Raw genomic sequence first — 144,179 nt, 5'->3', positions numbered from 1 at the left:
GCACTTCTTTCTGGTCCTTTTCTTCGAGAATATCCTTTCTGAAGTAAAATACTCACATTTTGGTTAGAACTGCTTAAGAAAACGCGCTGCAAACACACATGATCAAGTGAGTTTGACGCCTTTCCGTTTCGTATAGGTGACGGAAAACAGTTTGACAAATACGAGTCTTCGTTTGTGTCAGAGAATTAAAATTCTTGACAGTGTACTTGCCTTTGCCTTTGAAGTTTGCCTTTCGTCAAGTTTTTTGTTTTTTCAACAAACAACACAAACAGCTGTCATAATTCGAATCTTGCGTTTTTGACAACTTGTCTTGACAATTTGTATGTGGTTATCAAGCCTAATAATATTTGAAACATTTATTATACTCTGTTAGAAATATTATGAAAGCATTAGTATTATTACGCAAATTAAGAGTATGACAGCCCGGTGATAGGGTGGCAACGGCGTTCTTCTTCAAACTGAGGACTGACTATCCAACTTCGTGGTATCTTCATGTTTAGTAAAAGTCATTCGATTTCCGGTGTAACCTTATATGTTGTTAAGCTAAGATGAAGAAAAGTATACGTAAAACAGTTAATCCAACGAATTTGAAATATTTCAACAACAGAACAGAAAACAAACAGAAAACTCTCAATGAGAACTGTGTGCGATATTGTAAGAATGATTTTAATTTGAACCTCTATTTGTTAAATATCAACCCTAAACATCATTAAATTATTTTAACTATGACGGCTTGCACCGTATTGCTAACATGAGTGTATGGACTGATAACCCTAAACATCAGTAGATGGAATTTCAATAATAAATTATCGATTTATTAGTGTTTTTCTGTGTAAAAAATTATCGTGACTTTAGTACTTTTTAAGTAAAATATATTAAACACGAGTTTATGGCTATTGGTTCATTATGAGTAACCTCCTTAAGCAACCATTAACCAACTTAAGGAGCTGAGCCTTCATCCTCTTTTTCGAACCACTGAAAAAGAGGATCAGCTCCGCGAACGGTAGTTCTAAACCGGGTGTTTGCTAAATTGATCTGTAGTCATAAGGACACCGGCTTTGCCGAAAACTATGGGCGTTTAATCCATAAAATTATTTTAAATTACTGGTAAATGATGATGCATGAGTGAGCTCACATCTTCAAGTGGAAACATTTCTGTTCAAAGTACAATGGCACAATTACTTTTCACAATTTTAAATAAAACAATCTTTCAACAGCAGGCATTGTGATAGACAATAGGATAAAATGCTTGATTTTCATGCTACTGCCTTCTATACTTCTGCTAGGTGTAACCATACCAAAATTTGTAAGACGCATCGTTAGGAAAATAATGAATATTCTGTTTAGTAATTTTTTTTTTTTATTCATAAAGGACGGCCAGGCCGTATTGCCCTGTTTAATAATTAAATAGTTTATAAAATATACACACAAACTATTTAATTATTAGTTTATAAATAAACTAAATAAATTAGTTTATAAATAGTTTATAAAATATACATATAATCAGAGCTGGCTTGAGCTTAAGATAAAAAAATACAAAATAGATACCCAAAACTAAAAGAAAAATACTTTGAATTTTAAAACTCAAATTCATCCGAATGGCGGAAAGGGACTAAAAAATGATGAGTTAACTGACTCAACGATAGAATTGATCAACATCTTCATGTTTAAAAAAAAACAAAGACAATTTGTCGAAAATCAGCATCGTATCGTCAGCTTTACAGTTTTTAATAATAGTAGTTGGCCTTAAGGAAATTCATTTAAGTTTGGTGGATGTATGTATGAAAAATGTAGATTCGAGGGGACAGCAATCTGATGCTAAGATTATGGCTGGCATATTTTGAGATATACAGGGCGTTCGGGATAATTTTGACAGTTACATTTTTGTTTATAACTCGTGATCGAGTTGGCATAGGAAAATAAGCAATACGTCATTCGGTTGCTAAAAGTGTACGGAAAAAGCAGCGAAAACATCCCGTGATAAAAAAAAATGCCAAAAAAGAGTACATTGTGGAAGCGGATCACATGCATCATGATGATCCGCGCCGGACGCGACAACTGCCGACACGGTTAACACCCAGAACAACCGGTGGCTGGCTTACTGCCCGGCGGACGTGGCACGGGTGCCACAAACCAAGTTCCCCCAGACGGTGATGGTGTTTTCCTGCGTGTCATCGGAAGGGGACGTGATGCCGCCCCACTTTTTCGAGCAGGGGCTGAGGCTGAACGCGGACGGGTACATTTCCATGCTGGACACTGTCGTAAAGCCTTAGATCACGAGAGTGGCCAACGGCAGACCGTACGTGTTCCAGCAGGATTCCACTCCGTGCCATACAGCCTACAAAACAATAAAGTGTTTGGCGACCGATTTCAACGACTTCACCGCGCCGAATGTGTGGCCTCCCAGCTCCCCGGAACTTAATCCAATGGATTATTTCGTGCGTGCGGCGCGGTGGAGCATGACACCAACAGAACCTCCAGCAACACCAAGGCGGAGCTCAGGTCCGTTTTCGCGGCCCTACCCCGCGAAACTGTCGCCAGGGCTTGTTCCCGGTTCCGGAGACGGGTGGTGGCCGTAATAGAAGCCGAGGGCGGATATTTTGAATAAAATGAATAAAATACATGGTAAGCTACTATTTCTAAAACAAAACAAAAAATTCCCCGATAATTAATTTTGTCATAAAAAAATTTTCCCCGATGATTAATTTTGCCATTCTTTCGCCGTAGGTGACTGTCAAAATTATCCCGAACGCCCTAACAATTACATTACAATTTATACCATTGATCGACTGTCTCGAAATCGAAAACTAGTGAAACTATCAATAAAAAATATTTTACAACTTCATATCCATAGCCTCTGAATGTGGTGACTATATGGTCTACTTTTAACTTCTTACTTTATCTAGGCAACACATCAATCAATATGTCAATAAAACTCTTAACTAAATTTGAATACAGAAAAAAATGCTTTTTATTTGTAAGGTATTTCACGAGATAAGAAAAAATTACTATCTAAAACTCATAGAGTCATACGAAATTTGTTTTTTATAGGTGATCGTAATCTTGTCGAGGCTTAAATTTTTTTTATTCATAAAGGATGGCCTTAATGGGGTTAGTATGGCCTTATGGCCTTTATGGGGATGGGGTATTGCTTACAATAAACTTATAAATAAGATACTTTTTTCATCTTTGCTGGAAGACATTTCCTTCTAAGAGCCGTGAAAGGGCATCATATCCCGGGTCTGCCCGGGTCTGTTCCCTTGCATAATATTCCGTCATCCAAAGTCAAAGTCGTGTTAGTAGCGAGGGTCTTATCGTGTGCGGGCACTTTATCCCGGGTGTTTCCATGCGTGAAGTCCTGTTGGTAGCGGGAGTTTTGATCCTCTGGTTTGTGCGTGCTCTTTCATACATTCTTTCAAACATTCATTCATACAACTGAGGTACTAGACAGATAAGACAGACAAACAGTGTGAGTAGAGGGAGGGCAGGGGAACACACTAATAATCCATTTGCCAGATAGTTCTCAAACACACGTTCAGAAACACGAAGATAGTTCTCCGGTAGACTTCGTCGCAGTCTCCCAGCAGGTCTTGAATCGGAGTGTTTGTCAACTTTCCAATGCGCTGGAGATGCGCGCCCAAAACGAAATGATTAGACTTAAGCCTAGACATCATTCGAATGAACGCACGTTCACCTGAGATGCCGTGGAACCAAGGCTTCAAGGACACTAGGGGAGTGATCGAAAATAGAAACCTCCCGAGCTCATCGGTGTCCCACAAACTCTGCCACCGAGCCATGCAGAGAGACTGTGGGGCACGCATGTACTCGTGAGGTAGGATAAGCCTGTCGAAAAAGGACCTTTCCGAAGCACCCTTTTTGGCCAATTGGTTTGATACCGGAATACCGTAATGTGCAAGATAAGATACCGCAATGTGCAGGCAGCCAAACTAGAGATATTCGGAATGATTTCTAAAACAATGAGCTTAAGACCTTTGATATTTCTTTTACGAATTAGTCCGGACCCTTAATAGCCTGCACAGATTTGATTGATTCGACAGCGCTTAAACTGCCGGAGAATATAAAATATTCGTCTGGAGGACAAGCACTTATAATCAACAAGGCGCAAAAGATTGCGGCAAGCTCCGCTACATATGGCTGACGAGCATGGCTGGCGTAGTTGGAAATATGCTTCGGATACAATGTTATATACGCCAAAACCGATGCCCTGCTCTGATGAGGATCCGTCAGTGTAAAAATGGTTGCTGTTACAATGGCCATACTTTTCCACAAAAATGCTGGGAATTGCTGTCCTGCGAAGACTATCGGGGCTAGACTTGGTTTGCTCTCTCAACGAGTAGTCTACTGTAAACAGGGAACTGCAGGACCCTGGCAAGCTGGCACGATTTAAACTAACTTGCGTGTTAGGGTGTACCTGTAAGGAGCGAGGCTTGAATTTATAGCAAAATTATCGCTTTGCAAATTATAAAATATTAATGCATTAACTGTGAAACATCCATCATCATAAAGTCTAATTATTATCATTTTGTTTTGTTAAATCACGAGTGCACCAAACCGAAACACAAGCCAAACGTCATTCATAAATGTTTCATTCTAACTTAAAATTAGAAAATTCATACTGTCCAGAAAAGCAATGTGCTTTAAAAGTTTGTAAGAACATAGAAAAAACTCCAACATGGACTTTGTCGTTCAGCAAGAATCATTATTTATGTTTATATAGACATAGGTACCTTCCGGTATAGTCCCGTGTGTACACAAACACATCGTCAGCAGCTAACGTACACCAACACACACCTGTTGCACGGACCTAACCGACCAACAATGGGACCGCTACCGTATCATTAATGTTATTAAATTCATGCTTTGCTGTCGCAGCACCATCAGAACGAACCAGTTTCTTCCCCCAGGGGGGTTGTAATATCCGCGAGGATTATACTGGTGTAGCATGGGTCGATGTGAATCGGTGTGTACGCTCCGGATCTGGTTTATGCCAGGGATGGTTTGTTCAAGATAGAGTCAAAACGTGCGTGAAAAATATCGTTCAATATTAAAGAAGCGAAAAGAAAACGCATCGGACACAAAATTACGAAAACTTTGCAAATCTGATACCGTTGGATCAACAGGCCGGTGGAAGAATTTTGGGTGCGAATTTGACTCAGCATTTTTACCGTAAACCGGCCCGTAAGGACTGGCGACCATCGACAAAGAAGCACAACATTTCTACTGCCACGCAAGTTGTGGTACGTTCGGCCAACTTCATTTATTAGATCGTTATTATCTTCATCTCTGCCAACGCTGGGTGCACCCTACGCACCAAAAGTAAGTAAGCCTTCTTTTTCGCCTCCGATTCGTGGTACTGGGGCTTTTTCGCATTTCAAAAGCTGATCAATATCCCTTATCCCAAACGCCAAACGGTAAGTCCGTGCAATGCTATCGACCGTAAGAAATGAAACATGGTACAGATCCAAGCGAAAACTGTTGCTAAAGCGAGCGACCAGCAAAACTTCAAACGTACCTTTCATGGTGCTTGTGTTGTGGAACACTCACAAAGGTACGGCGCATCATGTTGGAAGATGATACTGAGCAGACAAGAAGGCTCATGGATTCATTTCATCTTTAATCTCTTCCCCTCGCCGTTCTCCAGGAACACTCTTGTAGATGCAAATAATCAAAAACATTGATTATCTACAGTCCATTGCGAAATTCTTAGCAGTAATGAAGATCGTTGCTGTGAACGGATTCCAATCCGAAGTGGAAACCACGAAGAATGTTTTCGTTGAACCATCGAGAGACCGGAGTTCCTTCATGGAATTGAAATCACAGTAACTACAGCTGTTTGAAAAAAATATACCTAACATGGTATTATATGCCTCTTTGTGCCGAGCCGGTTATGAAAATGATATTGGATAAACTTGTTGAGATTTTAATACGGAAAAAGAGACATTCGTCGAACCATTTCAGATACCGAGTTCATGAAAAAAAAAACTCTCACACACCAATCGTGATCAGATTTTCAATGGTGCAAATCGGCTTAACATTTTGTCACTTGATGCTTCTACCATAGACGAGTAGAGGTTCCTTAAAAAAGTTCCTTAAAGCTTTCAATTTAAGGCACCGAATTTGAATAACATTCATTATCCACACGCTCGGCCCGTCTTCACGGCCTATTCCATTTTATTTGACCCAATCGCGTGAAGGTAATTAACGCAAATAGCCGATAAAATTCTTCCCAACTCGTAACGAACCTTCTGAGCACAATTTTATTGCTCACCATTTAATGGCAAGCGCAGATTGGATCCTAATCGACAATAGCCAAGACATCACCAGCAACAACAAGAAAGAAAGAGAAAAAAACCAGTCAACGCACAATTCATTACAGCTGTCTTAACCAGCATCATTATCCACAGCAAACGAGACCATCGGGCGTGCTCGGGAAGACGTTACGACAAATGATCGATCGGGCAACGGATCTAGATTAATAATTACTTCTTACTACTCAATGATACCCAGTTAATCCATCTTGCCCATCGTTCGAGTCTATTTTTATATGCGCACAGGCAGTTACTTTTTTTCCGAGGAAAAGTAATTTATGGTGACGCAAGAAAGCACAGTACACCACCAATCGTTCTAAGTGCCGTTCGAAGCGCTCGACACGAAGAAGTAGTTCAAATGCACCGCGTTACAGCAAACAAAATGTGGACAAAATGTTTTAACGTTTTGCTCATTTCTCTAAAGCACATTATACAGGGTAAGCTGAAACGTTAATTATCATTACATCATAAAATGGCATTCTTTTTTTCCCCCTCTTTGATCGCAAAGTTATGATTCATAACAGCCTCGCGACTGCCAGAAGCCGCTTAACTACCACCGGCATTGGTCCATTCGTAATTAAGAGCAGTAAAGCCAAAGGAACGTCGGGTGTGATTAATAATTATAACCAGCTAACCGGTTTGTTAGCGGGCGGGCGCCCTAAACAAAACCCCGTGGAAATCAGTTTTCATGCAACGCGGGGCAAAAACAATTTCTTCACTGGTGATAAATTAATTTCGTTCGTCATTGCTCGCAATTTACGAAACCAAGTTCCCGGGCACCCGGGTAGCAGCGGCCCCATAATACGGAAGCCTCGGCGAACCCTAACACAATTATGACGACCTACCATTCCGTCGTGTTTTTCGCTCGTTAACGCCCCATCAAAAATGCGCTAGCGGCAGCAAAAAAGGTATCGCAGCCGGATGGCTTAGGTAAATATTTAAACACTATCCTACACCACCGTCCCTCTTCCCCAATGCACCCTCTCCACCATTGGGCCGCGCTTATCGCAACACCATTCCCTGACTGATACTGATCTTGGCCTAGAGCGCAGCCGAAAATTCAACCGCTTGTTGACACACGTTTTTGTGGATATGTTGGAAACAAGATAAAATAACAGTCTCACACGAGGTACGCAAACAAGCTGAAATGTGAAAAATCAACAGAAAGGATAGAAAAGCCGGCGGTTTCTTTTGAAAGGCATCGGTTTTGTGGTCATAATGCCACAACAACCAAGCAGCATGTGTTCAGGATTCATGTAGCAAAACGTGCATTATTTAATTAAATCATGGAACATCTATTGAATTCACTGAGTACAGAGCTTGGTACTCAGTTCGGTTCCAAGTTCATTTTATTATTTGTATCTTTAGCTAGATTGATTTATAATCGAAATATGTCACGAGACATTATTTGAAGAGATTTTCCAGATTTTCAAGCTCTTTTAATTGCTAATCATTTTACTTGTATTTATTTATTTTTCATGTAAACAACAAGTCAATCACTCGTGCTGAATGCTGTGACTAATCCATGATGTTACGGTATTTGATTCAATCATCGATTTTGGACTCATTACATCTGTCCTGTGATGTATTGGGCCGTTCGTTCGGAACCGAATTGTGTCATTGCCGCTAGCACAAACACACGACGAGCACAAACGCACACGCGCACAGCCACACACACACACACAGATAACACAATGACCACATCCGACCACAACCGTACAGCACACCATGGTTGGTACGTGGCGCGGTACAATCCACCAGATAAAATTTGTAAATAATCGATAAGGCCACAGTTCAGATCAAGCGTACACAAATCCCCTACGATTCCCTGTTAATACACTCATTTTTCTTTCCTATCGCGAATTTTCCAAGACAATCTCATTATTCCTACTGGATGGAACCATCGTGGTGAACTAATTACTACTACAGCACACATAACGACAATTCCAAACGACGGCATTACAGCGCACGAGAAAGTGAGCTAATGCGTTAGTATTGTTTTCAGTGCATTAGCTCGTCAACGTCGTCATTCGATGCTGTCAAGCTTGATTGCCAAGTTTCATGGCTTTTGATGCAGCACAGCTGATTTTCCACGGCTATTAAATTCCTGATGGACGTACACTATAATATTATATATGTGCACAGGGCACATGGAGACGCATGGTAGTTCATGGTTTTTCGATGGAGGCGCTTGGTGTTTTGTCTTACAGTGTGTGTTTGTGCCGGTGTGCTAAAGTCCGAGATTGGCATGCCAAAACGATGCCAGCGTCTCGCGTACGTCACAACCAAGGTGTAAGTCAACGGAAAGTTGTTTGTTTGTATAATGATGATCACTTGTTTATACGTTCGAGTGTACGCTCCAGCATCTTGTTATTTCGTTGGGGGTATTTTCTTGTTGTTGTTCAAGCCTCGTGCACAGGCAGCTTCACTTTATGAAGCTACTGTTTGAAAATTATTTTTTTCTATCATACTCGTTTTCCCATTTGCGTTGTTTTTCCACCTTGAACAAATTATGACCTTAAGAAGATATCGAGAACCCCCCTACGATGAATGGCATATACCGATATGATGCAGTCTGAAATTTTTACTTAAGAATTTTTTTTTACTTAAGCAAAAGCATATTATGATGTTTTTTTTTGCACTCCAAACATGTTCTTGAATAAAATAATAACGAATGTAAGGTTTGTAAGCGCAGGTTGTTTGAACTGCGTTTAATTAAGTGATACTCCAAACAATTTATTATTTGAATCTTTTTACTTTAACATTATTTTTCAAATATCTTGATATTCCAAAAGTATCACGAATACTACCTTATTATTATCTTATTCAAACAAAAAACAAACCTGAGGCGAAAATAATCGCTTTTGTTTCCGCACACGTTTCAACCAAATAATTTCAACAAATCGTTATAACATCTGATAAATAGACTTACTACGAATTCGAAAAATGTTTACAATCAATGAACATGAATGTTTACAACTGTAAAACCAGCTTAATCTGGCACACAACATCTAAACCAGGGCAGGTCTTGCTTATAAACAAATTCCAACCCGGTAGTAACAAACCTTTACTGGATAGACAAATTTGCATGATAAACTGGAGAAATAGGTGATGATCAATGCGATGAGCTACCGTAAATCTTCAAATCACATGAACCGAGGTTTATTTTAACGGAGCCAAGGGCGTTTAAAAATAGACACATACAGTTTTATGATTGCAACGTCTGCAGAAGAACAATCGATCCAGTTTCTTGAGCAAAACCTTTTTGTTGTTGTATATCATAGAGTTTTGTTTCATAATTCATAATTTTTCCTACACAATTCATTTACATTTATCATACAATTTAATTTCAGACTTACCTTATTTTTTTTTAAACGTATTAATCCGTTGGCTTGTTTTTCAATTCCTTTACTTATATCAGGCACTGTTTCATTCAATTAATATTCATTTTCCAAACACAGTTTTAATGCTAAAGTTAGTTTTTTCCCTACTAGAAACACAATTTTAAAAATTATACTACATTTATTGCTGCATTACTATAACAAAATAATTCTTTTTGGCTATCCATTTTCATTGCAAAACGTATCTCAAACAATGTTATACATTAAACACTTCTTCACTTTTATCGTTTTATATTCTTTAGTAAAAATATTACTTTTTTGTCTGATTAGTAAAAATGCTCGTGTATAAATTTGTACCATAGTTTCGAATGGACAATCAAAGATTATTCTTATTTGCTAATACGCATAACACTTTTTATTGTTACCAAAAACCACACCATTCACGATTTTTTACATCAAATGAACTTGAGGAAATGCATTATTGCACGGGATGATTGAAAATAAAACCGAAATACATATATACACACAAACACCAATATTACAATATGCAACTATCTACAGCACAGCACACATAATCCGTAGATTGTTACACAGAAAGAAGTGTAACTGAGCAGCAGTAGTTACTAAACTTTTCTTTCTTTTTTCCGCTCTCGATGAGATCAGCCTTTCTGCACACAGAATCGGATGTGGTAAGCTACACGAAACTCATTGCAAACTGGCCGTTTTTTTTTTCTTTCTTTTGTTGCGAATGATTTAGGGCCAACAAGATAACTGCTAATAACGAACAGTACGACGTAGCGAGATTCATTTTCAACACAAATCCTTCCAAGTGCACCCATTAAATATGCTTTGCTCTTTTAAAACTAAAAAATCGTCACATTTTTTCTTATTTTTTTTTCAGCACCCTTAAACACAGGTAACAAATTACTAACCACTTGCCACTAGTCACTGGGAAAACAGGAGACCTCTGATGTTGATGCTTTGGAGAGCGGAACAACAACCATCAATCCGTACCCAACCGCACCGATCGAAAGCTTATCTCGAACTGACCTGCTCTCGCGAAAAACCGATACCAACCTGTTACAGCAAGCTTAGCATCATCAGCACAGTTCCCCTTCTGTAGCTCGAGCTCCCTCTTGAGTGTGACGGAGAAGGCATCATAAGGACGACAGTGAGTTTGTGAGAAAGAGAAAGAGTGAGCACGCAACGCTGCTACTACTAGATGGGTAAAATGAACTTTGGCTGAATGGCGAGAGTCTCTTGGCAGAAGAGAACTTACACACGACTGAGCGCCTGAGAAACCCAGAAGCCTTACCCATGATGATGATCTACTGAACTGGAGCATATGCTCTCGCAAGGTGCGAACATGCTCGCAACCAAAATCGGCAAACGTTGTGTGCTCCCGTCTTTTCCACGGCAGTAGTGTTGGCTGCTTTTTAGGGGAAAGTATCTTTCGTGATGCATTTCATCAGGTTTTGCACGTTGTGCTCCTGGAAAAAGACATAAACTTGCGAAAATATATGCATCTTATTTTACTAGAAGAAAGAGATTACTAATTTAAGTGTACTAGCTTACGTTTTATATGGTCGAAAGTGACTAGCAATTTGTATAGCAGTTTTAAATGTACAAAACTAATTAATCTCTCAGTTCTTTTTAATCTTATACTGGTTTCGGCTCTGCGCCATTGCAAATATCGTTGTGTTTAATTCACATGTCCAATATTAAAACAAAAAAAAAACTATAAACAATTAGCCACAGCCAGACGGCATGTTTACACCGTTCAAGCAAGACAATTTCCTCCCTGGGTTTATCTTACTGTTTACTTTTAACCGCCACCTTATCCATTTCTCCGGCACTCGACCTTACGTAATCAGTGTTGACTCAAACACACATACACACACCGTTTCTTAACCGACACCTTTCAAGTTGCTGCACCCATGTGGAAGCATCCCAGCCCGATAGTGAGACATAAACAGATGCATCCTGGGGACCAAGCGTACCACCTTCCCATGCACACACGGACCGCTACTCGATCCGCAGAAGAGTACCGCCAACACGGGAAGTATGTTTACATTTCCATCTGCTGCCACCAGCAACAACACCGCAGCCAGCAGCACTCGGTGTCTTTGCCGTTTATTACTGTATTTAGTAGTTGTACACAAAGTTCTCTCGTACTCTTGAGCCTTGGCACTTTTCCTTTATTATGCTATCGTCACTCGCAATTGCTACGAGTCGCATACACTCATTGCTTTTGACGTACACTCACTCAAGATACTTACACGACGCAATGTCATCTTCTTAGTGGCGGCAAGTTTGCATCTAATTAACCATCTATCCCTTCCACACCATGTAAGGTTGGCAAGGGAGAGTTTGTATGGGACTAAAACATACGGGAATGAGATATTTTACACGATTTTGCAAGCAAGTTTTTAATAACAGTACACTTGCATTTCTGTGATTATTTTAACACAACGTATTATTATATTTGTGGTGTTCCCACTAATCTGGACGGTGTTGATTTCCGCAGCTTTCCCACAACCGCAAACAGTACAACGCAAATGTTGCAAATATTTACAATTTCCGCACACCAACTGAAACCCGAGTTGTGCATGCAAGGGGTAAAAACACATTACCTGGAATGGTTTGTACGGTTTTGTGAGATTTTAATGACTTTCCTGGCAGTTTCCAGCACGCCTGTAAACCTTAACAACTGACATGCACTCGAACGCGAGATTTCATCTTTAGCGGTGAGAAACATTATTTGTACATTATTTGTTTATGCTAAAATGGTGGATAAATATGTTACATGAGTATGCTTATATGTTATATTAATAACAAATAAATATAAGAATGATTTACTTTATCAATAGTTTCAACATTTATAAAAATTTGTACTAAATAGTTGGTTTGGACTTTCGAACCGTCGTCTGTTTTCGAACCGGGTTATTCTTCTTCTTCTTGTTTTAGTGAACTCTAAGGTCGTAACGCCGGCCATCCTATGGCTCACTAGACTTGCTGGTACCACGTAGTTAGATAATCAGTCCTCACTACGGGGGGACGATCCGGTCGGGATTTGAGTCCCGTTCCTGCCGTTTGAAGACCGGTCACTTGCACCACGGGTAATTAGTGACTGGAATTACCTTAAAATCCAGATACTAAGGACAAGACTTGTCTTAACGAAAACAAGCTTGTTGCTTTAAGAAGCTCTAAGTTATCAGGTGCTTCTTCGGAGACTTTGCCTGCTGCAGGAATCTTTGATACTGCTAATGTCTAGGTCATTCTGGCGGATGCATCAACGCATTCACTTAATATAAATTTTGGCCTAACTCGCCTCTTCTGTCCATATGGAAAGTCTAAAAAAGACTTTACCGGTTGGGTTGTCCGGTGTTATTCGCATGCAATAACAAGCCCATGGAGAGTCTGGTAAGTTCATTTCGCAGCACAATAGTGAGATCAATGTATAGCGGCTTCAACAACCAACCATTTTCCATAATATGTTTATTGTTGAGTAGATGTTAACATATAAAATTTAATTACTCTTTAACTACTCTTTAACGACAACTCTTTAATTTTACTGTCAACCCTATGCGGAGATCGGATAAATCGTCCTAGAAGAATATAATACAAGATAAAAGTTTTACAAAAGCTCCCTGCTACGATTTTTCTAGCGCATATTCTCGGCACTTATTCTTCATTTGTTTCAACTTAAACGCCCTCCAACTGGCTGTTAATGAACATACAAACACACACGTCCAAACACACACACACACCCTCAACAGTCTGTCTAAATTTAGTACTATGAAGATGCTAGATTTAATTGATTGAATATGATACAATTTCCTTTCCAATTTCCGGTTCGTCTAGCATGGAGCGGATGAAACGTGACGTGTCCCGCATGAATGTTCCCGGAATGCTTCACCTTTCGTCTAGGCCAACTTTTAGCTTCCGTGCGGGAAACTACCCGGACCACCCGCCCATCCCATGCCCCGGTGCGGTGGCGATCCAGCATTAGTACCACGAGGCTGTTTACCACACGGTACCGGTATCCACATCTGACAGTAAATCGATTCGAGAAAGCTGAACGGGCATATAAATTATGAACAGCATTGGCCGTCTCGATCCGCGGCAAACCGGCATTTGCCAGAAGGCGGTTCCTCTAGCACACTGGCACACTTAATCGTCGCCCCAACGATTTGCGATAAAACACCCTGTTTATGAAATGGGAAAACCGAGAATTAAATGAAGCGCACGATTAATCTCTATTGCTGCGTAAACTTTCGAACGGTGCCTTCATCTTCACCAAGGCAACTGGCTGTTCGTCATATGAAAACTGATTCCAGATTTCGTTTTACTTTTTCTTTAATTCTTTGTACGTCTCATCTCTTTGTATTAACTTGCTGTAGTGTTCTGTAATGTCAGCAGGGCCACAAATGCCCGCTAGTGCAGGCAATGGTTTGTAATACAAATACCCAAAGCTAGCCTCGAGTAAAATATCAATATCATCAATATCAGTTAACACAGACTATTGGCAGAAATCGATAGTGTTTTAATATAATTTTGCCTTTACGATAGCAATCGCAACTTCACTTTCTACACTGCCCATTGATCTGTATTTACCGTCGAAGTTCGTCCAAAAAATCATGTCTGGTTGCAGAAGCTCAACGCTCAAAGCAATTGGACAGTTGATTGGTTTGACGGAAATTGAATCAAATTGACTCTTCGCACTGGTATGTGCCGCAAAAGTCTAAAAATTGCTCCCGATAACGTGATATTAGAGAAGTTTCAAATATCTTCCCCGACCAGAATCTAGATTATTAAAAAAGAAACGAGCGAAAAAAAAAACAAGTTTATCACACATTTCACCTCTCACCTTTAACGCGGGGCACCCGCCTGAAAGCACCAAAAATCAACTTAACCGCCAGTGTAAAGCCTGGGGAAATTCCACGTAACGAGATGTTTGCGATCCACAACGGAAAATGGAATCGAAAAAGACACAATTATTCCCCAACCAAACATGATCAAATCGCAACGAGACATCCCGAACGCATACACAACTTCCCGAATACACACACACACACACACATACTTGAACAAGTTTGCCAAAATAACTCGAACTCGATCATTGGCAGCAGGAAAAGCCGAAGTGAAATGGAAATACTTTTTTGCAAACTCGCATCCATTTTCATCATCATCATCGTCAGCAGCGTCATCATCCACCTCTATGGAAGATAACTTTGGCCAACTTTTTTCCGGGCCCGGGTTGGTTTGACGTTTGGAAAACGGGACGAAACAAAAGTTTGTGATAAACAAAAAAAAATCTCTTCCGCATCTTCTTTTTATACGGCTGAAAGTCGAAAAATAAAACCAAAATGCAGACGAAAACATTCGTCCAAACCTTAATGGAATAACATTTTTCATGCTTGCTAAGCTGCCGTCCAAAGTTTAGAAAATTCCACTCTATCAATTTGCGCTTTAAATCTATGTGTTTGTCTGAATGTAATGCCGTTGCAGATGTTAAGCAATGTGACAAATAGTGTTTGGTGTTCAAATATTGAAAATCACATTAAATTCTACAATTTTTTTCTCTCCCAATACCACTCACTGATCTGTAATTAGTTCGTTCTAGAACGATTTACTAGATAAAGCCAGAAATAACGAACACCATATAGACCTAGCAATAATAGATCTTAGCAAAGCCTTTGACCGGACATGGCGTCATGCCATCCTTCTACAGCTGTTCTGCTGGGGTTTTGATGGACTTCTAACCAAGTTCATTGAAAACTCTCTCACGGACCGGACATTTAGAGTATTAATAAGAACCGAATTATCCAACCACTACACACTATAGAATGGCGTCCCACAAGGTGCCATTCTCTCTCCCACCCTTTTCCTCATTAGCATGGAATCCCTTTTTTGCTCCAATCCTACAGAAATTCAAGCATTCCTTTACGCAGACGATATTATCCTGGCCTCATCTTCTCGTTCCACTTGCGAATCCCGTAAACTCCTGCAAACAGGGGTTGACAGTACTCGACAGTGGTCGGGAAAGACGAGTTATGAAATATCCCACACTAAATCCAAAATCCTTCACATTTGTAAACACACTCCTTGTACACATCGACGACCGATCAAATACAACAACACACAAATACCCAACGCACGGACTGCCGACATACTCGGCGTAACCTTCGACACTCGCTTTTCCTTTATTGCTCATTCTGATAGGGTTAAGAAAGAAGCAAACAACCAGCTGAACCTGTTCCGGATACTCGGAACCGGTAAAACTGGGGCTTCCCGTATAACACAAAACCGCATCATCAACGTATGGCTCCTACCCAAATTACTCTACGGCATCGAGATTGTTTTACGCGAACGAGCAACCTTCGAGAAGAGAGTAGCACCAAGCAGAAGCAGAAGTGAGGGTAAATAACCCTCACAGCCATCCGTTATGCCACTGGTACATTTGTCACCAGTCCGATCAACTCCCTCCTCTGCGAAAGCGGCCTCCTTCTTATGGAACATATCATCACCAACCGACTAGTGGAAGCTGCAGCTCGGATCCTTGAGAAAGGACTCGACGTAACTGCACAGAGCAAACGCGGAACTACAGACACTCACCAACCAACAACTATCAACGATCATCCAATCCACCCGCCGGGGAATTCGTTCCTGGCATCTCCGTACACCTGCCATGCCGTAGACTGGCAACTTTAAAGCTCTCTCCGGTGAACCGGAAAAAGCAGCCACATCGCCAATAGTGCCTTTACTCACTTAATTCAGACTAAATACAAACATTTCCATCATATCTTTACAGACGGCTCCGTTCATCTGGACTCAGCCGGCTGTGGAATCCACTCCACCACGGACAACTGCGCCATCAAACTTCCTAATCACACCTCCATCTTTTCCGCCGTACCGACAGACCAACCAAATCAGACTGACCGACCGAACGTCATCTTCAGCGCCAGTGCCTGTGTTCTGGCTACCCTGGAACACGGCACCTTCAAAGACCCCCACATTCAGCTCCTAGACTCCATACCTGCATCCCCGACAATCGTTTTCTGTTGGATTCCGGGTCATTCCGGAATCAACGGAAACGAGAAAGCCGACCAACTTGCCAAGGATGGTCCCCCTTTCACGCCGTGATACCATCCGCTTCACCAACACCATCATCTCCCAACACTGGAACTCCACATGGCACAACGTAGACCTCAGCAACAAAGTCCGTCCCATCAAGCACAACACCGCTTCATGGGAAGATACCGAATCCAGCCACATCCAACGAGTCCTTTCCCGCCTTCGTAAAGGTCATACCCGCCTTACGCACTCCTACCTCCTATAAAAATCCAGTCCTCCACACTGCAGCTTCTGTGGTGTTGACATCACCGTCCGCCACATCCTCACCGATTGCCATGGATACACGACACACCGAGCCACCTGTCAACTAGAAACTGATTTAACGACAATCCTATCACCCGACAAACTCCAGCAGAACCGCCTTATTAGATTTTTACGCATCAGTCATTTATACAAAGAAATTTAAGCAATAGTTGAAACTTATCCGATACCATTTATTTATTTATTTATTTATTTATTTATTTATTTATTTATTTATTTCTTACGTTCTTTTCCGATGATGAGCCTGTTGGCTTTCGTGTAATCGCAATCGCCATCGCAGCCATCGCGATTTTATCTCAGAACCAAGCATCTTGTCCATATGGGTGGTCTGATAAAAGAGATTGCTGACAGGATAGTCCGTTATCATTCTCTGAAATATTGAGGTTATTTTACATAGCGTAGAACTAGCCAACCTTTTGAGCATCTTCGTTTCGAACGATTTAGGAGAGACCCTGGCTGTAATTAAGAGATTTAGTAAAGAGACCCAGGTTGTAATTAAGCCATGCAACCCTAGGAAGCGTCCATCATGAATCATGACTTTTTTACCCTATATAAGTATATTTTGGACGATTTTGAAGATGTAATCACCTTGCTTTACATCATCCCCGCGTCGATTACGTAGCGGCTTGTGATGCCACAATTAGTTAGTTAGGGGCCTATCAAAAATCCTTTTGATGCTGGTAAGCCTTTACCATATCAGACCAAAAATGTCTTTGTGCTCTAGCTTGTGCTTGGGTAGAAGCCCTTTAAGCTCTTCCCTCTGACTCAGACTTTTTGACTGTTAGAAACATTGCTCCATCTAACTCCATCTTACATAATCCAAAGACAAAAAAGCCTACTGAATTGATGTTTCTAAAAATTAAGTAACCAGCTCCTTTACATATGATACGAGCGATTGTCTTTCTTTCAGGCCTGGAAAGCATATCTAGAACTCCAAACAAGTTCATTGGAAGTCTCTCCTATAGTTTCTAACAATCTTTTCTGCGAATGCGATAAGCCATTATTGCTGTATCCTTGGAGAAAATCCTGCATAAAATATTGTGATGTTCTTGTAATCGGTGCACTCTACAAGACAATTATTACAACATTAAGGCTGTAAGACAATATTGGGACGTTTGAACATGAACAGCAAATACTCGCAGGTTCGCTAGGTGAGCTGGTGGACCTGTTAAAATGCAAATAAAAGTCTAATGAAAAAATTTACTATCCGTAGACTATTTATAATTGTCTCCACTTCTAGTCCACCCAACGAGCATTGTCTGAAAACAATATTTTTTCAGACAATGCTCGTTTTTTAACACCATATTTCTTTCTCACTTGTATAAAACATGGTTTTAATTACGTTTTACCAATACATGCTTTCAAGCGAATCCATCATTATGCCAAATTCTTAGTAAGCAATTTCTCTACGGTGTACACTCAAGCCACAATAGTTCAGTGTACTTGGCTCACATTTTGGCCTCTGTCATCATGTAAATACAGCCCTCCTTATGCCAACTTTGCACCATAACGCTCGTTAGAATTTTCACTTAAGTATGCGTGTTCGTACACCATGACTAAAATAATGCTTGATGAGCGCAACCGAAAGAAAAGCCCTGTGCAAGCTTAGAAGAAAAACTTCTCAAGCGGAAAAATCGCGTCCTTTTTTTTCAGCTCGACAGCATCCTTAGAAGTACCGAACCAGGGTGGGGGAGGTGCTCGATCCAATCAGGCCTTGCCCATGCCTTCCGATGGCTGCGTATGGTTGCCACAACACACTCGCAAGCCAAGGACGCGAAGCTTCAAGTACCGCAAAAACTGATCCGCATGATGAGCCGCAGAATCGTTACAGCTAACGTCATAAAAGGCCGCCCTTGCCACGGTCCGGACTTTGCCACCCTTGCTACCTGCCCCAACCGCGTTCACTATCCACCTTCCGTAGGCATCGATGGGCAGAATAGATACTAAATTATTCATATTGAACCGTTACGAAGGAAATCCATTAAGCTGAACTAAAACTCCACTGTTCCGTAACGGGATCCTTCACCCGATACCGTTCGCTTCGGTACAGATAAAGGAACGGAAAGCATGCCCCAAAACGGTACGGCACATAGGACAGGTCCGATAGGTGCTGGACGTGGGAATCGATACAGGCAGCATCCCTGTCTGCTACCGAAAAGCTTTCCATTTTCGCAAAGGTGGTTTCACCATTCACCACGGTGCTTCCGTGTCTATCGACGTCGTACCGAGAACGACCAGAATGGACAACGTTTTGACGCCTCTAGCGCAAATCAATTTCCATGCTATCGTTCAACGTATGCAGTGATCCCGTATGGAAAACAATTATTCTCGAAACTAATCACTGAACTTTAGCTACTCGACTGTGTTCCGCATATGGTGCGCTGGGAGTATGGAAATAAAACTATCATTAACCTACCTATCTTTCTATCTATCTATCTATCTATCCATCTTGTCATTTGTACATGTCAATACACTACGAGCAATTCTAATTAGAAGCGATTTAGTTAGATGATGATTTCAAGAACTCTGCACAGCAGATAAAAGCTAGAATGTTACACAAAGACTTCAATTATCCGGCTCATGGCTGTTGTAACATCTGGATGAAATATGTAATATCGTTGCTATAAAACCTTTGCCTATAACATCCTCCCGAATAATTTGTTCACAAAGTAAAAGGAAACAAAAAATCAACACCCATGAAAACGAGATACCACTCTAGACGATGAGCGTTCAATGTTTACGGTGGTACTTTTATTAATTTACGAGAGTTCACTCGTACCTAACGATGCAGCGATGCTTTTCGAGGGGTTCTTTCTAGTTGCTCACAAAACAATTGCTGAAAGTGAATTTTTTTTGGCTGAATGGTGCCACAGAGCTCTTTAGGTTTTGTAACGTAGGTTCATTGGTTGTTAAATTGTTCTCCTTTATGCAATTTTCAATATGTATCAGCAGATGATGCAGCTTTACACTGATACCGCTTTTTATATCCGTCACCTATAAATTTGGTGTATATTAGTGATTTTTTTAGGGTACAATGAACGTTTATAATAATAAAAAATGCATTCTACTTCGTTGACATGTTTCGATACGACTACTCCAAATGATCAGAGGAACGAGTAATATAAACGAGGAACGAAGGGATTAGTATCTTTTTCTTACTCAAGTTAAGACATGATTGTATTTTCATTAATATTGTAGTAACATTTGGGGACGTATGAACCGACTTTTATTAATCTTCTCATTTTTCTTCATGGCTTAACGACCTCTAAGGTCACTACGGTCAATGAATGGCTTACTAGACTTGCCGATTCCACGTAGTTGAATAATCAGTCCTTATTACGGGGGTATGGTTGGGATCGGAGTTGAGCATTTCATGTGCTATGATACACATTACTTACTTACTTACTTACTTATCAGGCGCTACAACCGCTTTGCGGACTTGGCCTTTCGCAGCAGAGTCCGGAAACACTCACGGGCCGCGCCGTCGTCCGTCAATCCGTTACCCAGCCTTGATGGCTGATGATTCTACGCCATCCTCCCACCTCAATATGGGCTTACCACGCCTCCTCTGTCCGTGTGGACGGCCTAAAAGGACTTTCTGCGCTGGCACGTCCGGTACCATGCCGTATAACATGGCCAGCCCATCGGAGCCTGGCGAGCCTAATTCGCTGCACGACGGTGAGGTCGTCATACAGTTCATACAGCTCGTCGTTGTAGCGGCTCCTCCTTTGTCCTTCCACACATATGGGGCCAACGATCCTTCTGTATGCATCTTCCTCTCGAACGCGGCTAACAGGGCTTCGTCTGTTTTGGACAGGGTCCATGTCTCAGAGGCATATGTGAGTACTGGGACTATAAACTGGGACTATTTTTGAGGTGAGATGTTTCCTCAGGCTGAAGAATGACCGGCTGGCCGCCAGCATCCTAGCGAGCAACTACCTATCCGTACATCACCCCCACGTAGTTCTGGATATCTTAGTAGGGCCGCTGATGGTGCCACCATCAATTTGGTCTTTGCCTCGTTAGTCTGTAACCCGAGGTTTTCTGCCGTCTGCTCGATCCTTTGGTAGGCCTCTGTAGGCCCCAATGATATCTATATCATCAGCGTATGCCAGGATCTGGCTTGACGTATAGATGATTAGATGGTTCCCGAAGTCTCCAATTCCGAGTCACGGATGGCCCTCTCTAGCGCCAAGTTTGTACAGGAGACAGGCGAGCCCATCTCCCTGACGCAGGCCTTTGGGGGTAACAAAGGACCCTGAGAGTTTACCACCTTCGCCTGGCATGTGACGTTGGTCATGGTCATTCTAACAAGCTTGATCAGTTTGGCCTGGATTCCAAAAGAGCCCATGACCTCGTAGAGTTTTACTCTGGCCATGCTTACATATGCGGCCTTGAAATCTATGATGAGGTGGTACGTGTTCAACTGCAGTTCAGCCACCTTCTCCAAGATTTGCCGCATGGTGAAGATCTGATCAGTGGTAAATTTTCCGTTTCGGAATCCTCTTTGCAAGCTTATCCTGAAGGATTAGGGAGAATATTTTGTAGGCGGTATTCAACACCGTAATACCCCTGTAGTTTGTTGCAGTCCAACATATATCCCTTCTTATATACTGGATAGATGATGCCGAGATTCCAATCATAAGGCATTCGCTATCCCATACCTCAGTACCGATACACATATAGTGATCTATTACACCTGCGTCTGTCTTCCCACGACAGGACCGGGGTTCAAATCCCATCCGGACTGTTGTTTCTTAGTGAAGACTGACTACACAACTACGCTATGTTTTCGACTCCAGTAAACAACTCCTTTCTTATGTTTTTTCATGCGTTTTTGATAGTTTTCTGTTCAAGGCTTTCTGTTATAATCAAAGAGAAGAAAGCTTTAGTTGCCAAACTTTATAGCAAATCGCTTGTCGATATAAAAAATGGTAGGATGTATCCTAAATGTAGGATACAGTGGATTCAGGATACTTTTTGTGCAAATCGAATGTCATGAAAATTGTATAAAATGTTGCTTTTATCATAAGAAGCAAATAAACAAACTCGTAAGCATCAGTATAACGATGAATATAGCAATCGCGTGTAAATACGGCTATATAAAGTGGTATCAATTTGATATCTTCAGCAAATCATCCTGAACCAATTACTAACAGACGAAATAATGGAATAATTGACAACGTTTTAACATGTTTAAAAACTTGCCAAATTAAATTTCAAAATGAGAAACAACAGCAAAACTCGGTGAAACATCTAGGCACGTTTGTAGAGCAAAAAAAAATTTCAAATTGACTAATAAAAAACATTTCAAAAAGCGAATGCCATAACAAAAAATAAACTTTTTAAAATATTTTCCGGCACAGATCTCAACCTGTTCTAAGGACTGGAACTTGTTGATAGGGATTTTGATAAGACAAAACATTTCGAGACATTAAGCTTAACCAAGCTTTTAAACATGTATGCGCAAATTTCATATATTTGAGAGCGCGAAGGACTTTAATATATGGTCCTTCGATACAAGATTGTTTAAGTAATTATTTAGATCGCTTCAGCGGTTAGCTCAGAGTCAGTTCTGACCGACGACGTGCTAACAACAATTTCGTTTTCACAAGCTTGCCTGTTGAATCTGACTGATAGTTATGTTGTGATAGGTATGAATAACGAGATTTGGATGATAATATTTTTACAGTTCGGGTATATGCTCTTATACCTAGATCCAAAACCTTGAACCTGAACTATGGAAGTACCTCAACATTTAAATCTTCTTCGTCGAGGGATAACACTGTGCACCTATTCTTCTGTAATTTATATAACAATTCTTCTGTTTTGAATAACAGCTCTCCGGTTGATTCGGCCATAAATATTGCAAATCTATGGACAATGTTGTAATTTGTTTGTACAAAAAAATGGCATGATGGCAAAAGACGATGGTCATCTGTTGGCTGGCTGAATTAAATATCTTTAAACTGAGCCTTTTTTTTAAACGTTTAGTTGAGTTATGGAATTTTTCGAGGAAACCCACAAATGCCGAACGCTGTCTAAAAGCATCTTACATTGCAAAAATTTTATACACATGCTATTCTGCTGCTCCATTTTCTAGTGTCTCATATCATATTCTAAGTATTAAATGGTAATCTTGCGCTTACCAGGTATAAATTCCTCACGACTAACATATGTTTGAAGGGTTTTTTTTTCCACCGCCACATTATATGCGCAGTATCAACGACAAGAAATGTTTGCCAACAGGCACGGCCATCGGAAGCACCGGCAGTTTATATCGTTAAGGTCTTCTTTTGTCCAAATTTCCGGCCAACCGACCTTTCTACCCAAAACGCACACTCGCACACATGCTCCATTTACTAGCTTTAATGAAGTCCGGTCGGTATGGAACAGGATCAGCGTCGTAGAAAACTGGTCGGCGCTTGGCTGTTGGCCACCATAACTTACAGGTAAACATGAGCCGCACCACCTTACACCGTACGCGCGCATATGTATTGCTGGAACGTGTTGCCGTGAACAAATATTCCCTTTTTCACACCCTCGTCCAACAACCATGACAACTCGTCAGTAGACCCGCAGTCGGGTGGATAGTAGGAAAAGTTTTAGTATCTCCTGGATGATGCTTAAGCACTCCCGGGGGATCAACAAAATTTTGAGCCATTTCTGTACGCTTCCACGCTTCTACGGTGCTTCGCTGTGCAGGCGACCCGAGCTTCTACTATTGAGTGCCACGAAGCGAACAAAGTTGACCTCTTCGTGAAGCGTGGTGCGGTCATGGTGCGGCTTTTGTTCGTGTGCAGGCAAATGTGTGAAACAAAGTCATTATGAAAATTTACTGTGCATGCAGGGATGGGATCGGGTAAGATGGTACGTATTATTGCCAACATTACCAGTTGCTGGCTGCATAACGCATTGAAAGGTACTGCGAAAGCTTTCGCCATAATGACGCTGCAAATGTAAACGTCCTATTAGTCAAATCAACGCGACACTGGCAACAGAGGACAGCTTATAAATCGCTTCTATGCATGCCGTTTGTTTTGATATTACTAATGATATTACGCAGTGTTTGAGAAATTGAGAAACATCCTGAAATGCTTGTAGTTAGTTAGTTGGGTGTCCTACTCTTTGCTACGACTTCTACACTTAACATCAAATTAAGTTTTGCACCAATGTTCACAGGATTGCTCTCATCGCTCACGTTAATGACTTTCCCTTTGCTTTCGTACATCATTATTTGCGCATCGCAAAGTTTAGCAGGGTTTTGCTGGTCCACAGTTAAATAACTGCTGCATGCTCACGAGCTTACGACTTGTTAAAAACCTACACGACGCAAGTTTCTCGACCCGACTCCCTCCCGAAAGTGAGCAACGCGACCCGAAACTTTTCTCCGAGGAAGTTGGCAAATTAATCACGTAATCAAAACACACACGCACATAGTACAGACTAACCCACATCACTACAACGGTATCGGGCCGCGGATCGAAAACACATCCAAACAACAGCCATACATACGCGGGCTGCTCCCGGGTGGAGGTTTGATGAGATTACCTTAAATTTTAATGCAAAAGAAGCAACAAGGGGACAAAAGTTTCATCGTCACAAGGACGCAACAGTCGCGGGCGGCAAAAAGCGTGTTCGGGCGCTATTCCCTCTATTTTTCGCCTTTTGAATTCAAGCGCGCCACCTGTGTCACGTGCGCTATCGAATTCAGCACGAGCCTGGGACATCTTGGCCCGTGCTCATTATACACACACACAGAGACACACACACACACATTCAAACTCCTCACAAACCCAGACCGGTGGCAGGCTTTCGGCCTATTTGCGACGTTTGTGTCGCTTTTGGAAATGAATTAAATTATACAATTACGAATTACCGCATCCTGTGCCCAGTTTCGTTCGGTTCTGGCGTGCGACGGCCGGTCGGACGATTCAAACGACACCCGGCCCAAACCGGAAAACGAACAGGCTAAAAGTTGGCCTGTAACTGTAGCATGCAAATGTGACTCCCGTCCTCGATGTAAAAGAACGTCGTTTACGTGCTGTTTGGTGTGCGAGCCATGTATGTATGTCTGATGAACGGAGTTTGTACAGTGTTTAAGTTATTTGCTTAATCGTAGCTTTAAATGCTAAAGCGCCACAACGAAACCATTCAAAGAAGTTGAAAGTTCGTACGCAAAACCCACCTTAAGCAATACTTAGCAATATTTTAGGGACGGCGGATGAGTCCGCAACCGAACCCAACCCAACGCTAGCCGGCGGGCAAAAGAAATGGCCGGAAACATCTTGTTATAATATAATATGGCTTGTACTTTTGCAAAATTTTACATACAGAATCGCCCATCGCTCTTTCCGAGCCAGTTGACGTGAATAGGAAATGGTCTGAATTTGGCTCACCAAACCGACGAACCAACCGTCGCTACCGTCGCCAACCGTACGGTTTTTCCTTCCACATTTCCATCCCTCCGGTGAACTGTGCTTCATCCTAGCCGGAAACTTCTCATCCCTTGGATCCTTCCCCTTCTTCTTGCCAACCATTCACACAACAACACCAGTAGTTGTTGCCTCAAATTCACACCCGCACGTACATATCTATTATTGATTCGAGGCAAGCTTACCTTGGAGTCTATGTTGATGTTGACACCTGGTCCTGGTCTGGTCTCTGCTGGGCTGTAGGAGCCGTGTGACTCGGTGGATGGTGCCACGCTCGGTACAAACATACACATGCACACATACACACACATGTACACACGGCATATAAGCAAAAACTCGTGAATGTTTCACGCTACATACTGTACCAGTGTCGGTATACATGGTTCGTTTGGTGCGAAAAACGTGTACCAAAATTCGACATTCATTTATTTCTGTGAGTTAACCGAAGTTTGCTGCATGCCTTTAGTGTTCAGTACGATTGAAATGAACAAATATGCGACATAAATTAGTTTAGTTCGCTTCTCTGGATTTCACATTTTCCCTCAAAGAACGGTGTTTTACACAATTAAAATCATTGTTAAATATTACCACCCGTAATGCTCCTAGTATTAGGGCGTCAAAGTTCCAACAATACACGATCCCTCTCTCTCACACACACACACACACACACACCAAATGACTAACCTTTTCCTCAATAGCTGTAAATATTCTAACACATTACCTATCTCATAAATTTACTCCCATCAAGTGCTGTCATGATGGATGCTGTCACTGGCAACACTACCAACACGTTGCTTGCTGTCCACCCTTGTGCTCTGCTTATGCATTCCATCTTCCTTCTAATCGGGTATTGGGTCTCCACTTTTCTTTACCGACTATTCATTCTTCTGACTTTACCACCATTAAACACGAATTGATGTACCGAAGGATGAAGGACATAGAAAGCGGAGAATGATGGTGAAGGCTGGACATGGGCAAAAATGTGTACACTTCAGAAAAGGAACAAGGAAAACCCTATCAACGACCCGAAAATGTCGTCCCACATACACACACACACACACATACAACAAAGAATCTACACGGCTTTGTGCTGGGGCTTCTTTTTTGTCGCACTCCAAACGGGTTAAAACTGTGAAAATCTCATAAGTGGAAGCACTGGAAATTGATGTGACACAAGAATATTGCTTCCGTGGTTTTTACCTGTTCTATGATGTTTGCGTATTTTCTATATAAAAAAATCGATTTTCTTCATTCTCTCTATGTGTTTTTTTCTTCCGTTGAGCACATTCTGAAATATTTTAGGAATAATTTTATATTTTGAATAGGTTTTATTTGTATTATGTGTTTTGTGTAGCTTAAACTAACTTTTATTTATTTTATTTACCATTTTTTTTTCAATTTTGGGTGAAGCTTCTGTGTAAATCATCAACCGTTGTTTATCACACCCACCCAAACTAGCTTCCACTAATGGAGAAACGGTGTATGGAAAGCAAAACAAATACACCGCCACTCACTGATTCGATACGTCCTGCCGACTCAATTTAGGTAATGCACTTGGACGGAAAATTAGGTAACCAGTGCGGCGCACTGGCACAAACACTGCCACTGGTGTGAATGTGCAATGCAAATTTCAACATCATTGCACTGCAAAAATAAACTCCGAGGCTAAGTAAGCACCTCGGGTCAGCACCTCCTCGCCATGGACGGCTTTCCGGTAATTGAGACAAAAAGCAAATCCGAAAGCAAATACAAATTAGAGCATGACTGTTTCAAATAAAAAATTAAAAAATAATCCCGTTACAGCTGCCACAGTTACAAAACTAACACGACCTGATGCTGTTTATTCTTGGAAATGGTAATTTAAATTTGTTATACAGAACAAATGCATTTAGAGATGATGTCTTTTTTACAGTGAACTTTGTTGCTTTATTGTGTTTGATAGTCTGTTATTTTTCAGTTTTGAAATAAATGTTGAAAGTAGCTCTATAATGCTATTAAAGAATCAAAAACTCATGTTTAGAATCATATACGAATTTACGTCAAAGCTTGAACATAACATGTTTTTTCGGTTTGTTTTGCAACGAAACAACAACAAAAAAACAACAAAATCAATGTGTAAACATTATCCAGAAGATTGTGACATTAAGTATTCATATAAAAAGCGTTCACAACGCTTGTCTGACGCCAGCTAACTCAACTTGATAAGCACACCACCAAGCGCACACATGCATACAAAGTCCGAATCATTATTCACAGATAAATTTGATTTGCTTTCCAATTGCACTCGGCATCAAAAGTATCATTAAGCTCATTAAACTATGCAAACACTCGACACTGTCATATGGAATCCCTGTGGTGTCTACGCCACAAAAAGGACATCAAACAACGTATGGAAGAACATTAAAAAAAAACATCAAATATCGTAAAGCGACAGGAGAAGTATATACGTCAGCTTTTTTATTCGATCTCAATTTATGTGAAACACCGTAAACTGTGCCATTAATAGGAAACGTCTTTAAAATGTTTGAACCACCTGCATGATGATGAGCTTTAATATCTGTTTGATTGCTTAGGATTGGTTTAATTAAACTTTAATAATAAAAACATACAAACCAAAACACACTAAGCTTTAATGAGCAAATAAGCATCAGAATTGCTGTCGCTTACTTAGCAGCTTTAACATGCTAACAAGTATATTATCAATCTTGTTGATCCGAATAAAAGTAAATTAAAATTTAAACATTGATTTTATCTTTTACAAGTAGAACTCTTTCAAGAAGTTATTTTAAAATATAAAGATTTTTCAAAATTTCATTTCATTTCAACTTAAATTCAAAAGGTTTACTCTTCAATCTTAATTACTATATCGTAAGTCGTAAATTATAACATCGTACGATACCTAACATACCTTTTGTTGTTGAATGATGTTGAATGTCTAAATTACTTTCACCTGGTCCGTACTTTCCACCGACTCAGCTGGCACAAACCTTCTTTTTCGTTTTCACTTCTTCGCCCACTTCGCATCGTAGGCCTGAGGGGCCGATTTCTACACCTTGGATGGTGTAGATTGGTGACATACATACCGCATTCCGCGTTGAAGACGTGACGAGAAAAAAAGACCCCAAGGTTATTTGTATCGCGGAAGTAAAGTATTTGAAAAAACATTACGTGCATGTCGATACAGATTTTGTTGTATCAAGCTGGAGGATATTTAGGGATCAGCAATTCTTCCATGTGGCCCTACCTCTATAACAATACCCTACTTCTATTCTAACTGTTCAAGTTTTACAGTCCAATGTTTTAAAGCAATATCATCATACCCTATCAGCATTCATCTATACGTCCGTGCTGCAGATATTTACACAAATTTTAATTTTGAGAACTCAGAACTCAGCTGATAAATCATGAAATGAAAGGAAAAATAAACTCAGAATTGGATTGGATATTTAAAAGGGAAATCGACTTACTTAATTACTAATCAGGCGCTACATCCGCTTTGCGGACTTGGCCTGTCGCAGCAGAGTCCAGAACCGCAAACGATCCCGTGCCATTGTCCGCCAATCCGTTATCCCGGCTTTGATGGTGGACGATGCCACGGCATGCAACCATCTCAATCTAGGTTTACCATGCCTCCTCTGTCCGTGTGGTCGGCCTAAAAGAACTTTCTGAGCTGAGAGCATCGGAGCCTGGCGAGCCTAGTTCGCTGCACGAAAGTGAGGTCGTCATACAGTTCATACAGCTCGTCGTTGTAGCGGCTCCTCCATTGTCCTTCCACACATACGGGGCCAACGATCCTTCTGAGCATCAGAGGGTGTCGTCTGTTTTGGACAGAGTTCATGTCTCAGAGGTTTATGTGAGTACTGCGACTATAAAGGTACGATACAGTCTCAGCTTCGACCGTCGGGACAGGTTTTTTGAGTTGAGATGTTTCCTCAGACTGTAGAATGACCGGCTGGCTGCTAGCATCCTAGCGCGCAACTCCGTCTCTATGCTGTTTTCGGTGCTGACTTTTGACCCGAGCTAGGTGAAGTTTTGGACGACTTCACCTATCGGTACATCCCCTCCACGTAGTTCCGGATTTTTTAGTAGGGCCGCTGATGGTGCCACCATCAATTTGGTCTTTGCCTCGTTAGTCTGTAACCCGAGGTTTTCTGCCGCCTGATCGATCCTTTGGTGCATGGCCTCTGCTACCTGAGAGAGCCGCCGACCAATGGTGTTAAATCATCTTTCTGAGATTCTAGGGCCTCCATAACTTCACGCACCATCTGTCGATTGATTTCAAGGTCTACGATCCTATAGTAGATCTGTCACAAGATATGGAACACCACGGATCAGTAAGGATGGAAACTGGTTCTTTGAGGATAGTATTCCACAAAGAACAGTGTGCAATACAAGGTGTAAGCGTCGGATAAGCGGATGAACTCTCTTGTTTGCTGGTTATCATCGCTCTGGATATTGTCATTCAAAGCGCGGGTCTCGACATGCTGGGCACGATTTTCATCCGATCTCTCTATTTCCTTGGCTTAGCCGTACGACATCAAAAACATCGAACGTACATACATCGTACGTACGTACATCTGCGGCAGAGGTTTAGAGAATTTAATTAACTGGGAAGCTGCGTAGCTGTTGACAGTGACGGAGGACGCCAATGCACTCACTATCTTCGAAAGAAGCGTGCTAAGGATAGGTTTGGTCCAGTTATGGTTAATATTAAGTCAAGGAAAGCCAGTAATGGCAATCCAAGACTTTTCAATTCAAGTTTTTTCTCTTCTGTTTTGTACAATTTTGCAATAATTTTTTACCACCAAAGAAGAAGTAAGTGCTAAGGACTCTATGTTTGGTGGTGTCTGCGATGTGGCATGTGGAGAAAGAGCATGAACCAAGGAGCATGAGCTGAGCTGTTTGGCGGTGCTATATACTGACAGGATCAGGGTGATTCGAACCTGTCGGGCATTGGATGCACCCGTTGGTGGAGACTGAATCCGAGTTTCCTGGAAAAGTATTGACAACATGGCCGTATCGACGAGATTTGATCGATTCCAAAAAAGATGTAAATTCGGAACATGAATTCTATACGGTGTTCTCAATCAGGATCTTTGTTACTATAATACTATGTAAAACTATCATATGTCCAAACTAATAAAAAACAAGAACGAGTATTGATCCTTGAAATATCCTTATTCCATTATTACTTTAGGGAGCTTTTAAGTTTCAGTTATAAGTTAAAGCTTCCATACAAAAAATTAAAAAAAATATATTCCACCAAGTACCAGGCGCCTCCACCCATACACAAATGTAATGAAAAACTTGTTCCAGCTTCTCGATTAGCGAAATCCAGTAAGCATACATCAAAAGAACTAATTTTATCAACTGATTTCATCTGATTGTTACAATCTTGTGAAACGGTATCGGATGGTTCACAAAGATGGTTCAGCACAGGTATGATAAACAAGGGGATAAGTAAGGAAATTAATTTTTTCTTCATTTAAGAACAATTAAAGAGCAAGTGTTGGCCTAACACCATTATATTAATTAAATTGCTTTTTTTATTACTTCAGAATTCCGTCCAACCAAACCGAAACAATTATTACGTATTCGTGGTTTGACAAAACCACAAAAAAAACGATTGAAGTTGTACTCGGCTTCCTTTGCTCCCAATTCTCTGCAGAAGAGCACATTTTTTCTACATGTAATACGCGTAGGTCAATTATAACCTTTCAAAAATAAAAGAGTAGAATGTGGCACTCAGTGTCCCTTTCGGAGAGGTGAATGAAGTGAGACCGTCGAACATTAATTGATTTAAACGGTGCCAAAAATAGCGGATGGGTCAATTTGCTAAAAAGCTTGAGAACAAAGCGCGTCAATTTGGTGAAGAGATAATTATCGGCTATTACTGGTAATTGGTTTGTGACGTGCGTTGCGTTAACATTGGACCTGATTTAATTTTGGCAGAGAATCGAAAAAAGCGATTTTACCACAATAATTTAAGAGCAATTCTAAAACAATATTCAGGAATATAGTTTTGGCCTAACAAATTGTGTCGTACCTTGTTCGAGATATTTTGAGACTTCCTTGGAAGTAATGGAACTTATCAAGACACGTTACATATGACGGATACTTTTTTGAAAAGCATATAAAAAAATAATTTTGAACTGTATTCTCAGTATCGATCAAGGGGGGGAATCTATTTTTGCTTCAGATTATATGCTCATTGGTAGCAACCATTACACAGTTGAATCCTCTCTTTTCAAATACCCTTTTTCACGACATATACCAAAAAGGATATTCTGAGAAGCAGGAACAACATCGGTTCGATTATTCGATGGTTCCTCTGGGAACAAACTAACACACCTTCACTTCATGCAAATTGCCATGGCTGAGCGACTGAGGCATGGAAATATGTATATTCCCTGAAATTCCATTGACCTCTCCACAACTGCTGTCCTGATGGTTGTTCTGCTTAACATCAATGTCCAATTTATTCTGGTATTAGGCAAATATACCTTGGTACAAGCGTCGCTTGTTGTACGCTTAAGTTGACATCACTAAGTGGCACGATAATCACCGTGATTATTAATGGTTCGCGCATGCCGCTGAATATTTGATAAAGGGTCATAAATTACCATATCGTTGAAAAGCGTAAGGGTGATAGAAGTTGCGTGAACTTCCGTCATTGTTAGCTGAACGTAAACTTCAATGATTAGCATTTTAATCAGCAATCAATTTTTTTCGTTAAATTCTGCTAGAACTATATCACGGCAGATTTCGAAAAAGGATGTAAGCTTGTTGCAATATTTAACTTTAATAATCAATTATTTATAGCAATTCGTAACGTAACAAAACAAAGCATAAAAAATAATTACCTTCCATTCTTGACCAGTTGTTCTACTTCTTCGGAAGAAACTATGGATAACAAGGATGTTTAATTGCCTGTCCGACAAGCATTGTGTTACATCATATTTTCTCAGCTGCAATTTTGAGGTGATGCTTTCCAATAATGTAAAAGTTTCGTTTTACCGTTGCTTTATGTTGCACTCTCACAATGAAGAATTGTAATTCGATCTCAGTGCCGTTAATCATAAGCTCCCTCATACTCCAAACAGCTATCGGTGTGCAGATGGAAGCTATCTACCGTCGTTCCTTTCGAGAAGAGTGTAATCCTTCTAGCGAGCAACAGGTGTTAATTAATCTCTGGCATGCAGCACACCGCAAATGGTCGTTCAAGGTGCCACAACGCTATGGTAATCAAATAACCCACTTAAAATGTAGATGGGATGGATAATGCAGGACCAGGCACATCGTTGTTATCTAGCACTACACAAACTCCACCAACCGTACACTGATGGATCCTTTGGCATTTTTTGTTTGTTTTGTAGATGTATCCAGAAATGTGAATATATTGATTTCATCGATATTTTTCATCTGAGCAGCGTTGTTCCATTATGCCAAATCAACTACCGTTCATGACCCATTTTACTGATTACTGATCTACATTGGGCAAGGATATAAAATTCTACGGCGCATTCACACGAGCACTTATCGCTTTTCGAAGCTAACAAGAAAAAAGAAATATTAAATTCATTCAATATAAATATAGATATTGCGAAAAACAAATCTACTAAAGATTTCAAATTTATGTGATAAGAAGAACGTAAGAAACGAACTTTTGGTTTAGTAGAAAACAATGTTTTTCCGGGATTTCGGATTAAAATGCTATTCCGCAAACGCGTAGTAAACAACAGTTCTCAATATATTATTAATAATAAGCCGTAATCAATATTATCCCGAAAAGATGCGATGATCGATACTTTATCTCAAATTTATAAGCCTTATGTGATAAAGTTATACATTACACCAAATGCGCCTACTAATCCCATATTTATATAACCTTCCCTTGCACTGTAACCACCAAACGTGATTTCACTTCGATTTACATTCTCATTGTTTCCTTTTTTTTTTGCATTTTTCACTGCACAAATTGGACGGCTAAACCGAACTACACAACACAAATTAAACAACACTAACGTATAAAAACCGAAAACATTATAACGGTTGGAGGATAATCACTCTCTTTCCAATTGCCATAACACGAACAAGCCACATTCAATAGACGTGTGCGAAATATCCTTTGAATAACTTATAAAAGAGTAAAAATACGGTTAAATAGCAAATGTGCACATTAGATGTGCCCTTTTCAAGACTCGTAGAAATTTACAACACTGTAATATGCAAACATTAAATAATATTGACTGTATCTCATCATCTACTGCAGACTCTCTCTACGTTTCCGAATTCAAAACGCAGTTGATATACTAATGATGCTACAGACCGAGGCATAAAAGACATTCTGAACTGAACTTCTGAGGCTATATGTACTTTATAACCTACAAAAAAAAGATCAACAAACAAGTGTTTTTGTGTCTCTTAAAACAAAAAAGAAGAATGGGACCATCTTTTCGCGTATTTTTCAAACCATGATACAACATTTGTCCGGATGTATCCGATGTACTAGATTTTACAGTTGCCTAGTATTATGTTCCATAACTAACTTCGCTTTCGTACCGTTCGTTTCAACCGATGAGGTGCCGGATCGAATTGATCGTCTAGTGTTAGGACAACTATTTAATTATCTACTATGCGAGAAAAACTAAACGATCACACCTGCCCGCCTCTTCCTTAATAAAATTGCTACAACAATCGTGTTTTGCATATAACAATCGGTTTTGGTTCGTTGGTGTATGCCATTCATTATCGGAAAATTCGTATATTTTTATTTGTTTCCTAAATTAAATCTAGGATATCATACTTGCCACACTCTAGCTACGTTACCTTATTGCGGACGAGACAAAGGAGCTTTCATTCTAACTGGCTGCCAACATTTGTCTCGTTTCATCGCTTTATTGTTGTTACAGATTTTTAAATAATTTTTGCTAACAGGGCACACTGTCCAACCACAAACCATTATTGGGATTATAGATCAACCTGCACTAAAGCGATGACCACTACATACACACTCATTTTACTAGCTCGATCGGCTTTAAAGTGCCGAAATTGTTGTTTCGACATATGCGACTTTATTCTACTTCAAGTGTTTTAAAATCGATCGATAAATGTTCCTCCTCTCGGTACGTTCTGTAGTCCGAAAAACTATTAAAGTGGAAATAATAACATTGCGCTCATTCTGCATCACGATGCTTGTTTTTGGAGTAGTTTTTTTTTCAGCACAGTATAATTTATACATACATACGATGGGGTTTATTTGCAAATCAGTTGTTGATTTTGTACAATAACCGATCCGTTGTTCAGCCAATTCCAGTGGAAATCTGGATTCTTCTTTATGATTTTACTTTACCTGTGTACTTAAATGCTGCAAGAACTCATAATACGACAGCGAATTTGGATTGCGATCATCTACGAACTTTTCAATCATCACCGATCTAAATTGGCTAGTATCACTGGAAAAAATGGAGCGAAAGAAGAGCAATAAACAAAACAAAATATTTTATATTTACGCTTTTTTCGCTTACCGTATTACTTGCACATAAGAGGTGTACGGTTTCTCATCATTAACAATATCCAGGAAATTCAACAACGCTTGACTTGCTTTCGTCTCCCGACTGGGTAGATCGATGCAAAAATCAGGTATTTCTGCAACTGAATTGTATCCTAAAATATACGGAACACGTGAATATTATGTACTGCTTGTCAAATACGTATTAACAACTACCAAACTTACCTAAGATATCCTGTATGATGCTAGATGCCACATTAGAACCAATATAAATATACATGTAAGGGCCGCAATCGAGCAAAAACATCGATCGAGAGTCTAACCTGGAGACGAAAAGAGGAAAAATATTTTACAATCCGTTCACAGATATTTTCGGCGCTCAGAAACTTACTTCTCTGCTGACAGCTGTAACCGCATGGGCTCCATTTTGTGCCCATCGTCTACATAACCGTTGTTCCCGGACACAAACAAGCAATCTAATAGATAGAAATCTGGATATATGTAACGCATGAGCTGATCCAATGGAAGCGATTTCATTTCACTCATAGCAAACACACGATCATCTAACCGGGTGCTGGTTCCAGTTCGAAAAGCGGGCTAAATTTAAAAAAAAAATCGATTATTTAATGGTACAAACATTCAGAAGCAAAACCAGTATACTTACATGTTTCAGCATTGCCAAAATGTACAAAGGCAACAGTCGCAGATTTTCTGGAACCATCAACTTGCTGGACGTTTGTGCCAGATTTTGGACCAACCTAAACGCGCTTATTATATCGACGGTCGCATTAATAAAGGCATCTCTGGCATCTGACAGGCTTGAGGTTACCGAACGATCGACCGCCATCTTTGAGAGTAGCCCGACTATGCACTGTGGATCGGCCGAGTACATCACCTCCGATAGGCTTTCCGTCACCGGTATGCAAAGCGTGTGGACTCGAATGCGCCGCTCCGCCTTGCTGCTGGTGTACAGCAGAGCCGCTTGGAAGCAAACCGTCTTTATTTTGGTCAAGCTTTCTTCATACGTTATCTGAAACGAAACGATTCGTTGGTATGTGTCCGCTTACGGGTGCATGTGTTCATCTTACCTGCATTCCAAATCCGGCGTCGGGATTAACATTCGGCAAGGATAGTAAATCGGTCGAGCGGACAAAGAAGTTACCGTGGAATGTGTGTATTGTCAACCCGCGCGTGCAACGAACACGCATAACTGCCTCAAACCCGATCTTTCGCGTTAAATATCGCTCCAAAGATTTGCGAAGCGTTTTCACTAGCTGCGGCTTGGTTTCGCTGTACAGCGGAATATGATGCATGCATCCACCACTAAATTTACTAATGCCAGCTGCGAAAATGAGAAGAAAAAAAAACATTCATGGATGTAATTGTAAACACTAACTCAAGGACTCAAGGACGAAAACTTACAAATAGTGGCTAAATCACAGTATTGACTATTTAGTAAAAATAAATCCACAGCAATCTGCTGACCGGAGCACTCCAAAGCGAGACGTTTGTAGAAATCGGTAGCCGGACCTAAATGTGCTACTTCCTTCGACGAACGATTGTTTGGATTTTCCCTGTAATAACCAACATTTAATATTTATTATTTGAACCTTCATTTGATTCAAACTACGGCACCTGCCACAAAGGCGAACCATTACCTTGATTGCAAAGCTCCCGGACCATGGTTTGGTAAACACGTTTGGAACACTGTAACACGTCCTCCGGAGGCACTCTACGGACAATCATTATATTTGGCATTATTTTACATTTACTAGCTATGCAAAATGTACTCCCTAATAATTGCGCGTACTCACCAACATCTTATAAGCAACTTGTAACGCAGCTCCCAAAGCACTATGAGTGTCGTGTGTGTGTTCGAACCGCTTCGGTAATTGTTTCAACAGCTGCATAATCATTTCCTTGCACTCCTTCAAGTTCACTAGCAGATTGTCCGGAGACGGAAGAAAAACGTCTGCACAAAACAGAGCAAACAGGGCGAAGGTATTATTTTCCAAAATCAAAACTAGTGAGTATTATACAAGACTATTTACCTTCAACGTCCAAAACCGTTACTTCGTGTGGTTGATTGTAATCTTCGGAAATGTTGTAGAAGTGGATAGCACTATTGAATGCAATGAAACCGACCTGTGTACGTGCATCTCCGGGAAGATTGTCCAGATGTTCCATTAGGGTGTTGCAAACCGTATACAGATAGCCCGACTGTTGAGCTAGCGATGATACATCCAGAAGAAACAGATAGATTGCCGGTTGTGGTGGACGCAACTAGAAACAGTAATGGTATGCACATTTTACTAATCGTCACAATGTTGGCAGCTTTTTTCATTTAATGTACCATATATTCTGATGGAGCGATAAATTCGATCGTGCTAGATTTGATCTCAGGCCTTCTGGTCGGATCTCCATAGGTCTTGGTGACCGGATCGTACTGGAACTCTTCGGGCACTGAGCGTAGAATGTAAAAAGAGATTATAAATTGTTCTGTTCCAAAAATTTCGGAATAAAATAAGGCAATCATTCAATACTTACGATCGTTAGTGCGATAACATAGATTACATTGCCACTTTTTGCTATCGGTAAAGAACACGAACGGATTGATGTACGTTCGACAAGTTTTGCAGCGCACAATAGAATTGCAGGATATGACAGGCAGGTTCTGAAAATTTTAAAACGCATACATCGATTTTAATATTATTTAAACAGATTACGCATATTTGTTTGTTTTCTACAGATATCTTATTTACAGTGACACACATCTAAATTTACAATGTTTCATAAATTTACTGATGGTTGAGTAACGTCATACAGGGTTTATCAGCCCATAGAACATTAGAATAGTACAAACAAAGCGGAATTTGAGATACATACAGGGTTTACCGTGTCATTAAACGATTTAAACGGTATATTTCGTCGATTCTGAGATGTATTTCCATCTCTGTTGAGCAATTCCATTCCACACATATGTATTTTCAATCCTTCCATATGATTTTCAACACAAATTTCAAATCGAAGCCGAATAAAATGTAAGCAAATTGAGATTTTAGAGATATTTCATTTTTAAACCATTACATATTTTAATACATTAAATGCAGTACAACCGTAATTGAAATATTAATTTCAAAGTTCCACTTCATTTCACAAGCAATAAAATCACATGGAAGGAGGATGGAAGGAAATACATTCGGATGGAATGGAATTGCCTGACAGAAATCGGACAGAAATTTCAAAGTGACTAGTTAAACCCTATATCATTCATTTCACTACGATACAGAACGAATTGCGGCAGGATAAATGTGTTAAGATGTGATGTTCAAATAGTACAGTTGAAAGTAAATAAAGTAAAAAATAAAAAGCAAACACTACTATAAGTAAGCGAGCGGAACAAACAACAAGTTTAAACGTTTTTTTATATGCCTAATCATATCTCTCCCTAATTTTAGATGGGAGTCAGTGTAAACTATTCTAATTTATACTTAAAGCTCCATTATTTTCACTTACATTTAAATCTCGGAAAGGATGAATCAGTAAACCCAGTGGTAAACGTGATTTTTGCAACAATCCCAGTGATTCCGGTATCTTGTTGAGCGTGCAACGGAATATGCTGTTGAGGAATGTAAAGAAGATAAGAATGTTAGTGGAGGCATTTAAAAAGCATGCTCTACCAAACGAAAGAAAACACTCACTCCGGATTGCAGTTGACCGAGCTTTGCAGTGGATTTACCAAATGTATGGCCGGTGGAGTAACGCGATCGACGGGTAAAATGTTGCGATTCTGCAGTAGATCAATCGCGTTGGTACCCCACAAACTGTTGAACCCGCTGCGCACAACGTTTCGCGAGTAATCCCTCGGGTATCCACTATCGTCGTAAGCCGGTTGTTGATGCTTGTTCTGCTCGTATGTTGGGCGAGGCTGATGTTGTTGCTGTGGATGCATTTGTGCCTGGTGTAGTTGTTGTTGCTGCTGCTGCTGATACTGGAGCTGTTGTTGCTGCTGATACTGGAGCTGTTGTTGCGGCTGTTGCGATTGCATCGGAACCATCGGTTGTTGCGCTACACCACTGCCGTAAGTGTTCTGCGGCGGCAGTACTTGTCCACTGTTCACTAGCGGAGTCATATTCGATGTAGGGGGATACAATGGCCTTTTGTTTTGCGGTTGTCCTATACTAGGTGTCGTTGACGCATTTCCACTCATCATTGCCGTGGGTGGAGTATTCATATTTCCCGCAGGAAGTTGTTGTGATGTGACGAAACCAGGATGGTTAACACTGCCCGGACCATTCGTAATTGGAGTTCCTTGGAGCATCGATGGGGGAGCAGGATGTTGTTGCGGCTGTTGTTGTTGTGGTTGTTGTTGCTGTGGTTGTTGATATTGCATATTCAAGGGAGGTGGCAAATGGCCATATGGCCTGTGATTCATTCCAGTTTGTGAGGAAAGATTCGGCGCACCTGGCATACTATTCAAGTTACCATTTGCCCCTGTCTGTCCACTGTTTCCATTAGTCATAGGTGTTGACATTTGCGCCGATTGCTGCTGATTCTGTTGAAGCGTACCAGTTCCACCTGCTTGCAAAACATTACCTGGCATCGCTGGAGGCCGCTGAAGACTAAGATCTTGCACGCTTGCCGTTAACTTTTGCATTGTTTGTTGCTGTCCGCTCAGTACCGTCTGGCCGGTAAGCGTTGGTGTCGAGGCGTTCAGTGGTGTCGACATTCCCGATGCACTTTTCGGTGGTGTGTTAACGAGATTGATTCCACCTGCGTTCAGCTTCCCACTGGTCCAATTATTGTTCGGACTAACGTTGAGACCAGCTGCCGTCGGTCCACTTTGCAGCGACTGAGACACGGTCGGTTGTGGTGGTGGTGGTTGACTTTGACTAGATGCCATTGCCGGAAGATTGTTGTTATTGGGACCATTGGTTGCATATCCACGGGCTGTTGCTTCGACCAGTGCCGATGCCGGCTTGGAAGCACCAGACATAGGTGGCATGGTAGGGATAGTGGTTTGGGTGCTTCCCAATGCCGGTGAAGATGTACGTGACGACGTGGTACTGTTCCCATTGGTGGCTGCCCAATTTTGAACCCAGCTATTGTTTGTTCCTTGCGCCGGTAATTGTTGGCCAGCTTTTGGTGGCCCTCCTGCAGCATTGACAGCGTTCATTGTTGGGGTTGGTTGACTATTAGCTATCGGAGGTGGCGGTCCGTTAGGTAGCATAGGTCCTTTGGTTGGATTAGCTGGATCTCCTCCCGGTCGGTTGGTATAGTATTGTTGATCGGGACTTTTCTGTTGTTGTAGCTGTTGCTGCGGCTGCTGTTGTTGTTGTTGTTGGGGAAACTGGTGTTGCTGATTCTGGCCATTGGAAGAATGTGGGAAACCATTTGGCATTCCATAATATTGTGGTGGATAAGACATCATCCAAATATAATAGACGGTTTAATGGTCCCTAAAAAAAGGCAAAATAAGCATATTAGTTCATAAAGCTCTAAAATTACTTTAATCGGTTCAAACATTTAATTTACATAGGAGAATTTAACAATGCTTGCTATCCCAATATTGCCACTTTTGTCTACGAATCAATTAAACATACGGCTGCTCTCTGTCTCAATATGACGCATCTAATCGAAACGCCAATGCTTTTCTACGGTTACATTTTAATATAAACAAGCCGTTTCTCATTATTAGAAAAATGCTTCAAAACCAGGTTCGAGTATAAGTGCTGTGTTTCATCAACATAAACACACACGTGCGTCAGTAATTACAAGTTCAATAGCAATATTTCAAAGTCAGCAACATACAAACACACACGCAAAGTTGGCCACTTGCAAATGATATTTTTCCCCCTTCACGTTTTTTTTTCTTAGTTGTCACTACTACAGACGACAACGGACTACTACTGGCCCCACGATATTTCTAAAATGCTCAAGAAATGATGATGATGACCGCGTTTCAAGGTTCAATGCGAATGCGTTAAGCGAACTACCTTCAACCCGTATGAACCTCACGGACAATCTTCTGGTCACTGTTTACAATAACTTGATGATTCCAAAAGAGTTACGATCGGAAGTGGATCGCCGTCGATCGTCTCTTATCAAGCAACGGTAGCGTATACGATTAAAAAATCGTACCAGTTTATAGGCTATTTGCTGCAATTGCCATCCGTTGCAGGTTTATTTCACTTACGATGCACTTTTCAACGAGACGCACATGTCTGGCCACGTGTCTCGTCTAAATCGTTTCAACGGCACGTAAAACTTCTTTGTTACCCAAAAAAAAAGAGCTCAAAGGCAATTCAAGCACTTGACATGTTTTCAAGATAAGAGATGAAATGATAACTTAGTTGTTACTCGAACACCATGGCTACGTAAAAGACATTTCCTCACACTGGATGCAACGCAGTGACCGATGCTGCCAATATTCCAACACAGATTAATCCTGAGGAATATTACGAAAAAGTGTTCCATTAACTGTACATCGCCACGAAAAGGACTGTAATTGAGCAGGAATTAAGCCATTTTAAGGAAAACAAAAAGCTTTGTCTTATAGCTGAATCATTCTGCTATGACGCACGATCGCACAGTTCTTAACTTCTTCCAATTCCGTGAAGTAAGTATGTATTCACGCTTCTCCTGACATACCGTGAAATATGTTATCAAGGTTCTTATTGAGAAAAAAGGCATTATTCCTTTAATTAAACAACATTGGATTGCGACGAACTCCTATTTTGTGTGAATAAGAGTGACCCAAAATTCCGGAACATTCACTTGCTACACGTTGGAGGACACACACAATCAAATCGAATGCAACGCAGCCACACTCGCATCGATCTTCATTCAATCCGCGGCGTCCTTCTACGATGTTAATGACCCAATTTGTGCTGAAGAAAAAAATATGTTTCCTTTATCGTACATGCACGCACGCACACATACACACACAAACACTCAGCCAAACACAGGTATGGGACAACGCGACAGCGCGTTGTGACGAAGGCCAATGGAAAACCCAGTTCGATTACGAATCCACTCTGGCAGAAGATATTTCTTTTCATTCAAGGAACAAATGGGAAGGAATTCCAACTATTTGCATTTCGGATTCAGCGCTTTAACTCATTGATCCACGATAGGCAGCAGCACACAAACACAATTGCACACATGCACAAATCGCAAATGTACACCACGCTCTAAGCTCATCTCCATTCAAGGAACCTGATGGTGCAAAGGTAACAAATGCCCTATTCAATCAATGAACCCGGCAGTGGGGGGCCTTTACGGAGGGGTTTTTTCGCTAGACTCTGTTCTCGCATAATTACGCACTCCACAACCATGCTTCGGGTCACTTTTCGAGAAAAGCCCAGTACTTTCCAGCCCGTAACCGTAACCACCACTCTCACTTCCAACTCATCACGAACCGAGCTCATTTTCGTAATCATTTTACATTACCAATCAAATAATGCGCACACCACTCCACCAAACGCACCAAAAGCAAATCTGCAGTTCGGTTCACACCTTCACCGTTTCCCTGCTTCTGAAAGCCTAGGACTGTCCCAGCATTATTCACACGGCTGCACGTACTCAATAAGATTAAGACAATGCTTACGTTTATTAGTTAACGTGGCGAATGATTTTGATGAAAACTACTATCCACGACTTCGGCCACTATCAAAGAAAAATATGCACCACCGATTTCCGAACTGCGCGAAGGAGGAAAAGATGCGAAAGTGCTTTTTGACAAGTACGTTACGTGGCCCACCGTTTGACGTTGTCACAGTTGTCAAAAATGTACCGTTCCCAAGCAACAAAAAAAACAACAAATCCAAAGTGCGTATAGCAGAGATGGCGTAATGTGGTCGATGCTGGAAATGTAAAAGTAAAACTTCTACATCTGTTAAGATATTCCGCTATATTAATTTTTCATACTTTTTGCCTTTAATTTAACCGGTCTGGGAAATTTTCAATCTTTCGTTTTGTAAGTTATGAGAATCTGAAATAGTCGCTAAAAACCATATAATTAGTGATAAAGAATTTGTTCTTTGTTGCTGCTTGATAGCTGATTAAGAGCAAATTGGAAAATGAATTATCTATCTATGTACGAATGTATGAAACGAATGTTAAATCTATTGAAAATAAGAAGAAAATTATTGAATCTTCGAAGATGCATTCCGTATTTAATGGAACTGTCGTTTAATTGAATTCATGCAATTTAATTTGTTTTATTGAATTCAATTTACCACGTATGACCCTTTTCAACCGCAAAAAAAACTCAATCCATTAATTTCAACGCGAGTGGAAATAAATTAACATAGAGTAGGTCGCACATCGCGGACACAGTTTGACACAGTGGAGATCGCAGACGATATTGAATTCACGACACATACATAAAAATTGATCAGAGTCGCCAAATCGGGTACGGTGATCCTTATGTAATGGACCTTTTTTCGGACTCACTCTGGTCGTTTGACATGAACTAACTCATGTGGGACTCGATTACAGCTCGATTACAGGCTCACCCATGATTAAACCTAAAGTTGTATATCGAGCACTCGGTACAGGGGTACGATTTGAATGAGTTCCTTTGAGATATCGAGTCATTCCGTGTAATAGACCGGGTGCCGGTTATTGTACCTTCTCATTTATACGTTTTGAAATAGACCTGCTGTCTATCGTTGTATTTTTTAGTAATGATCTCAACATTCTTAGCAATTGTAACAGCTCGTCCTTACTGCAAAAATCAAGCTCAACTTTCTTATCTTGATTGCAATGCTCAATTGGGATAATGATATGCTTATTGTGGAGGCCGTGAGTCTAGGGAAATTTCAAAATCAAAATTACACATTTTCGTGTGGGTTTGGGAAATTTTCTCGCTTTGAAATCGATTTTTGACAACCTGGCACAATACAAAATCGACTTACACGGGGCATCGGACAAAAAAGCTAAAATCAAATTTTGAGATTTTTTTACAGTTCTACAGTTTGAAATTTATCGTGGCCCGGGGACTTTAATACAAATAATAACGGCATGTAAAGCTGTATTAGGTTCTCGCAGTTAGTTGAGACACGCACAATTCTTATTTATTTACATTTGATTATAACGGTCCAGTGCCGTATTGTCTCACAAACACAATTCTCTGGTGTGCATTATCCGTATAGGTTGAGTAAATATTGTATCCACGAAAACTGATGAGACCACTTCTTCTCCGTATATTGAAATGCCAAATGCTCCCTCGTTGTTACTTGGGTAAGCTGCGCCGTTTGACTTTCGCCAGAATGTTTTTAATTGAACTCGCATTTATAAGCAAGTGTTGGAAAAAGAACAAGCTTCTACGCTTCCCCGTCCGGTCATCAAGCGTTGGAGTGTTGAAAAAGTGTCCTGTTGCCGCTAGTGTGGCGTAAATAATTGCAGCGTGGGATAGTTCTAAATGCAGCTGGAAGCTGGATTTTGCGCACAATATTAATATTTACATTTCGAAGACAACGCGCTATCGGATCCGGCAAACACTATGGAAGGTAACGCCAACGCAAAGCATCCATGGCGCCTAGTTAGGTTCCCCCGATCGATAAACTTAGTGAACAGAATGCATCTTCACGAAAGTCATTTCTAGGCCTACTGACCTCTTGGTAAACGTTTCATGTGAGATTCGTAGCAAAGGTGTACGGAAAGGCTAAAACTGGAACCCCTGTATTTTTTTCGATCCGGAGTTGAAGTTTATATTTATAATTGTACCGCCTAGAACCAATGGCGTCAGAAGTCTGTGTTTGAGAAGGTGCAGTGTTTACGTTTGCGGTTGCAGTGAGACAGAAGGCATCGACCTGCGACGATACCGTGCTCTAAACAAACACGGGCTATCGTCATCGTATGCACAACTTGTGTGGCATACGGAATATACGAATAATTATCTAATGCACATCTGGCATTAATGAAATTAGAATTTCTCGGGATGTGCCGCGTTCACTGTGGTTCCGTTACCGTGCGTGTTTTAGTAGTATGGCAGTGTGGTTCTTAACGTTGGCAAATAGGAGTGTTATGTTGATTTGCGTGTACGATTTCATGTTATTGGCATTTTATAATGATTTCCCCGTGTCTGCTTCCTTTCCAACAGCTGAAATGGATGAAATCATCGCTGGGCTGAAGAATGCTACACTGGAGAAAAGTTCCGAACATGCCCTGCCCTTGCTGAAGCAAATATCCGACTCGGAATCGAACCTCTGTGATAAATACGACATTAAGAACGATTTGCTAGAGCTGCTTCAGCTGGACAACGTCAGTTTGCAGATACAGGTGGCTCGTTGCATTGCCGAGGTGGCAAAAACCGATAATCAAAGAACCAAGTTCTCCAAGGAGGACGTCATACGCCGGTTGACGGAACTGTTGCAAGTACCGGACAATCCTAAGGACAACAGTACCACCAAAGACGCTACGCTCGAACTAGCCACACAAATATGCCGCGCCCTGGGCAATATATGCTACGCAAACGATGACGCACGCAACATTATTAAGGAGCTCGGTGCGGACAAGCACATCTTTGCTCTGCTCGATTACGATGTGGACACCGATGATGAGGATTGTGATCAGTTCGTGCGGGTAAGGTGTGGACTTATTTCGAACTACCTCCTGGGCAGTGACGAGATTGCCGAACGTGCAGTTGAGCTGAAGTTGATTGAAAAGCTGGAAAAAATATTGACCCGCTGCTTGGCGAACGTAGATCAACACGAGGAGCTGCTGCTAAGCATTCTACCACCGTTGAGCATTCTGACCGAGCAGATAAGCGATCTTTACTTTGCGCCTTCGCTTAACAAAACGATTGCAAAGATTTTGGCTAAATGTACCAACCCGGACATTGCCGAATCGTGTCTGGCATTGCTGCACTACGAGGCACAAAACGATGACGTGAAGCTGCTGCTGGCGGAAGAAGGTCTCTGCGAAACGATCTATCAGCTGCTGGAAAAGTACAAAACTTTTGCCAACACGGACGAGGCACGGGTACTCATGAAACTTGCCTGCGATTTGATCGTGCTTATACTGACGGGAGGTAAGCTTTGGCATTCGGTAGACAATCCGGTCAGAATTGTGTTTTAATTGCCCATGATTTAATTTTTTCTTGCAGATAAATCAATGCATTATCTGTACTCAACGCCACTACTGAAGTGCATGGAAGATTGGCTGGATTCGTACGACGTAGAGCTGCTCACTACCGGTGTGCTTGCTCTTGGCAATTTCGCTCGAACAGACAGCCACTGCATTCATATGGTGGAGAAAAAAATAATGCACAAACTCCTGTGTAAGTAAGCAACGGCAAAACTATTGCTTGTTCATTTTTTTTTTTAACAACTTCTCCTTCTACAAAATGTTGTAGCCATTCTAGCAAAAAATAATGGAACAGAGCACCAAATGACGCTGCAGCATGCGCTGCTTAGCACGCTAAAGAACTTGGTTATACCGAAACCGAACAAGGCCGCCGTCATAGAGGCAGGCTTGGTGGAAATAATTTTACCAATGCTGGAAATACACCAGGCACCAGTAGTTTTCAAACTGCTCGGTACATTACGCATGACCGTCGATGGACAAGGTAATCATTCCTTTCCCCGAGAATTTTCGAATCCCTTATTGGTTTGCTTCGACCATTATTTTAATGACCACCTATATTTTGTACTTTTATTTTTCAATAATATTTAATTTAATGCAACTATCTGCTTAAAACTTTTGAAATCAGCTTTGTGTTTTTTTTGAAATATACTTTTAATTCAATTTTCAAATAAAAATAGGGGTATTCCATAACCACCTACCCGGGTAGGACATGTATTTTGTATGGATATTTGTATTTTGTCGTACCATAAATCTAGTATGTTTTGAGCTGCTCGTCGCGGAAAAACATTTAGTTGAGTATTTAAAAAAATCTTCTTCTATTTTTTATTTTTCACTTTCAAAGCTGTAATCTCATTGAAAAATTTGCCATCTTTGCTTTGTAAAATCTACTTATTTTGTTTGAATGAATCGTAAAAAAAATCTTTTGTAATGCTTTTGTTGCGTAATTAGGCTTCAAATAGCTCAAAATGATCATATTCTATTAAACTTTTGCATAATCTTTCCCGTTTTTGGCTTTTTTTAATGAGTAATCCATTCCTTGGTGGCCAATTGCTTTAATTTGCAGCTGAATACTATTTTTATGTAATGGGAGCTTGTTTTATTATTATTTACTTTTCACAGTTACTTAATAAAAATATAGATGAATATAGGTGTGACATGCTATGAAAACAAAAAAAATAGAAAAAATGTTTTTAAATTCTCCACTTTTATTAGTCAGACAACAAATAGTCTTATCTTTCTTGAAATTTTCATACAAATATGACGAGCAGATCAAAAGATAGTTTAGTATAGTATTAGTTTTTATGATAAGTCCGGGAAAATGCCAACCCCCGTACAAAATATGTATTTAAATGTATTTTTGGCCATTAAAATGAAGGTTACAAACATTATTTCTCCTTTGTACTCTTGCAGAAAAACTTGCCTCAGAGCTGCTGCAAAACGAAAAGCTAGTCAAACAGTTGGTACACTGGAGTCAAACGTCCGAGTTCACGGGAGTGCTCGGCGAGTCATTGCGGCTGATGGCTTGGTTAATCAAGCATGCGTACCGCCAAAAGGACAGCGAGCAACATACAATGGATGATACTGGGTTGCGAAAATTCGTTGCAACGGAAGGTGCGGTGGCCAGTATGGTGGGCATGCTCGCCTCAACACACTTGGTGATGCAGAACGAAGCACTGATCGCGTTAAGCATTTTGACCACGATTTTCCACAATAAATCGGCGACCGAAAGTAACAGACTGGATGAGCTGCTAATACAGGCCGGCGTGGGAGCAAAGATTGCCGAGCAAATTACGCTCAATGGAGAATCGATGACGAAGGAGTTGGTAGAAAATCTGCAAACCTTCGTCAAGCAGCTGCATTCGTCGAGTGACGCACTGATTGCGCATCTGCGGGAGCATAATATAGAGGAGCTGCTAAAAACCATACCCAGTTTGGTGGAGTACTGTACGCTTTGAACGGCAGCACCGACCGAAGCACCAAGCCGGGTTTAAAAAGTTTCCTTTGAATTATAAATTATTTTGTAATAACGATTATGTGCGCACAAATAACAACCGTTAAAAGAGGGCGGAGACTGCTTCAAGCGTGACGATGTGAAAGGACCAGTATGTGCTTGATTTACACACCGAAGCAATAGTCGTTTACTTACGAAACATACATACAGACACACAGACAGGTACGTTGATTGTAGTGTAGATTGTTTGTGCAATTTAAAAGGGAGCGGGTGAGATTTATATTAAAACCATTACAACAGTACCGTTTATGACAATCTGAATAGGAGAGAATCTACCTGTAGGATTGGGTAAGCATATTTTGGTTTACTTAAATAGCGTAATGTGAGCAGGACGACATAATACACCAGTAAAAAAATGCATCGTTGCTACCCATGTTTTTGCATCGCATTTAAAACCCTCCCCATTATTGACCATTTGCAAATCAATAGCACGAACCAACCACACATACGAAATACCGTGCATGTATTAGTGGATAATCGATATTGTAACAGTTTTGTTTGCCGTGCACCGATTGCAATATTTGCGGGCATTATCAAGAGCAATTTACCGTGTAAGCTTTAATTTACAACAGCAGCATAAAATTAGGATTAATGTTAAGAAGAAACATATGTCCGACGTTGGTATAGTAGAACAAGCGCATGCACACATTTGTTTGCAAATTGTGAAAAAAAAAACAAACATAATTTACCCAATTATAAAATAAGACGCTGTTGAAGTTGAAAACAGGTGCGATCAAACCAGTGACTCATTTTCATAGCACATATTTCTTCATCTGCGTACAAATACAAAACAGAGTGTCAGAGATCGTGAAACAGTGAGAAAACGAACTGTTGGATTATTTTTGAAGCATTGCATTGGCGCAAGCAACGATTCGGAGTGGGGTAAATGCATTTTTAGCCGTGTTGAAAAAATCATATTTAAGATGGCATTACCTCGATTATCACCGTTATACTCACGAAACAGTGAGAGCTGATAACAAACAGTGTGCACCATTCACTTAAATAATACCTTTTAGGCATTTAGAGGCGCGTAAAATAATAACTTAACGAATCGTTATGTCTTGTACGGGAGAATAGAGATCGAAAAAAGATATTGATTGCACACATAGCAGTAAAACATGCAAAATGATTATGCTTAACAGTTGCTCTCTTTCTCTCACTCTTCTTCACCAAAATCATTCAAATGGAACTTATTTCGTCGTTCCGTATAATAACAATAACCGCTATCCGTTTAAATAAAACTCTTCCTTCCACCTAATAGAGATAGAGATATATTTTTATGCATCACCTCGTGAGCCCTTTAATATTTAAAGCTAGATAGTAGATTCACTGGCTATAGAGATGGATGGTGCAGCTGCTTACATTAGCCCCCGTTAAAGCTAGCAGAGATATTAGCGTCTACGTAAGAGTATTCTTGTAACGGAAAAAAATATCAACAGTATTTTACTGCATTCAAACTATCTTAACCTGACAAAAGCAGCCTCGAAATTCGAAGTTAAATGCGTATATGCATAAATCACGAACATATACAATACATATATCTATATATATATATATACACAATGTTTGCAGTAGTTTGGTCCACTCTTTGATACACAGCATACACACATTTGTTGCAAATAAATCAACAATGATTACGAAAGGGATGCAAATGGAAAGCAATGTTTTGAAGGACGTGAAGAAAGTTCAAATACTTCGACCTATGCTAAGGATAATGATACAGTTAAATTTCAAACATAGTTGAGAAATAGAAAAGGCAACCCATATAATAGAATGCTACGGACATACAAGTTTAATCAAGCTGTGCAATGTTTCAGTTTTTTCTTTCGTAATTCTCCTCCGATTGTACGTTAATGTGTTCACCTGAAACTCTAACAACCGTCGACTGTTCATTATGCGTTTTAAAGTCCCTATACTTACAAAAGAAAACCGTTACAACAATGAACAATGAACCAAAATACAGATGAAGTATGTAGTGCAATGTTCTGCAATGTTTACCGCGCGTCCGGCATCGAAATTGAATTACTATGCTCGTTAGACAAGTAGTTGACACCCATGGTACTGTTTAATTACCTGCTTACACATCAACATCAACGATCAATCCCATAGTATATAGGCCAGCAAGCGAATGGAATGAGATCCTCAACATGGCAACAACAAATGCAACCAGTAGTCAGTAAAAAAAACCAGTGATGAAAATAGGGCAATACGACGACGAGTGTTAAAATAATAATCAAAGACGAACATAACAAATGCATAAAACACTTTTGTGATGTTTTTCGGTTTGTATTCTTCTTTCACTATACTTTAGCGGTAAGCAGGCATGTTGAAAGAGAGATTAAGCGTTTGTTTGGTGTGCGCTTTTGTCACATCATACTTTGTAGCACTTTTCCTACTATCGGATAATTTATTTTCTGACTATTTCGGCTTAATAAATTTTTTAAGATACTACACAACAGTTGTCTATGCTGGTTATTGAAAACTGAAGAAATCATCGATTAGAAAGGAGTGAAACATGTCGGGTTTTGTATGCAGAATATCAGGAATGGTTCAAATTCGAGAGGAAAAGGTAAAAAGGACTTGAAAATATTGCTTACTATTCAAAATTCACCATGTTATTATTCTGGAGTCGTACGATCCTGTAAAGCGCCAATATTGTTTTGCAACGCTTCATCAACCGATGAGGATGTACTGCTGTAGGGCGGGATGTACAAGGCATCTAGATGAAAGTGCCATGGCGCTGGTTAATGCGTACCCAAACCAATTCCGACCTCCACCACGTGAACGGGGTACTGTTTTCACTACCGCGATATCACCGAAATTTAACTAAAATATCGTCGAAGAGCAGTGACGAGAGACTAGCCAGACTTCAGTCAAGATGTAGATGTTATGGTCAGATTCAGAGAATGCCTGACGGAAATCATCAAGTTTCGTACTCGCAAAACTCTAGGGGCTGGGACTTTCTTAACCTCCTTTGACCTGGATTCTGTGCCGTTGGCCACCCACCTGTCCAGATCCATCCGTGCATCTTCTGGTGTTCTGTCCGCGCAGCAACTTCAGACTCGTGCTTTTAGCGCTTAGTAAAATAAACATTTTAACGGATATGAAGTGTTCAGGCGTAGTGTAAAATATTGAGGTGGAGTCGGCTCTTATTCGGGTTCTTGCTTCAAACAACGCAGGATGTCCCGTTTTACGATCCGTTAATGGGACCATTGTCTACGGTGTTCGGCTGTTTGGGTTACCTCTTTTTGCTGAGGATCTTCAACATGCTATCAAAGATGCTTCAGATAGTGCCTTGTCACTAGTCACCAAAATGGAAGAATTGATTGTCCAGTGCTGCTCACGTAGAAGAAAATTATCGCCGCTCAAGACCAAGTGTGATATTTATATTTTCTCTTTCTCGCGTCCTTGTTAATTTGTTAAATTAAATTAGACATACAAAATGAGTTAGATAAGTGGGTTGAGTAAATACGCATAGGCAAGCTTTGATGCTTATTACTACATTCGTTTAATGATGTTACCATACTTACCATACTACCCTACCGTGTTTGTAGATGGGAAATCCCGATTCCCTACTGAAATACGTTATCGGTACGGTAGATCTCGCTGTTGCAGCTCATATCCTTCAGAAAACAAACGACGCAAATGCACTCATCACCAGAGCACATACAGCACTACAGACATTTCCTTCAAGCATTCAATCCACCCGCTGGGGAATTCGTTCCTTGTACGACCGTACTCCTACAATAGACTGGGAACTTAAACGCTCTCTTCGGACAACCGGAAATAAACAGCCACATTGCCAATAGTAGCTTTACCCACTTAAAAAAGACCAAATATAAACATGTCCATCATATCTTTACAGACGGTGCCTACCATCGGACCCTGCCGGATGTGGGATCCATTCAAGTCTCGATAAATGCGCCATTAAACTTCCTAATCTATCCGCCGATGAGGAACTACATACCGATCAACCGAACGTCCTCCCACAGTGTCACCGTTCTGGCGCAAAGCCCCTCCAAAGACCTGCATATGAAGTTCTTAGACCCCATACTTACATCCACGACAATATTTTTTTGCTGGATTCCGGGTCATTCCGGAATCAACGAAAACGAGAAAGCTGATTGTCAGACCAACAAAGATCGGCTTCGTCCAACAACCTTTCTGGTCGAGATGCAATCCGCTTTACCAAACCCTGGGACACTAACACCTAGACCTCAGCAATAAACTCCGCCCTATCAAGCGCCCGATTGCCATGGACACACCGAGCCACCTGCCAACTAGATACCCATCACGCGAGAATCCTTTCATCCGACAAACTGCATCAGAACCGATCCTATTAGATTTTCACTCACTATCAATGTATACAGAGGAACTTCAGCAATAGTTTTGACTTTTTACCAACCATAATCTCAATAGTTTTAAAATAATAGATGACCCACATCTGCAATAGTTTTTATTTTATAGAAGCTTCGAGTCTCCAAAATTTTGTATTAATTTACTTCTTGTATACAGTAGAGAGGCGAATATAGCCCCAATTCCTCTGAAAATAATGTTTAAAGAAAAACTGGTCGATCTAACTTTTTGCTGTTAGCGAAGATTATTAGTTAATTCTCTTTATCTATAATTGTTTAGGTCTAATTACTAGTTCCCAGAACATTCACAGAAACCTCACACAAGATTAAACTTACAATGTGACAATGTTGACGAAAGACTTGGGCGACTATTTTACACTAATAAGATACACTAACTAGTCTTTTTTGGTCAAATAGTCTGTCATGTGGTGAATTAAATCTTTTGTGTCTAGAGACTTGTGTCTTTTGTGTCACGAGACTTGGACAACACTCGGCCCAACCATCCCACATTGAGGTTTTCTCAATACATGAACATAGCATTTAAAGCAGCAGTATATTCCGTAGTAAAGGATAAGGTTTATTACTCGAATTATCGCAACGTTACATACCTTGCAGTCCTCTGCAAGGATAATAACAAGCATTACCTTGAAAACGTATGCTTCACAATAGGTTAAATTATTTTGCAAATACAGACATTTAACTTTCAGTTTCCTTACAGTTATATTACCCATTAAATGATTTTTGTTTTTGATACGGAAATTCATAATTGCACAGACCGTCAGTGACCCTGCCATGCCTAGTAACGGTGGCGATTGTAATGCATCTGTGAAGGTGGCGGTTGCTGAGGATTGCTGATCGGAGGCGGTCTTGCCGACGGGTATCCCTGTGTAATGCTTCCGCCTTTCGGTAACTAAATGGCGCAAGAGAAAAAGAACTGGTCGTTGCTTTTTGGTTGTTTTGCAATGTATGTACTGTTACAGTTATTGGTGCACAAGGGAAAGCACATAAAGTGTAACAATCGTCAAAACTAAAACTTATGAAACTCAGAGTGTGAAATGGTGTTAAACATAATGTTAAGTGTTTGTGATGAATTGCAGAGGATAGTCGCTCTGGTTAGAATGTGCTTGGCACGGGTGGTGAATGCGGAGGAAAGCAAAACAGAATGAGAAAAAAACTAGATTGATACGAAAGCGTGAGTAGTTTATTTTAAAAATTGTGACAAAATCTATCGCGTCACAAGGTGGTTAAACAGAAGAAGTAGTGCGAGATCGTGTATTAGTAACCATATGCCTTTTTTTTTTTGTAACACGGCACCAACTCTTTGAATTAAAAATGTTTAGATGTTTGTTTACATGTGGTTTAGTAACGGTTTCGGTGCATATTATTAGTCATGTAGATATTTGCTATACAGTTCAACAAGCTTGTTTCGAGAGAATAAAAAGTAAACGAAATAAAATATATGGCACAAAAGAAATATCAGCTGTAGATAATGTTTGGAGAATGTTTTTCGTTCAATACAATACACACATCTCGTGATAGAAAAAGGGGTTAACAAAAGATGGCAAAAATCTAATGTGCTACAGAAAATCGAATCGTGCGATGCGTGTGAGTAAAGTGAATAATAAGCGATAACCAAAAGCTTCAGCTACACTTTGATAAGTCAATGGCGCTTACTTGCTGATTGGTAGCAATCGTGTGCATTTGAATAGCACCGGGGCGTAGACTGGGCGCGTAAACTATTCCTTCCGGCAGATGTGTTGCTACCACACCTGGCTGTGAAGGCGGCGGACCCTGCAACTGCCGCAGATCCTTCCGTTCGTCGTGCTTGGCAAGCTCGATATGATACGGCACAATGCGGTCTTGCGGTATCTTTTCGATCGTAATTGTTTTCATCTGCGGTGGCGGCTGCTGGTGGATCGCTGCCGCCGTTTGATCCAGATTTATGTGGTAAATGTTACCCTGTGTCGGAGGCATCGGGCCCACCTTGCCGCTAACCACTAGCTGTTCTGGTTTCGGCTGGGTCGGGGGCCCCGGTTGTGACGATATATCCACGTATTGGCGCATCGGGATCGTTAGACTGCTCTGGTATGGGTACAAAATCTGTGGCTGCGGTTGTCGACCATCCTGTGGGTTCGATGGTGGTGTTGCGGGATAGAACCCAACCGGTGGACAGTACTGCGATTCTGCAATGGGGCAGAGACAAGCATCGGATATTATTTGTCACGCGCCAAGGAGTCCTTGGAGTGTTTTTCAGTTTTAACTATGATAATTAGCTTTGTTCTAAGTGGATTTTTTTAAATTTACATTTTACACACACATACACTCGCACGCACACACATACATACATCCACACTTTACTATATTTACAAACGCGAGCAAGTTGTACGCTTTTTTAAAAGATATTTTCCCTCGAAGCCCTTATCGAAACATTGTTTTGGGAGCGACAAAGCGCAAGTATTCGGTTGTTAGTGTGATCGTGTACCATATTTATAACGCCATACACTTACACTTACTGACTAAAACCGACATCCTAACAACTTAAAGTTCAACAGTTAGCACTGAGGACGTTTTTCTTAGCTTAGGACTGGTCAATTATCATTCCTAATCCGTTAATCTTTTTGTACACATTTGTGTTTGTATTATTTGTATTCATATAAAAACAATATTTAGCAATACGGCAATATTCAACAATGATTGCCAATTGAGTTGAAACCGTACAGTTGCATTTTCCGTGAAGTTTTTGTTAGTTTTCCCTACGTTAAAATGGAGATTTTAAATGTTTTCCCATACTATCGACATGTACCAAAAGGCAGATACTATTTCATATTCTTTGAACTATCATACTGACTCGTTTGATGTATGTTATAATGAGCGGGCCACTATTATTTTTCAAACATGACATTTAATTTATGTCTGAAGATTAGGAAGATGTTTCAACATTATTTGGACAGTTTTCTAATCAAAAACGACATGGTGTACAGGACATGGCTTGTTACGTGGGCTGCCATAAAAGGCACTAAAATTGTCCATTGTTCAGTATAGAACGTTACAGAAACTTGTGAGCAAAATATTAATTCCTTCCTAAACCAACATTCTGAAAAACTATTAAACTAACTTTTTATTTTCTTACCCTGTTGGAGGAGCTATACTATGATATTTTCTAAGCTTTCGAGACCATGCGATTGATCCACTCAATAATTGAAACGATTAACTATTTAATTTACAGTATGAGACTTAACCTTTTGTTTCTTAAACTTTCTTGTACAACGCTCAATTGAAAAATAAGGATAAACCGTAAGTCTATATAAAAATAAACTTCATAAAAGATTCACCAATTGATCCGCTGCCTTTAACATCTACAGTCGAACCAACCCGACCGATCCCGAACTGACCACACACCCACACACGCTACTAACACCGCTTAGTAGCAGTGTGGCCAGTTTACGCGCTGTCGGAGTTAGCGTTTCCGGCAACCGTTTCGCCCGCTTGCCGAACCCCTATGTTCCTTCCGTAACATGTCGTAAAGCAACATATTCCTCCCGTATTTAAAATAGCTTTTTCATATGAGACAAAACATAAAAAGGTATAAATGTATGATCCAAGCTGCTCTTCGTTTTCCAATATTTTAATGTAAAACACTACATACTTTATTTAAAATTGTAGTTTATATCCATTTTACATGACGTTGCTAATAATAAAAACTGTCCGATTTTCCATTTGGGATATAAAAAAAATAGAAAATTTTCCACTGATGACCATCCAATTGGTCATCAATTTTCAAGCAATTTTTTAAGGTTCTAAAGAGTCTAGTGAAACAAGTATCATGATTGTCCAATAATTTAAAAAATAAACAAATGAAAAATTATCCTGCCCTAGACTAAGAAAATTATCCTCAAAATCGAACAATTGTTGCATTGAAAGATGTCTGGATTTTCGTTTTAGTCACAGCATCAGCATCTTCAAAAATCTACTTGTGATGTACATAAAATAATTTAATCGGCCTGTGCAAGTTTACTCCTAATTCCATCCTTTCAACGTCTAGCTAGAATATTTCACAGCACTTTTTACTCCAAAAAATACACAAACTTTAGTACACATATAAAGGCTCCATTTGGCACTATCCGGCTTTAAGAGGTGTTGTGCCTATTATGCGAAACATAATCATACATTCGAAAATAAACTAATCATAATTAACAATGTAGACAATACGGTGCAAGCCGTCATACTCAAAATAAATAAACAAAATAATTAACAATGTAGTGGAAGATAAATAATGGGAGGTTCCCAGGTCGGTTGCATCATACGATGAAGTTACTAATATACAAAATCATAACAAAATAAAAACGTTCGCTGTAAGATGGTATGACATTTAGGTAAAATGAAGCTTAAGCACTCGACTAATGCACTCGCCACCAAGCAATATAAGGAGGATGAATGTACTTAACAATGGGAATGGATCAATTAGTGCCAAACTAAAACCGCAAACAGTTTACCAATTATCTGAAGCATGAATATATTGGGATAGTAATGAAAGAACAAGCAGGTTTGGAACAGGAAGGCACTCGAAAAACATCGGTGCATGGGGAAAACGGAAGCGAATAGGAAAGGTTGGTAATAAAACTGAAAGCATAGCTAAATGTTACTCAAAGCACCGACACGTTAAACAATTCTTAATCGCATGAAGGACATTAGGATATTGGTGAAAAATGTGTTACATCAAACTAATGGGTGCACGAGTCTTCTTAACTACAATGCCTCCAAAATAGCTGCAATTGGTTTCTCTGCTATACGTATTTCAGACAAAGGACATGCAATTATTTTGGAGCCATAATCGTCTGCACTGATCATGTCTTGGTGCAACGAGGAAGGAATGAAAAGAAGAATATATACATATTAAAATAAAACAAAAAAATATATAATAGACAAAATTGAATTCAACTCACTGTTCCACAGAACGGCACGGGCCACTTCTCCGCCCCGTCTACCTTCCTCGATTTCTGTTATTCAAAAATTGATCATTTGAAACATGAATCGGAAAAATATTCGTAAAGATGAGATAAATCAAACGGAGCACAAAGAAGAAGGGAAAAAGAGAAAGAGAGAGAGAGAGAGAGAGAGAGAAAAGAAATAAAATAATGAAACGGAAGAAACATTTTTGGATTAATAATAAATAAATTAAAGATAGCAAACCAAGACGCTCGGACGCATCTGGTTAGAGAGCGGTCAGGAAAAGAATAGGCTGATGCCAAATGATGCAATTTCATTGCCATTTATGAGAACTATAGAAAAGAAGGAAATCATTTGTGAATCGGTATGGTTTTTGCTTCACAGCGAACCACCATCCAGAAATGGGAGACGCCTATTCGAACTAGAAACAAAAAGTATGATTAAAACATGTAACAAATTCACCGAAATGGATGAACAACCCGGTGATGAAGTGTGCAAAACCATAAGTCCTCGCAGTGTACTGCACTCGCTCGTTCAGGGGAGGCTTTCTCCCTGCTGTTTTGATTCTACTCAGCGGAACTGGAAGACTGTATGGATGAGTTTCGTGTACTTACTCTGCTGCGGAGGGTAAGGTTGATTGTTGGGATTGGGCTGCTTATAGTAGCCCTGGATGTGCTGCGACGGCGAAGGGCTGTGCGTGCGTTTTGTCGCATTCACCTGCGGATTGCCCTGCAAGTTGGGGTAAGCGTCGGTGAATATGCGTTCCGACGAAAGGAGAATTTCAGATGGACTCACTTTATGCATCATGTGCTGCTGATGCGGAGGCATCGGCCGCTGGGGTAGAAAGATCTGTTGTGGAATACTTTGGATGGCAAACATGTCGCTGAAATGGGATACAAACCGATGCGCAGGGTTAGTTTCAACTATCGATTGAATGTTTGTGAAGCACAACTAACTCTTTCATCTGCCGCTTCCTATTATCGTCCTCATTGAGCACTTTTTTCAGCTGCAAAAATAGCTGCTGTTTTTCGTTCCGCAGCTCGTGCAGATTTTTCTCCAGCATTAGTATTTGTTCTTTCGTTTCACCTAGCGTCATCACGTCCTGCTTTTCCCGTTCCTCTCTCTCTCTTCGAAGGCGTTCCTCTTCCACCTCTGCTTCAAGCTCTGCAAAACCAATAGTAATTATTAACCGTTCTTTTAGCTAAAAAGTCGTGGTATTGCACAGATGTACCTTGCTTTTTACGTTCGCGTTCTCGCATGATGTGTTTTTTCAGTGCATTCCATAATTTCTCTTCTTTTTCTGTTTTGGCCGCAGGCTGCGTCGGCTGCGGTGCGGGCATCTTCAGATACTTTTTGGCACTCATGTTGTTCCGATTTGTAGCTTGAGTGCGAAAGCTAAAGGGCAACTAAACGGTAATAACTAAGCGTATCACTAAATTGAGCCAAAAACACCGACAACAATATTCTTACAACAATATTCTTAATTTTCACACCAACTGGTACGTTGGTTGTTTCCCAAATGTTTGTGTTTGCTGTTTGCTGTTTCGGAAACGTCATAACGTTAGCCCGGTGAAAAATCTGCAATAAATCACCGATCCAAATAAAAAAAAAATTTATTTTTATCGATAAATACAATTTTTTATTTGCGTTGTAAAAAATATAGTAAAATTATAAATTGATACTTTATTTATGGTTCCAGCTATGTACTTACGACCACTTGTATTGTAGCACCTTTTTCACTGAGCTATTGAAAGGTAAATAAAGTGTCATGCGATGGCTGATTGATGGCTGGTCGGCTTGCCAAATTGTTCGTCTCTAATTTGCGCCAAAACATAAGATCGTTAAGCGATCGTGCACCAAAAACCATGCCGCATTCAGAAGGAAAACGAGGTGTCTTTATTGTGCTGGAAGGATGTGACCGAACCGGCAAAACATCACAGTGCAAAACGCTCGGTACGTAGTACAACAAATCTACCGAGGAAACGGAGACTATTTTACAACCGGCTTTCTACACTTTTTCAGTGAACAAACTAGAACAAGCGAACATTACGGCACGGTACATGAACTTTCCGGACCGATCTACGCAGAGCGGCCAGCTGATAAATGGATACCTGACCAGAAAGGACGATTTTACTGATGAAGGAATTCACCTTCTGTTCACACTAAACCGGTGGGAGCGAATGAAGGAAATGGAGAAAGTTCTTAAAAGTGGTGTTAACCTGATTGTCGATCGCTATTCCTACTCGGGAGTTGCATTTAGCAGTGCCAAGGGACTAGATTTGGAGTGGTGTAAAGCGCCTGAATCCGGGCTGCTGAAGCCGGACTTGGTGATACTGCTGACGTTGTCACCGGAAGCACTTGCGAGACGAGGCGGCTTCGGTGATGAGCGTTATGAGGTTCCCGCGTTCCAGAAGAAAGTCATTGAAAAGTATGGTTTGCTGAAGGACGATCGATACTGGAAAGCGATAGATGCGGATAAAACGTTCGAGGATTTGACCGTGGAGTTGTATGAAGAGGTGCTGCGTACGATTGAGAATGCTGGCGACAAGCCGCTAGAGAAATTGTGGTGATCGGCTTAACAACCCGGTATGTGTCCTTAGACCAAATGAAAGTTATTCGTGTAAACAGTGTTATTTTAATAGTTAAAGATACCACAAGTGTATTTTATATGCTTTATTAAATAGCTTTGTTACAAGTGCAAGTTATTGCGTTCGAAACGATTAAATGAAAATTATCAGCAAACTTAACAAAGAAGCAAAAGTGCATTTAATAAAATCTGATCAGTTTGATACTGTCTGCAGCAAATGATACAAAAAGTGTTAATTACATTGTTTTATGTAAATAGTACAATCATAATTTCATTCATAATTAACAGCGATTTTTCACATTCAACAATCAACATGCATAGGCAGACACAAACTGCTATTCTGAAGGTTATTAAATTAATTTGCTATATTATAGCACATATAGCAGATCCGCTAATAGGCAAGAAAACGTAGAACTTTTTCATCGGACGCATTGAAAATCATCGCCATGTTATCATATTTTTCGATTATCTCCCGATGAAAAAACGCTAGCATAAATCATGTAAAACGATGCTTTTGCAAATTGAATATTTTCGAAGCTGTTGGGACGCTACGGGCCTCGGAGTGTCGCTTTTCACTTTTGAGGTACTGGTGCACGAACAAGATTGAGATTGTTTGAAGTTTTTTTTTTTTACAGTTTCACATCGATTTCAACAGCTAGAAATTTTCCGTAGCTCGTGGGCTGGGGCTTGGACCAAATGCTTTTTCCCCGCTTAATTTTTGAAGTAGATACTGAGCAGAACCCAAATTTACCAACCTATACGAAATCTAAAGCTTCTTGGTATTGTAACTTTATACCCCTTTTTAAAATTGTTCTCTATTTATTGAATTTTTATTGATTGATTAGATTGATTTGCTGGAAGATTTAATTTTAGATTTAGATGCATCGGTTTTTGTACGAGAAAAACTACGACACCACAAGTTGGTTGAGTACCCCTGACAGCGAATGTCGAAAAAACATCGTTCCGCTCTCGTTTTGACAGTTCGGTACGATGAGTTTGCGGTGTTTTTGGCCCTCAAACCGATGATGGGGGAACTCTTGCTCTTGCCGTTTTACCCCTTAAGCGAATGAAAAGCATACGCATCTTTCTGTGATTGTCCCGAACTGTTAGTGCGTGTAAAAAGCTATCTGCATCGATAAACATGCAACGGTGTGCTAGACTGGTGAAAATTCTCGCAATCCAACTGCACCGGATGGCGTAAAGCTGTGCGCCCGCAAAAGGCTTGCGTATCCTCGGTGTCTCTCTGTGTGAGAAAGGTGCGTGCGTATATGTATGTGGAAGATATGCTGTGTATATGCGTGCAGCCGTCGGACGGCCGAGCATAAGCAACTACCCCGTTGACGGCATAACTTTGGCAGATCGATTTTTACACAATGCTTACGATATTGTAAACCGGCGATATTCCTTCCAATATCATGTCTTTCGCGGCTAAATGATCAACATGACGCTGCTAGGCCCAAAGGGATAAGGAAAATCCACCGCAGGATCATCAATGCTCGTTCGTTCATGCGTCCGACTAATGACTGAAGCTTTATCCTGTTTGGGGGGGTTGTTCAACACCAGTGTGCACGGGAACTATCGTCATTAGCGAGCTTTTTTTTTTGTTGTTGCATGTTTCCGAACGTGAGATAAATCAGGCGGACAATTTTACATTCTGCTAGGAAGAAGGTGGTACGTATGCTATATACGGCGATACCGGTACCGGAAGAGCTTTTAAAATAATATTTTTTTGTACTTTAAAGTGTGTGTTAAAGTTGGGTGGCGATAAAATAGTACGAAAACGGCGGTCAAAATGTGATACGGATCCTTGTGTTTGGTCTTCATTAGAATTCGAACACTGAAACCTCCTCTCCCCTTTCTGTGTTCTCGTTGAATTGTAGAGATTCTTCATAGTGCAGTGTATTCGTAGTGGTTCTGATTTCTGATTCATCGAAACGATCATCTCGACACCGTACGGCTAATGTGTTAATGCAACACAAGGGAAGGCAGAACTCACGGATGTCCTATTTACAACGTTGTTATTTCATCGCATAAACGTTAGCAATGTCTGGCCACAATCCGCCACACGGGCGAATGGGACAACCGAACACTACGTGGAATCCGTTACAGGTATGGATAGATACGGAAGAAGAGAATACTCTAGAATAATGCAATTTTTGGTCCCGTCCTAGGTCCCGTCGTACGTTCCAAGACAACCGCAGCTGGCGCACATGTCGAGCGAACGATCAATGGCGCGCTCTCCTCTAACGTGGCCTAATCCACCGACAACGCATCAGGACAAAGTGTACAACTTAATGACCGGCAATCTAATGAACGTAATTTTAATCGTTCCATTCAGCAACGTTCGGTTTGCTATTGATGGATACTAAAATGCCATATAACCGCTCGCTTTTCCTCATTCTAGAACCTTGAAATGAACCCGCTATTGCAAGGATATGGTCGTAACGTTGCTATGCCGCTGGGATCGGTTGACCTCAGCTTGTCGTCTGCCTCACGAAGTACACCTTCTCCGAAAGGAGTCCACAACAGCATCCAGACATCTGCCACGACTTCACATTCGTCACATACCTCGTCGTCTTCAACAACACTGCCATCAAACATTCCCACCAGTGGCGTTCACAGTATGACCGGCGATAGTGGGCTTCCTGGGAGGTAAGGACAAAGTCCTGCGTTTTATTTAAATTTCAATTTTAAATCTAATTCTTGATTTTGTTTCCACTATTCTTTATTCACAGTAACCACCAATCGCGACCCAGCATCCCTCCATCCTCGGGCGGAGTTATCCAGTCGACCACTGTGGCAGCACTGAAAGAACGCATGCATCAGGGCACCGGTAGTACCGGTGGGATGCCATCTAGCGGAACCGGAAGCACATCCAATGCCTTCGGTATGACGAATACAATCAACGACGGTAGTAATAGTACGATGGGCGCAAACATCGTACGAGGAGGAAATGGTTTCGGGGCCGGATTGAACAATCGCACAGCCAACGATCTGGCCGCACTGGTGTCGGGCGGTCTGTTTGTGAAGGATGCGAAGCAAATCAACAGCGAAATGGATAGTAAAAATGGTCGCGACTGTGTAAGTGGTGATCGAGATCGAGAGAAGCAAATCCAACGAATTGGAGCTAATGAAATTGTTTTTTCCCCTTTCCCAAAAAGTTTTCGCACCTTTCCTGCACGGACTCGGCCGATCTGGTAAAAGAGTTTGTGTTGCAAACGATGCACTGTAACGCTCTGTCGGTTTCACCAAAGCGAAGTATGTCTTTTAAAAGCCGTACGGATCGCGATCGTTCCATATTAATCACATGTTTTTTTTGTTGTTGTTGTTGTTGCCAAAAATTCGCCAGCCTCCCCAGCGAGATCATCGGCACAGTCTGCTTTAAGTCCGAGCAGAAGCCGAAGTCCGCCTTTAAATTTACTGCTCGGACCGTCCGCGATCGATGGAAAGCTGGATTGCTTGAATAGCACGTTTCCCTTGCCGAGTAACAACGCATCCGTGCCATTATCGTTAAGTTCCGACACTACCGCACCTTCGGCAACTATGGACGGAACCGATGTGGCAACGGTAACGGCTCGTGCACTAGGATCGTTGCTATCCGGAACTGCTGCTAGTGAAATGGCAACCGGTGCATCGACACCCTGCCAGCTTAATCCTTCCACTTCGCCAACAGGAAATAGTATGGCCTCGAGTGAAGATTCGGTCGATTCGTCCAACAGCAGAAGTAACAACGCTCGGAGGAGACGAAAGCCAGAAAAAACGAACAAAATGAACGCGACATTCCCCCTCGAGGAAGGCAAATCATTGTTCCCTGTGGCAGCAAAACCTACCGTTGGTGGAATGCCCGGTATGGATGAGTTGGATAGTTTACGATCGAATCACACCGCAAGAAACGATATTACGGCACTAGCGATCGAAGGTATTAATGCGCTCAGTCACGGATTGTCGGCGACCCAGTGCGATCTTAGTCAAAGTCAACCACCGCTGGACAGCAATGCCAGTGGGCATAGCACACAGCACGACATCTTCCTTCCGCTTCACGCACAACGAAAGCCACTGCCCGAAACGCCACACGATCATGAGCAGCAAAAGCTTCTACTAGAAACACTTATCCAAAGCAATATGAACAATAATGGCACCGATACGGTCGGTTCCAATTTACAAACATCCACAGCAGCAAGTAGTAGTGGGCCAGTATCGGACGGTCCGGGACCAGTTGACGTGAATGAGTTGCAAAAGCAGGATACGAACGATTGCGAAACGATTGACAAAATTGCCGCGATGGTGTCGTCTACTAGTGCGATCGCTACCAAGCTTTTGCTGGACAAAGTAACGGAATCAACGAACGATAATAATGGTATTACGAACTGTAATGGGCCTGGTCAGCAGACGGGTAAGCACACGCAACATGAGGAAAAAAATGGTCACAAGGGTGAGAAGAAGGCGAATGCTTCCGACAGCAGCTATGAGGAGGTAAAAGTTGATATGGGAATTTTTCGCTTGAGAATTTTATATTAACTTGGAATGTTCTTTCTTTGTCCTTAGGTTGAGAACAAATTGGAGGAAATGTTTGCGGGCATCGAAGAGCAGCCGGGAAATGGTGTAGAATCGATCGTACAAAAAGAATCGCCGAATGCTGAGGATCATCGGCGTGCTCCGAATGCAGCGGCGGCTTCCATCGAACATGGTCCAACGGCAAGCGTATCGGATGGTGATGTGATGAAACAACTCTCGAATGATTTGCTGGCGGAACCGTGTGAAAATCCAACTAGCAATCCTGCCCGTTCCAGCAATGGAAGCGGGAAGAAACCATTAACTCCCGCACAAAAGCGTAGCAATGGCAGCAAACTGGTCACACCGTCGGAGGAGAGTACAATGATCACCAGTACGCCGGTTCCGGTAAAACGCAAACGGGGACCGAAGAAGAAATCGAACGCACACAGCAAACCCTCTTTTATGGAATCGGAAGGACCATCGCTGTTGGGTCTGAAGGCATTAAGTAACAAAAATATAGGCAAAGCTGGAAAAGCAGGTGTTGGTGGTGCGGGTAAAAAGGGTTCCAAGGGAGCAAAGGGAAAGGGTAGCAAGAGCAAGGATCGCGAATTGTCCCATGTCGGTGCGGGATGGTTTGCGGGTGGCAGTAGTGTTGCTGCTGCTTCTTCTGCTGCCTCCACCAGTATAGACCCGAACGGGAAGTACAAGGGACCATACGTACAGGTCAAAGCGGACGGATACCATACCGTCATCAATGCGCCACTAAACGAGGAGGACAGTGACAAAACGCAGCACAAGACGAAAAAGTTCGGCAACAGTCTGAACAGCTCGGAGCGAAGCAAAATTCGCGGTCTGCATGTAAGCACGCTCAGCACCAAGTACGATGCGGACACGACCGATACGAGCTGGATGTGTGTGTTTTGTAAGATGGGACCGCACAAGTTTCGGCTGGGCGATCTGTACGGTCCCTACATCATCAGTACGACGTCAAGCGAGTACGAGCAGAGCCAGGTCGATGTGGATTACTTTAGTGTGCGTCGAACGCGCGACGATCTCGAATCAAACCTAGCCCGACAGAAGCGTGCGGCGGAAAAGCTGAAAGAGCAGCATCAGAGTGGTGTAAGTAAACTGGGAGCCACCACGTGTCCGGCAGGCAGATAAACGGTAATATTAAATAAAAATTTTAAAACTCTTTGCTTTATCCATTTCTAGTCGAAGAGTAAAAAGCGGAAAAACGCTGCAGGAGTGGCAGTGAATGTTGCCCCTATACCATTGCCAGGTCCGAGCTGCTCGAAAGAGATGACGCTCAAGGAGGAGAAATGTGATGATGACGCCCTGCATCGTGCGGAACAGCAAACATCGACAGAGATTTTCTACGGTATGATCAAAGCAAGTGATAACACGTACGAGGTATGGACGCACGAGGACTGCTTAGTTTGGGCGCCCGGCGTGTACATGGTGGGGACACGCATCGTCGGGCTGGAGGCGGCCATATGGAATTGCTGCCGGCATCAGTGTCAGTTCTGCCGACACTATGGTGCCGTGCTGAGCTGTCTGTATCAGGGATGTCACGCCAAGGCACACTACATTTGTGCTCACAAACAAAGCTGGAAGATGACGGAAGATTTCCAATCGTTCTGTCAACTGCACACCGGAAAGCCGGATCTTGCTGACGGTGGGGATGTGGTAGCGTCTAGTAGTAGAGAGGTTACTGGTACTACTACTGCTGCCGCAACGACAGCACAAGCAAAGCAGCTTAAGAAGGAAGGAAAGCCAGGTAAGGCGGTAGTTAGCTTGACAACGAGTGCGTCATGAATATCATGTGATGAGAGTAGATTGATCGAATTCAATGGATATGACTGATCGAGTGAGAATCATTTTTAGCTAGCAGCTGCTGCATTTCCGCGTAATTGCTGTATTGCAGAATCAGGGGAGGAAAAGGTAGATGTAGCACATCCTAACATCATGGAATTGAGCATAAACTGCTTGCACACGTCTGCTAGCAGCACCGCAAGCGGTATACAAGGAAGCTTTTTATAAGATTTACTGTTTAACAGTACCCCGTGTAAAATTGTAATGGTGTTCATAAGTTTGCACATAATCACTTAACTAGAAAGCAAGTCCTCTCTGTCACCTACTTCAGTATAAATACGGACGAACGCAGTGCCGCTCGCTTGTCGCGTTGTATTAGAGAGATATTGTTCCGTCTGCACTGGGGGTGGAAGAAACCTTTCGTAACGTTTTGTTTCTCTAGGTTTATTATGTAAAATGGCCAGCTTTATGTTTCTTTTTCTCTCTCTAATCGTCTCAATTAATAGATGTTACAATCAGTATCGTCAGTCTGTCTACATGTAGGACATTTTGTTGATCTTATGTATTTTTGTTCTTCGTCAATAGAGTCCGAGTCGTGATTGCACTGAATGTACACAGTAATAGCTGTGTTTTTAACTGAATGTATCTATAGTTCTCGGAACTTTGAATTTATTGGAATTGTGTCGCAAACACTCTCTCATGTTCTGAGTTTTCCTTATACCTAACACATGCACAAAAGAATGGTTTCGTGAAAAAATAATATTTATTTTGTTTGGAAAGACGTGTGTAACTGAGAACATGCTGACAACATTCCACTTCTCCCCTGATAGAATACTCTGAGTGTGGTTCCATTTCCAAACCTTTGGTCCTTTGTATGGGATGCGCGCGCATACAGAACCAAAAATTTCGATTGCTTTTTCCTTTGCTTTATGTATTACGAATCTCTTAAAATTGTATGCGATGTGTTTGGAAGAAACAAAAATGGTTTAAAAAAATGTGGAGAAGGGCAATATCATTGTACATAGGGCAGATATCGAACATTCAATCCAGTTCCGTTAAAGCTTAAGTTTTAATCCCGATGGTTTGAGCGGTTAAACCATGCACATGCGTGAGGGACTAGTTGAACATTTCATTTCTTCCGAAGGTGAATTGTAATACGTGCGACGTTTTAATTCTTTCGCAAGTGATGAAGTGTGCTGAAGAATGGCAATGTGTGTTTAGCTTACAAAATATAAACATATACTTAAAAATGCGCGTAAGATCGAAACAAGTTTTAGTTTAATGTAACCATATAGTAAAGCCCCTTCTTTACACACGTCGCCATGATTCTTATACAAAGATATTTTTGTATTTGGAGATGTAATTTGGAGCAAAACCCGAAATACTACGTAGCGTCATGACAAACATTTTATTCTCTAATGAGCCATAGTTTACTTCGACTAGCGTACCGAGATTAAGCTAATACTAGTGGTCAGGGTTTTGTACTATAGAGAGCGGAAGGGGACGATAGACGCTAAGATATTTCACCCTTGTGCATCATGGCTAGTTGTAAACATTGAACAAAGCGGGGCAGCATTGTAATGTGCCGATAATACCGCCGAACGTGTAAACTGCTCGTACGACAACAATCACGCAACGATCATTTGTTCCACATTTTCGGCCAACAGTTTCCGTATGCTACGTGCTTGCGATGCAACGTGGAAGACAGCGAAACGGCAATGGTGAACTAATGTAAGTTGTAAATGGCAAGTTCTGGTGTAAAATTTGTCGAATGCATGTGATTTACCGTTTAACAAAAGAAGTGTATAAATATGGAAAAAAGAAAGCTATTTAACAGAGAGACATAAAAAAAAGTGATGGAGAAAAAAGGCAGAAACAGAACAGTACAGAGATAGTAAAATACAAAGAAAAAAAATAAAATTTAAAACAGATCAAATTCTACTGTAGAACACGTCGTTTTTTGCATTAAAATCGAACAAATTTCTGATAATAAAACAGAACAAGTTTTATGAAATGAACCTATCTATCAATGCATGATTCGTGAGGCGCATGTCTATTGAAGCAATGTTTTAATTTCTCAGTTTGGTGGTGTGGCGATTACTTAAGTTTTATTGCTTTCAACGATCTTATGACGGGACGATATTTGTTTGTTTTCAGGAAAAAATGGTTTATTTAGTATCCCGCAAAATCTTTCAGGTACTATCGGTCCATTACGCACTAAAACTTCCATGACTGCTGCTACTGCTCATGTTGTCTAACAGACTCGATATTAATTCAGAAATCATAGGTAAACGCGTTTTAAATCCGAAGGACACGCCAGACGCCCAGACGGTGCGCTGTGTCCACCTAGTAAAGTAAGTATGACTAGAATATGTCTGAAATATCGTCGCCATCACCATACATTATTATAAGAGTTGAAGCTTATCAGTGAGATGGGTCTGCCGTAACGTAAATCAATTAGGATTCGGGGGTACGCTGATAACTACCATCAATCGAGCAAATAGTTAACAATCTCGACTTGGAGTGTTACTTAATTTTCTAGGTCAGTAGTATACTATCTACTCTGCTAATGGACATTGATTTACGCAAGGTTAGGCGGATTTACAGGTAGGCAATTGTACTTGTTGCAGATGGACGTAGCCGCAGGAATGCATCCTGTACTCGGCTTGTAATGAACCTGCGTGATCGTGGTAGCTTCGACACCTAAGTCTTACATGATGTTTGGCGATGTAGAGCGGATTCTGTTCTGGACCATTGAGATGGATGGACGTGCCTCGACCTGAACAGTGTTTGTGTCGCGTATCATTGTAATACAACCAATAGAACTTCCGGCTTATTTCCGGTCTTAGTGATGAACTGTTCGCATCAATATATTTGTCATGGATATTGCACTACTCTCAGCAACCGTTGAAGACTCCGTGCGACGAATAAAAATGGTTAGTATTCGCTAGTCCTTTAAATGATCCGCGTCGCCATTAATACGATCTCTCATAAAAACGTGATATTCGCTATTCGATATTGGAGGTTATAACTATTGAAGGTCAATCGATCATTTCGACTGAAAATATTTCTATCGCCGAAGCTCTGTCCGTCCGTCGCTGTTGAATTTCTGAATGGAAAAGTTACTTACCGGGAGATCAACTTCATTGCAGAGGATGTATTGAAAGATGCTATAAAACGTTCCTGTTTTTAGAAGGTCTTTAAAGGTCTTCTCCTTCTTTAAAGGATGTCTTCAAACGGCAGGACCGGGGTTCAACTCCCATCCGGACCGTCTGCCCTTAGTGCGGTCTAACTACCCAATTACGTGGCATCGGCAGGTCTAGTAAACCATTTGATGGCCGGCGTGACCTTAGAGGTCGTTAAGCCAAAAATATTAGATTAGAGTCAAATACCATGGAAAACAGCATACGTGAATTGGAGAATTACTACGAATTGAAGAGGTTTTTCTAAGTAGAGGAACAAAGTTGTACTGCAAATGAAAGGACTGCCAAAATTGTTTAAAAACCAGGAGTTCTTTATTTTAGAGAGAGTTTAATGTATGACAAAACAGTTGCAGGCTGACAGATTTGTTAGAAATGGAACCGGAGAGGATGTCCATCATCTTGCATTAGATGAACATGAGGATTTGGGACCACAAAGAATGGCTAGACGAGTGAAAATTTAGTATCATACAACCCGTGTATAAAATGGCGAAAATCTTTACTGCGCCAACATCCCAGCTGCAAATCCTTCCTGAATCCTGATATATGATCCTGCCCCAAATATTCTTTTGCGCCACTAAGCTACATATTTCGTCGCACTCTGAGAAACTGATACTGCTGTTGATAACATCGAGGGACGTGACCGGCCGGTGATGGTAATAGAATCTGACAGAGCATCAATAACACGTTGGCTGATAAGTCCCCGGTCTGACACATAGATGGCGCCGCTAGTATTAAATGCATATTATTTTTATATAGCACCAACCTTCAAAAGATTCGTGTCAAAATTTGACGTCTGTATGTCAATTAGTTTGTGAGACAGAGCGTCTTTTGTCAAGCAGCTTTTGGTTGCTTGACGAACGAAAAAAGGACGAAGAAGAAAAAAGTGTTGTTCCACCAAGACAACGCACCGTGCCACAAGTCATGGAGAACGATGGCAAAAATTCATGAATTGGGCTTCGAATTGCTTCCCCACCCACGGTATTCTACAGATCCGGCCCCCAGCGACTTTTTCTTGTTCTCAGACCTCAAAAGGATGCTCGCAGGGAAAAAATTTGGCTGCAATGAAGAGGTGGTCGCCGAAACTGAGGCCTATTTTGAGGCAAAACCGAAGGAGTACTACCAAAATGGTATCAAAAAATTGGAAGGTCGTTATAATCGTTGTATCGCTCTTGAAGGGAACTATGTTGAATAATAAAAACGAATTTTGACAAAAAAATGTGTTTTTCTTTGTTAGACTGGGGACTTATCAGCCAACCTGTTAGCTGTGTAACAATATCGTGTATCGCTCTACAAATTCTTGTAATAAAAATGATTCCATCAAAAATTGAAATGCACGGTAAATCACACACTGATACGTCCGGTAGTTTTTTACGATTAGGAGTCTTGTTCTATAATGACAGAAGACGGCAATGCACACACTATTTACGAGTTTTTTTTTAGAAACGGACCATGTTTCTGAGACGTTTCCCTGCTCTGGCAGATCCAGAAAAAGAAGACGGCGCTGATGCGTCCTCCAGCAAGTCCGGGATATTGAATTGGAAGACAATTATGCTAAGCCATGAGCGTTATCGAGGGCCTCCGCAGAAGGTCAAGACGGCTTGGGTTCCTTATAAGCTTGAGGCGCTACTATTGGATTGGTTAATGGCTGCAGGACAAACCCGCAAAGCAGTCATTTCCCCGGATAAACTTGTAAGTTGATTTGATCATCCCTTTTGATCAAGCTGTCGCTCAAGTAGTGCCGGGAAGCAAAATAAGTGATCAAAACCTCACATTCTCTCAGTAGCAGATTACACGTTGGATCCCTATATTTTTTTGTAGAATTATAGTATCTTACCTCTCATCAAGCATAGTGTGATAACGATCCGCACAGAAAGACTCAACAAAACAGTCAAAAAGGCGTGAAAAAAGAATTTTTATTTCAGTTATGTTCGTGATATGACGTCGGCATGAATAGTGACTGTACTGATAATAAGTGTGTGTGATTTTGACGCACGGAGTTGTGAATTTCATCGAATAGTGTTCCATTAGTCACGGTGTTTTTTTTTCTTCTTCTTTCTATTGTATCACTGACTGTTGCGGGGTGTACGTAGGAGTTCATTATGTATGGTCTAATGCAAATGAGTCCCTAAAATGGCTGAATGGTCCTTAAAACATGGTTATAGAAATAAAGTCATGCATATTATCTCAAACTGTTTCTACGTCCCACTGTGTTTTGTTGACTAGGACGTTGCCGTTGCAGAATCGATTCGTAATACCAGTTTGCAAAGCCATTCTACCGTGACTCTCATTCAAACTGTTGGAGTAAAAAATGTAAAAACTTGATCTAAAAAAGAAATTTTCCCAAACACTCAAATCATACCATTTACCAAAATTCATTCTAGGCTTCTTTCATAAAAGTTTTCAAGTTTTCTGTGTAGTGCCTGCAGCGTAGTTGATCTTCTGCATCGTACAGTTGCAATTATTGCAACATGACTGGGCTTAGTGCTTGGAAGAAAGGATTGGGAATTAGTTCTTGCTTTTGAAATAAGATTAAAAAAAAAAAGGATAAAGCAAGAAGAACATAACGCTGGATGACTTTCGTCCGATGTGGGTTTGCTAGTTAGTGGTTTGTTCGAAATTTCAAACGGCAAAGGTTTGTCTGCTTCTATTGCATACTTCTTAACTCGTGAGCCACGTTGTCTGTTGATGTGTTGGGGTGTGCTTTTCTTCTTGGTTTCTTTACTTTTTACTATCACTGATTATGTATCTTTGTGTGTAGGTGTGTGTGTGTGCACACACTTAATCATTTCTTCCCCTTTAACATTTGAATGAGTTTAGTATCTTTTTGGAATTTTACGAATGACACTCCTGACGATCATGTTAAAGCATATTTTGATGGTTTTTCTTTTCAGTTGGGTTTCTCTCTACTAACAATTACTACCACAATCATAACACATCGTAACATCATTATGTTGTTGCATTTTGTTTTGTTGTTGTTGTTATATTTAAAATGTTGCTTTTGTTCCACACGCTACTAAGTTTCTTAAACACAGTGCTTTTTTTTTTATCTCTCCTCTTCGACCTCAAAAAGCTAGCATTTGGTGGTTTAAAATGCGACCCAAAACCAAAAAAATACAACACTACCCCAGTGACTTGGCACCAGTGTGTACATTTGCTTGTAAAACATCATCCATGCGGAACACAGTAAAATGCATCATCAGCTGACATGTTGTGTTGTTTGCTTTCTTCCATAATAGTTTATTCGCACATAGGGCTCTACGATTTACGTACTACTTTGCATCAGCTAGGGTTTCTTCTTTGGGAAATCATCATCATCATCAACATTTTGCTCTACCATTAGTTTTATCACATACGTTTTATTTCTCTTGTTCTGTTAGAAGGATCAAAACCACGAACGAAATGTAAAAATAATTGCATTAACAAAGTTCATTCAACAATTCTTTACGACAAAGGCTGCCGGAAACGCGCGCACAAAACTTTCGGCTGTCTTCCAAGACACTTCCCAAGCTTAAAATCGGCTCCATTTTTGCTACACGTTTCCTCATCCTCTCATAAGGCAAATGTGAAGGGTTTGTTGTGAGAGAGTTTATGTGGCGGCTTCACTTGTCGCGATATCACCGCACAAATGCTCTGTGGTCTAAGTTAGTTGATCTAAACTAATCGACTGTGTATGGGTGGCGAAGGAGTAGATTAAAAGATCATAATACAGCTGCCTAAAACTAGTCGACGTTTGTATCGGAGCTCACTGATCAACAACGAGCAATGCTCTTGTGTCCTGTCTCCCTGTTGTCTTGTTGATGACAGCTTGATAATCTTGAAGCAAAACCCGGATTAGGTTGATTAGGTGAAAAGTAAACGATGTTAACGATACTGTTCTTCGGTGCATCTACTTCCGATTTGGTGTACCACAACAATCGCTTCAACCAAACCTTTCCACCAGCATTAATCCTTGCGTGGTAGGAAGATGAGTGAGAACTTACTAACGCTTAGTTTACATCACATTCATTTGGTATAGCTGTTGCCTTCGTGTATAAGATGATGCATCGTTGCAGCTCACGGTTATACACGGTTAATAGTGCATCAATCGGCTCGGGGCCTGATGTACCTAGACAATGATGGGGCGGATGAAGCGTTTTCGATTGCGTGTGCTACTAGTGACATCTTATAGTGTGCATATGACAAGTGATGGGGCGTTGTATACTACTAGCTGCTCCACTGTCCATAAAGTGTGCCGTGTTGGTGGTTTCTAGCTGTTTTGGTGCTTTCCGCTACATACAAATAGTCTACTAACGCGTACGTCGTATAGTGTAAGTTGAGAGTTAATCGGTACTTGATTAAAAATTGGAGCGTACCTGCTTAATGGTTTAAACAGTATTGTAAGCTCTGGTATGCGTCTGTATGCATGTTGTGGGATGTTGCTGATGGGCAACTATTTCTTCCTAGTGGTTTTGCTACGGTAAACGGGCGATGATGTCACTACTAATGTGGATCATCCCCGGCGATGGGGAGAGAAAATAGGCGATGAAAGAATCAAAGAAGGAACACGACATACGCCATTCAGTTACACATCTAAGATCGTACGATCGCTTTCGGGAAGTAAGGATCCATACTATATCGATTTTCGATCGTTACAAGCGTTCCGCCGCTAGTGCACGTGGTTCGACGTGAAACGGCGGTTCGCTTGGCACGATGCGCCATAAGAAAGAAATGCGGCATAACTTTCATATACGCTATAGATAACGAACAAAACGTGTTCTGTTGTTGCTGCTGTTGGAGGCTGGAGTGCATCATAGAGAATGTTCCAACCGACTTTGTTACATCTACGTGAAAACAGGTTACCTACGGTACAGGAGGAATGTGAGACAACGCTCTCATACGTCACCAACGTTAAGAGTGAGAAATTGATCCACCAACAAGTGGGTGTTGTAAATGGAAAATGTTCAATAAAATCTGGAAGCTCTACTATCAATCGAAAAATGCGTATTCTAGGCAGGAGAAAAGGAATTTCGGTTGGTTGGTTGGTTGGTTGGTGATGATCAGCAATCGCAAACTTGCACAGGGAGTAGTGATACAAATCTACTATACTTTCCTACGACCTGTTGGTGTGCCTAGCTAGTTTCGTTCTATTTATTGTGTGTCTGTGTGTGTGTATTTCGAGTTGCTATAGTTGTTACTATTTAGATCTAGAGAGTTCGCTTAGAAATGCTCGAAAGCTCCTTTTGAAAATGTTGTAGTTATGTTTTGAGCTGCTATTCTACCTTGCATGCGCTCTACTGCGCACTGATAAGATTTGTAATCCATGCACAAAACAAGCATCACTGTTTTGCCATTCAGAATCAACTGGTCAAAAAATGAGAGACGTTCAGCAGAAGAAGTAACACCCGTTTTGCTATTGCAAATCAATTTGAATTTTTTTTTTTTGCAAAATTGAGTTGTACAAAACCCATTATGTGATATAGCTCCATTTCGTTTTCTTGCAAACGGGGAAGGTACCTTCAACAAGCGGGAAGAACAAACCACAGAAGGTGATCGGTCATTTTCGAAGAGCAATTACAACAATGCCTCATTGCAGTAAATTAGATGTTATTTTTCAAAAGCGTACATACTCGACAATTGGGCGCACTGCTGAACAAAATAAAAGCATGCACTATTGTTGTGGCTGGGACACCTTTGGCAGCTTCAGATCATCCGCACTAAAACGGTTGCACTGCAGCTGCCAACGTTACGTCCAGATTTCTACCGCGTTCGTAGTATTCGGGCATTCATGCACTGGCCGCTGGTTGTTACTGCCTTTTGTTTTGTATCGTTCCAGTATAGTGGAAGTTGTCGCTTGTTTTGGCAAAAGGGAAGTGAGAAAGAGTGTGGAGAGAGATAGAGAGAGAGAGAGAGCACAATATATGGCTCGGAGGCGGAATGGTTTCGAAACACTAATATCCGGGAGTCCTCCGAAGGACCTTCAGGATACACTACCGTTTATCCTACAGGCATGTTACGAACAGTGGACCAGGGGAACACGTTGTACGGGGGGTTTTTTTTTTAGATGCTTTGGACGTAGCATTGCAACGCTCGAAAGCCATTTCACAGTTTCCGTCTATTGGTGTGACCGTAGGGAGGAAAGGAGCTTTCGCTAGGTGGTTTGCTAATTCAAATACAGAAGCCAGCCTGTAACTATCTGGAAACTATGCTGGCAACTACTAGCAACGCCTGCAACAGGGTATGCAAAACGCAAGACTAGGTGGTTGATTGAGAGAGCTATAGAGCTGATTAGTAAATGTATTGAAAATTATTCTACAAGGCAAAATTTGGACCTATGCAAAAGACTACGTTGGGGTCGTTGAAGAACTATCTGAAGAATTGTTTTGTTTTTTTTTTTCTCCTAAGGTATGTAAAATGTGCGCAAAAATGGTCTTGTATGGTATGACTGTTTTGTATACTTAGGATGAAAGTATTTCGTGTGTTGCGTCTGGACACTGCCGCCTGCCTATCACATTGATCAACACGTTTTTGACCGACTGTGGTTCCGGTGTGGAGTCGTGTGACGCATTGTGTATAGATGGTTTAATGTACATGGTGCTTGTCTTTTTTTTTCGATTACATGCTTACAACTCCTTGGTAAGACTGGTTCAGTTTCCGGTAGTAGTAGTAGTAGTAGTAATGGTGAGGGAATAAAAGGGTCGATTATACTTCGTCGGAAAGATCCTAGCAAAGAGAAAAGCTCAACCATTTCGTTCGATTCGTATTAAAATTTTCTAATGAGCCAACGAAACATGGTGGGTATGTACAGGTAACGATGATAGATATTAGCTTAGCTCTAACACCACTTTCGCACCAATCTTTCATTCCTCTGATGCTTCTGTTTGTGTAATGTTAAAATCGATCTGGACAGGTATGGTACAACAATGTAATAGAAGTAACCCAGGTAAACCCAATGTACAAGTTAGTTACACACGGGAATGTATGCATGGTTCTGTATTATTGTTGTGTTATATCTGTGCCCTGTTCATCTTTACGATAGCTTAAGGAGTCCTAGTTAACAACAGCAGAAGATTTCCAACGTTCAGGAACGGGTAAACGTGAAGGAAAACGTAATTTGGAGTGTTATTGTAAAGATAGTTCGCTATCAGCAGCACACACACACACACCCATCCTTTCCCAAGGCTGACGATATCCCTACCTCGAAATGTTTTTGCATTTTGCGATAAAGTTCTCCAAATAATGTTAGCTAACTTGGTAGGTAGGGATCGTTTCGGCAGAGTCGAGAATCGAGATAACCTTTAAGGATGGTGCCCGCTAGTGCTTGTCTGCTCTGTAACGGTTCGTAACGCTTGTGTTTGGTCTTGGTGCGGCCATGTAATTTTTGTGTTTTGTTTTTCTTATAAAAAACTCTCTCCCACCAACGGGAGGAAAAATGTATCAAAATCGGTTTCATACGTTTTGTTTGTTTTGTGAGTGTTTGCTGTTGTGGCAGAGTGTACACAGATGAGAACAGATGTGTGGGGACTATGTTTTGGTTGGTTGCTTGCAGGTAGCTGTACGCCGCCATCTTTTTACGACCTGCGTTTGCTCCTGCAGTTCGCGTGATAAGGACATTGACAATGACACACCGATACAAATAACATCGAAAGACACCGATTGATGTGACAACAATATGATGATGGATGCTTGCGTGCGACAGGGGCTGACGTGGGGGATCGGTACGGTTGTTAAAATGGCAATCGCTTTCGGCACTGCTGCAGTTGTGTGGGAGGATTCTGGCCGGATCGGGTCATGGGTCTTGCTCTGGGTTAGACGAGATGGAAGTGCAACGGGTGTTTTGTTGATGTAGCGCGTTGGCGTTGGTTCGGTGATGTGACGGTGACGGAAAGACGTGTGGCGGAGGCGTATTTGTGGTATGTTCAGTACTTGAGATACTTGGTGTGTCGCCGCGTCTTCTTCACCACTGGCAATCCGTCCAGTCGGCCATCCGAATAATACGAACAGTCGAGCAATTTTCACCAGAATGACAGGGGCCGTGAGGTGCTCTTCAATTTATAGCGCGCCCGCCGGTAGTCCTGTGCATCGAGCCGGTACAGCGGCGATATCTTAACGCCCGTCTTTTCCGGTATGATCTGGAACCGAGCCTGCGGGTCCTTGGCTGACTGTGGCCGGGCAGCATTACGCCTCGCTGCGGAAGCCACCGAAGCAACGGACGGTTTGGCGGGATGTACCGTGAGCGGCCGCTTGGTGGACGACGGATCGCCACCACCGCCGGTGCCAGCATGACGATCGGAGCTGGCAGCCCCCAATGGCCTGGCGGCGGAACTAGCCACAATGTTCATCTTTTTAGTGGGAATATTTTTTAGGTAGTTCTGCTCGACGTGACAGTTAAGCGGTGAATACTTGTTCGGCTTGTAGATGGAAAATATGTTGTTGAGGAAGCTGATCGCATTGGTGTTACCGCTTATCGCGTTACCCGCTGCGTCGAGCGACTTGGCACTGCTTGGTTCATGCGTGGCTGGCCCAGGTCCCTTGTCCGAAAGGTGGCCGGAATCGTCGGCAGACCTCTTGTCTCGGTCCGCCGGATACACCTTGTGTCTGGACCCTTTGCTTCTGGACGTGGTGTTGGTGCGATGTCGGTGGCTGTGGCTGTGATTGTTCGCCTTACCGATACCACCCTCCCGGTAGTGATAGTGGTCCCGATGGTATGGATCATCATCGTGGTAAATATCTATGACCGTACCATTGTTGTAGCAGCGGCTAAGATTGACGTTCTTCACTTTCTTTGGCGCCGTGCCGCCGGCCATCGCGCTTCGACCCACACTCTTGCGCTCTTCCAGCTCGCTCGGTGACGTTGGTGACGGTTTCTCTAACTCTTCCCAATACTTTTCAAAGTCAAAGTTAAAATCATCCAGCTCTAGGTCCGTTGAGTCTGACGAGGTGTCATCGAAGCGGTTCGGTGGTTTTACTTCCAACATACTCTTGTTCTTTGGTGGCGTAACGGGCGCTTTCAACAGGAAGCGTCCACTATCTTGCAGCTGGCGATGGTTCCGCTCGATGCAACAGTTCTGGTTAAAAAAATCTTCAAACGATCGTCGATAGTTGTCGGTGTACTCAGCGTCTGCGTACTTGGACACACGATCGAGCCGACCACGTAACAATTGTTTCGACCGTTGGTCTCGATATAAACTAGCCGCCTGCCCTGTACCACCGCGTAATGGATGACCGTAGAGTTCGCGGGCGACTCCACCATAATCACCGCATGCGATCGAATGACGATCTTCGGCATAGAGCGTGTTCAGATCGCTTTCCACTTCCTCGGGATCTTCTCGATCACGATCCTCTTCATCTTCCTCGTCCTCACAATCATCCTCGTCCTCGTCGAACAGATCAAAGTCCTCCTCCATGACGTACTGTGGTCGTGGTGCAATAGCATCACCTCCACCTCCACCACCTCCACCAACAACACCTGCCCGCAGATTATTTCGATTCCGCAGATTCCATTCGCTGATGATGTTGTTATTGTTATGCCGATAAGTGATGTTGTTGGTACTGTGAATGTTGTTATTGTTATTGTTTACGTTATTGTTGTGTAGATTATTGTTATTGTAAAAGTTCTTTTCATCTTTGCTGAAGCACGTCTCGTTGAAGCAACCTTCACGATCACACAACCGCACGACCGCTCGGCCACCCTCCGGATGCCGGCGGCGATGGTTTGGAAATTCTGGCATCTCGAAGCTGTTGCGATTGTACAGCTTTGCCATGTTGAACCCGACCCCCATACTGCGCGACGTGCTGAACGAATAGGATTTCGGTATTTTGGGATAGCGCTCCGTCCAACCGTCTCCCTCCAGACCGTCCCCCAGCTCGTCTATGTCCCGCATGCGATTAACTCCGAAGCAGCAGCTGCTTGATTTGGGATAGTTGTGCCGTCGCTCGAAATGGCCGTCAATGGTAAAAATTCCATCGTCTTCGAGTCCCGCCATGCTCATGTTACCGTTAATATCGCGCCCACCAGAAGCTCCCGCCAGATGTGGCACGGGCCGGGGAAAACCTACGCCCAGCTCTCCGTCCGAGTTATCGATGGATTGATTCGAGTAAATATTTTCCGTGTACCAGTTAGGCTCTAGCGATGTTTTGCGCGGTCGGGGTCGCTTCACCGGGTAGTAGTTGAAGTGGTGCCGGTACAGAATGCGCTCCTGGTTGTCGTACTTCAGCCTATGCTCCACATTGTACTTGTGAGCTTTCATCATTTCCATCTTCTTCTCGCGGAACTTTTCCCACTTTTCCCAGCTGCGATCGTAGGACTTGTGGAAGTTGTTGCGACTCTCGCGGTGATAGTGATGTCCGCCAGCGTGACATTGATCTTTCTGATCGCGGCCCTCGTGTCGTGGCCCACCGGTTGATGGCTCTTTTCTGCTAGTCTTTGTGGTAACGCTTGCTCCCGCACTCTTGCCGGCAATACCTGTATGTTGTCGGTGGTCTTTATCACGATCCCGGTCGAGTTTTTCCTCTTCCGGTTGTCAGACCTCCTGCAAGTACTTCACCGGACATACGCCCTGGCGGTTATCGGCCGAGCGAACCATAACCATGCCATTCACCTCCTCGCCAACCTGAAGTTAGGAAACAGAACGGAACGTGATTAACGTTAGGTGAGTGGATGATACCGTACACCTGCATACCTGAATGACGATTTGATCTCGAAGCAGTGTTAACGTTCCATCTCCACGCTCATTGTCGGTGACCTGTAGGTTGTGTGTGACCTGCAGTGGTTTTTCGGAAGCTGCAAGTTTAGCACAGTATTTAGAGGGAAAGTAGCCAACCTTCCCGAGACATTTTCCTTTCCACCAGTCGGGATCGGATGTATCGATCACAGTGACCTACAAAAGTTCAAACACTGCTGTGGTTCATCGGTTCGGCTGCGAGTTTCCAAAACAATTCTTACCTTGTATCCAGCTTTTAGATCCAGTTCATCCTGGTGACGGGACTTGAAGTTGTACAATACAACGTAGAGGTTTGTTGGCAGAAGACGATGGGATTTCTAAAATGAGCATAAATACATTCACATTACTATTTTGTTGCTTATTTATTATAATATTATTTTTTTGTCACAAGATAGGGGAGTCTCACGGACTTGAAAGAAGGGTTTTCAACTGTCCGATGGAGAATTTATTGTTTTCAAATAGTTTGGAAAGTTATCGGACACAATTGTGGTTCCCTATTTTCTTGTGCAATGAAATCCAATGCAATTTATGAATCGAATTCTAAGTAGCATAATAGATTCATTGAATTCAGTTCACTACTGCGCTACTTTATTCCAAAATCAATATTCACAAACCTGCACAAGAAAATTTGGAGCAAATAATAGAATCGCAATTGGGCCGGAAAAAGTTTTCATTCCTTTGCCGAAGCAAAATGGTTGCCGAAAAATGTGTACGCAATTTCTTATCCACTTATCCAGCCGTTCCCTTCTCCCCCTCCACTGCGACATTTACCTGATTTTGACGTACCGGTGATGGGCAGGGCGAAGTGCTGGCCGACGAGAGGCTTTTTTCGATTTCATCCGGCAGATCAACGGAACCGGTCTTCATGCCACGCGTAGCGTACAGGAATTTTCTCTGCGTACCCGACGGGCTGGAAGGTGCTGCGATGGGTATTCGATACGATGCAATAAGACGAAATGTGAGGGCTCGTACGCTCGTTAGGGTTTAGGCTTAGCCGAAACATTTGTGGCGGGGTACAGAAAATTCGATAAATCGTTTGATCTGTTCCCATGCTCTGTGTTCCTTGGGAGGGAACGGTGCAAAAACAAAATCATGACAAAAGACAAAAAAAAAAAGAATGTCCAAGGTTGCGCAGGACAAAACGAGGTACAGGTGCGTTTGTGGATGGGGGCATTGGGAATGTTTCAAAAATATAATAGATTCGGTAGCGGGACGCAACGAAACGGGAGGGAAATGGAGGGTGGAAAACGATAAGGGGACACATCTGCAGGGATAACAATGGGTGCGTCTCGTTGTCGCTAATGTTGCCGGCTAGAATTTATGGAGCGGATGATGATTTGGCGCTTCTGCCAATACTTACAGTGTAACCTACTATTGTTAGATGGCGGCGTGCTGTGTTCTAAGTGACCACCAGAACCTCCGTGGCCACCGTGACCGGTCGGTCCCGGAAGTCGCCGTCGAATTTGCCCATGCAATTCGGACGATTCTGGTGAGTCCAAGCTGAGTGATTTCATTCTAAGGTTCAGCTTTTGGCGTCGAGGTGAATGCGGTGCTACAATATTAGTAATTACACGGTACACAAAGGAATTATTTTACGTTTTTACCGCAGCCGCAGCCCGCAGGGGCACGGGTAGGAGAACGAAACCAAAAAAGCGATCGTAACACAACAAAAAAAAAAGCTAAAAAGCGATCAAATAAAACTGTCTAGCACGGTGTGTTGAAGATAAGCGTACGAAACATGCAGTACGACAGCAGCATCCTTCTGTGTATGTATTTGTTTTGTGTGTGTTTTTCGGGCAGCAAAGCCGCCCAAAAGTATGCAATCTGCAATAACAAATGTGGTTTTGTGTTGTGTGCTGAAGCAAAACGTGTAGTTTGTTTGGCAGGAAGCGATCGGTGAGTGTTGGTGATGATTTAATCGATACAATGGTGGTGTGTGTGTGTGTGTGTGTTTTCTGAATTAAAGCGTAATGTCTTAAAGCAGTGCAAAAATGTTCACTATTTAAAGCTTTCGATGTAGATCAGCTGCATTCCAAATTGCATTCTAAATGCATCAAACGTCCCTACGCTTGTTGCATGCGAATGCATGTTTTGTGTTTATATTGCACAGTGAGAGCTAAACAATTTATTTGATGTATGTGAAAAGCACACCGGTAGCAATACGGCCAGGGCATCCTACCCGATTAAAAAAAAGCACACCGGCACGTAGGGCACCAATCAAAATTATATGTGAAAAGCAGTGTGTAAGGAATAAACAAAAAAAAATAGGATAGAAAAAGTAAATATAGACTAATACGGATTTTACATGTAATCAATGAAAAGTATCGCTCGGATAAAATGAATTTGCAACTCCCCCCACGCTGTCCCACTTTGCTCCCACCCAACAGCAGTTTCCTGGCATATGCATATGGAACGCATCGATCACCGCCAGCGTGTGGGGAGAGCTTCAGCGAAATGAGGTTGATTATTTGAAGCGATGATATATTTGCATTATTCAACAGTGATTATAAAATCATACAGGGTCGTGTCATAAAATCGCGACATGATTTATGCTGGCAGTCCGGTGTCATGCAGATGAGTAACGGAATGCTGCTGCTGCTGCTGTACAGCAGGGTTTTTTGAATAGAAACTTGCAATCCAGTATCGCCGCTGGGGCGCACGCTATTCATTGAACCGAAATGACGAAGATATTTTGGCTTTTGTTTTGTTTGGAGCGTGGTTTAAAAGCGTTTCACTGTCGAAAAATGTTGCTCACAAAAGGTTGGGCGGGTGAGATAACGAATGCCGAAGAAAATGATTGCCGAATAAATGAATGGTTAACAAATGGAAGCTACGTGGTGTAAGCGCTATATCATGCATAGAGAAAAATGTGACGACAAAAGCGTACAGCGAGTTTTGGAGAAAAAAAAGTCTATTATTTGCTACTTACTGCACATCGAAAACACACATAAATTATGTTACAAAGCGTGCTACATGGTAAAAGATGTGTGCTAAAAAATTTTGAAATATTTAATTAATTTCTGTGCGAGGGCTACAATGGATCAGCGAATTTAGTAATTTCGGTTTTATGTAATTTGATAATTATGGTTTTGTATCGTTGATGCTTCATGGCAAGTTCCGATATTGAGTTGTCGAGTCATGTGTGTTTAAAAAATGTAGTTTAATCTAAAGCAAATGTATGTTTCAAATAAATCTTCCAGATTTTCCGCCCAATGCTTATTTCATCCATTTAATAAAATGAACGATACGTTAAATTTGTTGCTTGAAGGCCAGCAATGAATTTTGTTCAATTTGCGCTACGATTTTCGCACGTTACCATACGAGCACTGTACGCGTGTATTCACACGGAAGCCCGTACAGTTTGGCATAGAATAATCATAAAAATAAACGATACAACGATAACTGTACCATTCATTCTGCACCCTACTGTAACCGTTTATTTGCTGCTCGGTGCCAGTCGGTGCCGGTCCACCAGCTGGTAGAATCGTATGGGACCCGTTCCTTTCCTTCCATACTTAATCCTCCAGTTTTCTTTCATTGCTCAAACGCTGTTCCTTTTCCCGAGCGGCACTGTTGTACCGATATTCGAAAGAAACAAATGGATTCTGCTGCTGGAGCGAATCCCTCGAAAAACGTGGAGCACCGCACCTTCGTCCGCGCCGTACCGGGTTCCGGCGGTCGGTCGTTCGTTCGTTAGCGGTGCGAAAAGTGTGCGGAAAAGATGAAACAAACAGCCAGGCGCGGAGCATAATGGGCAGTATGTTTGTTTCTTTTGTATAATACGTATTTTAATGATCCGGATCCCGATCCATCGAACCATTCGCCCATACCGAAACCGGAACAGCGCTGGCGTAGGGAACGGCCGGTGGAGTTTTGCTGCTGGGTGCGCGGACGGGCGGAGAAAAGGCTCGTATAATTTGTGCAAATACTCCCGAGATCAAATTTTCATATTCAACCTTAATGTGTTTCCTTGTATCTTTACCGGTGCCCGGTGTAGGCGCTTTCCCTCATTTGCTTACGAATGTAAGGAAAGGAAAGCTTATCCCACGGCCCAGGCTCGCCGTGCTGCGTGCTGGTGTTGGGCTGGAGTAGTGTAGAAAAATGATGGCCAGCAATTGAAACATTAAGCTGGTGTGTAAGAACACGCATTATGGAACCGAACGGTAACACGGAGAAGAAGAAACATAACACAACCGAGTAGAACAACAGAGACGACAGAGATAAAGATGGGGATGCGGAGAGTACACAAGATGAACGAACAAATTGTGTTACGGCAACAATAAAGTGGCATTCATGATGCAGGAAGATAAATTAGGATATTCAAGAAGCGAATGATCGCTTCTTGCGATCTTCCAAATCCAGCGAACTGTCAACCTTACTGTCAACTACATTTCGGATGTTTACATTCCAGTCGGCCTCGCCACAGTTGAGGATTGCGCGATATTTATTGTGTTTCTTCGTGGGTTTGACTCACGTGCCGGCTTGTTGTTGCATCTAGACGAACTATAACAACGTGGTGTTCCTGTGCATGTATTTTAACACTCGCGCTAGAGGTGGTGCTCTCGATTTGGCAGCTTGTGTTTGGGATTTTTTTTGGGTTCTGTTTCCTTACTGATAGGAGGAGGAGGAGGAGGTACAGGAACATGTAGGAGATGGGAAGCTTGGTATGGAGGACGAAGGTGGTTGTTTGGTCGTTGGTCTTCGGTAGCATTAGGTAGAGACTTCGCTATTCGTATTTTATCACAGTCCGTTCGATAACCGATAAGTGTTTGGTTGGGATGTACCCCAACCGTCTTTCAAGTGAATCGAACATTACGTTGCTCATAAGAAAAATGCGTCACATAGCAATGGGAACTGCGGGTCGCTAAGTGTGGACATGAGGATGTAGAGCGCAAACAATGCTAACGTATGTATTGAAAAAAAGTAGACAAAAAAGTTTAACTACTGCAGATAACTCAACGTATTTTGCTTGCATCCTAATTTTGAGAAGTTTTCACTGAGCCTCCGTTTTAACCTAATGAAAGATTGAAGAAGATGGATTGCTTGAAATGGTGTTTCTGCAAAGTTTCTGCAAAGGAGAATTTCGGCTCTTTTGTATCGATGATGTGTTCACTATTAGAGGTGTATTTTTCAAGGGCACCGTCAGTTCCTCCATTTTGAATGATTGTCTACTACAGGGTTTTCCAAACTGTGGGTCTTTAACTCTACGTTGAATTATTCCGTTTAGGTTCAACCACAGTTTTGTAACAAAAGTAGATTTGTTAGAAACTTTTAAAATTTACATGTATCTCTGACGAATCAAGGAAGATGTCTTGCAGAAGCTGCATTAAAAAAAAGGTAAAGTGTATGAGAGATTCATAGAAAATACGAAAGACTCATGTGTTCAACTTGAATAAGTCATTCATTCAATAATCAACATTCATCCATTTAAAGTATTGTTGGATGTTGTTATAACTTCTCAACTTCTTACGATGAAATTTTGAATTTATACTTGCAGAGGTGTAAGCCTGCATCCTGTACTGTGATAACTATCGCCTCCGCGAGATAATGACTTCAGTCCAAATTTTAAAATATGGTCTTCTTCTATGTCGACATCGATACCGGAACAGCAGGCATCAAAAAGTTTGAAGACCCATGGTCCGGTCTTAATTAATAGAATTGTATGGAGTTGGCTCTAAATATTGGTAAAGTAATGGTGATCTTGATCAACGTCTTCCGAAACAAGCGTAACGATTGGTTTAACCCTTGGAGCAAAGATGCAGGGTTAACAAATCCTTAGAATCTCTTTATCAGCTGCTGATGCATCTAAAATGAAGGATGCTGTAAAATATGCTAAGATTGATAGTCTAGACGAATTTCACGATATCCAACTTCGCACGAGATTACAGAAATAAATTTTGTACGGTGAAAGACGCAATACAAAATACGATGGATGTCTATTTTTTTTACTTAACAATTGTTTGCACTCGGGAACAAAGGGTGTCTAGATGGATTACAAAAGGACGATGAAAGGAAGGTGTAGGATCGAGAAAGTTTCGTTTAAGCTCGTTTAGTTTTAAAGCATAAAGTCCTGTTACAAACTGAAGAAACAAACAATCAAAATAATGCACTTACAAGCATTTACTCAAAACGCTTGCTATTGGTTGTCTTGTCGTGCCTTTCATACGTTTCGTTTCAGAATGTTTGGGAAAACAAAATTCAAACTTCGTTTACATTACTAACGTGTCGTAGTTTACTGGTTTCGAACAATATTTAGTGAACGATTTACATAGCCCGGAACGTGACTAGCGGCGATTCTATTACATCATCGATCGACAAGTTAGTTATCCATTATGTTTTAGCTAAGAATGTCTTTAAATCTTTAAGTAAACGCTTTAAGCAACGGGCATGTGAGCAAGCATTCGGCGCTTCAACAATGCACCATTCGTAACCAACTATATTAGCGTTCGTTTGTCCTGTTTTCGATAGCATTTGGCACTCGGGCAAAGCGGCAAAGCGGCTTCCCACTGTGCCACGGATGCACTTCAAAGTATAAAATGTCGTAATATAGCAAACAAAAAATGAAGAAATTTCAACCTTCTATTAATAGCTTCCGGTATGTACGGTTTGTCGAGTTTAGGGGCTGGACGCTTGTCGGTCAGTGTGTATGTATCAGGTTGGCAGACTAACTAATGTAAACCGGCGGTCTAGTGTCCTTTCTCTGCTTGCTTAAGAATAAACTCTCATAGTTAACTCATAGTATTGTTAGCCTTTTGTGTGTGTGTGTGTGTGTGTGTGTGTGTTTGGGTTTTTCCCTCTCTCTTTCTCTCTGCACTGTTGATACCGATTGACGTTTTACTTCTTTCGTTTGCCATCTTTTTTGCCCGCCTGCATCTCCTCGGGCGGTGGTTCTTCCACCACAAAGCACAGTGGTTGACCGAATGGACGGGTCGAAATCATAATGTCATCTTCTTCCGCTAGAACAATAGTAGAGAAAATAATAAAACACCGCACAATTACATGAGGCGTTCGACTGAGATTCACCCACAGGTTGGGTTGGGTGGATTGGCGTTCCAAACCATCAACAAGGGCAAACCACGCTTTTGATGCGATTAACTGTCTGCAGAAAGCAATTAGTCCATGTAGTTGAGGTTAGTGATCGAGTGTACCGATCTTCAAAGTGTTGACAAATGCCAAAAACAAAACTAGCAATTAATTCACTAGCAACAAGACAGCAATGTTAGTAAAGGTTAACAAACAAGCAAACGAAAAACAAAATATTTGTTTCAAACATTGCACAGCTTCTCTGAAGCAAAAAAAAAAACCCGCAGTGATGTGTGCGCGTGAACAATAGCAAAAGAGAGTGAGCGAGATCGTCAAGCGAAAGGAAACCGATTTCCCAAACGAACAATGGTCGTCCCTAAGATGCTTGGCGCTGTACGTGGAGGCGTTTTTCTGCCTTTCTTTATTAAATTGTGCAGCGTGAAAGCGGGAAACAGAGACACGGGCCAGCAAAAAGACCAAACAGAATAGAACGCGGAAGTGGAAGAAATAATAAAGCAAGACGAGAAATCATCTGTAGAGCGTCTCTAATTGGTTTTCCATCATCATCGTCATCATCATCGTCGTCGGTGGCGTTGTCATCTATTCGAGTTTGTACGAGTCGCCGTTTCTTCCGCTGTATCGGCAACAGTGGAAACGCGATCGATCAATCGATGTCGGATGTGTGCATTTAGGTGGTAACAGCCCACCAGCCCGACACGCCGTTTAGAAGGATGTGGTGTGAGTATCGTATGGTGGGGTTTTGGCACCAGGCATTAGAGGAGTTTCGTAGAGGAGTCTCGTACATAAAATCACAACACACTCAAAAACAAATTACACGACTACGATGGCTTCATGGTCACAGTGAGAACAAGCGAGCGCAAGCAATGATGCAGCTGCTGCACACCGGGGAACAGCGCAAGTAAAACATGGCTTAGGTCGTGCGAAACATCAACAACAACAACAACAACAACAACACGACAACACAGGACACATTTTGGGTTGAGGTTGTGGTAGTTGTGCGCGCGAGTTTTGCATACCGATGAGAGGGAAAGGGAGATCACAGAATCAAAGGGTAATGCCGGTGGAAGGTGAATGTATGTTAATACCCTATGTATGTATGTGTGTGTGTGAAAATGTGCCCCCCCCTCCCCCAAAACTATGAGGCGGAAAGGGTCAGAACGTATTAAAACACACAAACTGTCGTGGCATGTTAGCGCCGTGGCTGATCGGAGTTTTAGAACAACAAAGTCGGCAAAACAAAACACATGATAACAACTCAAGCTAACAACACCAACGCGCTTAAGAACAGCTAGTAGTAGTAGGGGTAGAAAAGTAAGACATTCAAATCCATTGTAAGGCACACGCAGACGGAAGTAAAACTTTGAGTGTATCACAATGCAAAATGGGAAAACACAGAAAGAAAAACGGATAGCTATGTATGAGAAAAATGCAATACGAGACGAGTAGTTGGCACAAAAAAAAAAAAAACCAAAGGAAATCGGACAGAAAAAAAAAATCAAAAACCAGGATCTGCAATTAATTACTTTCAGGTAGCGAGATCGATCGATGCTGTGCCGATCGTAGCCGCAATATGCCGAAGCCGGACATAGGTCGGAAGCCTGCAAACAGTCGACGCCTCGCACCGGTATCGATGGCCGCCGCCTGGTGCATGTTTGGGTTTGTGGGTACGCGTATATCTGCAGGCCAATATGGGAGGGACAAAACAAGTGACTTTTAATGCGGGTATATGCGGGTAATGTATGTATATGTTCCCGGACGGACGATGTGTATGTGTGTATGGGTGGACATGGAACGAGTGAACGATTTATTGTATCCCTTTTCCAGCCCATGGGCCCGCCATGGTCGTGAGTGCGTCTGGTGAATGATTCGAACAAAGGTAATTATGTGTGGTAGAAGCTTTTTTTTTTTGGTTTCGTTCGTGTACCGTCGTGTGTATCGGATCACTGAAGAGATCAATTATTTGATTAGCTTGCCGATTATGCACTGCCATTGGGAAGCCTTTTTTTATATTTGTTTTCTCATCGTACTCGGAGAAGCGCAAATGATCGAAGCGAGACCGAAATTGGGCTATTTAAATGTGGAAAACCAATGATTTTGATAATTTCGATGTATCGATTGATCAAACTGCTACGAATATATAATTTCAAGTACGCAGATTCAGAAGAAATAAAAGTCAATGTAAAGGAATAATAAAAAGTTATAACATAAAATGGTCCGACGGCGGGACAGAAAGTTTAGAGTGTTTGAATCGTGATTTTATGCCTAATTTTTAGTAGATTTTTGCTTTTTCAAAACATTTTTGAAAAAAATCGGTCCGAAACTGTTAATATTAATTGAAAAGAAAGTTAAGAAACGGACAATGCTCTACTTTAGCCACGCCGAGCTTTAAAGAAACAAGAGTATGGTGAAGAAAAACAAAACAATGTAATGCGTAAAATCCAAATTTTCTAACGTTTGTTTAGAACAATGTAAAAGTTCTAGCATAGTAACAATGCGTTCAACTACGGCTGTAGATCTATGTACAGAAGAGAAAGAATACAACTCGCGTGCAAACTCGCGCTAAGAGCAAGAAGATAAGGTATGGAGAAAATACAGAAGCATAGTAGTATCTACAGACTGGAAAGAACGAGCTGACCAAATTGATAGTCAAGCTGCAAACGCAACTACTACAGGGCAAATAGTACAAAAGGGCGGATAGAGAGCGTAGAATAAAATGTGGAAGTCATTTAGAATGAAATAGAGGAGAAAGAAAGAGCGTGAAAAAGAGACGGACACAGCGCGCATAGAAGAAAAAAGGGTTTAAAAGAAGTAGCATTCAAACCAAACCGAACGGGACACGGTGCTGTGATACTTGAAAATGAAACCCAAATGGCCGAAAACGTAACATAACATAAAGTAAGTGTTAAAAGAGAGAAAGAGAGAGAGAGAGAGAAGGAAAAAAAGCAGGAACTAGCAATGAATTAAAAAAGTTCCGCCCGGAGCGGAACACCGCGGACCTGAGCATGACATGTCCGTTGCAACGGGCGCAGTCAGTCCCTGTTTCTGGTGTGGATAATTTGGCCCCTGAGATTTGACTGGTCCCCGCCATGGCGCTCGGTCCGGATACTCAGGCACTTTCACTACGGGAATGTCTAGCGGAGGGTTCGAGACTGTTTGGTTGTGTCCGGCGGCCGCCGTCCCGGTCGCTCCTGGGCCCTTTGCGGGATCGACAATAATTTTGCCGCTGGAAATTTCGCCCGCCTGCTTAAGGACCTGATATATCTGATCGACATCTGTTGGTTCTGTTGAGGAGGGATCATGATGGGATCGTTTGTGTTAGTTAGAGCTGCGTCTGGGTGGGGTTTTTGTTCTTGTTTTTTTTTTTTTTTGGTGCACAGAATGGGGACAACGGAAACAAAGTCGAGTGGAGTGGTAAAAAATGGAGTACAGTAGGACAAAAGGAACAGAGTAGAAGAGACCAGAGAGATGGCAGGACTAGGTGGGTTTTAGAGCGGGAAGAAAGGGTCATCGATATTTACACGGCACTGTAAAACATATTATTGTGTTTCGGGTAGAGTAACGCTGCCGAATGTAATGTGTCAGTTTAGTAATGTGGTTTTTGTAGTGTGATTCGGGTTTCGGGTTTGCGTACGATCACGCCCAGTTAGACGACTCACATTGCCGAATTACATTCGAGGCGCGGCTAGCGAAGAAGCTAATTCAATACGGAATTAAAGATAAAAATGCAACACTGACAGTAACTGACATTTTGAAACACATCATTCACACGATGAAAACTACCAGGCGCAAGGCACACACAACTGTTCGCCACAGAATCCTACAAATGTCGCAATAATTTGTGGTGTGAGCGTACGGCATATCGGAAGCGAGCGATTTTTCGATGTAAGTAGTGTTGGTTAGTGTTTGGGCGCTTGCCATTCGCTTCGACTGTTGTTAGCATGTTGGATGAATAATATAACACAAGTACGAAATGATGGTACGATAGTTCGCCGGGCAAAAGCAGCATGGGCCAGATTCGGTGAGTGGTGAAGGATGTACGGCCCCGTCCCGTAATGGCGGTCGGGTTCGTAAACAATACGGAACGAAAGATGATGGACGGAATGTACATTGTGTTACTCACTTTCTTCCTCAACCTCGGTGGCACGGTTCTCGATTTCGGAGGTGCTCTTCTGGCGGCGAAGCAGCTTCTGCTTCACCTGACACTTTGGCAGCTGCGATGCACAGTCGGCATGCACGTTCACCTTGCATATGCGGCAGCGTAGGCCCTGTCGGGTGTGTCCTGCGTGTGTGTGTGTGTGTGGCGGGTGAAAAGTAGAAAATGAGAGAAGGAAAAAGAAACGGATAATTCCATTAATCGTATCCCCACCCAGTCACACACAGGTGTGGTTGGGCCGGTGTTCGTTCCCGTGAGGGAGGGTTGGAATGGAGAATCAATTAAAAATGCTTTCGTTAGCTGAATAATTACGTTAAAATGACACCTGTAGACAGTGCACACAATCGATGTATTGCATGGCATAATTCGTGCATGCCAAGGAGCGAGCTCCTGTGCATCAGGTGCAACCCGAGGCCCCCATCGTAGAGCTGCCAAAGAAAGCAGAACAAAAACCAGGCACACACAAAACAACAAAAAAACGAATAGCACCATAATAGAACACGAGTTTATCATCTCGTCGTTGGGACTGGAGTCGATGTGTTTCGTGTCTAACCACTCATGGGAAAATTTGACATTATGCCAAGCACAGCACAAACGGCTACAATGCGTTCATGTATCGTTGTGCATTTATGTGTTCAGCAAAGCCATCAGGCCTGTTGTCGATGGTTTGAAATGAGTCCCAGGTCCCAAAATGGGTGGTGCTGACCTCGAGCATTCCATGATCGTTCATAATTTATTCGGCCACAGCCACAGTACAGTGCACGTCCATGACGGATCAGTTCAACAGTGGTGTCCATAATTTGGAAATTAAATTATAATGCACGTTGTTATGGGCATTCGGTTATTTTCTGTTTCGCTCTTTTTGTTGAAGTTGTTGCACGATGCTTTTAAGGATGGCACGTGCTCTCGGACCGGAATTTCCGGACGGTTTGGTTTTGAAACATGTATGTATCGAGTCGTTCGCTTTTTTTTTGCGTGGCTGTCTTGGCTTTAAAGTAATATTCGTTGTGAACATTTGATGTATCATATCTAAAGTCTGTCAATTTGACACAAAACTGTGGCCCTTGATAGTGCTTGATGCATGTATTTGATTTTCCATTTCTCTTTACGTAATCTGTGTCTATTGATTTATGTAGTCAGAAGTTATACTGTAAACCGAAACGACAGTCGGCGCTTTATTGTGGGACCGAATTGTAGAATTTGAAAACTTTCCCTCCGATGGTCGAGTGCCAAAGTGAATTATTTAATGATGAAGCTAAAACGGGCAAACAGCAGACATCTCAGGCTTTTTGTCCGCTGCCATTCTTCATAAATGTAATACACATCGAGCCACGGTTACTGACAGGCCGGATTGGGAAGATGATTGAGTTCCGCATTTATAATTCAAAGCAAAAAAAGCGGCATTCCGCGTTGCACATGGCCAAATGACTTTCGGCCCCAAACATGTTCCGAAGTTGTCGTAGTTCGTTTTCGCACACGGCCGGAAAAAGTTATATGTTCTATTTCGGAACAGCTAGGAGGTGCATCAAGAGCGAAAAAGGGAGAAGGAAAACAAAATCATGTACATGGCCGACTAAAGGCCTGACCAGCTGGCTGTCTCAGTGTGCCGGATAGACGATGAAGTTTTATTTCTCGCTGGGATGAGAGCTAAATATTCCACCACCACCACCACCACCACCACCAATAACAGCAAGCAACAAGAGTACTTTAGTCGGGTGTACCGAGTGATGGGCACTACTCTCCACAGAATCGATCGAAATATTTGCGGTGGCGTTCGGTGCTGGTTGACGATACGTACCTCGTAGAACCTGCGAGCAAACGTCGCACGGTGTGATCTTTTTGTAGGTGTACTCCTGCAGATTGTGATTATCGGTGCCATCGAAGCGGATTTGTGCTCCATTACCGCTCTTCCTGTAAGGATGTGTAGTAAAGATCGATATTAGAAAATTTGCAGCCAGACCATTTTCGCTACCACCATACGCTGCATACGTGCAAGTAGACATTCAGTTCAAATAAAAGGCATATGTATAGGTGGGTATCTGCGTACATGTTGGCCAACCACGTATGGAGTCCACGGTTGGCGGAAATATTTTGGTGATGTACTTCAAACCAATCGACAAACTACAGCGTTACACTTGGCTCACGGAGACAAGCGCACCTCCAGTGCATTTATGGATACTTCAATTCTTTACAGACGCAATCGTAATTCCAAAAACGAAACACCATTGCATTAAAAAAATATTTGCATAACAATTAGCAAACCCTGCTAGCGCACAAGTCCGTTTTGTTGATGTTGCATGATAGTAGCTGAGCTTGATCTAAGATACATTTTGAAACAAATTGGATAAAAATGCTCAAAACCATAAAGTTTAGTTTTAGCCACAAACGGTACTATACGAACAGATGTTACGTTGGTTAAAAAAGCGATTTTGTTCAGCGAAATGAAAAATGAACCTTCAGTATGTAAAGAAGTGTTAGCCACACTAATGCCGTTGCCTTACTGCTAGCAAACTATAAGAAAACTAAACATAAGCCAGTCAAAGATGTAACGCAACTGCAACCGAATCTATCGATGTTCACTAACGGATCGTCGTATCTAGCGGGTAAGATAAACTATTAACTGGTTACTGTTAATCGTCTCAAAAACAAAGACTTTTGACACTACTTGGAAAACAGTTTTCTCAACGATGTATTGCATTAAAACTACAATAGACAGTTCGCTTTATAGATTTCTATCAACGTTACTATTGCTGAATTTGAATCAAAGAGATAGTTTTGATCTGGTACTGTGCAACGACAAGTTTTGTTATGGAATTCATAAAAAAAAAAACAATCGCTAAAACGTGTACAAATTTCATAAACGGTTAGATACGCATACGCAGAGGGGTTCTATAAATATATTTATCTTTAGTTTACATATGGAGCACACACTACGACAGCAAACGTAATATATATAGATAGATATATAGGTATAATATGTTTATACAGCATAATATTTGGATATTATATGATTTGCTTGATATCCATATAAATGTTGTTACCTCATAGTCAACACCGTTGACACTGCATGGTACATTTGATTGGATTTGGTACTAATTGTGTTTACCGAATTGCAAAAGTAATAGGAAGGCAATAAAGAAATCAAATGAAAGTTTTCGTTAAACAACAATCGATATCAAACATACACACACTCACACGTATGCGTCAGTTATAATGCGTGTACTAAAACAGTAGGACAGTGCCTAATCTGGACAGGGTTTGTAACGTTTGTAAAAAGGTTTTTTTTTTTTTTTGCAGAAACGAATTGCCTCTAAACGAACAGATGTTGGATTATAATATTGGATTTTGAATGCGACTGTATTACGAAGGTTGATCATTCGCAGAGTTTGGTTGTTTTTCGAATTTTAGCCCTTATTCGTCTACTGCTATTGAGAGAAACGCATGGAAAGGACATTTCGATGAGATAAAAACTGCTGAAAATTTCCCTGCTTATGTTTTTCCGCATGTGTGTAATCAATAATTACCACTTTGCTACAATGTTTCACCAAAAAAAAAAAGGCTAAAAAAGAAACTACAAATCCGCCTTAAAAAAAGCCATTAGCGTCGTTGAAGTAATTCGCCTAATAATGGTTGCCTTTCACCCATAACAATAGGAACTAAAAGTCATCGAACCAAATGCATCCTCATCCTTCCAACTTGCCAAAAGAATGGATCAAGAAAAAAAAACACGCGAAACAAAAGCAACAACAAAAAAAAGAAGATAATAAATGACAAAAACATGCCAATAGACACCATTTGCTGCGCGATCAAAAGCATGCAGAAACAGTTAATTCGCACAGCAACGACACAGCCTAACGTAAGCGCTAGGAGATGAAAATTATGCCCCCCCCCCCCCCTTTCGCTGACACAGATCCTTAAGAAACTCGCAACCATTATCATGTTGAGCTCGGTTCCCCACCTTTCCGATACCCCCGGGTGGAAATCGGGCCGTGTTAAAATGGAAAAAAAGAAGCAAGGTTAGACGCCCTCTTTCACGCTCTGTACACGTTATCATCTGCGATGAAAGCGAATGATGATGCCCTGCAGACAGTCGCATTCGTGAAAAAGACCGTGCAAACTACAACCATTTGCGCACACGCCTGAAATGGGGGATGCCTCTTTGCCTAATGGATGGTTCCCGGTAATGAACCTGGACCCGAGAGCCCCTGCCTAGATTGAATGGTTTCGTGCGGCTCGAGGTTCCGAATGGGGGATGGATGGATGGATGGAGAAGGGTATGCAGGGTAATTGGGGTGAGCGAGTGAGGGGGGAAGGTACTTCTTTTTTTTCCTTTTTTAAAGCGTGAGTGAGCGGTGTTGAGAAAAGGCAGACATTATGAAAAGGATTGCGGAAAGCCTGGGCAATGGACAAGGCGTGAGCAATTCGCGCAGCAAGAAAATGGAAAAGTCATCTCGGCGAAAGTAAAGGTAAGGTACAGATAAAATGGTACCATCGGTGACTGGGGAAAGGGTGTGTAAGAACGTTAAGCGAACATAAAGCGAGCGATAAATGCGAAGAAAGACTTGAAACTTAAGATATTGCACACGGTAGAGTTAGGGAGAGGTAAGTCTGGTGAGGATTTTGGAGTGTAAGGTTTATCGGTAGAACAAAAGAAAAGAAACAAACTAACAAAACAAAAACAAAGATGGAGTTCATTCAAAAGCTACAACAACCAGAAGAAAGAGAGAGATAGAGAGAGAGAGAGAGTGAGAGAGAGAACGAAAAATGGTTCCACTTACCTATCGTTCGCCGAACCTGCCGGTTTCAGGCTACGGAACGCTTTTAGCCACTTAGTCTTCATTGAGGAAGAACTAGAAGAAGACATTTTACGTTCACCGCGAGGTGAACCAGGATCTATTCTACCCAAAAATAACTCTTTCTGTAACGAGAATGCGCAAAAGTAGAAGAGGAAAAGGAAGATAAAAGAGAAACAGTGAAATTACGGACAGAAACCTATCCTAGGCAGTTGCGCTTATACATAAGTGTTTTGCTGTGTTGGTGTAATACAATTTTAATTATTCGAACTATACCGATCGTCACTAATGGCCTTCAGTTTTGTGAGTGGCTGTGTTAGTGTATGTTAAAATGTGTTTGCATGAAGCAGAATAGCTCCATACATTCTATGGTTCTATGGAAACTCGTTCACAACGTGATTAAATATTTATCCACTATCTAACAGAAAAGCTAATATCTAGAACGGCATGGAAAAGGTTAGCAGCAGGTAAGTATATGTATAAAGAGGTGTTAAAAAAGTTAAAGAAATAGGGTAAGACTAAAGGCAAAGGAAAAAAACACAACAACAGTTCGAAGAGGTATTCAAAAATGGTCTAGCTATGGCTAAGCTATCGATTCGACTAACAGTTAAAAGTAGTATAAATCTACACCTAGATTGCGGCAACGTAGAGTGGCGTTGAAGAAGAAGAAGCTGTATGTGTGTATGTGTATGTATGTATGTATGTGTGTGTGTGTTATTGTTAAGAAATGGATTGCATCCAATCATACAACTGAAGTGGGCAAGCCGAGCTGTGTGATGTGTGATGCATCTCGTCGCTCGCTTTTTCTTGGAGAGCCCTTTTTTTTCTTCTAACGTCAGCTGGCAGAATCTCGCCAACTATTATGGTTTTAGTTTATTCAGGTCAAGAGCTCTATTCCGATCTGCAGGCAGCAGCTGGCACAGGTCGTTCCACATTTTTTTGCCATCACACGTTGGCCCGGTTTGGGTACGACGCGGTGCCACTGCTCTACGCTCGTGATCGTATGAGCCGAGCACCCAGTCAGCTTCAACGAAATTCGCTCCATCTCTCCGGCCACCTTGCCACGTTCCACGGGAATGGGTTGTAGGGAGCTTTCATGCGTGATGTTCTTCAACCATGAATGCACTAATAAATCATACCAACCGTTTCGCAAAACGGCACGACCAATGTCGAGTGCTTTCGGGGTCCATCTTCTTCGGGGTCAACATTTATAAACAAGCACTTCTTGTGCAACGCGACCAAAAGGTGGGATGTGAAACTCACATACATACATACACACACACACACACACACACACACACACACACACACACACACACACACACACACACAGAGAGAGAGAGAGAGAGAGATAGACAGAACATTTTCACATCTCTTTCGTCCTTTTCATATCGCATTTTGCGGGGACAGTGTGTGTGTTTGTATCTCGACTTTTATCGACTTCAGCGTTTGCGAGTAGGTTCGCCAAGCGTTATCAAAAGAGAAGTTCCCGAAAGATATTACCGTGCCCGGGAAAGAAAAAAAAAACCCTTCAGTCCCAGAGGATTGACAAACCCAGGGAGCTATGGTGAGGGGTGGAATGTGTAATATACCCACTGGCCTCTATCAATTCACTATGGCGGACGACCCTTTGAATGCAGATCGACCTTGCCGAGGTTGACCGCAAACGAACTTTTTTTGCGTGAATGTGTGTGTGTGTGGCAGTAGAGCTCTTCCCAAGCGTTGGATCCCGGTGAGCTCGTCACGGCTCTACTTGACGTTCTTTGTGTCGCTAACGAACCGACTACTTATGAGTCCCTAATGCTGCTGCCAGCTGGTACTGAATTGGTTCGGCTTTGGGATGCCTCCCACGCACGGTCGTGCGGGCGAAGCAGATGTCCATGGACACATACACACACAAACATACACACTCACACGAGCCAAGATGTGTGCCCGGAATGTTTTCATTGGGCAGGTGTTAGAACACACAAAAGCTCTCGAAATCGGAGATCCTTCCCTTCGCCCCTTCATTCCGGATTGATTGAAGCCTGTTGCTGATGGGAACGCTGTGCGCGCAGTGAATTGTAGAAACGCTGGCAGAAATGACACTTGGCTCAAGCACGAAAGCTTTCGCTCGTCGACCGGATGGTGCTCGGAAACTCGAAAGTCATTGTCAGTCAATGGTTTTTCCGAGGAGTTGTTAATTATATTGATCCCTCTTGTCACAGCAAAGCGTAAAGATTCCATTCCACTTTCGTGCTATGTTTCGTTAGAAGAACTCTAGAAGGATAGTGGATGAAAGATCGTTAAACTATTGCAAAAGAAATCATCGGATGACAGATAAGGTCCAGGGCGTATAATTATGCTGACTGGCGTAAAAGTTTTTTTTACCCATTTGTAATCCATTTCGAATATGTGCAACACAAACCGCATTTTGTGGTTAAGGTTCAATTTAGTGCTTTGAAACAACTAAATAAAAAATCATAGAAGTAAAAAGTGCCTCGAATTGCGGCAAGAGAACACAAAGACTGAAAATAATCTTTGGTTTTTAAATCAGAAAAGCTATTTATTTTTCTGTAATAAGTAACAAAAGACCCAATCAGACCCTCGAAATGTACATTCGTGGAAAACCTTGCCTAAGGTTTCTTTGCATCATAATAATATTATTCATCACAACATCAACATCGTTAATTGATATTTGAAGAATGGCATTCTTTTTTTTTTTTGTTGCCTTTCTGCAAACGTAATCGGATTTGTTTTATCCAATCGGATGGTTTAATTTGCAGCTCGTGACAGAATCAAATTACTGTATTATCGATTGGTAATTGATTCAAATAAATATTGAAGTTTGGAACCGAGTAATCCACAATTAATCGCCTGAGTTTTCACCACAGTTTGCTTGACTTTATGCTTTTCAGTATCGTAATAATGTTATCTGTCATGCATTGAGTAAGTAGCGGGTCAGTGTACCGGCCGGAAAGCTTCTGGTTGTTTGGCGAGTTATTACTGCTAGGCATCTGACTTATAATTAGGCTTTCATTCATCGTGCCCCTGCAGCAGTATCCCGCTTAAGCACGAAACATAACCCAATTACAGTGTATTTATGATCCTGGCTAAGGGTTGCTCGGGACGGGAGTTTAAGGAGCAGTGTAAATTTATTTTAAAATGGCACTTGAACTGAAATTGACCTAAATTGGAAGTTGAAAGTTTTCCGGAACTGTTCGCCATCCCTCCCACGGTAGAAATTATTAATGGAGCCGAAGGCTTTGTTTTGATTTAATTGGGATAGCGAATGGTATGGCTATCGTGCAATTTACTGCTTGTTACATAAGCTTGTAACTGTGTTTGGTTATTTTTCACAGCGTTTAATGAAATTGGATACAAAATATAAATGTAAATGCTTCTCTAATTTGCTAGGATGTTTTGTGTTGGAAAATATAATATTTTGCAAAATTTTTTGGCAAGTGTTTTTGAAATGCTGCCTGCGTATAATGTACATTTTAGCTTTTTTTTCCTGGACGGTACAACCGGGAATGGTTGAACGGTTTGTTCATGAAATTATTATACCGAAAGCATAATTGATGTGCTCAATACAAAACTGTTATTTTCCTATTTGATTTATTCATCGTCTGCAACATTTGTTATTTCATTTGTTGAATTCAACGGAGCATATGTGGCCCCCTTGAAGCGTCTTTTTTTACGTTTTCATTTACAGTTAACATTCACATTTTTACATTCAACAAATAATTGGCCGCAGTGTACGTATACAATTAAGGAACGCAGAGCGCGACAGGGTTGGTTCAAAACGATCAGAAAAGGGCGTTAAATTCGCGGCACATGACGATCAAAGGCGCCAAAACGTGTACGACGTACCCCTACGTCAAGAAGTGATCTAGCACAGAGCGATCTAGTCGGGGCGTAAGTGTTGATTGCAGAGAGCATCGCCGGCGAGTCGATACGATTGTCAAGTAGACCTGCGACAAAAAGTCTCTGCGCTGGATGGATTCCAGGCGAGCCAACGAGCGTGCCGATATGGGCCATCACACGCCATGAATATTCCACCACAGACTGAACTAAGGATCAGTACAGCACGCAAGCTTCTTCAGAATGCCAACTAGTTGACTGTCGTTAGCCACGATGTGCTCCAGCTGGTCATGGAAGCTCAATTTATCGGTAAGGAGCACTCCTAGATCTCTGACGCAGCTTTTTACAGACAAGGGCAGTGTCGTTAATGGTATACGTGCAGATCAAGGGATTACGCTTTCTGGCAAACGTAACCACAACGTACTTGGTGACGCATATCTCCAAGCCATTCGTACAGCATTAGGACTGGAACGTGCTGAGAGCATTCTGGAGATGCAGCTGATCTTCCTTGTTGCGTATCGGTAGGTACAATTTAGCGTCATCCGCGTAAAGTAGGTTGCTGTCACGAGCAACCACACGTGTGACGTCGTTCAGGAATATTACGAAGAGAAGCTGACCAACATTTTTCTTATGTACATGCATCTGGAGAAACACTCTTGATTGTAGAAAATGCTACTGATATCTATGAAATATCGTGCGTGAACATTATAACGCATGCATTGAAAAAAATAGACTGATTTAGGAAAAAATGCATGTAAATATCCTTTGTACTAGTAGCTCATCCCCTTAGGAATGCTCTTTCGAAGCACGTATACATCAATGCTACCAATTAATAGTTCATGAAGTCTCTAACCTATTTACCTTTTTCTTAATATTTTCCAAATTCAACTGTACATTAGATTAAAATGTAGTTCAAATTGAAGAAAGATAATAACCAACATCGCGTGTCAGGTGTAGGTGGATGGGAAACTCTATGACCCTTTGCTACCAGGGAGATGGAATTGCCTAGCAGCTGTTCAATCTGACGTTAGAGCCAGTGGCGGATCAAGGGGTTTGGAGGCCCATGGCGGAATGGATATTGGGGCAACACAATGCAGTAGCGGGGCTTTGTCACAAGTGGTTCCCGAACCCGAGAAGCCCCATGATCGGTGAAATACTTCTCTACGGTGGCCCTTGGTCGACAAAGCCCCTGGTCCACGAGGCATCCCTGGTCGACAAAGTCCCCCTGGTCGGTGAGGCCCATGGTGGTCGCCACCTCCACCCATAGGTTAATCTAATACGAGTTGGAGTACAAACTTCGGAGACCAACTTCTATAAGCCATTTAGAATCCTGACATACGCTGATAACGTCTTCTTATTACTTTCGATTAAACGATCTGTCAGATCATATCGGTCAACTTATGGATTTCTAGAGTTAACGATTCCACGAAGTTTGACAGTCAGTTCTCATTATATGGCCTTGAAGTGATGATGTTCAGTGCTGATGATACTTCGATTGAGGCTCTCCTATGCAGCACAAGCATATCAAAGGAACGAGCAGGTGTCGCCCAACATCGAAAGCGCACCACTGCTCTGGTGAATTGATCATGCCGTGAGAATAACACTCGAAAACCCAGCTCGCATGGTATTTTTCGACCAATCACATGGACAGTGAAGGCGTGTTAGGCCGAAACTGCGACGCGGCTGTATCGTCGAGTACGTAAGCAACTAAGTAAGTATCTAGCTAAAAGTTTTACAAAGTTTCCATTGGCGAACCTGGGCAAGGATCACTACTACATCAATGCATCCTGGACCTACTACTGACTGAAGCTATTACTATTACTGAGTTAAATTCACCCACGCAACCTGTCTTTCAGTTACTAGTTTCAATTTATAGAAATTGTTGGAAGAGCACATCAATGGCGGTGCAACTACTAATGCAGCTACTTCTACGCAGTAGAACTTCCCTTCAAAACAATGATCTTGGGTCGAAGCTTCCGTCTAAATGGCGAAAATGTGCTGGACAAAACAGGCCGTTTATGTCTAAAACGAAGTCACCCATGTGATAATTCTTCAAAAGAAGCGGTTGCTAGCGCTTCTAAAAAATATATTTACGTTCGTAGACACTTTTACAATCGAAAAAACTCGCAACTGGCCTTGGCAGCGATCGCATTGAATATTTTTGGGAGACCTTATCCAACCATTCTCTACCCAAGCGGGAGCAGTAAATGATCGCTTAGGTTTAGAATAAGCTTTTAAGATAAGCACGGCCAAGGTCTCCGATAATAGCAAAAAGGACGCTTAAGATCGGATAACATTTGTTCAAAAAAAAAAAAAAATGCTTCGTGATCGTAGTATAAGAGAAACCATTAAATGCATTTAGTATCTGTTAAAGTTCGCTGCCCAAATTTAGTCTATTTTTTTCATGCACACGTTACTTCATTCTTGTATATCTTAACAAACCACTGCGTACAACGTGTATGTAGCAGTGTAGAAGAAGCAATATATTTGTTATTTTTGATAACATTTGAATATTGCTTAGAAGTTAGCACAAGACTAACAGTTCTGGAATATATTCTCACGAAAAGCTACTACTAGATGGTTGCATATAAAAATCATTCGCCTAAACAGGATATAGATTTGAGTCGTCGACCGATTTGTTTGGAATAAAATAAAATAAAGACAAAAAAAAAAACTTTCAAGAGCAAGCAAATTTTGCTAAGCGGACAAACCTCGAGCACGGTAACGTGAACATGGGCGGAACAATACAAACAAAATGCTTCATCGAATCGAGCAAGCGAACTTCATTGCCAAAGAACAAAATAGAAATAAGAGTTAAAAAAGTATATAAAACGAGAGAGAGAGAGAGAGAGAGAGAGAGAGTAAAAGAGAGAGATAGAGAGCTCAGAAAGAAGTGGGAACAGAACTAATGAAAACTAATTTACCAATCCGCAAGTGCTGAAGTGCATCCTGCAATCGTAAGATGCTAGGAGCGTGAAACAATCGCATAGTGTGCGAGCGAGGGGCTGTAAAAGACAAAGGACCCTGCAAGCGGGATGAATGACTATGCCCGGGCAAGCGTTAAGAGCAGCGTTGTAGCCGTGTCCTGCGATGGCGAGTTGCTGCCGGTGCTGCTACTGCTGATGCTGGTGCTGCTGGTGCTGCTGCTGAAGGCTGGCACTGGGCCGACGTCAATCGTGGCTCCAGGGGCCATCTGGGTCCGTTAGCAGCCGTACCAAGCTAGCCGTCTCTTGCTTCACGCCGGGTTCGGAAATGTTGCAGACACCAACTACCGACCACAGGCAGGTGGCAGTCGAACAACGAAAAGGGGCTGATGGGCGAAAACCCGATCGGTGTATAGGTAAACGTAATGGACCTGTTCGATATCGGTGTGAGTGTGTGTGGGTGTTTGTGAGTATGCATGTAAGTTTGATCATCGATTTTTGGCCCCAGATTCGACCATACCGGATGCATCAAGTACAAGACATGTAGCGTTGGTAAGAGGAATAGATAAAGAGTGATTTAGTGCAAATGTACGGGTGGGCAGCAGAAGTAGCTTGCAGTGGAAAAAAGAAAGAGAGCGAGAGAGAGGGTAAAGTAGATAAAACCAATGCAATAGCTTAGCAGAGACGGAAGGCAGAGACAGAGGAGTCGTGAGCTCTGAGTAATGGTGAGAAGAATGAAAAGAAGGACAAGACAAATAGAAACAAACAGTCAGAATATACAACACAAGACAGCAAAATGGCTAGATGTAGACGAAAAACTAAATGGAAGAAAAAGAGGAGTAAAACCCAACATTGAAAACAATTGCAACAGACGGCCATAGGAGAGGTGCCCGTGAACGCGAAAGGAAGAAAAGAGCGTTGGCGGAGCACCATCTAGCAGAAGTAACACAATAGAGCAAACAAACTCGCGGAGAGAAGGATCGCGGTGGGTTGCGTGCAAGCAAGGCATGAATAGAAAGAATCGATCGATCGGTGGTGTGAGCAAAAAAGAAAAAAAAAAACGGTTAGCGTAACTTGGAGTAACAGGAAACTTACAACACGATAACGGATCGCTATCAAGCCCATTTGGAAGCGAGACAAAAGCAAACGTTACCCGCGGTAAGCTGCAGCCCAACGAACGATCCCTTTTCGCAGTTCGAATGGTTGTGTGCGTGTGTGTCCGTGTGTGTCTGTCTGTGGAAATGCGTATGTGCCTTTTTGTCAGTGCTGGTTGACAGTGGCCCGAAAAGAACTGCTGCTGGGCATAACGCGGCCCAAGTACACAATCATGCGTTGTTTGTTTGCATGGCCGTGTGCGCCCTTCCGTGCCGGTCGATGGTTTGATTTGTTTAACTTTCTGATTTTCCGAGACCACGCAAAAAGATCGGCCCGCGTGCACGCCTTTCCACGAAGGCACCGTCCAAACCGACCGCTTCCACGTGTCTGGTTAACGGACCAGGAATCCGGAAATCTTGCCGCCGGGCACTGGGTGTTTTAGATTTATTTTCTACCGAACCCTTACTCTCAACGGTGCAGACGGATAAAACTAACGTAAAAATGAACCTTTGTTTTCGCGGGAAAGACTCGGCTTCATTTTCCTTCGGATGGGAAATATGATCAGGAAATTGGACGGTGGAGTGGAAGAGAAGCCACACTGCACACTCTTCTGTCACTGCCGTCAGTTGCTCTGCTGGTGATACTGCTACTGTGGTTTGTGGTACGTGTGTATGTTTTCTTTTTTTTTGCCCCGTCTGTGAATTCGTTGCCTCAGTGTAATCGGAACCGTTCGGCTACTGTTTGTGCGTCCGGAGCGTCACGCATCGACCCGGGATCTACACTGGATCCTGGGGATTGGATAGAAATAGCCCGTAAAAAATTGTTGACCGTGTTGAACGAAGCGCGATAGTTTGTGTGTGTGTGTGTGTGTGAGTGTTGGGGGGGGGGGGGGGGGGTGGAAGGTGTCCGCGGCTGAAACTCTGACGAGGCGATGCACACGTCGATATGGGTAGGAAGGGATAATTGATGATATTTCATTACACTCACGCACTTTGCTATTTTTGGTTGTTGGTACTTTCGCGCCGATCTTGGCTCAAAACCACCGCGATACCTTTTGTTTGCTGTTTCGATCTTGGTACTTGATGTGCGGTGTTATTGGTTGTGCGAACGCTTTAGATGACCGGAACAGTTGGCCAACGTAGATGCGGATGAACGCGCTCGGTGTTTGGCAGGTTCAAACAATCACACAATCGATCATACACTCACTGATGTATCACTAAACCATTGTAGTACGGCGATAAGAGTATCGTCAGTTGTTTTCACATCACACGACGAAATTTTGTTCGTTCCTCCTTTCTTCCTTAGCCCGGTAACGGTAAGGTTCGCGTGCGTTGAAAAAGCTTCGAACAGGGTTTGCGAAGAAGCAAGGATTCGTTCCAAAATTTGGCTACTATCTCTATGGCCTACGATAACTCTTTGGTGACTTTTTACACTACCATTCAGGAGTGTGGTGGTGTGCGTGTATTTTGTGCACGTTTGACGTTTTGCTATCACAATATTTGTTTTGCATTATTTGTTATTAACTATTGTAGTAGTCACGGATGGGATTTTCCAGCGTCCGAGCTTTAACTGTGTTGGCGTCCGATGATCGGTAAAACAGTCGGGGGGGGGGGAAAGATTTGCAATAAATAACTATCAAACGGTATTATCGTAAATACACTGCAGCTGTCGTGAAAGGCCAGGGCAGCCTTTTCGCCAAACCGCTTTCAACGAACAATTGGTTTATCGCTAAATATTTTGTTTCAATTTCGTATCCGTAACCTATGTATGCGGGGTGGGGGCCTTGCGTTGTATAATAATCGTTTAACCAGGCTAAATAGTGCACGACCGTTGGCGTTTCCGTGCCAACCGCCAAACGTTTAATGTTTGTTTTTTTTTTCCCGTACGACTTTCTACCGACAGCAAAATCTTGCAAACATCCCAACGACGGTGGCAAAGAATAGTCTTCGTATGCAGTAAAATTGTAATTTCCGCTCGATTAGCTAATAAATATACACACACATACGCACGTGCACGCACTAACACGACACATAAACAATCACTCTCTTGCTTTGCTCTGCGCAGATGTTCTTCTATAAACGAGAAGATCGAATCACACACGTGCGTTTACCTCACAATATCACAATTATTGCATGTAATCTGGTATCCGGTACGTTGGCTGCTTAGCGCATTTACATTAGCATCGCGCCATTACCGCCTTGTCGATGCGCCTTGCCCAAAACTCGGAGGACGTATGCGGCCACCAGCAAGCGTTTAACGATTAAAACGTGTCGGCACAAAGTGCACTGCCAATCAAAGTTCGTACCGAATCGGTTCGTACAGTGTCCACTAATCACCAAACATCGACTGACAGCTTACGACGCGCCCGCCAAGTTGACACATATATGCGAATCGAATGCTGTAGCCCAACCGTTCCGGACGTCCTGACCTAACCAACCTCAAACCTCGTACTGCCTGCCACGGAGCGAAGTGTTTGGTGTGTTGCTCGCTTCGGAAGGTTCGTTTGTTTGTTATCAGGCGTGAAAAATCATCAGCCCGACCGAGGTTTCGCTCTTTCGCTGCTCGGATGTCTTTGTTGGGCGAAAGCGCTAGCAGTGCTTCCCACGCGCGCCAGATACCCGGCCGTCGCTCGTCTGCGCTCGCTCACCATTGGTACGGTGGCGGTGGCTTTCACCCCGAAAGCACTGTAACAGGCCCTAGCAACACCATCGCGATGCACTGGGCTGGAGACGCAACGATTCCACCCTGCTCGAGGCGGTTTCGAGTCGCACAAATACACACTGATACAACTGGCACCGTTTCGGTGCTGCACCTCGGCAACTCCGGGGACAGTTCGATGTAACACTTCCTTTGGCACACCGCGCTAGTTCCGTGCAGTGTTTTTTTTTCTTTCACTGTGTGTGCTTTTTTTTCCTCCCCTATCGCAGGCAATGGTCCACACTGAACGGCGATATGTTGGCGTAATATAGCTGAGGCACTTCACCGACTTAAAAACCGTCCAAATACGGGCTTTTCTCGAACCTGCTCCTGGTGCCGCTGTGTGTGTCTTCCTTATCTGAAGTAACCGGATCCGGACAAGGCTGGCTAAGCGTTGGACTGGTGTCTGGCTCGCGACCTGGTTGCAAATGCGAACCACTCAACACACACAAAAAACGCAGAACAGGTGATAGGCACCACCAGGCCTGTCAGCAGCAGCAGAAGCAATAGAGCTTTCGCTCGGCTGGTCGCTCGAAACTGACCGAACAGCGAAGATTCGGGTTCGCACTGTCCTATGCTCGTTTCGCTCGCTTGTATTGGTAGCGGCTGGCCAGATACGAATCAATGGAGGCACATGCGCGGTACGGACTATTTTCGCGGTGTTTCGCGGCAGCAGAGCTGTGGCGTGTGAATAGCATTCCAGCACCGTGCCGTGCTGTGCCACTGCTGCGTGTGGCTACACCGTTCCATTGTGTGGGTGTGTTTATGTTGGGAGTTCGGGTACGGACACGTTTTCTGAATGAAACATTCCCGACCCTGGTTGTGCAATATTGATAAGTAAAGCAAACGGAGAATACACCGAAAAGATTACCCATCCAATCAACGGAGGTAAGCAGCACAGCAGAGCCAGCCAGCATCTAGCCCAGCGTCAATGGGTGCCACTGGCTGCTGCGTGTGGTACCGACCGACGAAAAGTCATAGAAAAAGTTAAAACATTTTGCTTGCGGAGTGTTCGAAGGTACGGAGATCAATTTTGGGGCAATTTACTAATGGCAATAGAAAAATCGTTGGCACATTACATCTTTCCAAGAATGTTAGCCAGCCCCGCATCAATGGGAAACAAGGGTATTGGGTAAAGGGCATAAAGTAGGTGCAAAGGCGGTAAAAGTGAAATGGTACAAATTTCCCTACAGACGCATGGTGTTATGAATCACTGAAAAGGGCATTGATTTCTTTGAAACGTGAAAATTTAAACTGTATTTGAACGCCTGTAACACCGAAACAATCGAACTGTGTTGAAAGATATCGTTGCTACTATTTGGATATCGTTTGCCGGTGGAATGGAGGCGCCTGGTACCTCACGTAATGTCACAAGGTGTTGTTGACAAGGTTGTCATTTATTCATTAGTTTTGTTTTGAACCGCAGTGTTTGGTGAATGGCGATATTTTCAGATTGTTAGACGCTTACAATGTGTATGCAACTAGAAGTTTACGTTACAAAGTATGACGAAGTTTGTGTTATTTATTATTTAATCCTGTGTTTGTGTACGTTCCTTCAGTCGAATGTGTTTTGTCAGATTATTATGAATTCTATTTTTTATTTGCTTTACTAAAAGCTTCTATTTGCTTTTTCTGTCAGATATCATACGCTCGAGACGATCATATTGTTTTAAATATAAATATTGCATCAGACAATTCTGGTTGAAATTGAGAAAAACAAAATAGCAAAAATGTGAAAAATAGCTCAAAAAGTTGTAAGAAAATCTAACAGCTTCTTCAGTGTTAATTTTTCGACTTGGGTTGTACATTTTCCCAATCTAGAAACGAAAGCTTTTATTTGAGTTCCAAACCCAACCGCCGACTGAAAGCTTCTAGGGTGAAATATTTCACCATGAAAAGTTTCCATCAGTTTGTTCTAGCCCAGGCACGGTAAGTTCATTTTACTGACGGGCCATTTTGTAGTCATTCTTCCACTTGCAAAAAATCCAATAATATATTTGAAAATGTTTTTGCAGCGATTGGGTATAAGTTTAATAAATTATAGTGAGTGATTAGAACAACCCATCCTTGAAAGAAAACAAATACAAAGAATGGTTTTCACGTTCTACTGCGCTCAACGTTATTGCACGGCAAAAAAGCGTTAATAACCATATCAGCTGTTAAATATATGTTTTAATGTCTTTAAACCGTTCGTCCTAATCTAGTTAAGAAACATAAACTAAGCAGAAAATCGTCCATTACTTGATTCTTCAAAATTCTAAGTCTACAAAACACTAATTCAATTTTAAAACTGTAAATGCAAAATAAGAAAATAAAGCTAATGGGGGAAAAATCTCACCTGGGCACGGACTGCTGCGAGATGGATCTGTTTGGCCCGAACATCGAATTTTTTCATCGAGATATCCTCCTGGATCTCGTTGGCTTTATTGTACAGCTGGCCTTCGATGCCTCTGATCTGTGTACGAACTAAAGCGTCTACAGAATCCTACAGAAACGGATGCAACAATCGGTAACAGAAGAGAAAAAAGAAACAACCATAAATTCAATGGACGTACAGCTACTGGCTACGTTAACCTCAACACACGGCTATTGAGCATATTGGAAAATTGAGCTCGAACAACGGCAACAACCAAAAATTGGAAAACTTTTTAACGACACACGCATTGTACACGCTGATGATACCCAGCAGAACAGGGAACAGAACAGTAAAAGAAATAACGAACCGGATGACACAAGAGCTAGAATTAATTAAGCGAAAGAAAAACACAACAATAACAATCACGAAAACACTCCATGGACAAAGCACAATTGTGCCCGTGTATACGGTGGAATGTTTGACTTCTTTGTCATTCGCTATCAGCACCCGTGGTAGAGTTAAAACAATCCAGCGAATCCTTCACTAGGCGGAATGGCAAACTTGAGGCACATCTGGACTCAGCGAAACATGCAGCAAGCGACAAGAAAAATGGACAGATCTCGTCTACCAACCTGTAGTTGTTTGATTTGAATTTCTAATTCCTGTGACTCTCGTCTCAACGCTTCCAGCGACGGGCGCACTTGGATGGATGCACCTTTGTCTACGACGAGCTCATCCTTGAACACTGGCATCATGGGATCCTGTGAGAACGGGTGCGAGAGAAGCAAAGACGGAGGGGGAATGAATGAAAACAACAACAAAAACAACAACAAAAAAAGCTGCGCGCCAACAACTCGGCCAATCATAATTGTGGGAATTTGGTTTCAATTCCAATTAAATATGGCTGCATCTGGGTTGAGATGGAGCAGAATTTCTGTGGCCTCCCAATTGCTATACCTACCCCACCGTAGTCCGGCATATCCTCCGGTCCTGCTGCTTCGTTGGCTGCATTTGCAGACTGCGGTGGTGCAAATGCTTTTCGCGGAATCCGCTGCATGGTCTGCGGTACCGGAAGTGTGCGGACGAAGTATCCAAGATCGAGTGCCGGTGAAACGTTCTTGCACTGCACGGCTAGCCCATCGTAACGCTTCGCCTGTTCGGCTGCCTGGAAAATTGCAATAACAAAAGCAAGTGTTAGTTGTTTGTTTGACAGAGAGAAGGGGAGCGAGAGAGAGGAATAGAGAGAGAGAGATATAGAGAAAGAAGAGAGAATACAGGGTGGGGTAACAAGAAAGTTGGTAAGCGGCGATGGTGTCACAAAGCAAACTGACACCGCAAGACGTTAGCTGGGCGAAGGTGTCAATGACAACGAAATTCTTAGCTTTTGTTTAAACATTAAGCAAGTCGCATTTCGTTAGATCCTACGGCACTTCTGGTAAAAGGTAGAATTACTCAGGCATCAACGTGGAGTGGAGCACATTTTATGCTTCCTGGAGAGCGTCTTTCCGTTTCAACAGCCAAGATGTTGATGAAAACGGTATTGAATTAGAAGAGACGGAACATCATTAGGTCGTCGTTCTGACACGATTTGACATTGAACTGCTCAAGTTGAAATAATCATTAGGTCACGAAATATAAAACCTCTCCCAAATAGAAGAGGCTTTAATCAATTATGTTTCCAACGTCAAATGGTCCAAATACTGAAGCACATGGTCTTGTTTTTTTCCAAATCGCTCAAAAACTGCGAATTCTTGACGAGGTTCTTTTTAAAGTGCTACGTTACACATTTCTCTACAAGCATACAGTTTTATCTCGCCATGTACACGGGCAGAAAGAAATTGTACACGGTGATAACGACACGACCAGCGTCTTGAGTGCTTTCCCGTAGGCTGAAGGTAATTGGCAAGAGTTTTATCAGGGAATTTAACGACTTCCGAGCGCTTTATCGTTTGGCTGATCGACAAACGATTTTCACACTATATGAAGTTAATGGAATGGCAAATGCTTTCTACTTGTGCCTGCCGGCGAAGACGTTTTGGAAGCGAACACGCTGTGACACCTACGCGGGTTGGTCGGTTGAATGCAGTGGCAGCAGCGAGAATACTCCAAGTACGAGGCTCTCTGGCCGTACTCATCAATCGAAACAAGCGAGTTGACGGTGGTTTCGAACTATCTCTGCCTATCGGTCGTGTTTGAAGCACAACTTTCCCCGGTGACAAATATTGATACTGAAATTTAATTGGATTTTTCACTGCACTTTGCTGCCACTTTCGCGCGCAGCGAGCGTAACAATATAAGTGAAGCGACGAAATTGATGGAGTTATTTCGGCGTAGCGTACATTTCATCTTCACCCGTCCGCGCTCCGTCGGCGTAATAAACTGTTCGGGAATTCAACTTTGGAAACGATTTATTTTCCACCAAACCACTGGCAGGTTCATTAAAGGCGGAAATTGTCTGGTTGGTGCGGAATCAGATCTCGGTTTTTATTTAAATTTTCCCCAGTTCGTCACCGGCAGCGTGCCGTGCCGTGGCAGCAGGTGAATAATACAAATAGAATCCTCATTAACGATGCGATGTTTTTGTTCCGTGGCTCATTAATTACCCAGCGCGCTTTTAACGATCGTTACGATCTCTCCAGCGAAAGGCAACCTTCGGATTCCGGACGGTCTGGAATGAATGCTGCAATCGTCTGGCGTCCATTAAAATCAAACCAGAAACAGAAGCCGGCCGCAAAAACACATTCACCAGATTTATAAAGTATCCTTTTACAACCAACGGAGTCGTTTTTTTTTCGTTCTTTCCTGTAGACTTTGCCGTATCCGTAAATCACGCTGAAAGGGGTGAAAATTAATATTTTATTATCGCGCTACACGCTGGATGGCGTTTTTATGGAGAGTATTTTTTTCCCCCTTTTTTGCTTGCATAGTTGAAGTCCAACATGATTGGAACTCAGGTTAACATCATTTGTGCATAAAACTATGGGTGACTATTTGACACTCTACCCACTTCCTGATGTCCGACACTGGACTTAGCACTTTGCGTTTTATCCAATTTATCAGTATTATCAAGCAACACGACTAATGGATCATCAGCTATTAGTACATCATGACTCGTTCTCCTGCTGGGATCTCTTCACAACACACAGTGTCCGAAGAGTAGTACCGATGCCAACTACATTGGATCTCTGGATTGGAAGTATCAATCGACGAGGAAGTTGGGCAGAAGAAACACCGTCATAAACCAAAGCAGATTCTTGCATATTTGAATAATCCTGTACTTTTGCCGCGAACTTGCCATGAACATCAAAGCACGAATGGGCGCTAAGGTACAGCACGGCTTCGGACGGGGCATTACAATATCTATGCAAAACAGCACGAAGCACAAAATGAGATGAATTGCAGGGTCGTGTTGCAAAGCGCCTCACAAACGCCTAGGGGGTTTTTGTGGATCTTTTATCGTCGGCATTCGTTATGCTTTATTAATGAGTTTTCATTGAGAAAATTGCCCTTAAAAGGACTCGACGCGGTTAATCTGCTTATAGGAGTTCGGAAATGCTAAACGAAAGCCACCAGTGCGTGCTCGAGTGCTGAACTGTTGGAAGCATTGCATGTGAATGAACAATGAGTTTGGAGTGTTTAATTCAATTTCTGAACTGAGGTCGTAAGATGTTGTCTTAATATGTTGGATGGATTAACTTTTAATTAGCTACGCGTGATACCGCAAGGGTTGTGTTTTGAAATGTGATCATACACGTCTATGCCACAATGCCACATTTTTAACATGCTTATGTATCAACATATCTAGAGATGAAAGGAGATACGAGACAATAACGTGATTGGTTTTTTTTTTCAAATTTAATCCAATAAACACAAATCATTTGAATTTTGTGGTAAATAATTTTATAAATATTGCTATTTCTGTTTAGCTTTCAATTATATCATGCAATGCGAGCGCTCTGCCTCTCTTTTTGGTTAAATGACATTATAGGTCATGTCGGCTTTCTAATGGCGTAGGAAGCTTATTGATTCCACATTGTTGGATCGTCAGTTCTCATTACGGAGAAACGGTCCAGATAGGATTTGAGCTCCGGTTCTAACAGGTTGGCTGATAAGTCCCCGGTCTGACACATAGAATGCGCCGCTAGTATTAAGTGCATATTATTTTTATATAGCACCAACCTTCAAATATTTCGTGTCAAAATTTGACGTCTGTATGTCAATTAGTTTGTGAGACAGAGCGTCTTTTGTCAAGCAACTTTTGGTTACTTTACGAAAGAAAAAAGAACGAAGAAGAAAAAAGTGTTGTTCCACCAAGACAACGCACCGTGCCACAAGTCATTGAAAACGATGGCAAAAATTCATGAATTGGGCTTCGAATTGCTTCCCCACCCACCGTATTCTCCAGATCTGGCCCTCAGCGACTTTTTCTTGTTCTCAGACCTCAAAAGGATGCTCGCAGGGAAAAAATTTGGCTGCAATGAAGAGGTGGTCGCCGAAACTGAGGCCTATTTTGAGGCAAAACCGAAGGAGTACTACCAAAATGGTATCAAAAAATTGGAAGGTCGTTATAATCGTTGTATTGCTCTTGAAGGGAACTATGTTGAATAATAAAAACGAATTTTGACAAAAAAATGTGTTTTTCTTTGTTAGACCGGGGACTTATCAGCCAACCTGTTACTAGTGATGGGAGTTTCGATCCAACTCTATTAGGTTCTTTCCGCTCTTTCCATGGAACGATCGAACCTACATGTATGTAGATACAAATAAAATCACAAAATAGGTTTTTTGCATCTGCATTTTCGACGACATGTTAAAAGGTACACTGTAACTGTTTATAGTTTTACTGAAAAATTCTGCTTAAAAATTACGATTAGGAGAACTTGCGCCCTTCAGTTCAATGGCTATTCTTGATCTATGGTATTGTTGCGTAGAAGACAAGACTCGACTGGAAATTACTGTACAATAGACATTTCATCTTCCGTTGAAGTAGGTTCAAAGAAGTCATAGGACGAACACCTACGGAGATGTGCGAGGGATACACCCGACTGAAACGCGATACCAATAGAATTGTACTGAGGATCAATGCGAAGAAAAAAAAAAAATAGCTTGCCTGAGGCTCTGACCGTGATAGAGCCCGACTCGAAAGCAGAGTGTCAGTTACCGGCAACGATCTTGAGGTGGTAGAAGAGTTTTGCTACCTTGGTACGATTGTATCTTTGGACCGCAACGCGCATTCAGGAGAATCGTGCCTACTACGCGCTCCACAAACTCCTGCGATCTAGAAGACCCCAACAACACACGAAATGCACGATTTACCGCATCTTGATACGTCCGGTAGTCCTCTATGGGTACGAGTCCTGGACTATGCTGACAGAGGACGGCAATGCCCCATCAGAAAAGTGCTCGTCAGCGATCCATTCGGCACGAGGCGTAGAGGAGCACAGCGAGCTCGTTGGCTGGGTCAAGTGGAGTCTATCCTGTCGGAGATCGGATGCAGCCGTGGATGGAGGACTGCAGTCCTAGACCGAGTTTCCTGGAAACAGATTGACGACCAGGCCATGTCTACGCAACGTGCTTCACCCTGAACCGGTCAAGAAAAACTAGGTACAAAGAGTCTACTGGGTTCGTTCCGTTCCTTTCTGGAAAGAAATTAGTTCCTTTCCAAAAAATTGAAAATTTTCCATCACTAAGGTAGACTCGGACCGATGTCTACCATTACAAAAAATACAATTCAATTATTACTTTACTATGCAAAATCGGTATGTTGAGGACTGACCGTACTAGCTCACCGAACTGCTATATTGAATTTATAATAAGGAATCATTTGAATTTGTGCTTAACGAATGATCAAAGAACACACCAATAGTTAGCTGTTTCCATGTCACCAAGTCAACAAGTCCCGAACCAGTCCTCAGTATCTGAGGTACTTAAAATTTCTTAAGAATAATTCCCAGGTAAAGTGGTGTTGTTTTTAAAACATAATTGATTGAAATGTTGTCCAATTAGTTTTCAAGGCCGGTATAGACCGGACTGTTGGTATTAACCACAGAAATTGTCGTATGCTTGCGAATGTCATATTCAGACTTATGTCGAACCATTATCCGATGAATGTACATCTTCAACGTATATACATATAACGCCGACTCCAAGGTTTGTAATTGTAGCAACGGATACCATGACATTGACCATTGATCCTCTGGTCATGTGTGGAGTTCGATGTGGCTAGACTCGGACTCTCAGGATGGACTACGAATACGCATACGAATGGATTCTGTTTGACTTCGCCAAAGAGATGGGAATATCCTTTCTCCTCTCCCTTCCCGTAGATTGTACGCACCATCGTCCTATTGTAGCCGATTGTAGTTTGTTATGTTTATTTGTTCTTTTGTTTTTTGTTTGTTGCTGTTTTTTTTTGTTTATAACACGTTCGCAGTGGTGGCGTCGACATGCGCCGGTCGCTATTTCGGCCCCATAATCGATAAAAGTTGGTTTAGGAGATCTGGGGCCGTAACTGGCGACCTTGTCGTTGGCGGAATGTCTGGGTTCGATTCTACAGTAACCTTACAAGATTATTGTGGCTGTCGACTCCTTGCGTTTTGCTGGGATCAGAGTTGCCAGCGACAACATTAGACCACTGAACCAATTGTATTAGGTTTGGACGACGTGTAGTTGTGACTGGCGTCTTTACTGTTGGCGGAATGCGTGAGTTGGAGGCTACTGTAGCTTCACAAAGTTGTAGTGGCTTTCGGACTCGTACGTTCTGACGATGGAGGAGCCGCCAGCCGTAACATGCTAATGCTGGCAACTATATGGTGTGGCAAACACCACAAAGTATCCACAACAAAGGAGGTTTTCTTGGAAGTCAGTTGTTAGTCTCCATGGGGCTCCAAAGAGGCGGTAACTTCTTTGCGGAAATAGAGAGGACAACACCAGAACCATACCTGGCAGCAACAACATTCACAACTGGGCTCACCCGGGATAAGGTGCACTGAAATTGAGGGAAAAGGAAATGTCTACCCTCAAAATAGGATATTTTGACATAAGTCTAATGAATTGTTTAATATAAGATTAAAGCTTAAAGAATATGGCCTGGTCGTCATTGCGAAATAATAAAAAAGAATGTCATATTTAACGAGCCAGTGTTAAGTTATTATTATTGTTTAGTTTAGTTTAGTTTATGTAAAACATAAACGTTTACTGATAAGTTTCTAATAGTTTTCCAGAGCAGGCCAAAATTGATTTCGTATTTTTTGACAGCGTTTGATCGTTCTCTTACTAGAACAAGGCTAGCATTTTCAGATCAGGTCAGAGCCACTGTAATTAAATAAAAAGCAACAAACTGTAAACAAAATTCGGCGTTACTCAACGTTATCCATCCGGAAGCGTCTATGTACCAGCTATGTGTAGTATTAACCTAGCGTAACTCCCACCGTGGGGTTTCGCTTATGTTTTATTAATGAACTTATCCTGCTTCGTTGCTTGTCACCACGCGTATCATCATGTAAGCGTGTGCGAGAAGAGAAATGTTTTGCTTCCGCTTACGTTATTGACACCTAGCGCACACAACAATGGGTGATAAAATATTCACAATCACACATCCCATTTAAGTCGTTGGGACTAGCAGTGCCAGGAAATTGTGGGGAAAATACTTTTCGTAATACCTGCGTTTTGAAACGTGTATGCTACAGGGGCAACGATTGGGTGGCACTTTTTTGTACCATCAATAGCAATCGATTAACAGTGAACCAAAAATAAACTTGATTGAGGAGAGCGAAAAATAAAGTAGCAAAGCTGAGGGTTTCCAGCGTTCACAGCTTATCCAATATTATCGACGGTCTGGCGCCAGCTGACGACAATGTCAAGTCTATTTAGCTTTGGGTTATCTTAAGCTTCCTTCCGGCCACGTGTTGCTTCGTTCGATGGCTGTGTTCAAAAGGCAACGTTTTCCATCAAACGCGAGGAACTTCCAGGAAAAAGGTAGGCTGCAGAAGCACACATCCATGAGACCACTCTAAACGGTACGCATGCAAAGAAGCACACTGCCTTGGGAGAACAACATCTTATCAAAGCGGTGAAACCATAAGCCAGGGGACACGGTCAAACCAGGCAATAACAAAGGAGTAAGGAAGGAAGTGGCAATATAGATTTTGTGATGTCAATTCTATTTCGGTACTACCGGAAGCTATGGGACCGCTCGTAAGCCGTAGGGCCTACGGGTTTGCAAGAGGATCATTCAATTTAAAAAGGGACGACTCGTTACAAGAGGCCACCTCTTAATTGTTGTCGTTGCTGGAGTAACCGAAGCATGCGACGTACGATGCGGCGCATGACACAATCGTAGGATTTCCGACGTGCGTCGGTACTTTGGGGATTCTGCAATTTGGAAAGTCTAATCTCTTTTCCATGAGATGCTTGCTGTCTTCCCGAGGACCTTTGACAGTAGAGAGAAGAAGGTTGGTAGTCTCGGTTGGGTTTGTACCCAGACAGACACGTTACTTAGGACGTCCCAATCGGGATGATTATTTCTTGGCACTGTCACGTTCGTCGTCAAGCGCTCAACACAACACAACACGAATGACGACTGGCGTTGACGATGAGCGCACCGGAAGTTGCCCTGCTCTCTGTTGCCCTATTGTCCCTCAAGAGGACATCCTAGCCGTGCTTCATTCGGGCAAAAAGTAAATAGTGAGTGGCGGCAAACGAACCTCCCCTTCCTTGCTAATGACGTGCGCTGCTCTCGTGTCGCTGCTGTAGGAGGTGCACAGAGGCGAGGGCCCGTTAAAATTATGCCATCCCACCGTATTGCAGGAAAGAGTAATGGCAATTTGTCTGTGGCCCGCAGGTGGCCCGGCTATTATCGGATCCAGCACACCGGTAGTTATGCTTAAAGGTAATTTCCATCTATCAAGGAAGCACCCGTACCCGCGATGGTAGCCCCAGGGAGAGAAAGTTCGGTTTCGGTGCAAAGTGACACGGAACAGTGCAGTGATGTCTTCTTACCTTGGCAGCGATGGCTTCGGCACCCTGCAGCACAGCTTCCGACACGATATTGCACAGGTCGTTGTAGATCTCCTCCAGCTCTTGCATGAGCTGCGGCAGCGTTTCGCAGTGGTACGCCTCGAGCATGGCGTTGGTGGCGTGCAGCTGCTGCACGTACGCATTGTGCGAGTCGATGTACTGCGTCAGCGTGTGCTGGGTCGGGCTTTGACGATGAGCGATGTAGCATTGTTTGTATTCGATTCGGCACTTTGATAGTTTCTCTTCAGTCTTGGAAATGATTGTATCGAACGACTCCCGGTGTGTAAATACTTTCCTACTTTGGACCTTCCGATAGAACGAGCGCTCCAGAAGCGGACGAGCGACCTGTAGGCGAAAAACAATGCAAAAGTGAACGAAATGATAAAAAACACCCATACCCACACAGTGGCGTACACACACACAAAAAAAAGGATAAGTCACGCCACATTGCCACGTTGGCAGAGGGTTGTTTTTTGTTTGCCGTCCATAGGTCAACCAGTCGCAACGCCTGCGTGAAATGGCAGTAAATTAATCCATCTCCTGCAAATTCGAACCCGGAAAATGCCTGTTTGATTGATTACTTCGAAGACGTTTTCATTAACTTCCGTAACTAATCTCCCATAGTACGCAGAAACGAAAACAATAGCCGCACGCAAGCTGCGTATGCTTCGCGTTGTGTGCTGCTGTCGTGTGCGAAGCTACACGCATGATTTATTGACGACCATAAGCGTATGAACGGTCAAACGCCAACAGATGACGCCACGCGTCTGGCCGGAGGTACTCACCTGCCTGGAGAGCGTGCTGGCCACGTCGATCGTTGCCTGCGAGTCCGCTTCGATTTCCTGCAGTAGCGTTTCCCATGCCGTGAACAGGTTCGACTGACAGGCGGGTCTGTCGGGCGGAAGTAAGTCAACGATTGGTGTATATTTAGAAACCCCCGCCGATGCCCACCGAAATTCCCAGTACGTACCGTTCCTTTCGCAGTTCGCTGTTCCGTTTGCGGTAGTTCGAAACCAACACTTGCAGTGCCTCGGCATGCTGCTCGTAGAGCTGCGCCAAGGTCTCGCTGAAATCCGAAACTGCAAAATGTGAACGAAGATACGAATGATTGGAGAGTTAATCAACCGTCAAAGCGCGTGCTGGGTGTGTGATGAGCTTCGAACTGTCTCGTTCCGATGCTATGCTACAGAAATACTCAATTAAAATTTCTGCATTCATTACTGTCTCGATCTGGCTGGCGGCTATTGGCCTACCATATGATGAAAATATCTCGTCCACAGTCAATCGAGCATGGAACATCGACATTCCGTTCGTATTAATCGATAAAGGTTGTATGTTATTTTATGTTTATGAGCATATCTCACTCGCGCATACATATCAGAAAGTAATTGTTTATGTATTGTCAGTTATCAAAAACTGAGCATAACTTCATTATCGTATCAAGATAGCCTTTTCTTCCAGCCAAGTTATTAATCCCTCGAAGAATATTATGTAGCCTAAAGCAATAGTAAAGAACAGAAACTTCTTCAAACTTCTCCTCGGAACTTATCGTGCAACCCATTTTTCGACGCTGCATCGATACAACCCGTGGGAAAGCATGTCGATATTTTTGTTTACGAACCATTAGCGAGTAATGAGGTAATCACATGGCGTTGTGCGGTAGCTACAAGCAACCGGCATTAGCGATCCCAGGTGGTGGTTGAGATGCTTATAATGCACTCCAAGAAAACAATTTCCAAACCTTCCAACGCCGGACGAAGCATGTTGATCACTACCGTAAGTACTTCGTTCTGTGTTTGTTTGTTTGTTTTACGCTTAACCATTAGGATGACTGAATATTTAAATAAAACTATCATGCAAACAAAAGGGAAGGATTCTGACGATCAGGTACGGATTGGCATAAAATGGTGGAATAATCCTTTTAATTGTAACGATTAGATGCGATCGTAATGTGCTGCAAAAGTCCTATGACCCATTTAGAATCGATAAAAGCGGTGTCGAACTGCAATGCATAATAATGGATTGATATTTTCATACTGACATGGTTGAATATTGATTGGTTTGTGAGGTTTTTTTTAGCGACAGTTGCAAGTCATGTGCACAAGACATACTGTCGCTATAACCGCCCCGTTATGCTGGATTTGTGTAGAATTACTTGCTTAAACATGCACGTTCTACTTTTTAGATTGCTTTAAATAAAATTTTCATAACAAGTTTGAATAACTTTTTTGAGATTGATTCCTTCCCGACGAATGTGACTATTTTCAGGTATGTTTTTAATTTTAAAAATAAATTAATCTATAAAAGGATTTAACATATAACTCTCTACTCAGAAAAAGATTAAACTCCACCGCTCCTTTACTCTTGCAAGTTCTTGAGAAGTCTGAAAACAATGTCTTGTGCAGTCGAAGAAATACGGATGCATTTCTTTCGCTTTCAAATTATATCTTGTGTTGCGATTTCCAGAGTATTTGAATTGATTAAATTTTCATTTTCAATATAGAATGAGCTAGTAGTGTTAGTATGACTACGAAAAACCGGCATGAAAACTTATCAGGACGCAAAACAGACATTCCAGGTAAGTCACAATCCAGAAAAGGAAAGTCAAGAAAGCCAAAAATCGCCACCTCCAAATTTTGTAGTGCGAATGAAGAGAACATTCCATATCGTAATAAACGATGTTGGTTCGGAGCAGGTGTTAAAAACTATTGAAACCTCTTCTTTCTATCAGCATCGATTGCTGTACGGTAGTTCGATTGGTGTAGTGGTAATAAAACTTCACTTCTTCTAACAGCAAATATCTCAGCATAGGTAGCCAATCCGGCATCGATCGTTACGCTTACCGTTGAACTGAAAAAAATCCGGTCACCGGTGATGGTGGCAAACCGGTGTCTAAGAATAAATGCTCGTGCATTTGCTGGTTTCTAAAAATATTGACCATGGTAAAGACTATGTGAAGTCTGGATTAACATAACAACAACATATTAAATTTATTTCAATCTGGCCCAAGCGGAAGAAACCATTTTTTCCTCTAGTATGTTTTCCATCGCGCATTGGTAGATTTATTTCTGGCCACAAAAGCTGATCGCCTTGCAACCTTTGACCTTTATCTCATTGCTTCGTTATTGAGGTGTTGTTTCGTTTTTACTTTCGCAGGAAAGTCGGAAGCATTTGTAAGAAATGATATCGCAAACCAAATATTACCAAAATAGCATCCTTCATCAGAGATTGACTGTGCTTTGCAGTTTTGTAATTGAATTGCAAGCTAATTGGCAAATATTCCGGGAGCACTCTTAAGTTCAAGAGGCGGCAAAATACCGCCAAACCAAAAAAAAAAAAAAGAAAAACACGTCGGCATCAAGAAAGACCCCATATCAATAACACGTGTATACAGAATCGGTCTTTGATTCTCGGAAATGTTCATCAAGAGAAATGAGTGCATTAGTACGCAGCTATCAATCTTCATTTCTTTCGGTGCAAGGTTGTGTTTGTGTAGTAGAAAAATAAATCAAAAAAGTAAACCATTTATTTAGCAGTTGGAAGATATTGCGCCGAAGCACATTAATCCAGAAGGAACCGAGAATTATGAATAAAAACGTTGAAAGCGTTCGTGTCAAACTGCTTGAAGTTGTACGACTACTGTACAGACAAAATATGTCAATCAATAAAATAAATGTTATAAACCTTGTAAAGGAGAGTAACATTTGTGGTCTTTGTTTGCTTCTAAATTTTATAACAGCTTCGGAATCCTACAGAACCTGCGTCCTATTTTACTGTGTGTGTTTTCTGGGTTTTATTGAGCTGTTGAGAAAATTTGATTATGTTACTAATATTTAAACTTTCTGCATGGTGAGAATACATTTTAGATTAGTAAAAACATCATTTAAAGGAACGCTTTTGTAATTTTCTTTAAGTAAACTTGGCACAAAGTAGCAACACACAATTACTTCTTAATATGACGATTAAATATTAATCAAATAATCCAAGGTTTTTGGCTGGCTACTGAGAGGAAAATTGTCCTGAGAAAAGAAAAAAACCAACAAGCTTGTATTCTTGTACTGTTTTCTTAGGAATTGATATTTTTGCCCGTGGTCTCATCATCTTCTACACTAAACTGAACATTGTTAGATGCATAAGTTCTACCAAAACTCGCCACCAATCGATATTTGCTGCTTATAAATTCTTAATTCTCATTTCCTTTACGACTGATGGAGAAGGCAATGGATTCGAATGGCACTGAGGAGGCTGCCTGGGAACAGCTTATGTACGGTATGTACGGTAGCCGGAGCTGTAATAAGAACTACCGCATGTAGCAGTAAACAGACAATACCTTCCAAACTTGCTCGGCAATACTTGCCAACTTGCTCTCTATCTCTCTCTCTCCCTCAGTCACTCTGTTCACTCTCTTCGCGTCAACTGGTAGCTGACCGCATATAATCTTTACTTACCTGTTTTGACTAGCTTAAATGTTACACTGTTGTGTGACTTGAGCGCTTCATTTAGGCCGGGGTGGCCCAGATCCTTGAGCACTCCTCCCCCACCGGAGGTGGACATGCTTCCTCCGAGTGCCTGGAACGCGGGGCCCGCACTCGGCGTCGCTCCACGCTTGCTAAATATGTTATGTCGATGGCTTTTTGATGATTCTGCGCGGAGTCAGGTAATGCCCGCGATGCCAGAAGTCACAGAAGCCGGAAGCAGTAGATAACGAAAGGAAGAAAGAGAGAGAGAGAAAGAGAGAAGAAATAGACACAGTTTTATCAATACATCGTGCTCATCGGACGTCCGTTGGTACTAGTGATCTTCCAAAAAAAAAGCCAAAAGGTGCGCTAAAGTTAGAATTCACGCGTAAGGAAGAAAAAAGCAAACGATACGAAGTAAACGAAATCGTTGTGCTGATTAAGCTATTTATTATAATCCCATTTAGCGGCATATTTTTGCATAAAATCTCAATCCAATGCCACACGGCAGCGGCGGACAGGTCCAGTGTCGCCAGCACTCACAATGCGGTAGCACGGCAGCTTGTAGTAGCAGGGCGCATTAGTATTAACGATCTCTCTGACTGACCAGCACACGCTGCCTGGACCGGGGGACTGACCCAACCGGCGGATATCGGTGGTCGAGGTATAAAAAAATAAACAACAACAGCACTCAAACACTCGCAAAACCGGGAGCTATTTATGTTGGAGTAGGACAGGGTGACCGGTCGTAGCTTGTGCTGCTTGACAGTTTATGTTTTGTCATTAAAATCTGGCATCGTCGCACGAGTCCTGTCCGGTCGTGTCAAGTGGATGGGGCGTGTAAATCGGTGGAAAGATGCAAGAGCGGGTGGTTTCAACGAGTTGCAATGAACGACTTGCCATATGACCAATGTTATGCTTCCGGTCGGTCGTGAAACAATGAGTTTGAGTGACAAAACGGGTGCGGATGGCTTCTTTGTGAGAATGCATTGAGGAATCATGCATAAAATAGAATGATGTGGAGATGTGGTCGCTTTGGCTTTCCGCGACAGTCCGACAAGCAGCCGTAACGTTGGGTATCATGAGGTTCTGCGGTATCACATCTCTTCCATCATCTGGTCCAGCTGACATGTTTCGCACTAGATAAAACAGTTAACACAGGCGCACACAAACACAGGCACAGGCATACACACAAACACATACAAAACACACTTAAAACAGACAAACGATGAATGTATGGTTGATCCCGAACGATGTATAAAATGAGCAGGAAGTACGTGGTACGAAGCGAATGATGACGCATTTGACAGCTTTTAGATCCGAAATGGTTGCAGATAATATGTCCAGGGTTAGTTGAGAGCAACTTCGGTGGCGGCAGCATCGGCGATAGCAGAGCACCGTATTGCAGCGAGAGCTGACGCTCTCTGACGGATGAATGGGAGGGGCATGACATGAGACGAGGGACACGGGGGCACGAATGTCTGTGAACTCACTCAGAAATTAGAAAATAGAATAGCAACCACAACTAGTTGGTCAGGGGCACCTGTCGTCACCTTTCTGGGACGTCTCGACGTCGGCGAACTCATGTTCGGCGCTCTTGGAACGTATGCTTAGCGGCGACTTCGGCTTCCGGAAGAAGCCTAACGAGCTGGGCCGCTGGTCGTAGCCGGTACCGATGCCTCCGCTGCCCGATGTCCGAAGACCGGCGTCAGCGTCGGCCAACCCGGGATCGGAGCCGCTCGAGCCGAGCGCATCGAGCGACCGGGGTGTAGGCTTCTCGCGCACCTCAAGCGAGTACACCTGCTCGCCCGATTCGAAGAAGGCGTCGAAGTTGCGCTGCCGCAGATTGTCGCGCGTAAAGACCGGATTCGAAACATGTATGTGCAGATCCTCACGGACGCGTGAGGCGGTCTCGTTCTGCTCGATGGAGGAATGTGGTCGCAGACGGCCCAGCTTGAGCTGCAGCTTCGATTTAGACTTAGCCCCCGCCGCCGGCTCCTTCAGGCCGCCCTTGGGCGACGCAGTACCGGCCGCACCACGCGCGGCACTTAGGGAACCAGCGGCCGCCGTGGCTGGGATGCCGTTTCGAGGGCTAACATCGTCGATGAAGGTGGCCAGCTCGCTGGCGTCTGCTAGGGCGGTACCGGTCGGATCGTCCAATTCGTACGACTCGCCCGATTCCTGGCGTCGACTGGCAGCGATGGACGTAAGCGAGGGGCTTGCTTTCGTAAAATCGTTGGCCTTTTTGACGTTGTTCGTCGAGGTGTTCGCTTTACTAGCGGTGCTTTTGGTGGACGAGGATTTGGATGCGTGTTTGGAGGAGGTGGCGTTGGATGTGGAAGAGGTAGTGACGGTGGTGGTGGTTTTGGAAGTGATGGTGGTGGTGGTGGTGGTGGTGGATGTAGGCCTACTGCCTGTGGGCACAAGAGGCTCCCGCAGGTTGTCCAGAGTTGGTCTGGGCGGTACTCTTGGTACGGCGATTCCGTATGTCAACAATATGAGTTCATCCGCCGGAAATATTACGTACATTCCTGGCCCCGACGGAGCATGGCGAACGATTCCGGTACCGACTGGTGCTTTCCAATGTCCAACGATGATCCAACTCAGAGCCGTTCATACGTTTGCACTTTTCACGAGCACTGTTTTATTTTCGTTTTACTAAATCACGTTCCTATCACACCAGCCCGAAGGCTTTACAGTTCCTGTTCTTGAAATAGTCGGTACGATTTACGAACGCTGCGAACTTATTCGCACGTTCGTGGTGAATGGATTTTGTATATTTTTGCTGAGATATCGCTTTCCTATTGCTCCACTTTACCTCCTCAAAGCTCGCTGTGGGCATTCGTGCTATTACGTCGATTATGGTTGATGTCTAGAAAAGGAGAAAATACACAAGCGATACGTTTAGTAACATCCAATACCTAGCCTATAAGCTCTACATGTGCAAAGCCGGGTCTATTTATTCTCACTATTAAGGCAATTGCCATGTGGGCACAATTGGGAAGCATTAGGTACCGTAGTCTGGATGGAGTTTTAGGACATTGCATTGCGTTCAAGCTCGCAGCCTTGGAATGTAGCATCGGGATCGGCTAATCGTGCCTAATTGATTATCGTTTACCGGCGAAATCGTTGAAGATCATTTCAGGTTTAGCACCACCCTGTAAGGTGTACATTTTTGCTGGATATCCTTTTGAAGTTAAACTTCATAAAAGCAAATCCCATCGCGAGCTCAATAAATTGTTAAATTATTCATTACGTACTTCGAGTCATTCGATTGATCGCCAATGAAATTGATTAGGCACTGGCCCTTGAAATAAAGTGCTTGGGTTGCGGAAGTATGATGGAAATGGGTTTTACAATCACTGCCTTCCCACGTCAGAAATACCTATCCTATTGCAAGGGTACGTTGAGTACACACCGACTCAATGTCGATCCATCAGCACTGTGTGCATTGTTGGTAGTAGAATAGGCATACATTCTCCCGGGTGGGTGTAGCTCGTTTGTTGATCGCTTCCAATTGAATGTATATTGACCCTAATCACGTGATAGTGAGTTCATGGCTCTATTTCTTATCACGATGATTGTATAACGTTTTACGAATCCTGCTTCTGGATCGCTATTATAGCAGGGTGGTGTTGATAGTTTTTCCTCCTATTGTGTAGCATGCTTTGGATCGTAAATAATGCAGACGCAATAACTGATACGTTCCGTTGAGATACGATCGATAAATGAGCACGGTTACACGCGAAGCAAGAAGAGCATTGATTTGTATGTAACATACAAAAGTCAATTAGGGATACGTTTCTGACTTTGTAGAAAGACCGAGCGGAGCAACATGCATTAAATATACTCTAATGATTTGTAATGAGTTGCCGGACCAACTAGGAGGACATCAGCAGGGATAAAGGGGGAAGGTAATTGAAACTCTATGGAAGTTCTTGTAGTAAGGTTTCTTTTCTATCACTTCAAGATGGTAGTTCCGAAAAAAGAAGACAAAATCATATGACACATATTTCCTTCGTCTTAAAACTGATAGAAAAAAAATAAACAAAATTGTAGGGCTACGGCCTACTCAGGGAAGAGATTTCGAATTCCAACTCAGGCTTCGAGACACTGCCGAAGAACGCTCTGAAGTGTCTTACTTCGGCTACCCGTCAAGGACCTTGGTAAGAATTCAGAACAGGGCAGAGTCGGGATACGAAATGATTTGTACTCCAAAAGCCTTTGCTGAAGATTCTTCTCTAGACTCTCTCTCTCTCATTTATTCCATCGATTGCCTAGACGAGCGACCATGAGCCGGCGTGCTCCGTTAGTGATCTATAAATTTTTTGTCACTTAATTCATATAGTACTTCAACGATGGTGATGGTAGTTCCTACTTTTATGCATAGATGGCGTTAGTTTATGTGTTCGTGTAAAGCGGATTGCCTATCTCTTGGCGTGTTAAATATCCAACACAAAATAATACAAACATGGACGGGTCTTGTGAGATGTCCTGAATAATTAAAAAAAAAATTCTTTTTGATGTTGTAGATTAAGAACTCCGTATGTGGAGTTGGAATGATCTTTCCCTTACATTTTTGAATGTGTGACTGGGAGTTGAAGTATTCACACTCAGCACAAGTATTCATGGCGTAAGTAGTCGTGAGTAGTATTTTAGAAATCGTATAGCAATTGTTCTACTTTTTCTTCAGCACTGGAACTTCGACAGGGTCCTGACATTGGCCTACCATTTCAGGGTCCCTTGACTTGATTTTACACTAACCTAGAGTGACAGTGCGGCGTACAGCGCCGATGATCAGGATGGATAAGTAAGTAAGTTAGTTAAACTTTGCTTTGAGTTTATTATTTCATATTTATCTCAGCCTTTTTTTAAAAAATTCTGAAAATCATGACGTATTTAGATTTGGAAAGTTTAAATTTCAAAACAGTGAAATAACACCAACCGTTTATGCAAAATACTCTAAATTGCGAGAAAGGCGATAAAACGTCATAAAATAAATATCTCCCAGCGCAAATTGAGCACAGCATGCAATGGTAAGGGAATTTATCTTGATTTTACCTTTCCTTCATCCATGAGATGCTAACGCTTGGGACGCTTCCCAGTGGTACATAATATTTCCATTAACATGCAAGTGTACGAACGCAGTATTAGCACGTTTACGTTTTCTCCTCTTGCGGCGTGGTGCGGCTCCCCACGTGTGCAAAAATGCTAATTTATGATTGTCCCATGCAGTGCGCGTGCATGGCTTGAGAAATGGCATATGTCCATGAACGCGCAGGACGATGGCAGGCATCACTTCGATACTACGGCATTGGTGGTTTACTTGCGGCACCCGCTCTTAAGCGCGAGCGCGGGAAGAAAGGGTCGACAGTCGATTCAGTTTGGTGCTTGTGCTGGACAATATATGCTTTCTGGCGCGTGTGATGGGGCATAGTGGAAGCAGGTGTAACATTGTTATTCAATATTGCATTTTTCTGCTCTTACAAACCTTTATCTCTTTATCCCTATAGATTTTAACCGTTCGACATAAAGCGGGAACACGGCTAAGGTGTGCTCGCAATCAGACGGAATGTTACTAATCTCATCAAAACTTGGAGGTTTATGCACGACGTAAAAGTTGTGTTTGATAATGTGTTATGATTCTTTGGAGGCACCATAGAAGTTTCCTAATCCCGTTGGGTGGTAATAAAAGCTAGATTGGTCGATTTGGCAAACGAGAGTGGTGCTCACTTCTGAAGGTGTGCTACAAAACTTTTGATTTGATTGTTTGTTATTAGTTTGAAGCTGACTTTTTTGTTGGAGAAGAACTGATTCTAATGGAAAATGAGTTATATTGCAAAAGTGATAAACATTAAGTTGAAACGTTTTACTACGCGTTTGGCAGCATTCAAACGTTGGAAGTTCAAACGGGAAAACAAAAATCAAGAAGCACACATTTGGCATGATTGAGGACTGCTGCATTTTACCTTTAATGTCCGCTTAAACAAACAGTGCATCGAGAAGTGTTCATGCTACGATACGCTCGAATGGCCGTAATTGTATGCAAGTGCAACAATCACGTTCGAATGTCTTGAAATGCAAAATATCATCGATTTACGTTCGGAGAATTTCATTCACCATTCGTGATGTAAAGACTCTCAGCTCTGCCGTCGACAAATGTAACGTTGAGGAATTGCGGAAATACGTTTAAAATCTTGCCGCTGGTAATCTTGGTAATGCGAAGTGTGCGTGCTGAATATCTGTTTCGCGTGCTTCGCATTATTCGAAATCGGTCGATTCACTGCCATGAGGAAGCACAAAACGCAACCTTATGTGCGAGTGGCAATCGAAACGAGGGCAAAAGCATCTCGGTGGAACGACGGGCACAAATATTGAGCAAATGTTTATGGTGACAGTTGCCATGACACCTGAGTGAGTTTTGCCTCTCCTCGGGCACGTTAAGCACGGGAATGGAGTGTTCACAGGTACGCGAGTCATGCAGGTTAGAAATTGGAACCCGGTGTGTGTGTGTGTGTGGTGCGCCTTTTTCCGTTAAGGCGTGATGCGTGAGTTTGCCCGGGAAGGATAGGAAAGCGAAACCAGCAGCAAACCCTTGGGAAAAACCTCGGCTATTCTTTTGGGCATAAACGCTCGAAAACTCGTCAGACGCATGCTTTTGGAAGGGAAAAGTCCTCCTGCACAGTGGACTGTGGTTGCGAGAACACTTGGCAGCAAAGCTCAAGTGCTGTTTTTGTTAGCGTTTCGCACCGTTGATGGATGACGGGCACAGTACGAAAACCCTACAAATTGCCGCTAACCCATAGTTCTTTCAGACATCGGACATCGTTGTGGTTGTGGAGGTAAGTGAAAAGGTAATTTTTTTTCTCCGTTAGAAACATTCATTTCAGCCAATACAGGAACGCACCGTTGTTGGTGAATCGAAGTGACTTAGCTGCTCCAATGAAAAGCTATCGAGAAAGATCCGGAGCTTTTGTGTTCTACCTTTACGAATTCGAAGAAGTTTAATGAAGAGGATATACAGGCGAGCGCTTGGCGCTCGATTCTCGTGGAATTGCACGACACCGAAGCACGCAGAAGCACTGCGTGCGATTTCAATCATTCAAAAGTAAGGCTTTCATCCCGAAAATCGAGGATTGAATTGAAAGCCTCGGGCCGAAAGGGTACACTGAGGCAAACCGTGCACGCTCGACAGCGACACAAATATGTTTGGGAAAAATAAATAAATTCAAGATGAAAGAAATTCTGAAAGAAATGCGTGTGCGGGTATGTTCGTTGAAATGTGAAAAGGAACTCCCAGCTGAAATGAACGATGAAATGAAGGACAGCAATACGGGCGCAAACGGATCGGTACGGGGAGGTAGGGATGGAACGGGTGTCGGGTGGCTTTTGGGTGGGTCGTTGCGCTGTCGTAGTAAAGTAACGTGTCCTAGGGTAAAGTAGTGATGCGATGGTGAAGTTATGAGAAATAACTCGGTAAACCCCATCTGCATATCATTTCGTGTCTCGGGTGTATTGTTTGTGAGGATCCTTATGATCCGTCAATAACATTCATTCCTGTATGTTCGGTGACACTGTCAGTGACAGATGGCCAGTGGCGATTGATGTCCTTCATGAGAGCAGCAGCACGTATGCTGTTGGATGGTGAAAGAATGTGAGAAAGGATTGGAAATGAAATTTTATATTACATCTCGTGAACGATAGCATTGATAATTACTTATGAACTGATTGACCTGGCCAAATGAAATGAAAGGCAGTGAACCACTGCAACAAATAAATGAATAAGTAACGCCAAAGCACACAATTCTTGGACTACGTTCAAACGGTAAAATTAACATAATTTTAATCAAAATTATGTAAATTAACATAATTTTAATCAAAGAACAAGGAAGAAATGGAGGATGTTCATATAATACAATCATCACAAATGGTGTTGACAATACGTCATTGTACCGTCATAGTTTATTGTAAATAAAAAAAATTTAATCAGCACAAAGTCCAAGAAAATATAGTTGAAGTTCACTTGGAGATTGTGTGTCACGCATTTTTGATGTTGAAAGTAAAGCTACCAAACGGTAAGCAATTGCTTCACAAAAATGAAATTGAGGCTCTGAACAGTATTAATGTATTTATCATTAAACCAACCAAGAATTTCAATTATCCACAAAAAAACCATCATCAGGTGCGCGAAACAGAAATATGAAAAATTGTTCATCCAAAAGAGAGCAACAATAAATTAAATTACGATAGACAATTTCAATTGTCATGCCATTTGTCTGTGATGCTGAGGTACAGGTATTTATTTTAAAATCATAATGAAGATTCTCATACAAGAATTGTCATGCCAATTTAAAGAAATTGCACTTGAGTGAAATCAACTTTAGATTGTTTTAGAGTCTAACAGTGCAACCAACGTTTGATCTGTTTGAACCGTGCACACTTGGGATATAATACGTTTTCACGAAACGGAGGAAAAAATAGCTCCTAGCTAAGGAATTAAATGTGCTATTTGAAAGAAAGTTGCAAGGAATGCGGTCAGACTGTTCTTTATAAATGAATAAAAGTGAATAAATAAATGAATAAATGAATTTTTTTTTTGTAAAATAGAGACCAAAACGGGATAATCAAACAGAAAAAATGGATCATTTTCATTGATTGCCTCTTTAAATTTAATAAACCTAAAATGGTAGCTGTCGGTACAAAGTAATCAACGGATGCTTCGCACCTAAAACGTAAACTTTCAAGCGTCATTCCAAACATGACGGTAGAGTAAAACATAAAAATTAAATTTATCAAACGACATGGTTTTTCAGCCAGTTAGACGAATGTTTATCACAACTTCCTGATGAAATAATTAAGTTTGTGCAACTCCTGTAAATGAAAACCATGCTCATCAACTGGCAGGGAAATAGTCGCCGGCAAGTCAGCGCGGTAAACTTTGTCATCTGGCGAAGATAGTGTGCTGTTGGATTTCTTTTCTCACACCGCGATTCACTGATGCAATCCGCAGCCCAGTGGATAGTCTTGAGCAAGTGCTTAACACATTTGTCGAGAATAAAATATCAGCCTAGCTGTGTCTTATTTTTCTCTTCCGCGTTATAAGTTTGCGCTGTGAAATAGCGGGCGCAGGCGTAATGTTGACTATAATAAAAAAAAAAAAACACCCCACACAGGAAATCGCGTTCCTTTGCTTCCTCGATACTGTTTACAAACGGATATAAAAATAAATCTTCAGCTTATGTTTTCTTCTGTTTGACTCTAAAGTCTACGGTAAAGAACATAACCTTCGCTGATTTTCTTCCCGCTACATACAGAGCAATGCGGTTAGCTTTAATAGCATGCGCTTTTACTGTTTGAATAAGCGATAGCATAGTTTACATGTTACACAGATAGATAGTTAAAAATCAATGTAGAAAGAAATGGTTGATAAAAGCAACAAATTTGCCACTTGATATTTATTGTTTTAAATATCTTTTTCCATAGTTTTTTTTCTAGAAATATCCTGTTTTTTTAAAATAATTTTTTACGTAATACGAAACGTATATTTAACACACAGTTTCATTAAACGAGAAACACTTTTAACGAATTGCTTATTTTTTAATCATCCTTGAACGAAAGCTCAGAATATGTTTTAGTGTAAGTTACTCAAAACAACCATTGATGTTACTAACTACTGTTGAAACTAGTTTATACTCATACATTACAAGAGTCTGATTGTCTCTGGTATGCTTGTTTTCTTATAATGAATCTTTTACAGGGTTTCTCAGAATTATTTCACATTACAGAAGCACAACAATATTTGAAGGGTAAGGCAGCACACGATATGACCATAATTAAGTTAATGTTTTCATAGAACATCACAATAGCAACCCATCAATGATAACGTTCATTACACTAGCTGACAAAAAGCATACACAAAAAAAAAGAATAAATTAATATTAAATTAGAATACATTTTAATTATCAAATAATTTTTCTGAGGATGAAATGGAACAAATTTAAGAACAAAGTAAATCTGTCTAAGCATCAACCGAGTATGCGCGGGTAATGGCAAATAACAGGAAGAAAATGCCTTGTCAATATTTTTTTATATTGGATATAGCCACCACAATAATATAACATAACTAAAAATGAGTAAAGAAATAATTCTGTGACATACTCAAAATTAATAAAATAATAAATAAATGAATCTGTCTAGGCAAACACGTTGGAACCGACGATCGAGTCCCATTTGGACCGTTCTTTACAAGCGAGGTCTTACTATAAAACTACGTAGCAGCAAAATATTTAACAATCCACAAGATGGCAACCCCTAGACTGTTGGATATAGGCAAATTAAGAAAAAAAAGTTCTTCTGACATTTTTTCATTTTGTATTTGTTATACAGAATATTATGAACCGTTATGAACTAGTAATGTTTGAGCCTTTCGATAATTGATCCGAGTCCACAGTGATGAGGTCAGTCAGTGCTCATGAAGTGGAACATTTTAAGAGAGGATCTTCCAATAATTACTGTTTCGAAACTACCTCAGTGACAGTGAGGTGACTTTTACCTTGTGAAATGTCAAGAAAGTATGTGAAAATCCATTGCTACTTGTGAATTATCCTTATCTTAAGTAAAATAGTTGCAATGGTAGAATTGTTGCAAATAATTCAAGAAATATAAAAATATTAATTATTACTCGACTCGAGACTCGAATAATGCGTTGAACTAAATAATTATACCAAGAAAACCCTGTGAGAAGGATATAAAAAATACCAGGCACATAAAGTACCGACACTATACGTTTGCAGTTACGTATTTCTTTGAAGCTGATGAACTATGTTACATATGTTATTTAGTACTATTGTGATATGATTTGACTTCTTTGTCTGAAATCCATAAGAATCGTTGTTCTACCGTATTCAATCGTTAATTCAATATTTTCTATTCTTGCGAAATTTTCACTCGATCAATCTGTAAAAGCTGCATAGAATTTCATAACTTTTCTTTTGTAAAATAACATTATATGCTATTTCTGTTTTCTGAATGCATCACAATCACATTATACATCTTCTACATCGCAATACATCACCACTAACAATCATCGTTTGCACAATGGAAGTTATAAAATTTACAACTCGACAGGATTGTTTCACGATTGCAGCACATAAAAAAAGGGGGAAAAAGGTTGTGTGGGTTGTGCGCTGAAGTTCAATACCATACCTTTTCCGTACACGAACGCCTTCCCCGATGAAAAACATTTTCACTCGCCACAGCTGTCGTTCACATGATCACAATTTCACTGGCGCTGGGATGAAGCACGGCACGGCGCATCATAAGCAAGTGCAAAACTACTTGAAACCGTAGTACCTGAACCATTCTTACTATCACAACTACGAAAGCACAAGCTGAAATTGAGTTTCTTTTGCCCGACCGGTTTGTGTCTAGAGTGACGAGAGTCGTGCTACTTTGGGGCGTTTGGGCGCTCGTCTTTCCACCTCCGAGCAGAAGAAAGTGGTCGATGCTGTTAATGTATGCTTCATTAAGCACCGCTCCTAATGCTGCTCATTTTCGCCCAACCGTTCCGTCTCGTTTGAGTGCTTCCTGTAAGTAAGTAAGAAAAGCAGGTGCTGTAGTAAAGTGTGCTGGTGACTGGGTGCGGTGCAAGAAAATTAGTGCCCTTAGAATCGTGTCCTTGTCCTTAGCCCACTAATGCATTCTCTGAAGTATCTAGTACCATGGGGGCGCTTTGTTCTCACAAGATTTCTGCTTCACCGATCCCCGCGGCCATTTTCCTGCCCTCTGATTGAAGCATTCTGTGGCTAAATAATTGTGTGTTGTGGCGAGGAAGAAGGAATGGCTTTTAAAAATGGTCTAAATCATATAACTTGTTCCACACCAACGGCTGGATTCTGGTTGACTCTTGGCTTTAATCGTTCTAGACTCTAGCAACCGGAAATGAGACATGATTTCTCGACTGCAATTGACTTTAACGCGTACAATACAGGCGTGATAGCTCGAGTGGCCAGGAAAACAATTAATTATTTCATTTCCCTCAACTGACAGCTTGATCTGCCGGCACAAAACCGCACCATAGAACGCGGCGAAACGTTTATCAGTGCGGTCGGTTGCGAAAGACTTTAGGCTAGTTATTTTTACTTCATATCGACTTTCTCATTTGTGCTTATTGTTTGGCTATGAATCTGGCTCAGTGCTCATTGCCATCGTAAAATGGCGCTTACACTCACCATGCATCCCAGGTTTTTTTTATTTTCTCTCTAAATAATCTTTCTTTCTGAGCCATGGTCAACTGTTGCAGCGGTTGACGCGACACTCCTGGCACTGGGAAATGGTCCCTCACATTCCTACAGATGAAGCAAGTCAAATCACAGCCATTTATTGTAGGATGCGTTTCCCTACTGCTTGCTTTGTAGTATTCACCCAGCTGCCAGTATGCAGTTCTCGTTGTCTGTGCGTATGTGTGTGTGAGTTGACGTACGGAGAAATATTTCTATATATTTACCACTTGATGCAAGAGCTGACCTTTTATTGTTTCTTCACTCTCTTATTTTCTCGACTTGAAGCAGTAGCGTTTGAAGGCGTCCTTGCCATTTGATGCACATGGTGTGTTTCATCACTACCCATGATTTGCGGGGCTTTGGTTTTTATGTGCGATGAAATGGCAATAGATTGAAGGATGATAAAAAACAAATAAGCGCTTCTGCGGATAGCACAGACTGCAAATTGATTGCTGCTGGAGCTGTGTGCCGTACTTTATGACGAATGATTTTGTGGTGTTTTGATTTGTTTCTTCTTTGAATTATTTGTCTTTTTACTACCCCAGTTAAATGTACTTGCAGTGTCAATAAAAGAGGTTAAGTTTCTTTGAAGCGTTCAATACTTTTTGGTCAAAGAAAAAAAAAGGAGTGATTGAAGTACGTGTTTTCAATAAAACGCCTTTAAAGAAATCGGTACTTTGTTTGAAATAATTTCAGAAAATATAAATCCTTTTTTTCCTTATTCTTTGATGTTTTAATCACAATACTAATAATCAAACATAAACTACAAATATTTATAAAAGGTATTGTAAACAAAGTTTGTGTGTGTGTTTGTAATATTTCTGGGTTTCCAATTTTGAATGCTCTGCGTTTGCAGGTATCGATGTTGTGGGGAGGAATAAATATGGCAATCGATAACATACACAAGCGTACAGTTCCGAAGGAAAAATCCCTCTCGAGGACATTGTGATCCGTCCACAACTTCCAGTCTCATTTGCATGCAGTTTTAAAGCACACTTCCATTTATGTGTGTAACCCGCCGGGTCTCCTTATTAATTTCAAGTGGATTTCAAGCATTGATGCTGTGGTATGGCATCGCTCTCTCCTTCTCCTTCTCTCGCTTTTTTCCGCTGGCTGGAAATCATGCGGTTGATGGAAACAAATGGAACCCAACTCTTTCGAGTCCACTTGATCCATGGCCCTATTGACGTTTTGGTACCAAGATAGCACTACAGACACGAAGCACTAAACGACAGCACACTCGTAGTACGGAAGGGTGAACTTCCGGATTAAAAAGAAAACTTTCTATTCTGTTGCCCGTTCTTCCCGAGTTGACCAAAATTCGTTTGCCCAAGATACGCTCGGCTGACTTTGGCTTGGCAGAGGTGAATATAATTTGCAGCTTGTAGAGATGCTGCGATAACTGGGGTTTTTTTCGTCATTAGAATAGCGAAGAAGAACTGGTCTCAAATCTCACTTGAGCCTTTGTGTAGGGCTGGTTATCCTTCTTCGAGCAAACGAAGAGTGTATTGACTTAAAAATTAAGTAACAAGACATTTAAAATTTGGAGGCTGCTTCTGTTTTTATTTTATGAAGGACGGCTTGGAAGTGTTACTTAAGAGTCTACTTATTTTGTTTGAATAATTTGTAGATATCAGATTGTATTTTACGTGATGGACTCGGGAAATAGCAAGTCCCGTTCAATAAAATGTCTATAAGTTTTGACCATTTGCCATAATCTACTTTAATTTTATCTTTTTATTAAATTTGTTAATATTTTTCAGACGAAAAGATTCTCAATATTGCTCAAGTATCAACTAGCAACATACTGTAACTGATCCGACTGCACAAGCACTCTATAAAGACCTTTCGCATCATGACAAAACATTTCAGTCCACTATGTGAGTATTTTCCTCGTCACAAATGAGTTAAATACTTGCATGAATTAGATTGAACACAAGAGAGTTTAAAGTGCGTGACAAAGCCTTCCACTTGGATGAAACAATTCAAATACGTTATCCACCTGACGGAAACGGGATTCCCGTGGAAAATCTTTTCCCGCGTGAAATACTAATGGAAAAGTTTCCACATACCATTTTTGCCTAGCTACGCAGAACGTAAATGCGATATGTGGAAGCATCTGTAGCAGTGTTTCTCAAAATTTCCTATAGTTTTTTGAAAAGAATTTTTGAAGATTTCTTCAAGTTCTTTCTTTCAAGTCTTCTCTATTTTCAAAATAAAACCTTTTGAAGCATAACGCATAAGCGTTAACCCGAGAGACATTGAAAGGAAAGATTGACACAAGCTGATTCCCGCATTATCTTGCAATTGCTATCGCTGGGAATATCTGTCTCAAATAATAAGGGTAGATATGTTCGGTACTAACTTCAAGACAGTTTAGGATCACGTTTTCTCCCACGGTCCCAGAATGGTGAAACACATCCACTGGCATAGCTTTCCACGTGAAGGAGAAAAAGAATCTGCCTGCTGTTGGGGCCGCCTATTCTTCCGACCAGAAGCTCCCTTTTTGCCACCATTACGGTAATTGTTGCTTGACACGAAAAAGTCAAACTTTCCCAGTTCGTTTTGGATTCGGAAAATCGTAATACTTTTGAAAAAGTTGGAACTTTTCCATCATGTTGTAACGGGTCACGTTGCGAGCAAGTGTTTCAACCGAACAAAAAAAAAAAAAAAAAAAGGGTGGCCGAAACCCATAAATGTATATCACCATTATTAAAGAGGGCAACTGTTTTGCTGGCACTTTGCAGCTTTTAGTGGCTTGCATTGCGTGATAGTTTTTTCCCCTCATGTGCTTTTTTTTTTCTTCGTTGGAATAGTCCTATCATTATATTGATGATAAGGCTTTCTGTGCCTTCAATATCTAAGGATCTAACAGATGTAATACTGTGCGCATGACAAAATGATATGGGCTTCACAGGAAAAGGTAGATAAGGTTCCTCGACAAGTTTTTGCTGTTTGACACACGGTTGCTTCCCTTCGTTTTTTTTTTTTTGCTTTCTTATGGGAATATGACTTTTTTATGGCTCTTGTTTTTGGGCAGCCTTAGCTACTGGCTCAATGTGTGGTACACGGACACGTAAATTCAAATTAAATTATCCGTCTCAAAACGAAAACATACAGACAATGCAAACACGTGCAAAGAACCTAAGCGTATCGAAGTCTTACATGCTTTGCGAATTTTCTGCAAAAAAATCAACCCTCTGCACACACACACGCGCTCGTCCACACATTCCATGCATACGAAGGTCTCCAACAGTGTTGGGAAAGCCCGCGTCTGCAACTAGAACTTCGAAAGGTTGATTCTCCCTGCCCTATGAGTACACTTGTTTGCATTATTGTTTTTCGGGTTGTTAGCCTTCCATGCGCCGTCGACTGCAATTTATGGGTGTGCTGTCAATTGGCTTAACGGTGGAGGCGCCTGGTAGGAGGCTGAGCGCGAGATGGAGACGCCAGGTGCGTTATGGGCAATTTTGCGAGCAAAAGCCAGCAGTACAGCTTCTTCCTTTGCCACCTTAAACAGGTGGCAGCAGCCACCAACCCTTGTTCGATACGTTCGAGTGCATTTTGTTCCGTTTTTCTGCTCTCTGTTCTGTGTTTTTAAGGTCGCTGCAGAGATGTGAACACGATCGTAGAGCTTTCCTGTTAGTCTATCATAAGTTTGCGAACCGTTAGACAAGTTCGTTAGGAAATCAAATCGTTGCCTTGCCTGAAATTCGATTTAATTTTTCGCCACTTTTCTCGCAAGGTTACCGGAGCGTTGCTCGTGCAGCAGCGTGGTTGCGAGTCAGGAACGTGGGAAACATTTACACTCATATTTCGATCTCGATTCCACGAAAAGGGTAACCGTTATGGAGAAATTTTGTAACGCTTTAATGGCAAGAAAAAGTAAAATCAATCGATTCTTAAGAGATGGGGAGTTTGCAAAACCCATCCCATCAAGTCTGAACACCAAAGTATCGTAAAATTCGGGGAAATATACAGAAGTTCAGTTTGAAGTATTAATGTCCAGAAGCCTTTTTTCCTTCGTTTAACTCAATATTAAAAATATTCTGAAACATAAACTATAGTTTGAATACTCAATGATCGATAGAAATAGAAAAAAAAACAATTCTATTATGTTGTTATTAACTTTTTCGATATTTTTGGAATATCTCATTGGAGCTGGCGACCGATTATGCAGAGGATAATAACCGTACGAGGCCAATTATTTTGTATGAAAATTTACACCTAGGCAAATGTTTTTTTAATCTAAAGACACGGTTCATCTTTGTGGGACAGCTCTTGCACACAGATTCATGTACACGCGACAGATGTTGCAATGACGTCAGCGTTACCGCGTCGCGCGGAAAATTGGAGGATGTTTCTTCTCTAATTATACACGTGACTAATTGGATGATGTGTGGAAAGATTGTGTTGTGAGGTTTATTATTTTTTTTTTCAGTTTCCAGTTTTCCACTCAAGGCTGCCCGTGACTAAGATGCTGACCATGTCCTTAACGAAGGGGAGAGAGAGGTGGTGCAGAACATTCATAAGCCATAATCACACACGCGTCATATTTACATGCCCCACAAACTGGTTCATTGTATTGTCGGGACGAGGTTCCAAAAGCTTGCAGCAAGCCAAGTCGATCGATTAGCTCCAGAAAAGGTGTGATGATTTAGCGTGACGCAGGAAGGTGGATGTAATAATAATAATCTTACATTTTACACAGAGAGAAAAGAGTGTCTGTCACGCTAGGAAGAATTATCCTCCAAAAAAAAAAAAAGGATAAATCACATTGAAAAAACGATTGCCTGAATATTCCTGTCAAGGTGTTGAATCGTACCAATCTACATATATGTTATTTTTAGTATAATTGATCTTCATGTACGTTTTCCACGATGTATAAAAAAGACGTGTACATCTAGCGGGCAACAAAGTGTGTAAGATTTGTACAAATAAAAAAGGAACTATAAAGCAAAGGTATTTGTGGTTCAACCGTGATGCAGTTAAAATTTCCACAACTATGACAAGGGCCAACGAAATACCTTTTCGCTGTTTGATGTTTTATACTTTGAATTTATTTTTCGTCATATGGTGATAAATTAAAAAGAAGAAGCAAAAAAAAAAGAAACTAAATCGAGCAACGAACTCCCTCATTGCCGACACACGGCCTGTAAACGTTGAGCAAATAATGCGCAAACTTGAGGGGCTTGTTGCGAGAGGAGCTATGAAAAGAAATAAAACAAAAATAAAAGCCAAAAAAAAAACACTCTCACAATCATTACGCAAAAGAAATTTACACTTTAAAATGTAAGCTATTTGGGCGGTTAGAGACGGTTGTACCAGCGTTGGACCATATGTGTGTGTGTGTGTTGCCCACGCGCTTGACCATGGCATGGCAAACAGTGTGACAGCGACACGTTTCCGTTTTCTTTTTTTTTTACGGACGGTATAATTAGATTTAGTTAAATGTAACGAACGATAACAAGTGTCTTTTCCCTTCTTCCTTGGGGTTCCTGTGATCAGTCACTAGATTCATCGGGACGACCCTTTCCGTCCCGTGCGAGATTTGATGTTATTGCCGCAAACGCTACTTGCACACACTCACACATACACACACACATTCGCATACGGCTTTCCCAGATTCAAGATCGCGCTCACAAATCACGACACGGTACGGCGATGCACCGGCCGTAGTAGTGTTGCTGCGTGTTTGTGCTCAGCGGGTTTCGCATACACAGTGCTACCTTCACAGGCACAAACACACATGGATTCCTCCCAAATGCGGATGTCACCGTGGAGCTGTAGCATCGCGTGTAAAAATAACACCTCTTCGCTACACCAAAACCCACACGCAAACACACGCATCGGGACGATCGTCGTGCCGAAAGACGGCGAAAGACCCACGCGCGGGATACCAGAACGCATAATATACGAATGTGTGGTGAGAGCATAACGATCTGGCGGCCCTATCTGCCACCAGTTGATAGCATTAATCAAATACCATACCACTCACCTTGTCTTGGGCGGTCGGTCGCTCGCCGGAGAACCTTCGCACTGATGCACCGGGCTCTCGTTCGTTCGGATGCACTCGCGTGACGATGCTGCTGCACTCACGTCGATTCCTGCCAGATTCCGTGCACTGATCGACTGTAATGTTGGATAGCTGATTTTTCGCTACACTACACACTGCTTCAACAGACACAAACACACACACACATACACATATAGAGGAAATACCAAAAAAAATGTAAAACCAATCAACAGTCCCGAAATCAGTGAAAACAAACGTTTTCCATCCAGTTGTTGTCACCGTGAAACACCGACCCGTCCGTCCGTCGTTGGTATTTCACGCGGACCGCTGACCGGCCACGGAACCCAGACGTTCGTTTCTTTTCACAGACATTTTTTCCCACGTCACACAGTGTATGCTCAGGTCGCGTTTCACCCCATCGCGCTATCCACCACCATCACTACCACGCAAACACACACACACACACTCTCTCCCTCTCTCTGTGTGCTGCGATGCTTTTGGTGGTGTTTCACCCTGACGCAGCCAGCCGAGGGGACTGGTTTGAGTTTATTTTTACTACTGATATTTAATAACTTATTGAAATGTGATCCCTACGCGCCCGTACAAGACGACAGCCGATGTCGATGTGCACGGTATGACGGCATTTGGCAGAAATTCCCAGGCGGTCGATCGGAAAAGGCAGGCCTCCCGCACGGTTTCACCTGCTGGTGTATTTGCTTTGGAAACGATGTTTTTCTTTTCTATTAGGCGAACCAGCGACTGTGGCATTCGATTTCCTTTTTTTTTCCTTGTTGTTGTTGGGATAATATGCACATCATCAACGGTGGAATAGTTGGGGGTTTCGGAGTGGGCAGCTTCGTACGACTTGTTATGTTAACGGGGCAATTCCTATGAGAGTTCCGATGCTAGCAACCAGCAGTGAGATGTTTATAATCTGGTTAATCTAATCTGAAGGCAAATCATTATATCAGGATGTAAGTAGCAACAGACCAAACGTAACGCCAAGCTACACCTGAGGGTTCAACCATTTTTACTTTTGAATCAAAGAAGAACCCGAAAAAATCACGAGTACTCACGGCTAAGAACTTGGACAACTATCAACAAACAGATTATGGTAACGGTTTGCTGTGCGTTCGAGAATATCTTAAAACAGACCAAAAAAAGGTCGAGAAGCAGGCAAATGAGTGACAAGATCGATCAAATTTGGAGGAATAAATTCGGAATCAGCCCGTCAACGATTAAACAAATTCGTTGAATAAAGAATTCAGCCACAAATACACACAATGGCGCCCACAAACGCTCACATCACACGATCACTCGTCACGATGTGTTCTGTGGTAGCAGTACTCGTCAAGTTCGAGATGGTGCACAATGTGGAGTAGACACAGTCCCACTAGTTTCCCCCCCGGATTGCCGTTTGCCATTCACAAGCACACGCACCGACGACACTAGCTGTTCAACGCACCTCAGGAACCAAACGCCACAACACGTCCGCGCGGTAGCGCGTTTTGTTTCGAACTAACAAACCCTTGGAAAACGGCGGCACGACCGCAGCTGGTGGTTACTACGATCACTCGTCGTTGCCGAGACGTTGTCGTCGTCACGCTAGTACTAGCAGCAGCAGCAGCAGCATGTGAGCGTGTGTACTAATGCAAGGAGATGATTATTACAAGGAGCAGCTGACTGGCGCAGCAATGCTGGTTGCTGGTTTCCTGCTCTCGCCGATGCTCTGCTCAACGAACACGAGACACGAGCAACCGACCAGCCAGCGCACACGAAAGTCACAAACACTGTACGAACACGGTACACGGCTCGGGTGAAGGTGAGCGCATGTGGCCGGCACCATGGCAGCGTGCGTTGAAAGCGAAGGCAGCAGCAGCATGGCGAAATTGAGCATATTTTTTCTCATCTCAGCTTCTCTCTCTCTCTCGCTCTATGTCGCTTGTGTTCACACTCGTTTTCCAATGTGCATTCTGGTCCGTGGAAAACCGTGGACCTCAGCCGGTGGGTGAAAAGCGCTGGGTGAAAACTCTTCCATTCGCATCGTCAGGTATTCCTGCATACATGCCACCTCGTATGCCTGACGGCTTCCACGGTTTCACACACATCGAGGTGATGTTCTTCTCACTGGGGACGTGCTTATCCCCACCTTCACCCCCCCTCTGGCTGGGATTGTTTGACCGACGCGGGTATATAAATGGACGTGCCGTGTATAGTGCAATGTCAATCGTGGTCTGTTTGTACGCTTCACCAGCCATACTTGATGTGCATAAGAATCGGAGCTACCACAGGTAATGTACGGAATGAGCGAGACAGACAATCGATGCTACAGGTTGGAAAGCAAGCCACAAATACACACTGGCTGCACTGTTTTGGCTAATTGTGATAAATTCTTGATGTAGAAATAATGGTAAAAGTGGTTTATTTGAACAGTTTGTACAGTTTTGCTGTATTTTTTTTTATGACGGGTCTGTTGTTTAGACTCTTCTTATTGACTGTACAATTTTGAATAATTTTATTGAAATATTGTTTGGTTCCATCTTCCAACGCGTGCCTACACGTTGGATGGGCAAATTTACACTAAATTCCACTGAAATGTTTTTGTGAGCCATAAATGTGTTAATGATGTATAATATACTTTCGGTTACTAAACATAATAACTTCGCTATTTTACAAGTAGACATTTGTTTGTAAGCTTGATGCAAAAAATCTGTTTTTCAGCACGATTTGTTTTTAGTTCGAGTGTGCATAGCCTGGAGGAACTACACCATAAACATGAGTTTATAATTATTTTTGAGAATTTTACATTGCATGACTTGCAATGTTGTTTTATTAGCTAGCGCGCAGTATTGCAAAAACATGAAAACGAATGTTTAATTTAGAATTCTGTGTTAGAATGCGTATAACATTTTCAATATATATTTTTTTGTTTTTTTTATGATCCTATTCATCTCATTCTTCTTGGCTTAACGAGCTAATAGCTCAGGCCGTCCATCTAATGGATTACAAAACTTGATGATACCACGTAGTTGGATAGTCAGTCCTCACTACGGGAGAACGGTCCGAATGGAATTAGAGCCCCGGTTCTGCCGTTGTCGCCACATCACTCGGTCCAGATGGTCATATTTTCTTCTTGTGATCTTTGAATGTTAAAAGCGTGGCGTGTGTAATATCAAGGTACTTTGACTTTGTTTTTCCAGGAAATGGTTTTGTTGTTTACTTTAGTCCTACTTTGGGTAGTTCCTAGTTTCTTTGCACACGTATTACGAGCAAGAGTTTCAAGTG

At 42.0% G+C, this 144,179-nt stretch overlaps 6 protein-coding genes across 7 annotated transcripts; 3 read left to right on the top strand and 3 right to left on the bottom strand.

The window, feature by feature from the left end:
- Positions 1-34,841: 34,841 nt before the first annotated feature.
- On the bottom strand, positions 34,842-42,768 carry LOC126561404 (protein transport protein Sec24A). Its single transcript, XM_050217527.1, has 15 exons — positions 42,624-42,768; positions 38,716-40,473; positions 38,531-38,633; positions 37,562-37,688; positions 37,368-37,477; positions 37,066-37,297; positions 36,829-36,986; positions 36,673-36,746; positions 36,437-36,588; positions 36,103-36,356; positions 35,679-36,044; positions 35,406-35,611; positions 35,240-35,337; positions 35,031-35,169; positions 34,842-34,958 (listed from the first exon to the last, which is right to left on the bottom strand). Exons 2-15 carry the CDS (start codon positions 40,443-40,445, stop codon positions 34,847-34,849), a joined length of 3,861 nt encoding a protein of 1,286 aa, XP_050073484.1. The 5' UTR covers positions 40,446-40,473; positions 42,624-42,768; the 3' UTR covers positions 34,842-34,846.
- Positions 42,769-44,406: 1,638 nt separating this feature from the next.
- Positions 44,407-48,071, top strand: LOC126561856 (GTPase-GDP dissociation stimulator vimar). The gene is made up of 5 exons (XM_050218197.1): positions 44,407-44,529; positions 45,123-46,052; positions 46,128-46,301; positions 46,377-46,589; positions 47,519-48,071. Exons 1-5 carry the CDS (start codon positions 44,523-44,525, stop codon positions 48,061-48,063), a joined length of 1,869 nt encoding a protein of 622 aa, XP_050074154.1. The 5' UTR covers positions 44,407-44,522; the 3' UTR covers positions 48,064-48,071.
- A 5,199-nt stretch (positions 48,072-53,270) lies between these two features.
- On the bottom strand, positions 53,271-58,793 carry LOC126562315 (G protein pathway suppressor 2). 2 transcript variants are annotated; one of them, XM_050218775.1, is made up of 7 exons: positions 58,653-58,793; positions 58,378-58,585; positions 58,217-58,304; positions 58,036-58,150; positions 57,418-57,471; positions 54,149-54,657; positions 53,271-53,384 (listed from the first exon to the last, which is right to left on the bottom strand). In XM_050218775.1, exons 1-7 carry the CDS (start codon positions 58,783-58,785, stop codon positions 53,271-53,273), a joined length of 1,221 nt encoding a protein of 406 aa, XP_050074732.1. In that variant the 5' UTR covers positions 58,786-58,793. The 2 variants fall into 2 exon arrangements, with proteins under 2 accessions (XP_050074732.1, XP_050074731.1); XM_050218774.1 differs by having other exon boundaries at positions 58,036-58,304.
- A 412-nt stretch (positions 58,794-59,205) lies between these two features.
- LOC126562913 (uncharacterized) lies at positions 59,206-60,072 on the top strand. Its single transcript, XM_050219513.1, has 2 exons — positions 59,206-59,374; positions 59,444-60,072. Exons 1-2 carry the CDS (start codon positions 59,206-59,208, stop codon positions 59,989-59,991), a joined length of 717 nt encoding a protein of 238 aa, XP_050075470.1. The 3' UTR covers positions 59,992-60,072.
- Positions 60,073-61,968: 1,896 nt separating this feature from the next.
- LOC126561430 (uncharacterized protein CG5098) lies at positions 61,969-66,317 on the top strand. The gene is made up of 8 exons (XM_050217568.1): positions 61,969-62,117; positions 62,180-62,323; positions 62,413-62,660; positions 62,744-63,089; positions 63,170-63,266; positions 63,358-64,481; positions 64,554-65,621; positions 65,715-66,317. The coding sequence occupies exons 1-8, from the start codon at positions 62,052-62,054 to the stop codon at positions 66,315-66,317; spliced, it is 3,696 nt and encodes a 1,231-aa protein (XP_050073525.1). The 5' UTR covers positions 61,969-62,051.
- An 11,077-nt stretch (positions 66,318-77,394) lies between these two features.
- On the bottom strand, positions 77,395-124,265 carry LOC126561320 (uncharacterized). Its single transcript, XM_050217394.1, is given in 18 exon segments — positions 77,395-80,106; positions 80,176-80,373; positions 80,439-80,534; positions 81,004-81,137; positions 81,578-81,769; positions 88,785-88,937; positions 90,258-90,542; positions 91,382-91,540; positions 93,213-93,325; positions 96,193-96,332; positions 109,105-109,251; positions 109,755-109,883; positions 110,084-110,287; positions 118,123-118,485; positions 118,926-119,031; positions 119,111-119,219; positions 122,589-122,783; positions 124,141-124,265. Coding segments are annotated over 18 exon segments (5,364 nt in total). The 5' UTR covers positions 124,184-124,265; the 3' UTR covers positions 77,395-77,508.
- Between the last annotated feature and the right edge of the window lie 19,914 nt (positions 124,266-144,179).

The sequence above is a fragment of the Anopheles maculipalpis genome, chromosome 3RL (genome assembly GCF_943734695.1).
Source record: "Anopheles maculipalpis chromosome 3RL, idAnoMacuDA_375_x, whole genome shotgun sequence".
Classification (NCBI taxonomy): domain Eukaryota; kingdom Metazoa; phylum Arthropoda; class Insecta; order Diptera; family Culicidae; genus Anopheles; species Anopheles maculipalpis.
This window is presented reverse-complemented; position numbering and strand designations above follow the sequence as displayed.

What these genes read in the sequence shown, in the direction of transcription:
- LOC126561404 (XM_050217527.1), bottom strand. Translation starts at nt 40,445, where the DNA reads ATGATGTCTTATCCACCACAATATTATGGAATGCCAAATGGTTTCCCA. An exon ending in TCGGTCAACTGCAATCCGGA is followed by an intron (nt 38,634 to 38,715) that starts GTGAGTGTTTTC and finishes ATTCCTCAACAG; the next exon opens with CATATTCCGTTGCACGCTCA. An exon ending in ATCCTTTCCGAGATTTAAAT is followed by an intron (nt 37,689 to 38,530) that starts GTAAGTGAAAAT and finishes TAAAATTTTCAG; the next exon opens with AACCTGCCTGTCATATCCTG.
- LOC126561856 (XM_050218197.1), top strand. An exon ending in CGTGCTTATACTGACGGGAG is followed by an intron (nt 46,053 to 46,127) that starts GTAAGCTTTGGC and finishes TTTTTCTTGCAG; the next exon opens with ATAAATCAATGCATTATCTG. An exon ending in CATGACCGTCGATGGACAAG is followed by an intron (nt 46,590 to 47,518) that starts GTAATCATTCCT and finishes GTACTCTTGCAG; the next exon opens with AAAAACTTGCCTCAGAGCTG.
- LOC126562315 (XM_050218774.1), bottom strand. Translation starts at nt 58,785, where the DNA reads ATGAGTGCCAAAAAGTATCTGAAGATGCCCGCACCGCAGCCGACGCAG. An exon ending in ACGCGAACGTAAAAAGCAAG is followed by an intron (nt 58,586 to 58,652) that starts GTACATCTGTGC and finishes TTGGTTTTGCAG; the next exon opens with AGCTTGAAGCAGAGGTGGAA. An exon ending in ACCTTACCCTCCGCAGCAGA is followed by an intron (nt 57,472 to 58,035) that starts GTAAGTACACGA and finishes TTTGAATAACAG; the next exon opens with AAATCGAGGAAGGTAGACGG.
- LOC126562913 (XM_050219513.1), top strand. Translation starts at nt 59,206, where the DNA reads ATGGCTGGTCGGCTTGCCAAATTGTTCGTCTCTAATTTGCGCCAAAAC. An exon ending in ATCACAGTGCAAAACGCTCG is followed by an intron (nt 59,375 to 59,443) that starts GTACGTAGTACA and finishes ACACTTTTTCAG; the next exon opens with TGAACAAACTAGAACAAGCG.
- LOC126561430 (XM_050217568.1), top strand. Translation starts at nt 62,052, where the DNA reads ATGTCTGGCCACAATCCGCCACACGGGCGAATGGGACAACCGAACACT. An exon ending in TGACCGGCAATCTAATGAAC is followed by an intron (nt 62,324 to 62,412) that starts GTAATTTTAATC and finishes TCCTCATTCTAG; the next exon opens with AACCTTGAAATGAACCCGCT. An exon ending in GTCGGTTTCACCAAAGCGAA is followed by an intron (nt 63,267 to 63,357) that starts GTATGTCTTTTA and finishes AAAATTCGCCAG; the next exon opens with CCTCCCCAGCGAGATCATCG.